The sequence below is a fragment of the Oncorhynchus tshawytscha genome, linkage group LG04 (assembly GCF_018296145.1).
Source record: "Oncorhynchus tshawytscha isolate Ot180627B linkage group LG04, Otsh_v2.0, whole genome shotgun sequence".
In the NCBI taxonomy this organism is placed as follows: Eukaryota; Metazoa; Chordata; class Actinopteri; order Salmoniformes; family Salmonidae; genus Oncorhynchus; species Oncorhynchus tshawytscha.
In genome coordinates this window covers 53,346,686-53,490,864 of record NC_056432.1, presented here as the reverse complement: position 1 = coordinate 53,490,864, position 144,179 = coordinate 53,346,686, and the positions used below count along the sequence as shown (strand labels likewise).

The window sequence follows — 144,179 nt, the reverse complement described above, 5'->3', positions numbered from 1 at the left end:
TAAAAACAGAAGGACTTCTTCAGTATAAAGGGATGGGGTTGAACAGAAAATGGTGGTATGTCTGATGTTTCCATTGCAGAACTGTGCACATATTCAGGACAGGAGACGCATGGGAGTTAGGTAGCACTAAATACTATGGGACCCTATTCAATCAAATCAAAATCAAATCAAATTGTATTGGTCACATACTGTACACATGGTTAGCAGATGTTATTGTGAATGTAGCAAAATGCTTGTGCTTCCATTTCTGTCAATGCAGCAATATCTAACATGTAATCTAACAATTCCACAACAACTACCTAATACACACAAATCTAAGTAAAGGAATGGAATAAGAATATATACATATAAATATATGGATGAGCAATGACAAAGCAGCATAGGCAAGATGCAATAAATTATATAAAATACAGTATATACATATAAGATGAGTAACGCAAGATATTATGCAAAATATTATGCAAGTGGTATTGTTTAAAGTGACTAGTGATCCATTTATTAAAGTTGCCAATGATTTCAAGTCTGTATGTAGGCAGCAGCCTCTCTGTGTTAGTGATGACTGTTTAACAGTCTGATGGTCTTAAGATAGAAGCTGTTTTTCACTCTCTCAGTCCCAGCTTTGATGCACCTGTACTGACCTCGCCTTCTGGATGGTAGCGGGGTGAACAGGCAGTGGCTCGGGTGGTTGTTGTCCATGATGATCTTTTTGGCCTTCCTGTGACATCGGATGCTGTAGGTGTCCTGGAGGGCAGGTAGTTTGCCCCCGGTGATGCGTTGTGCAGACCTCACTACCCTCTGGAGAGCCTTGCGTGCAGTTGCCGTACCAGGCGGTGGTACAGCCCGACAGGATGCTCTCAATGGTGCACCTATAAAAGTTTGTGAGGGTTTTAGGTGGTACGCCAAATTTCTCCAGCCTCCTGAGGTTGAAGAGGCATTGTTGCGCCTTCTTCACCATATGGTCTGTGTGGGTGGACTATTTCAGTTTGTCCATAATGTGTACACCAAGGAACTTAAAAATGTCCACCTTCACTGCTGTCCCGTCAATGTGGATAGGGGGGTGCTCCCTCTGCTGTTTCCTGAAGTCCACGATCATCTCCTTTGTTTTGTTGACGTTGAGTGAGAGGTTGTTTTCCTGACACCACACTCCGAGTGCCCTCACCTCCTCCCTGTAGGCTGTCTCGTTGTTGTTGGTAATCAAGCCTACTACTGTTGTGTCATCTGCAAATGTGATAATTGAGTTGGAGGCATGCATGGCCACGCAGTCATGGGTGAACAGGGAGTACAGGAGGGGGCTGAGCACACACCCTTGTGGGGCCCCAGTGTTGAGGATCAGTGAAATGGAGATGTTGTTTCCTACCTTCAGCACCTGTGGGCGGCACATCAGAAAGTCCAGGACCCAGTTGCCCAGGGCGGGGTCGAGACCCAGGGCTTCAAGCCTAATGATGAGCTTGGAGGGTACTATGGTGTTGAATGCTGAGCTATAGTCAATGAACAACATTCTTACATAGGTATTCCTCTTGTCCAGATGGGATAGGGCAGTGACCAGGGAGATGGCGATTGCGTCAGTGGACCTATTTGGGCGGTAAGCAAATTGAAGTGAGTCTAGGGTGACAGGTAAGGTGGAGGTGATATGATCCTATTTTTATTTTTTATTTTGTAATTTTTTAAAATATTGTTATTTGTTTTTAATTAATATGTTTTTTTGGTTTATTTATTGTAATTTTTTTCTCCCCAATTTTGTGGTATCCAATAGGTACAGTAGTTACAGTCTTGTCCCATTGCTGCAACTCAATACGGACACGAAGGAGATGCTAAGGTCGAGAGCCGTGCGTCCCCCGAAACACAACCCAGCCAAGCCGCACTGCTTCTTGACACAATGTCCGCTTAACCCGGAAGCCAGCCGCACCAATGTGTCGGAGGAAACGCAGTACACCTGGCGACCGTGTCAGTGTGCATTGCGCCCGGCCCGCCACAGGAGTCGTTAGAGGACGATGGGACAAGAACATCCCTGCCGGCCAAACTCTCCCCTACCCCGGATGACGCTGGGCCAATTGTGCGCCACCCAATGGGTCTCCCAGTCGGCCGGCTGCGACAGAGCCTGGACTCTGAACTAGGATCTATAGTGGCACAGCTAGCACTGCGATTCAGTGCCTTAGACCACTGCGGTGATATGATCATTGACTAGTCTCTCATAGATCTTCATGATGACAGAAGTGAGTGCTATGGTGCGATAGTCATTTGCCTTCTTGGGTACAGGAATAATTGTGGCCATCTTGAAGCATGTGGGGAAAGCAGACTGGGATAGGGAGAGATTGAATATGTCCGTAACCACACCAGCCAGCTGGTCTGCGCATGCTCTGAGGACGCGGCTAGGGATGCCGTCTTGGCCGGCAGCCTTGCGAGGGTTAACACGTTTAAATGTCTTACTCACGTCAGCCACCAAGAAGGAGAGCCCACAGTCCTTGGTAGCGGGCCACGTCTTTGGCACTGTATTATCCTCAAAGCAGGCAAGGAAGGTGCTTAGTTTGTCTGGAAGCAAGATGTCGGTGTCCGTGATGTGGCTGGTTTTCCTTTTGTAGTCCGTGATTGTCTGTAGACCCTGCCACATACACCTCGTGTCTGAGCAGTTGATTGCGACTCCACTTTGTCTCCAAACTGACATTTTGCTTGTTTGATTGCCTTGCGGAAGGAATAACTACACTGTTTGTGTTCGGCGATATTCACAGTCACCTTTTCATTGTTAAATACGGTGGTTCATGCTTTCAGTTTTGCGCGAATGCCGCCATCTATCCACGGTTTCTGGTTAGGGTAGGTTTTAATAGTCACAGTGGGTACAACATCTCCTATACATTTCCATATAAACTCACTCACCGAATCAGCATATACGCCGATATTATTCTCGAACATATCCCAGTCCACGTGATCAAAACAATCTTGAAGTGTGGATTCCAATTGGTCAGACCAGCATTGCATAGTCCTTACCACAGGTACATCCTGTTTGAGTTTCTGCCTATAGGAAGGGAGGAGCAAAATTGAGTCATGGTCAGATTCTCCGAAAGGAGGGCGGGGGAGGACCTTGTATGCATCGTGAAAGTTAAGACCATTCACTAAGTTTAGCACCACCTCTTGGATTCCTTTTGGGGCCCAAATGGTGCTACATGTACAGTTGAAGTCGGAAGTTTACATACACCTAGGTTTGAGTCATTAGAACTAGTTTTTCAACCACTCCACAAATTTCTTATTAACAAACTATGGTTTTGGCAAGTCGGTTAGGACATCTACTTTGTGCATGACACAAGTCATTTTTCCAACAATTGTTTTCAGATTATTTCACTTATCATTCGCTGTATCACAATTCCAGAAGGTCAAAAGTTTACATACACTACGTTGACTGTGCCTTTAAACAGCTTGGAAAATACCAGATAATGATGTCATGGCTTTAGAAGCTTCCAATAGGCTAATTGACATAATTTTAGTCAATTGGAGGTGTACCTATGGAAGAATTTCAAGGCCTACCTTCAAACGCAGTGCCTATTTGCTTGACATTATGGGAAAATCAAAATAAATCAGCCAAGACCTCAGAAAAAACATTGTAGACCTCCACAAGTCTGGTTCATCCTTGGGAGCAATTTCCAAAAGCCCGAAGATACCACGTTCATCTGTACAAACAATAGTACGCAAGTATAAACACCATGGGACCATGCAGCCGTCATACCGCTCAGGAAGGAGACGCGTTCTGTCGCCTAAAGATGAACGTACTTTGGTGTGAAAAGTGCAAATCAATCCCAGAACAACCGCAAAGGACCCTGTGAAGATGCTGGAAGAAACGGGAACAAAAGTATCTATATCCACAGTAAAACGAGTCCTATATCGACATTACCTGAAAGGCCGCTCATCAAGGAAGAAGCCACTGCTCCAAAAAAGCCATAAAAAAGCCAGACTACGGTTTGCAACTGCACACGGGACAAAGATCGTACTTTTTTGGACAAATGTCCTCTGGTCTGATGAAACAAAAATATAACTGTTTGGCCATAGTGACCATTGTTATGTTTGGAGAAAAAAGGGGGAGGCTTGCAAGCCGACGAACACCATCCCAACCGTGAAGCACAGGGGTGGCAGCATCATGTTGTGGAGATGCTTTGCTGCAGGACAGACTGGTGCACTTCACAAAATAGATGGCTTCATGCGGAAGGAAAATGATGTGGATATATTGAAGCAACATCTCAAGACATCAGTCAGGAAGTTAAAGCTTGGTCGCAAATGGGTCTTCCAAATGGACAATGACTCCAAGCATACTTCCAAAGTTGTGGCAAAATGGCTTAAGGACAACAAAGTCAAGGTATTGGAGTGGCCATCACAAAGCCCTCCTATAGAACATTTGTGGGCAGAACAGAAAAAGTGTGTGCAAGCAAGGAGGCCTACAAACCTGACTCAGTTACACCAGCTCTGTCAGGAGGAATGGCCAAAATTTGCCCAACTTATTGGGGGACGCTTGTGGAAGGCTGTTCCTAGGCTGTCATTGAAAATAAGAATTTGTTCTTAACTGACTTGCCTGGTTAAATAAAGATAAAATAAAAATTTAAAGGCAACTCTACCAAATACTAATTGAGTGTATGTAAACTCCTGACCCACTGGGAATGTGATGAAAGAAATAAAAGCTGAAATAAATCATTCTCCCTAATATTATTCTGCCATTTCATATTCTTAAAACAATGTGGTGATGCTAACTGACCTAAAACAGGAAAACTTTACTTGGATTAAATGTCAGGAATTGTGAAAAACTGAGTTTAAATGTATTTGGCTAAGGAGTATGTACATTTCTGACTTCAACTGTATAGTAATTTCCTGCTTTATAAAAGCAATAAGCAGTCATAATTTCCTTAAATACCATGTCTCCATGTGTTGGACATGTGGGTTCAAGTTCCGTGACCAACTTTAGCCATTGTTCAAGGTTTTATAGCCATCTTGACAATGCTACTTTCAGGGAATGACACCGTGGTACAAAAATGTTGAATGAAAATGTTCCAATATAAAAAAAAAGTGGTTCACCACTTTTCTACTGGACATTACTGACTAGAATCTGCACAGTCTAATATGGTACATATTTATTGTAAAAAATTGTATCAATATAATATCGACATAAGAAAATAAAGCCATGCTGCAATCGGTCTGTTCACCCTCTGTAGAAATTTAACTAAAACAATACTACCATAAATACGAAATTGATAGAAGTACATTATATTGTTGACGATAACTGTCTTCAATATAGATTAGTTGCCATCAAATGTTGAGCTGTGTGGCGACAAAAACTTTTCATATACTACTCAACGTTCAAAATGTTCACAATTATTTTCAGATGTACTCTTTATGTAACACATGTATTAGAGACATAAGCTAAACTGTTTTGTCTTATTTCACTCACTCAAAAATAGGAACCAGTCATGCCCATTTTAGGCTCCATGTGCAGTACTGACAGGGGATGGAAATTACAGGTGGCATGTAGTTCTTGGGAATTACTTTTGGCGAGGGTGGGCTTTGTAAATGTGGATACTTGAGTCTAAGCTTACTAGTGCGGAGCGATTAACCAACAGTTTGGGTAATTCATCAATTATGCTACTGATTACAATTTTGGGCAGGTAACTAGTAACTAATGGATTACATTTAGAAAGTAACCTACATATCCCTGGGGCCAAACATGGAGAGGGAAAGGAGAGACTGCACAGTCGAGAGGGATAGAGAGCAGCTGCTTAGCTCGGTATCGCTACCTGAAAATACATTATCTAAGTGATTGATAGTTGGTATTCAGCAGTTATAAAAGTAGGCCTTATTTACTTTGAAGAACTCCTAAAATAGTGATTTTGTCAGACAGCATAGACAGCAGCTCTATAGAGATGAGAGGATGACTTGGAATGAAATAATAGTCATCAAATAAAGCATGTAATATGTACAACAACTGAAATATTTCATTAAAGTAAATGTAAATAAATGATGGTTAATAATTGATAAGTAGTAATGAGTAGTCACTACCATCATGGGACTTGTATTAATTGTTTTTTTTCTCTTGTTACAGCATTCAACCCACATAATACATAGTGCATCTAATGTTGTAAAAAAATATAATTGAAATCGAAAACTGTGACTATCCGAAACTGAACCATCATCAAAAAGCACTAATCGCTCAGCACTAAAGCTTACATTTGTGTAAAAGTTTTAATGTAAGCCTATTTATTATTTAACTTTGTGTGGTATAACACTATTATATTATTGTTGCCATTTCAGTCTATCCCTCATAAAAATTACACCCAAGCCTATTTGTTTTCGAATTAGACTGGAACAATCAATGTTCCACTTCAAGATACACATATTGCGAAATAGTTCCCAACAAAATCATGTAGGCTAAAATAGTCTGAAACACAACCAAAACAAACATCAAATGCATCCAAACAAGTTTGTAGAGTCACAAGCTTGATGTAATCATTGTGTGCTAGGAATATGGGACCAAATACTAAACGTGTGACTACTTTAATACACATATAAGTGAATTTGTCTGAATAATTTTGGTCCTCTAAAATGGCGGGACTATCTACAAAAAGTGCAGTCATTTCTAAACTGTTCACTCGATATGGATAAAAAATATCCTCAGATTATAGCTGACAGTCTGCACTTTAACCTCATAGTTATTGTATTATTTCAAAGTACTGGAGCCAAAACAACAAAAAATGTGTCACTGTCCCAATACTTTGAGCTCACTGTATATAATGGGGAATTTATATTTTTAAAAAACAAAGGGCAAACAACTCACAGTAAAACAATTAATGTACAAGAATTGGCGGGAGGCAGCTGAACACATTCTGAAAAGCTGAGTGCATTCTGGAGAGAGATGTTCCAAAGACACATTATCTTCACACGTATTTATTTTTTCACTGAAAAGCAACTCAATAATCAACTAGGCCTATTGCCACATGTGCTGCCCAAACTGTGGACTTCCCAACTAGGCATAGGCCTACTCGCTTGTGATTTGACACAATCCATACCTATTTTCTTTTAAAGAAGCTAATGATCCTCTGTGGCTGTCATGCTTTGTGTTGGGGGTATTTTGAATAATTTCATTTACATCTGTAAAGACAGGAGTAATTATATAACTTTGGCAAATTTATTTAAATTTACTTTGGTGACAGATCGAAATTTACTGAAGAGGCCAAACTTTTGGGTGTATAATTTTTGGGAGGGAACAGGGGAGGGTACTGCATTTTTTCCCTGGTTTACATTTGCTCTTCTGCTTGTATTTTCCCTATAAACAATGGCTGGACTTACTTTTGATATCACTATAATAAAGTTTATAAATATTTGTGAAGGTTTGGTATGGTGTGGCTGTAGCTATGGTGTGGCTAAGCTTTAGCTACTGCAGGCCTATGATATGAAGACAGTGCACCCTGGCGCTCCAACTGACTCTGACAATTGAACTTGAGATGAGGAAGACTGTTTCAGGCATACCATAGTTACTGTCCCGACTTCTGCCGAAGTCGTTGCCTCTCCTTGTTAGGGCGGTGGTCAATGTCACCGGTCTTCTAGCCATCATTGATCCATTTTTCATTTTCCATTGGTTTTGTCTTGTCTTCCCACACACCTGTTTTCAATCCCATTCATTACCTGTTGTGTATTTAATCCTCTGTTTCCCCTCATGTCTTTGTCAGAGATTGTTTATTGTCAGTGTTGTGTTTGTTGTATAGGTGCGCGACGGGTCCTCGTACCCATGTTTGTTTATATTTTGTTCTTATTAGTTATGGAGCATGTTACGTGGACGTTCATTAAAAGATTCCATTTTACACTGCGTTTGACTCTCCTGCGCCTGACTTCCCTGCCACCAATACACACGATTCTGACAGCTACTCCTTTAATCTAACAATATAATGCTTATCTTTATACAGAATATTCAGATTGAATATTTACAAATTACCCTCCTTATGCACTCTATATCTGTACAGCAGATGCAGTAGCCATCTGACATAAAGAAATGCATGTTGGTGTCGTAGCATGGCACCGGCACATCTCTATCTCTCTGGGGTTACGCCTAAGCTTCACTTCCTTTATACATACACTACCATTCAAAGATTTGGGGTCACTTAGAAATGTCCTTGTTTTTGAAAGATAAGCACATTTTTGTCCATTAAACTGACATCAAATTGATCAGAAATACAGTGTAGACATTGTTAATGTTGTAAATGACTTTTGTTGCTGGAAACGGCAGATTTTTATGGAATATCTACATAGGCGTACAGAGGCCCATTATCAGCAACCATCACTCCTGTGTTCCAATGGCCCGTTGTGTTAGCTAATTGATATTTAGAAACCCCATTTGCAATTATGTTAGCACAGCTGAAAACTGTTGTTCTGATTAAAGAAGCAATAAAACTGGCCTCCTTTAGACTAGTTGAGTATCTGGAGCGTCAACATTGGTGGGTTTGATTACAGGATCAAAATGGCCAGAAACAAAGTACTTTCTTCTGAAACTTGTTCATCTATTCTTGTTCTGAGAAATGAAGGCTATTCCATGCGAGAAATTGCCAAGAAACTACAGATCTCGTACAATGCTGTGTACTACTTCCTTCACAGAACAGCGCAAACTGGCTCTAACCAGAATAGAAAGAGGAGTGGGAGGCTCCAGTGCACAACTGAGCAGGAGGACAAGTACATTAGAGTGTCTGGTTTGAGAAACAGACGCCTCACAAGTTCTCAACTGTCAGCTTCTTTAAATAGTACCCGCAAAACAACGTCAATAGTGAAGAGGCGACTCCAGGATGCTGGCCTTATAGGCAGAGTTGCAAAGAAAAAGCCATATCTCAGACTGGCCGATAAAAAGAAAAGATTAAGATGGGCCAAAGAACACAGACACTGGAGAGAGGAGTGGCCAGCACATTCATCAGATCTCAAGCCTATTGAGCTGTTATGGAAGCAGTTTGACCGTAAGAAGTGCCAATCACGTCAATCCAACTTGTGGGAGGTCCTTCAGGAAGCATTGGGTGAAATCTCTTCAGATTACCTCAACAAATTGACAACTAGAATGCCAAAGGTCTGCGAGGCTGTAATTGCTGCAAATGGAGGATTCTTTGACGAAAGCAAAAGTTTGATAGGACACAATTATTATTTCAATAACAAATCATTATTTATAACCTTGTCCACATCTAGACTATATTTCCTATTCATTTTGCAACTATTTCCATGTATGTTTTCATGGAAAACAAATATATTTCTAAGTGACCCCAAACTTTTGAACGGTAGTGTATATGTATACACACACTAGATTATCAAAAGTATGTGGACACCAGCTCATCAAACATCTCATTCCTAAATCAAGGGCATTATTATGGAGTTGGTCCCCCCTTTGCTGTTATAACAGCCTCCACTCTTCTGGGAATGCTGTCCACTAGGTGTTGGAACATTGCTGCGGGGACTTGCTTCCATTCAGCCACAAGAGGCATTAGTGAGGTCGGGCACTGATGTTGGGCGATTAGGCCTGGCTCGCAGTCAGCATTCCAATTCATCCCAAAGGTGTTCGATGGGGTTGAGGTCAGGGCTCTGTATGGACCTCGTTTTGTGCACGGGGGCATTGTCACACTGAAACAGGAAAGGGCCTTCTCCAAACGGTTGCCATAAAGTTGGAAGCCCAGAATCATATAGAATGCTATTGTATGTTGCAGCATTAAGATTTCCCTTCACTGGAACTAAGGGGCCTAGCCCAAACCATGAAAAACAGCCCTAGACCATTATTCCTCCTCTACCAAACTTTACAGTTGGCACTACGCATTCGCACAAGTAGAGGTTTCCTGGTATCCACCAAAAATGTGATTTGCCCATCGAACTGCCAGATGGTGAAGTGTGATTCATCACTCCAGAGAACACATTTCCACTGCTCCAGAGTCCAATGGCAGCAAGCTATCAACCATTCCAGCTGATGCTTGCCATTGCACATGGTGATCTTAGGCTTGTGTGCGGATGCTTGGCTATGGAAACCCATTTCATAAAGTTCTCGACGAACAGTTATTGTGCTGACGTTGCTTCCAGAGACAGTTTGGAACTTGGTAGTGAGTGTTGCCACCAAGGACAGACGATTTTTACGAGCTATGTGCTTCAGCACTCGGCGGTCCCGTTCTGTGAGCTTGTGTGGCCTACCACTTCGCAGCTGAGCCGTTGTTGCTCCTAGACATTTACACTTCACAATAACAGCATTTATAGTTGACCAGGGAAGCTCTAGCAGGGCAGATATTTGACGAATTGACTTGTTGGAAAGGTGGCAACCTATGACGGTGCCACGTTGAAAATCGCTGAGCTTTTCAGTAAGGCAATTCTACTGCCAATGTTTGTCTTTGGAAATTGCATGGCTGTGTGTTTCAAAGAAATTCCACAAATTAACTTTTAAGAAGGCACACCTGTTAATTGAAATGCAGTCCAGGTGACAACCTCATGAAGCTGGTTGAGTGTGCAAAGCTGCCATCAAGGCAAAGGGTGGCTACTTTGAAGAATCTCAAATATCAAATATATTTGATTTGTTTAACACTTTTGTGGTTACTACATGATTCCATATGTGTTATTTCATAGTTTTGATGTCTTCACTATTATTCTACAATGTAGAAAATACAAAAAATATACAGCCGGCCTGTCAGGTCCAGAAAGGTATATCCATATTTTGTTTTGTTATGTTTTGACATCTCCTTTTGTCTCAGTATTCAGCCCAACTAAGAAGCTTCAATTGCTGGAGAAAACAAATACCTATTTGAGTATCAACCATTCATCAATTCTTGAGTAAGAAATATCCTCACTATATAATGATGAATAGTATTGTTGATCCATTTCAATGTTAAACTAATTACTTTTAACATTAACACTACAATTAAAATGGCTGCTGTAGTTGTGGCTATTTCCAGCGATGCAAAGACATGGAGACCTGGAACAAGGTTGTGAGACGAAAAGCCCCGAAAGGACACTGTTTTACCAATTTTTATCATGGATTTAGTCATTCTGACAAAGGAGGAGGCCGTAGCCAACCTCATTGAGGAGGAGCTCTACCACAGTCTCATACATAAAAATCATCCAAACCACTTGAGGTCAGTACAGAGTACGTACCCTCTGGCATATATATCTTCTTAGTAAGGAAGCAAGGGCAAAGCTTCTGATCAGAGGAAAACATGTTCAAAGAGAATAATGCTTTCAGTTTGAAGTCACGCATGGCTGACCCGAACTCAATTCACATTATAATTAAAGAACTACCTGAATCAACAGATGATAGTGTTGTGACTGAGTTTCTGGCAAAAGCTGTATGTAAGGTGGTGGCGAGTGTGAGACACAATCTCACGCTAGAGGGGGTTAGGGGATGGTAGAGTACAGTCGTACTACACTGGGCAATGTAAGGTGCATAGACAACTTTTTCACACTATATAGGACAACAATCCTTTCCCCATGAAAGACTCTCACATATCTCAGCTGAAATGACAGAAAGTGAGACTGGTTGAAGAGCATAATTTCTCAGCTCCCAAGGACAAAGACAGAGTGAATGAAACATTGGAGTTGGTACCTGGTGAGCCAGAGTCTACAACAATGACCTCTCATTCCAAGAAGAATAAGAGGAAAAATGCTAAAAATGAAGCTGGGAAAGTGGCTACTGAGACCAGTGACAATTATAATCCAATAGAAAACTCTGAGGATAGTAAGGGACCCCAAAGGCGGTGCAACTCTCTGCGGAACACAAAACAAGGCAGCCAAACATAAATGGTGGCCTTCATTAAAACAGTCCGCATTCAACAAACACCCAAGCAGCCCAGGGTTCCAAGCACCCCATTAGAGTCTGTAGTTAGGTCACCTGCAGAAAAAAAGGCTGATATGGAGGATGCAATTCTGGGAGAAGTGGAGAAAAGTCCCCCAATTAGCCATCCAGACCGAAATCATTGATGAATGGTGGAAATTATATATTTTTTTGTTTATTATTCATTATTTGTATGTTTTTTTAATCTATTTTTTATTTTAATATATATATCTATATATATATATATTTTTTTTAACTAGGCAAGTTGGTTAAGAACAAATTCTTATTTACAATGACGACCTACCAAAAGGCCTCCTGCGGGGACGGGGGCTGGGAATAAAAAAATAATAATAATACAGTATATATATATTTATAGGACAAAACACACATCACGACAAGAGACACCACAACACTACATAAAGAAAGACCTAAGACAGCAACATAGCATGGCAGCAACACATGAAAACACAGCATGGTAGCAACACAACATGACAACAACATGGTAGCAGCACAACATGGGCACAGACAACAGCAAGAAGGTAGAGACAACAATACATCACGCAAAGCAGTGAATGTCCATGATTGAGTCTTTGAATGAAGAGATGGAATAAAACGGTCCAGTTTGAGTGTTTTTTGCAGCTCATGCCAGGCGCTAGCTGCAGCGTACTGAAAAGAGGAGCGACCCAGGGATGTGTGTGCTTTGGGGAACTTTAACAGAATGTGACTGGCAGAATGGGTGCTGTATGTGGAGGATGAGGGCTGCAGTAGGTATCTCAGATGGGGGGGTGGGGGTGAGGCCTACAGAGATGACCCGTTTGCAGAGTAATATGGAGTGCAGGGATGTGTCCTATAAGGAGCATTGGTGGCAAATCTGATGGTCGAATGGAAAATAACATCGAGCCGTTCGAGAGCACCCTAACCTGCCAGCCAATCTGTAAATTACATCTCCGTATCTAGCATGGGTAGGATGGTAATCTGAATCAGGGTTAGTTTGGCAGCTGGGGTGAAAGAGGAACGATTACGATAGAGGAAACCAAGTCTAGATTTATCCTTAGCCTGCAGCTTTGATACGTGCTGAGAGAAGGACAGTGTACCGTCTAGCCATACTCCCAAGTACTTGTATGAGGTGACTACCTCAAGCTCTAAACCCTTAGAGGTAGTATTCACACCTTAAAGAAGAAAGGGTCTAAACCATCTGACCCAGATGTTTTTGGGGGGGTCAAGATTAAGGAGCTCCATTAACACCTCGGACTCAGTGATCGCCTGCAGGGAGAAACTTTGTAGCGGGGCAGGGGAAAAAAGAGGGTGGTGCATCGGGGATAGTCGCATTAGAAAGGGTGAGAGATGAGGAAATATGCCATGTGCTCCTTATCAGTAACAACCACATCATCAACATTAAGGGACATGGGCAGCTGTGAGGAGGAGGGTTTATTCTTTAACTGTTTTCCAGAACTTCTTGGGGTTAGACCCACAGAGAGAGAACTACTTCTTAAAGTAACTAACTTTGGCCTTCCAAACTTTGGCCTTTCACTTTATTCTTAAAAGGATGTGGAACTCAAAGTATGCTGCGCCTTGGTCCGATTATTATTACGAACGACGTGACAGAATATCCCATCACAACGGGACCAAGCAGCGTGCTAGGGAGGAGATGGCATCCTGGTCTTTGGAGGAGATCAGGGAGAGAATATCCTGGACTTGGGAAGAAATAATGGCAGGCGACAAGAGCCTGCCATGGAAGCAGCGAAGGAGGGACAGCGATGAGGTCGGGGAGGAAGGCCACAGAAACCCCAATAATTGGGGGGGAGGCACATGGAGCAGTCGGCAGGGCCGAGGAGTGAACCAGAGCCAGTCTGGGAGAAGAGGGAGAATTTGGAGGAGAGAGAAATGGGAGAGTTGTTGAGTTGGTGGAGGATGCACGGTATTTGCCCTAAGGAACGTGTTGTCAGTTTGGTGCTACCTGAGTCAGCTCCCCGTACTAGTCCTGAGAAGTGTGTTAAAGTTCCGGAACAATTGATGCTGGCTATACACACCAGGTCTCCAGTGCACCTTCACCACCCAGTATGTCCTGTGCCAGCTCCTCGCACTCTCCCTCAAGTGTGCTTTCCCAGTCAGGTACGTCCTGTGTCTGCTCCTCGCACTCTCCCTCAAGTGCGTCTTCCCAGTCAGGTACGTCCTGTGCCTGCTCCTTGCACTTTCCCTGAAGTGCGTGCCCCCAGTCCAGTACGTCCTGTGCCTCCTCCCTGCTCTCGCCCTGAAGTGCGCTTTCCCTGTCAGGTGCGTCCTGTTCCTGCTCCTCGCACTATCCCTCAAGTGCGTCTTCCCAGTCAAGTACGTCCTGTGCCTGCTCCTTGTGCTCACTCTGAGGTGCGTGCCACCAGCCCGGTACCACCAGTGCCGCCCCCACGCACCAGGCTTCCTGCGACGATCCCCAGTCCAGAGCTTCCGGCGACTGTTCCCAGTCCAGAGCTTCCTGCGACAGTTCCCAGTCCAGAGCTTCCGGCGACAGTTCCCAGTCCAGAGCTTCCGGCGACGGTCCACAGTCCAGAACCTCTAACGACGGTCCACAGTTCGGAACCTCCTGATACAGTCTACAGTCTGAAACCTCCTGAGACGGTCCGCGGCCCGGAACCTCCTGAGATGGTCCAGAGTCCCCGGCGACGATCTGCAGTCCGGAGTCCCTGGCGACGATCTGCGGTCTGGTTCCTCCGGCGATCCCCGCACCAGAGCCGCCATTGAGGATGACATATCCACGAGCGGAGTGGGTACTTCGCCCCACACCGCAGCTGCCCCCAACGGTAGATGCCCACCCAGACCCTCCTGTATTGAGTCAGGTTTTGCAGGTCAGAGTCCGCACCTTTGGGGGAGGTACTGTCACGCCCTGACCATAGAGAGCTTTTTATTCTCTATGTTGGATAGGTCGGGGTGTGACTAAGGTGGGACATCTAGGTGATTATATTTCTATGTTGGCCTGGTATGGTTCTCAATCAGAGGCAGCTGTTTATCGTTGTCTCTGATTGGGGATCATATTTAGGCTGCCATTTCCCCTTTGTGCTTTGTGGGATCTTGACTATGTATAGTTGCCTGTGAGCACTATAGCAGCTTCACCTTTCGTTTTGCATTTATTGTTTTCCTTGAGTTTCACTTCAAAGTAAAGAGGATGGAACCATACTACGCTGCATCTTGGTCCACTCATTGTAACGATCGTGACACTTATTTCTAATTTGCCTGAACGAGACCCAGTCAGCCTGAGTATGCGTGTGCAGAGTGATTTGCCAATGAATTCTTGAGGAGTAACTCTGCCAGATCACTGTCGAACCAGGGGTTGAACCTGTATTTAATTCAAATTTTCTTTGTGGGCTCGTATTTGTTACTGATACCACTGAAACTATTAAAAAGAAGGTCTAAGCGTTTTCGACAGAGGGGATAAAGCTGATTCTATTCCAATTTACAGAGGCCAGATCATGAAGGAAGGCTTGCGCATTAAAGTTTTTTAGCAAGTGTCTATGACAAATCAGGACAGGTCGTTTCACTATATATATCCTAAGCAGATGGCAGATGGGGTGGACTGCTTAAGTAAATGAAAGAAAGCTTTAAATGCATTTGTATTATCATATGGAAACATGCCAATGACCTTGAATGTATGGGGCTGAATCTCTTCCTCTCCCCTCATGTGTCTCACTGTTATTGGATTATATCGACCACCAACATCTATCTCATTTTATGACCATCTAAATGCTATGCTTAAAGAATGTGAACATAAGTAGATCATCTTCATGGGCGATTTCAATATAAACTAGGAAAACAAAACTTGCAGACCCCAGACCATACAAGGAGCAATCAGCGCAACACAGACATCCCAGACTCAAATTGATCTGGTGTTTACTAACAGACCTGATCGAATAACTAAGTCCATTACCTTACCAACTGGCATATCTGACCACAATGTTACATTGGTGATTAGAAAGCTAACTAAAAAGAGATTTAAGAACCATATTAATGTGCAACAGTGCAATAAAAAAATCCAGAAAGGTGAGCAGAGTAACTACGATGTAGCTATAAGTCAAATTGACTGGTCTGATCTGTTAAAACCTCTACAGGATCGGTGTCCCTCCCGGCGGGACGGTTGAGCTAATCTAGGCTGATGTGATTAGCATGAGGTTGTAAGTAACAATAACATTTCCCAGGACATAGACATATCTGATATGGGCAAAACGCATTAATTATTGTTAATCTAACTGTACTGTCCAATTTACAGTAGCTATTCCAGTGAAAGAATACCATGCTATTGTTTGAGGAGAGTGCACAGTTATGAACTTGAAAATGTATCAATAAACCAATTAGGTACATTTGGGCAGTCTTGAGACAACATTTTGAACAGAAATGCAATGGTTCATTGGATCAGTCTAAAACGTTGCACACACACACACTGTTGCCATCTAGTGGCCAAAATCAAAATGGTGCCTAACCTGGAATAATACATTGTGACTTTTCTCTTGCATTTCAAAGATGGAGAAAAAAAACGCTTTTTTTCTTTGTATTATCTTTCACCAGATCTAATGTGTTATTTCTCCTACATTAATTTCACATTTCCACAAACTTCAAAGTGTTTCCTTTCAAATGGTATCAAGAATATACATATCCTTGCTTCAGGTCCTGAGCTACAGGCAGTTAGTTAGATTTGACTTTGGGCTTTTTTTCAAGGAAAGATCCCATTCTCTCATCTACCTCCAGAGGTCCTCGTTGAGCCACGGTAGAGAGGTTGTCCGTCTTGGCTTACATTGAAATGTCCTGGTAAAAGAGGCATCCACTTTGTCAATAGCTGATAGAAATGTTCTGTATCCAGACTGGGTCTTCATTGCTTAAATCTAAACTGGACATAGGTGGTGAAGTCAGCGCAGTCTTTTTGGATCTTAAAAAGGCCTTTAATACTGTGAATCATGAGGTTCTCCTATCCAAACTATCCTCCCTTAATGTGTCCACCGAAGCCACTTATTCCTATCTGATGAACAGAAGTCAAAGGGTTCGTCTGGGGGACACTCAGTCGGATTCTCTTTACTGTAACATTGGGGTCCCATAAGGGTCAATATTAGGCCCCCTTCTGTTTACCATCTATATAAATGATCTTCCACTTGTTTGCCCACAAATTAACATACAGATGAATGCAGACGATACAGTCCTGTATGTACACTCAAAAAATAGACAAGTTGTTAACTAGTTAACTGAAGCTATGGTATACGTTTCTAAATGGATGACTGATTCTTGCCTGCATTTAAATATCAACAACACTGTTTGTATGTACTTCTCTAAGAAATGAATAGATTTTTCCCAACAAGCTGTTCTTGATAATGGGAAGAATCAAATCAAATCAAATGTTATTTGTCACATACACATGGTTAGCAGATGTTAATGCGAGTGTAGCGAAATGCTTGTGCTTCTAGTTCCGACAATGCAGTAATAACCAACAAGTAATCTAACCTAACAATTCCACATCTACTACCTAATACACACAAGTGTAAAGGGATAAAGAATATGTATATAAAGATATATGAATGAGTGATGGTACAGAATGGCATAGGCAAGATGCAGTAGATGGTATAGAGTACAGTATATACAGTGCCTTGCGAAAGTATTCGGCCCCCTTGAACTTTGCGACCTTTTGCCACATTTCAGGCTTCAAACATAAAGATATAAAACTGTATTTTTTTGTGAAGAATCAACAACAAGTGGGACACAATCATGAAGTGGAACGACATTTATTGGATATTTCAAACTTTTTAACAAATCAAAAACTGAAAAATTGGGCGTGCAAAATTATTCAGCCCCCTTAAGTTAATACTTTGTAGCGCCACCTTTTGCTGCAATTACAGCTGTAAGTCGCTTGGGGTATGTCTCTATCAGTTTTGCACATGGAGAGACTGAAATTTTTTCACATTCCTCCTTGCAAAACAGCTCGAGCTCAGTGAGGTTGGATGGAGAGCATTTGTGAACAGCAGTTTTCAGTTCTTTCCATAGATTCTCGATTGGATTCAGGTCTGGACTTTGACTTGGCCATTTAACACCTGGATATGTTTATTTTTGAACCATTCCATTGTAGATTTTGTTTTGTTTTGGATCATTGTCTTGTTGGAAGACAAATCTCTGTCCCAGTCTCAGGTCTTTTGCAGACTCCATCAGGTTTTCTTCCAGAATGGTCCTGTATTTGGCTCCATCCATCTTCCCATCAATTTTAACCATCTTCCCTGTCCCTGCTGAAGAAAAGCAGGCCCAAACCATGATGCTGCCACCACCATGTTTGACAGTGGGGATGGTGTGTTCAGGGTGATGAGCTGTGTTGCTTTTACGCCAAACATAACGTTTTGCATTGTTGCCAAAAAGTTCAATTTTGGTTTCATCTGACCAGAGCACCTTCTTCCACATGTTTGGTGTGTCTCCCAGGTGGCTTGTGGCAAACTTTAAATGACACTTTTTATGGATATCTTTAAGAAATGGCTTTCTTCTTGCCACTCTTCCATAAAGGCCAGATTTGTGCAATACACGACTGATTGTTGTCCTATGGACAGAGTCTCCCACCTCAGCTGTAGATCTCTGCAGTTCATCCAGAGTGATCATGGGCCTCTTGGCTGCATCTCTGATCAGTATTCTCCTTGTATGAGCTGAAAGTTTAGAGGGACGGCCAGGTCTTGGTAGATTTGCAGTGGTCTGATACTCCTTCCATTTCAATAGTATCGCTTGCACAGTGCTCCTTGGGATGTTTAAAGCTTGGGAAATCTTTTTGTATCCAAACCCGGCTTTAAACTTCTTCACAACTGTATCTCGGACCTGCCTGGTGTGTTCCTTGTTCTTCATGATGCTCTCTGCTCTTTTAACGGACCTCTGAGACTATCACAGTGCAGGTGCATTTATACGGAGACTTGATTACACACAGGTGGATTGTATTTATCATCATTAGTCATTTAGGTCAACATTGGATCATTCAGAGATCCTCACTGAACTTCTGGAGAGAGTTTGCTGCACTGAAAGTAAAGGGGCTGAATAATTTTGCACGCCCAATTTTTCAGTTTTTGATTTGTTAAAAAGTTTGAAATATCCAATAAATGTCGTTCCACTTCATGATTGTGTCCCACTTGTTGTTGATTCTTCACAAAAAAATACAGTTTTATATCTTTATGTTTGAAGCCTGAAATGTGGCAAAAGGTCGCAAAGTTCAAGGGGGCCGAATACTTTCGCAAGGCACTGTACATATGAGATGAGTAATGTAGGGTATATAAACATAAAGTGGCATAGCTTAAAGTGGCTAGTGATACATGTATTACATAAAGATGGCAAGATGCAGTAGATTATACAGAGTACAGTATATACATATACATATGAGACGAGTAATGTAGGGTATGTAAACATTATATTAAGTGGCATTGTTTAAAGTGGCTAGTGATACATTTTTTTACATCAATTTTTCCATTATTAAAGTGGCTGGAGTTGAGTCAGTATGTTGGCAGCAGCCACTTAATATTAGTGGTGGCTGTTTAACAGTCTGATGGCCTTGAGATAGAAGCTGTTTTTCAGTCTCTCTGTCCCTGCTTTGATGCACCTGTACTGTCCTCGCCTTCCGGATGATAGCGGGGTGAACAGGCAGTGGCTCGGGTGGTTGTTGTCCTTGATGATCTTTATGGCCTTCCTGTGACATCGGGTGGTGTAGGTGTCCTGGAGGGCAGGTTGTTTTCCCCCTGTGATGCATTGTGCAGACCTCACTACCCTCTGGAGAGCCTTACGCTTGTGGGCGGAGCAGTTGCCGTACCAGGCGGTGATACAGCCCGACAGGATGCTCTCGATTGTGCATCTGTAGAAGTTTGTGAGTGCTTTTGGTGACAAGCCGAATTTCTTCAGCCTCCTGAGGTTGAAGGCGCTGCTGCGCCTTCTTCACAACGCTGTCTGTGTGGGTGGACCAATTCAGTTTGTCCGTGATGTGTACGCCGAGGAACTTAAAACGTACTACCCTCTCCACTACTGTCCTGTTGATGTGGATAGGGGGTGCTCCCTCTGCTGTTTCCTGAAGTCCACAATCATCTCCTTTGTTGACGTTGACGTTGAATGTGAGGTTATTTTCCTGACACCACAATCCAAGGGCCCTCACGTCCTCCCTGTAGGCCGTCTCGTCGTTGTTGGTAATCAAGCCTACCACTGTAGTGTCGTCCCCAAACTTGATGATTGAGTTGGAGGCTTGCATGGCCACGCAGTCGTGGGTGAACAGGGAGTACAGGAGAGGGCTCAGAACGCACCCTTGTGGGGCCCCAGTGTTGAGGATCAGCGGGGTGGCGATGTTGTTACCTACCCTCACCACCTGGGGGAGGCCCGTCAGGAAGTCCAGTACCCAGTTGCACAGGGCGGGGTCGAGACCCAGGGTCTCGAGCTAGATGACGAGTTTGGAGGGTACTATGGTGTTAAATACTGAGCTGTAGTCGATGAACAGCATTCTCACATAGGTATTCCTCTTGTCCAGATGGGTTAGGGCAGTGTGCAGTGTGGTTGCGATTGCGTCGTCTGTGGACCTATTGGGGTGGTAAGCAAATTGGAGTGGGTCTAGGGTGACAGGTAGGGTGGAGGTGATATGGTCCTTGACTAGTCTCTCAAAGCACTTCATGATGACGGAAGTGAGTGCTACGGGGCGGTAGTCGTTTAGCTCAGTTACCTTAGCTTTCTTGGGAACAGGAACAATGGTGGCCCTCTTGAAGCATGTGGGAACAGCAGACTGGGATAAGGATTAATGAATATGTCCGTAAACACACCAGCCAGCTGGTCTGCGCATGCTGGGGATGCCGTCTGGGCCTGCAGCCTTGAGAGGGTTAACACGTTTAAATGTTTCATTCACTCGGCTGCAGTGAAGGAGAGCCCGCAGGTTTTGGGAGCGGGCCGTGTCAGTGGCACTGTATTGTCCTCAAAGCGAGCAAAAAAGTTATTTATTCTGTCTGGGAGCAAGACATCCTGGTCCGTGACGGGCTGGTTTTCTTTTTGTATTCTGTGATTGACTGTAGACCCTGCCATATACCTCTTGTGTCTGAGCCGTTGAATTGCGACTCTACTTTGTCTCTATACGGACACTTAGCTTGTTTGATTGCCTTGTGGAGGGAATAGCTACACTGTTTGTATTCAGTCATGTTTCCGGTCACCTTGCCCTGGTTAAAAGCAGTGGTTCTCGCTTTCAGTTTCGCGCGAATGCTGCCATCAATCCACGGTTTCTGGTTTGGGAATGTTTTAATCGTTGCTGTGGGTATAACATCGCCGATGCACTTTCTAATGAACTCGCTCACCGAATCAGCGTATTCGTCAATGTTGTTGTTGGACGCAATGCAGAACATATCCCAATCCACGTGATCGAAGCAGTCTTGAAGCGTGGAATCAGATGGAACTAAATGGAGTCGTGGTCAGCTTTTCCGAAAGGAGGGCGGGGGAGGGCCTTATATGCGTTGTGGGAGTTAGAATAACAATGATCCAGGGTTTTACCAGCCCTGGTAGCACAATCGATATGCTGATAGAATTTAGGGAGTCTTGTTTTCAGATTAGACTTGTTAAAATTCCCAGCTACAATGAATGCAGCCTCAGGATATGTGGTTTCCAGTTTACATAGAGTCAAATAAAGTTAGTTCAGGGCCATCGATGTGTCTGCTTGGGGGGGAATATATATGGCTGTGATTATAATCGAAGAGAATTCACTTGGTAGATAATGCGGTCGACATTTGATTGTGAGGAATTCTAAGTCAGGTGAACAGAAAGACTTGAGTTCCTGTATGTTGTTATGATCACACCACATCTCGTTAATAAGGCATACCCCCCGCCCATCTTCTTACCAGAAAGATGCTTGTTTCTGTCGGCGGATGTGTGAAGAAACCATCTGGCTGCACCGACTCCGTTAGCGTCTCTCGAGTGAGCTATGTTTCCGTGAAGCAAAGAACGTTACAGTCTCTGATGTCTCTCTGGAATGCTACCCTTGCTCGGATTTCATCCACCTTGTTGTCAAGAGACTGGACATTGGCGAGTAGTATGTTAGGGAGTGGTGCGCGATGTGCCTGTCTCCGGCGCCTGACTAGAAGACCGCTTTGTTTGCCCCTTTTACGGCATGTTTTTTTGGGTCGCCGGCTGGGATCCGATCCATTGTCCTGGGTGGAAGGCAAAACACAGGATCTGCTTCGGGAGAGTCATATTCCTGGTCATAAATGATGGTGAGTTGACGTTGGTCTTATATTCAGTAGTTCATTACTGTATGTAATGAAACCTAAGATTACCTGGGGTACCAATGTAAGAAATAAAACGTTAAAAAAATAATACTGCATAGTTTCCTAGGAATGCGAAGCGAGGCGACCATCTCTGTCGGCGCCCAATGTCTGGTCTGGAGGGTGAAGACACAAGCTCTGCTGGTCGGCAAGCTCTGCTGGTGTCTAACTTCAGGTATCTCTGCGTCATTTTGGACTCCAACTTGACATTTAAGAAACATGTGAAGAAGGTGCTTAACACGGTCAAGTTTGGATTATCCAACATTAGGTTTATAAGACCTTACCTTCCTCTGGAGGCCACCAAACTATATATGCATGCTATGATCTTCACATCTGCAATATTGCCTCACATGCTGGTCAAAATCAGGAGCTACTTTTCTGAAACCAATTGAATCTACAAACAAACACTTAAGATTTTTGATAACCAAACAGTTACCACCATTGTCACATCATTCACAAACATATTTTATTTCAGTCTGGATAGCTTTAAGCAGATGCAAGCCTGTCACGAACCTCGCTGAAGAGGGTGCCTCTTCCTGTTCGGGCGGGGCTCGGCGGTCGTCGTCACCGGCCTATTAGCTGCCATCGATTCCTTTTTCCGTTTGTGTTGGTTATTGGTTAATTGGGTACACCTGTTTTGTATAAGGGTTTGTTTGTAGGGTATTTAAGGGCACTAGGCCCGCTGGGTATTTGTGCGGGCTTGTTAATTGTTACTCTATGTTTGATGGTGTGATTTGTTTTCATATCTTTATTCTCCGGTCTATTTTGTCCTGTTGTTTTGGACTGGCAATTTATATACGCCCTGTGTGTTGGCGTGATCGTTTTGGTTGCACCGGTGAAATTCATTTGATAAACGACAGAACCCTGCTCTCTGCGCCTGATTCCACCCACCACTCATAGTTATTCATAACAAAGCCTTGTCTTTAAGTTCCTGCATGGTCTTGCCCCTCCACCCCCTTTAATTTGAAATTAAAATCTAAAACATGGCTCAAATCTATCCAAACTTGTACACATGAGTTATTTATGGTTCCTCATACACTACCGGTCAAAAGTTTTAGAACACCTACTTATTCAAGGGTTTTTCTTTATTTTTACTATTTTCTACATTGTAAAATTATAGTGAATACATCAAAACTATGAAATAACACATGGAATCATGTAGTAACCAAAAAAGTGTTAAACAAATCAAAATATATTTTATATTTGAGATTCCTCAAATAGCCACCCTCCTGGAATGATTTTCCAACAGTCTTGAATGAGTTCCCACATATGCTGAGCACGTGCTGGCTGCTTTTCTCTGCAGTCCGACTCATCCCAAACCATCTCAATTTGGTTGAGGTCAGGGGATTGTGGAGGCCAGGTCATCTGATGCAGCACTCCATCACTCTCCTTCTTGGTAAAATAGCCCTTACACAGCCTGGAGGTGTGTTGGGTCATTGTCCTGTTGAACAATAAATGATAGTCCCACTAAGCCCAAACCAGAAGGGATGGCGTATCGCTGCAGAATGCTGTGGTAGCCATGTTGGTTAAGTGCGCCTTGAATTCTAAATAAATCAGTGTCCCACCGTGAGCATTTCTCCTTTGCCAAGATAATTCATCGACCTGACAGGTGTGGCATATCAAGAAGTTCATTAAACAGCCTGGTCATTACACAGGTGCACCTTGTGCTGGTGATAAGAAAAGCCCACTCTAGTGCAGTTTTGTCACAACACAATGTCAGAGATGCCTCAAGTTCTGAGGGAGTGTGCAATTGGCATGCTGACTGCAGGAATATCCAACAGAACTGTTGCCAGAGAATTTAATGTTCTTTTCTCTACTATAAGCTACTAATGTCATTTTATAGAATTTGGCAGTACATCCAAGTGGCCTAACAACCGCAGACTACGTGTAACCACGCCAGCCCATGATCTCAGCATCTGGCTTCTCCACCTGCGGGATAATCTGAGGAGGGGAGGAGGGGAGGGGGGGTTGTTGAGGAGTATTTCTGCCTGTAATTAAATCCCTTTGTAGGGACAAACTGATTCTGATTCGGTGCCCCTGCCCAGTAATGTGAAAGGGCCTAATGAATTTATTTCAAATGACTGATTTCCTTCTATAAACTGTAACTCAGTAAAATCTTCGAAATTGTTGCATGTTGCATTTCATTTTTGTTCAGTATAATTAGTCTCGAGTCTGTCAGGTATCACAACTATAAAGCCAATGTAACTGTCTGTTTTACAAAAGTAGGCTACCACATGGATATGCATTCATTAAACTTTAAAGTGTATTGTGGGCCGAGACTGTATTCTATTTATCGGCATATAGACCAGGACCGGGCCTGCAGTCAAATGAGACTGCGCTTCCTTTTAAGTGACGGAGCGGGGATGTAATTTGAGAGTTGAGAGGGGGTAGGCTATCATCAGTCAAAACCAAGCGCGGTGCTTGAGAAATCCAGATGTTGAGCTTGAAATTGAGGCACAAACCTACGTCGGGCACTCTCACATTTATTTCAGTTGGATGCGTATGGTATATTACTCCTGCGTGACGTCTTTGGGGTTTCTCTTTGTAAAGTTTAGGGAAAGTATTCCAAACTTTCACGTGACTGTTTGTGGCTGAACCAACAGCTACTTTCATTGAAAAATAGTTGGCAACACTTGCTGCATAGGCTACACGAGGAGCGACCTTAAAGAAGACTTACAAATATCACCTAGCTACTTTCGGTCTTTTAACTCTTGGATACCACATGCACTGCACGTTTGGAAATGTTGTGATTGGTGAGGGAATTAAATAACATTTTTCTTGCGCTATAAAGGAAAGCCTCTTCTATTTCTCACGTATTGTCAGAATTGGTTAGGATGGCTTTTCTCCACTTACTCGCTATTGGGATGTTTTCATTGCCGCTCTGCGGTGCGTTTTTTAATGGACCTCTGTATCCCGAGATGTCTAACGGCACGTTCCATCACTACTTTGTGCCAGACGGCGACTATGAGAATAACGATGATCCCGAAAAATGTCAAATGCTTTTTAAAATGACAGACGACCGAAAATGCGTTCTTGACGAGGACCAAGATTCGGTCATCCGAGACGATTTCACGATCATCAAGAGACACATCGAAGACGCGGCCAGAATGCTGGAGGGGATCGGGAAAAGTATTTATTTTGATTTGGACGGAGAGGACAGCTATGGAAAATATTTGAGAAGGGAGACGACTCAGATTGGCGAGGCTTTTACAAACTCTGAAAAGGCTCTGTTAGAACTGGAGGTGAAATTCAAACAGAGTCAGCAAAACGAGCTGAAGGAGGAGCACCGCATAAACGACGACTTTCTGAACATGGTTGTCCACACAAGGGACGTGCTAAAGGGAACACTGGACATATCTGTGGGGTTGAAGGATAAACACGAGCTTCTCTCTCTCATAATTCGAAGTCACGGGACCAGATTAGGCCGACTGAAAAATGAATACATGAAGGTTAAACTTGGGTAAATCGGTTAAACCTAGTTGTAAAAGTAGACAATGAGGAAAATAATATTGGCGAAGTCATGTCGAATTTCATTGCATATTTATATTAACGTAGAGATAAAACATGCAGAGACAGATATGATACCAGTGTTTTATTTATTCAAAAAATACAATAGACCTAGTAAAATGTAATTAATTGACAATGTTGTCAGTTCATTTTGTGTAGGTAGGTTTACTTGTGGCAACATTATTTGGGCATTTGCAATATGGCGTTGCGTTAAAACGCCTTTGCAATTGATAATTGTCGATTCCTTGCTCTGATGGAGATTTCAAAGATGACTATTCATTCATAGCGATGACGTTGTCTAACAGTTGCAACAGGTGTTATTTATACAGTATGTGACATAGGCCAACAGAATCTACTTGGCAGCATATTTCTCTCATAAATCTTGCCTTCAATTGAGTGAATTTGTCAGGAAAATATTGAAATGTTTACAATGCATCACAATTTGCATTTTTCTTTTTACAGTAAGGCCAATTAACAAGAGCTTTAAATAATACTTTGAACAATTCTTGACTTTGTTAAACATATAAGGTTGTGACTTATTATTTGTATATCCCTTTGCCATTTTGTGAATGCAATATCATTTGGGGAAATGTTCAGAGCATGTTATTGGAATAAATGCTGTGCGTGTCAATATCTATGTGATGGAAGAGCTTAATTGTATTCTTTATTTTTGGCTAATATGTTTCAATATCTGCAATATATATTGTTTTTCTTTTTAAAATTATATATATGGCAACAAGTATGATAAATACTTAAGACTGCAGGCAGCACTCATGGACTTCAAACAATGATGTCTGTGGCAACATTCCTAAAAGGTTTTGTGTGTTCCGTTTTTAATTAAAGATTTTGTGTTTGAAGTTCTACTCAGGTGTTGGGACAGCTCGTTATTATAGACAAGACTGAACTACAGCTGGTGAAACCAATGATTTGCACAGCTTTCTAGGTCAAATGGTAGTTAGCCTCTTTACAGGTTCATCTCTTGTATGACCTAAATTGATATTGTTGTATGATGAAACCATCTATTATTTAATATTTGTGCAAATCTTTCTAAAACAGAAAATGGACATCAATCAACAAAGAGGTAAGAATATGTACTGAATACTATGAGAATATGTTGAAGGCTAGCTGTATGGCTCACTTTTGTGTCTGTGTCTGCAGGTATCTGAACAAAATCCAAGGTATGAATACTGTCATGTGCTATTTTGTGGATTCACAGACTTCACCCTCGTACATCTCTGATGAATATAACAGGAAACCTGTTTGATCACCATGCACTGCAAAATCATTCTGGCTATGGATACGGAGAACATCAACGCATTAACATCAACACATCAGAGGATATACCCATTGGACTGGGGGCTCTGCTGGGAGTTTAACTCATATTTGGATATTTTTATTCTGCTTTGCCATTTAAATCATAATAAATACTGACAACTAAAATAGCACTCTTCATGACATTGTTCATATCCCTCTTGTTGGTGGAAAGAATTTATCATTACTAAGGCAAATATTCTTGCAATTCTATACATTTGATATTATTTGAGTGACCAAAAATTACAACAGAATCTGTGCTAAAAAACCTAAATAAAAACGTTAGTTGGCTTGGGCTAGTTGATCTGTATATCTCTGACAAGTTATAAATAGCTCTAAGGTATGCAATGACTAATGACAAAAGGAACTGATGATGCACTACCCAATTTCAAAATTGCACCTTGTGAATTCTACTGTTACAACTTTCAAGAGTAAGTTTAAAGTCGGACTGAGTTCCTTAAAAACATTTTATTTGTCTATAATTTTTTGGGGAAGCACTGCTCTAGACTTATGGTGACACAATAAAAAGTAGATATGTAATGCTCAATGTGTTACATAAAGTAGGCTACGTGTAGACATCTAAATGTCACATCTTGATTGACAAGATTTGAAAAACCCTGATTCGTGGCTTGATGTGTAATAATGCAGTTGATTTCCAACTCAATACATTTCTTTTTTTTTCATTTCCTGAAATGACTGAGTTAAAATGGAATTTATCCCAACCCTGGTGGTAGCCTGACAGAAGTCAAGGGCTGTGCGTGCAATAGCGATATGAGCAATTAGGCCAGTGAGAACACAATGTTCAAAGATTTACTCTTGGCATTGCTCTAGTTGATTTATTAGAAACAGTATGTACTTTATTGTTTATTATGCTGGTATTTATGATCCCTCTGTATTTATGATCATGGAAACAGAATAAAAATCTCTTGCTGTTTCTACACCTTGAAAGATTCCAATGCATGGACTTCAGATGCAGGCCAGTATCCTGTTATAGGAAGATACATGTTTTAAACAGAGCACAGACAACTTGTTTGTCATATGATTTAAAGTATCTGATAAAGTTAATTGTTGAACATCCTGGGATAACTTACCATCACCAATGGAACTGCACAACATTTAAAAAATATTGTGGAGTTCATGTAGGCTACTATTTATGCAGGCTACATTAAATTGTTTGTACCTTCATCACATTGTTTGCATTCAACACTATAATGCCCACAAAGGTCATCACTAAGCTAAGGACCCTGGGACTAAACACCGCCCTCTGCAACTGGATCCTGGACTGGGCGCCCATACAGTGCCTTGCGAAAGTATTCGGCCCCCTTGAACTTTGCGACCTTTTGCCACATTTCAGGCTTCAAACATAAAGATATAAAACTGTATTTTTTTGTGAAGAATCAACAACAAGTGGGACACAATCATGAAGTGGAACGACATTTATTGGATATTTCAAACTTTTTTAACAAATCAAAAACTGAAAAATTGGGCGTGCAAAATTATTCAGCCCCTTTACTTTCAGTGCAGCAAACTCTCTCCAGAAGTTCAGTGAGGATCTCTGAATGATCCAATGTTGACCTAAATGACTAATGATGATAAATACAATCCACCTGTGTGTAATCAAGTCTCCGTATAAATGCACCTGCACTGTGATAGTCTCAGAGGTCCGTTAAAAGAGCAGAGAGCATCATGAAGAACAAGGAACACACCAGGCAGGTCCGAGATACTGTTGTGAAGAAGTTTAAAGCCGGATTTGGATACAAAAACATTTCCCAAGCTTTAAACATCCCAAGGAGCACTGTGCAAGCGATAATATTGAAATGGAAGGAGTATCAGACCACTGCAAATCTACCAAGACCTGGCCGTCCCTCTAAACTTTCAGCTCATACAAGGAGAAGACTGATCAGAGATGCAGCCAAGAGGCCCATGATCACTCTGGATGAACTGCAGAGATCTACAGCTGAGGTGGGAGACTCTGTCCATAGGACAACAATCAGTCGTATATTGCACAAATCTGGCCTTTATGGAAGAGTGGCAAGAAGAAAGCCATTTCTTAAAGATATCCATAAAAAGTGTCGTTTAAAGTTTGCCACAAGCCACCTGGGAGACACACCAAACATGTGGAAGAAGGTGCTCTGGTCAGATGAAACCAAAATTGAACTTTTTTGGCAACAATGCAAAATGTTATGTTTGGCGTAAAAGCAACACAGCTCATCACCCTGAACACACCAACCCCACTGTCAAACATGGTGGTGGCAGCATCATGGTTTGGGCCTGCTTTTCTTCAGCAGGGACAGGGAAGATGGTTAAAATTGATGGGAAGATGGATGGAGCCAAATACAGGACCATTCTGGAAGAAAACCTGATGGAGTCTGCAAAAGACCTGAGACTGGGACGGAGATTTGTCTTCCAACAAGACAATGATCCAAAACATAAAGCAAAATCTACAATGGAATGGTTCAAAAATAAACATATCCAGGTGTTAGAATGGCCAAGTCAAAGTCCAGACCTGAATCCAATCGAGAATATGTGGAAAGAACTGAAAACTGCTGTTCACAAATGCTCTCCATCCAACCTCACTGAGCTCGAGCTGTTTTGCAAGGAGGAATGGGAAAAATGTCAGTCTCTCGATGTGCAAAACTGATAGAGACATACCCCAAGCGACTTACAGCTGTAATCGCAGCAAAAGGTGGCACTACAAAGTATTAACTTAAGGGGGCTGAATAATTTTGCACGCCCAATTTTTCAGTTTTTGATTTGTTAAAAAAGTTTGAAATATCCAATAAATGTCGTTCCACTTCATGATTGTGTCCCACTTGTTGTTGATTCTTCACAAAAAAATACAGTTTTATATCTTTATGTTTGAAGCCTGAAATGTGGCAAAAGGTCGCAAAGTTCAAGGGGGCCGAATACTTTCACAAGGCACTGTAGGTGGTAAGGGTAGGCAACAACACATCTGCCACGCTGATCTTCGACACAAGGGCCCCTCAGGGGTGAGTTCTTAGTCCCCTCCTGTACTCCCTGTTCACCCACGACTGTGTAGCGAAGCACGACTCCAACACCATCATTAAGTTTGCTGACAACACAACAGTCGTAGACAACGCCTGATCACAGACAAAGATGAAACAGCCTATAGGGAGGTCAGAGATATGGCAGTGTGGTGCCAGGACAACCTCTCCCTCAATGTGAGCAAGACAAAAGAGCTGATTGTGGACTACAGGAAAAGGAGGACCAACACGCTCCCATTCACATCGATGGGGATGTAGTGGAGTGGGTCAAGAGTTTCAAGTTCCTTGGTGTCCACATCACCGTCCAAACACACCAATGCAGTCGTGAAGGGGGCACAACAACACCTCAGGAGACTGAAAAATTTAGCATGGGTCCCCAGATCCTCAAAAGGTTCTACAGCTGCACCATCGAGAACATCCTGACCAGTTGCATCCCCGCCTGATATGGCAACTGCTCGGCATACAACTAAGAAACTACAGAGGGTAGTGCGTACGGCTCAGTACATCACTGGGGCCAAGCTTCCTGCCTTCCAGGACCTACAGTGCCTTCAGAAAGTAGTCAGACCCCTTGACTTTGTCCACATTTTGTTACATTACAGCCTTATTCTAAAATGGATCAAATACAAATCCTCAGCAATCTACACACAATACCCCCATAATGACAAAGCAAAAACAGGTTTTTAAGGCACAGATCTGTGGAAGGGTACTAAAAAATATCTGCAGCATTGAAGGTCCCCAAGAAAACAGAGGCCTCCATCATTATTAAATAGAAGAAGTTTGGAACCACCAAGACTATTCCTAGAGCTGGCCGCCTGTCCAAACTGAACAATCGGGGGAGGAGGGCCTTGGCACGGGAGGTGACCAAGAACCCGATGGTCTCTCTGACAGAGCTCCAGAGTTCCTCTTTGGCGATGTGAGAATCTTCCAGAAAGAAAACCATCTCTGCACTCCACCAATCAGGCCTTTATGGTAGTGGCCAGACGGAAGCCACTCCTCAGTAAAACGCACATGACAGCCCACTTGGAGTTTGTCAAAGGGCACCTAAAGACTCTCACACCATGAGGAACAAGATTTTCTGGTCTGATGAACCAAGATTGAACTCTTTGGCCTGAATACCAAGCCCCCCCTTATTTTTACACTGCTGCTACTCACTGTTTATTATAGTGGGGTGTATAGTGCTGGGTACAGGTTAGTTGGTCAAAAGTTTTAGAACACCGACTCATTCAAGGGTTTTTCTTTATTTGTACTATTTTCCACATTGTAGTGAAGACATCAAAACTATGAAATAACACATATGGAATCATGTAGTAACCAAAAGTGTTAAACAAATCTAAATATATTTTATACTTGAGATTCTTCAAATAGCCACCCTTTGTCTTGATGACAGCTTTTTACACTCTTGGCATTCTCTCAACCAGCTTCACCTGGAATGCTTTTCCAACAGTCTTGATGGCGTTCCCACGTATGCTGAGCACTTGTTGGCTGCTTTTCCTTCACTCTGCGGTCCGACTCATCCTAAACCATCTCAATTTGGTTGAGGTCGGGGGATTGTGGAGGCCAGGTCATCTGATGCAGCAATCCATCACTGTCCTTCTTGGTAAAATAGCCCTTACACAGCCAGGAGGTGTGTTGGGTCATTGTCTTGTTGAAAAACAAATGATAGTCCCACTAAGCCCAAAGTAGATGGGATGGTGTATCGCTGCAGAATGCTGTGGAGCCATGCTGGTTATGTGTGCCTTGAATTCTAAATAAATCCATTGCTCGTGTTTCTGGGTCCAAGCAAGTCTCTTCTTCTTATTGGTGTCCTTTAGTATTGGTTTCTTTGCAGCAATTCGACCATGAAGGTCTGTCTCCTCTAAACAGTTGATGTTTCTGTACTTGCTTCTCGTCTCCCAGAGTCTGGCCTCATAGAATCATTGTCTCATCTGAAAGTTGATGTTAAGATGTGTCTGTTACTTGAACTCTGTGAAGCATTTATTTGGGCTGCAATCTGAGGCTGGTAACTCAAATGAACTTATCCTCTGCAGCAGAGGTAACTCTGGGTCTTCCATTCCTGTGGCGTTCCTCATGAGAGCCAGTTTCATCATAGCGCTTGATGGTTTTTGTGACTGCACTTGAAGTAACTTTCAAAGTTCTTGAAATGTTCCGTATTGACTGGCCTTCATGTCTTAAAGTAATGATGGACTGTCATTTCTCTTTGCTTATTTGAGCTGTTCTTGCCATAATATGGACATGGTCTTTTACCATTATAGGGCTATCTTCGGTATACCCCTTACCTTGTCACAACACAATTGATTGGCTCAAACACATTAAGGAAATAAATTCCATAAATTAATTTTTAAGAAGGTACACCTGTTAATTGAAATGCATACCAGGTGCCTCATGAATCTGGCTGAGAGAATGCCAAGTGTGCAAAGCTGTTATCAAGGCAAAGGGTGGCTATTTGAAGAATCACAAATATATTTTGATTTGTTTAACACTTTTTTGGTTACTACAATGTAGAAAATAGTAAAAAATTAAGAAAAACCCTTGAATGAGTAGGTGTTCTAAAACTTTTGACCAACTAACCTGTACCCCAGCACATTGACTCAGTACCGTTACCCCCTGTATATAGACTAGTTATTGTTATTTTTTACTTTAGTTTATTTTGTAAATGTTCTTATTAACTATATTTTCTTAACTGCATTGTTGGTTAAGGACTTGTAAGTAAGAATTTCACGGTAATGTCTACACCTGCTGTACTCGGCGCATTTGACAAATAAAATGTGATTTTACCTTATTAGGATATAATTTGAACACTGTAACTCTCCACTAACAGGGTTCTGAGTGATGTAAATATAGTTTTAAGCAGTTTTTGTACCCAGGCTGGTTTAATTCAACCTGTTACTGACAAACTACACTGGACAAGTCCAAACTGTCTCACTGACACAACTGAAGAGCTGAGAGGTAAGAGATTGCTCTGCCATATTCTGTAATATGGAAACCAATTGGGAGAATGATATGGATTTTCTTTAATGATTAATTAAACTATTCTAATTGTAATCGACTTCCTGAGTTCCCAACCTTGATATTGGGACACTATAACACTGGTCTGTGGCTATCAATAAATGTGCATTGGCCTTGATGTCATCTCAGCAAAATCCACTGACTCACCATCTCTGATGCCACGACAGTGGTTGTCACTCACTTACGTGCTCACCTAACCTGCGCTGTTGATAGAAGCTTCCTTGACAAAACACATTCAAAAGTTAAAAAGCCTACCAAAATAACAGGTAAATCCATTTTTCATACTTTTTTAGGTACTACATATTGTAATGTTGCGGGTAAATATAGCATGTGTTGTCACTGGAATGTCTTGTTGCGTAGTGAAAGCTAGGTAAATAATTTGTTACCTGTCTCCACATAAATGAATGGGATATTTGCTAACGATAGCTAATACTAGCTAGCTCGCTACAAACACTGTTTTTTTGTAAATCCTCCAATTAATGTCAGCAAGCGAGCGTCTAATGGCAACTATTTTGTCATTGGAGGCTAAATTAAATGGTAATACTAGTAGGTAACTATTAGAAGCTAGCCTAGCAGTTCAGATTCGCATAAGTACACATAGTTAAAAATATATAGTTTGTAAGGTTTCAAAATAATAAAATTTGTCTATCTATTATATATACATACATACATACATATATATATATATTAACACATTTTGTAAATCTGTAGCGCGAGCTGCTTTCAACGCTTGCTCATTGTTTTGACCTTTCACCATTGTTTTGACCTTTCACCTAGATTCCAAAGCGGAAACATCCGCAAATAAAATATTTTGATAATAATGTTCTATTATATCGCGAGATATTGTGGTTTCCATTAGATAGTCAATTTTGACCTGGCTGTGCTATCGTACAAAAATAGTTTTTGTTGTCGCTTTTATCTTAATTTAAGATTCGGGTTAGCCGTGTGTTTAAGGTTAGGATTATGTGTAAAATCACATTTAGAAGATACATTTTATAAATAGGCGGGGTTTATGACTTTGTGGCTGTGGTAACTAGTGACGACCCAATGTTTTCGCGCTTGTAATAACAAGTGAAAGCAATTTTGGATACCAAAAGTTGCAAGGTCCTATTTTCATCAGTGTGGTAGCAAGGTGCATTTAGTATTATAACACATTTTGCCTATATATCTAGCTTATATTAAATCAAAACTATTTCAATGAAAGTGCATTTTTAAAACATCTCAATTCCATTTATGGTGAGATATGCCTAGATAATACAAAACATTAAAACAATCATTCTAAATAAATTCTAAATAAAAGTAAAAAACAAGTAATAAAGGTCTACATGTGTCCTGACCTGTAACCTTATTAACCTTTGGAATATTTATGTTGACTTGGAACCCAGAGTGTACTGTTCTGGTGCGTGTCGTGGCATAAAAAAGTCTTTAGTCTTCGGAACATCAGATTAACCTAATGATGTGTCTTAGTTTCCATGGCTGTGACTGTGAAGCACACTGGCACTTGCTTGGCTGTATTCTTTCCTCATGTTTTATTAGGCCATTTATAAGAAGATGGCGTAAGGTATAATAAACCAATGCAGCTATAATCACCCTTTGAAACTTTAAACCCTTCCATAAACTCCTTCTTATTCCCCTGCTTCTTCTGACACCCCTTCTCTTCTGGAGAAGCAGCTCATCCGGAGGTCCTGGTTCGAGGATGTGGACGACCGCTATAGCACGATGCACCCTGCCGAGCATGCGCAAGCGAAGCTCTGTTTTGGCCTGCCATGCCTTGAGGGCTGAGGGTAGGCCTAGATGGGCAGTTGCCACAGCTGCCACCTCTCCATCTCCTTCTCTTCACCTGATCTGGAGGCAACTCCGTGGGTATGGGTCCCAGGCACCCACCCCGCTCCCCTCCACTGCTCTGGGGAACAGCCCTGGGGTGAGGCAGGTCCGTGCCCTGGAGCAGGAAAGGCAACTGGAGGTGGAGTGGGAGGACAGCAGGCAAAGCATGTACCCGTACACATGGCTGAGGGACAACTGTCAATGCCCGCTGTGTACCCTGCAGTCAGCCCAGGCCCGCACCCTGCTGCTCTCCCAACTGGACATCCACACTGGGGTCGACCGGGTCCAAGTCACTGACAACAACAAGGTAACAGATCTTGGATCAACTTATCTTTCCCCAATTCTAAATGTAACCATAAGGAGGAAAATGTCAAACTTACCTTAAATCAAGTGTCAATCTAATGGCACTCATCTTACTACACTTAAGTTAATTTTGTACAGAACAAAAATATAAACACAACATGCAACAATTTCCTTAGATTTATAGTTCATATAAGGAAATCAGTCAATTGAAATACATGTATTAGGCTCTAATCTATGGATTTTACATGACTGGGAATACAGATATGCATCTGTTGGTTACAGATACCCGAAAAAATAAAGCAGGGGTGTGGATCAGAAAACCAGTCAGTATCTGGCCACCATTTGCCTCATGCAGCGCTACACATCTCCTTAACATAGAGTTGATTTAGGCTGTTGATTGTGGCCTGTGGAATATTGTCCCACTCCTCTTCAATGGGTGTGCTGAAAACCGCTGTCATAACATGTCAATCCAGAGCATCCCAAACATGCTCAATGGGTGACATGTCTGTTGAGTATGCAGGCCATGAAAGAACTAGGACATTTTCAGCTTCCAGGAATTGTGTACAGATCCTTGCGACATGGGGCAGTGCATTATCATGCTGAAACGAGGTGATGGCGGCAGATGAATGACACAACAATGGGCCTCAGGGTCTTGTCACGGTATCTCTGTGCATTCAAATTGCCATTGATAAAATGCAATCGGGTTCATTATCCATAGCTTATCCCTGCCCATACCATAACCCCACTGCCACCATGGGGCACATGGTTCACAACGTTGACATCAGCAAACCGCTCGCCCACATGGCGCCATACAACTTGTCTACATTTGAGAGGCCGGTTAGACATACTGCCAAATTCTCGAAAATGACATTGGAGGTGGCTTATGATAGAGAAATGAACATTCACTTCTCTGGCAACAGCTCTGGTGGACATTCCTGCAGTCAGCATACCAATTGCATGTTCCCTCAACTTGATACATCTGTGACATTGTGTTGTGTGACAAAACTGCACATTTTAGAGTGTCCTTTTATGGTCCCGAGCACAAGATGCACCTGTGTAATGATCATGCTGTTTAATCAGCTTCTTGATATGCCACACCTGTCAGGTGGACGTTCTTGATATGCCACACCTGTCAGGTGGATGGATTATCTTGGCAAAGGAGAAATGCTCACTAAAGGCATGAAAACAAATTTGTGTACAACATTTGAGAGAAATATGTTTTTTTGTGCGCATGGAAAATGTTGGGGCACTTTTTATTTCAGTTCATGAAAAGTGGGACCAAAACTTTACCGGTTGCGTTTATATTTTTGTTCAGTGTAGATGGCAATATTGTTGCTAGTGTAAAGGATTTCACGCTGCTTACCAGTTGGCGCAACACGAGAAGCTAGCTATTCACTGGCGCAAGTGGGGACACTTTAGGCTGAGGAGCAAGTTTCACACATCCACATGTGCTACATTCACTCCTCAAACTTACTCAACACCGACCCCAGTGTTGAGCTGAGCGCAACTGTAGATCAGTCACTAGGCACCACTGAGTCACTAGGCACCACTGTAAAGGACATCACGCTGCTTGCGTAGCGAGTACCACTTCCTCGGCTCATACCCGGTGCGAACTCTGGACCTCTGCCTTGCTAGCACACGTGACCGCCTTCTTGACGCGTCTCACCAGTCGGCACCACACAAAAAGCTAGCTATGCGCTGGTGCAAATGGAGACACTTCAGGCTGAGGAGCAAGTTTTACACATCCCCATGTGCTACACTAGTGTGAGCTGCCTTTAAGGAAGGCTTAACCAACCTCTGTGGTTGTCCTCAGGTGTCCATAGTGTGGCCGGACCAGCACACCAGCGAGTTTGACTCAGAATGGCTGAGGAAACGGTGCTTCTCTCCTGCTGCCAGACAAGCTCTACAAGAGGAGCTCTTCCTCAACAGTAAGACTATTACGCCTAGGACTGCTATATGGCAATTTCCCCACTGTTGCTGAAAATAGATATTCTGGAATAAATCAGGATAAATCTTTTGTTTATTTCATTATTGATTGTGGTCCAATCCCAAACTGGTAGGGCCTATATAGTTTCATAGCTGTTAGTTTGGGTTTAGCATGTGTCTCTGTCTATTGAAATTCACTGCTACAGTACAGTACATGCATACACACATTGCCAATTCAGTCATGCTGACAGTGTCCGTTCTAGTCTGGTGTAGCAGTAGCTGACTCCTGCGTAACTTTGAAGACCCATGAGATAAAGGATTTTCATTTTTGAAAATATCCCTGAAGAGTTTCTCTGAAAAAGATAATAAGGGTCTGTGCCCTCATACAGTACTTAAAGCAAGAATCCTGCAAATTCCAATGTTACTTTTTGATTGGCATTTTCTTTGTGCAATACAAACTGAATTTTCAGTTGTTTAAAAAACATATGCTACAGGCCACAAGTAATTTAGAAAACCATTATTGATATTAAGGGTTTTTACTGTTTTTAGGGTTTTTACAAGTTATCTAAATGGTCAGCTGGTTAGCTAAGGGTTGAGCACAGACTGTTAATCTTGAATATGTGTAACATCCAAGATAACATTTCTGTAATATCTGTTGCATATCCAATAGGTTTCATGCCCCCCCCACACACACACAAACACACAGTTATAAACTAAGTTTAACATCATTGACCTTATTAACATTGTTGATAATCTGTTCTCTCTAAAACTGAGCAGGATGAATCTAATCACACGCCGTTAAAAAAACGTAAATACACTTCAATGCACCCGAGTGTACAAAATATTAGAAACACCTTGCTATTATTGAGTTCCACCCACCAGGCTCACTTCGTCAGGGCATGGACTCTACAAGATGTCGAAAGCATTCCACGGGGATGCTGACCCATGTGGACTCCAATGGTTCCCACAGGTGTGTCAAGTTGGCTGGATGTCCTTTTGGTGGTGGGCCAGGAAACCTTTGAGCGTGAAAAACCCAGCAGCATTGCAGTTATTGATGCACTCAAACCGGTGCGCCTGGCACCTACTACCATACCCTGTTCAAAGGCACTTAAATATTTTGTTGTCCATTCACCCTTTGAGTGGCACACATAGACAATCCATGTTTTAATTGTCTCAAGCTTAAAAATCCTTCTTTAAACTGACTCCTCCCCTTCATCTACATTGATTGAAATGGATGTAACAAGTGACATCAATAAGGGATCATAGTTTTCACCTGGATTCACCTGGTCAGTCTGTAAAAAAATAAATTTAAAAAAGCTGTGTAAAAGTGAAATGAAAGCTGTAGCTGCATTTCAAATGAGGAGAGACTATGGTATGTCCACACGTGGTCCTGAAGGACCCACAGGTTTGAGTGGCTCCTGCTTTGTCTCCACTCGAGTGATTTAAAGGCAGTGTGTCGATAGCAACCCCCCCTTCTCCACCATCTCCTTTAGTACAAGTGTAAGAGGTCCCCTTCCCCACACACACACACTTACACGCACACTTTGTCAGTGCAGGGTTTCTGTTCTTCCACGGTTGCTAGCTCGACATCAGGAGTGCTCCTACCAGACAGAGTTTAGCTCATGTTCTGTCTGGCTCTGTGCGCTTTCTTTTTCTCTCTTTCTAACACACATGCACCCTCACACACCCACACCCACACCCCCACACACACACACACACACACACACACACACACACACACACACACACACACACACACACACACACACACACACACACACACACACACACACACACAGCCCACCTGTCTCTGGGTTTAATTATATCCTCCTGAGGTCTGGTCTGAAATTCCTCCTGCCGAAAAACCCTAGAAAAGTTTACATTTTTAGATGGATGGATGGTGAAATAATGTTCACATGTGGAAGTTTTGTTACTCAAGTTTAGTTCACATCCCTACCTAGCTCCCTATAGCTCTCTCTCTCTCTCTCTCTCTTTCTCTTTCCACGCACATATATGGGCCTAGTTTTGAACATCTGTATGTTTTCCCAGAAGACGGGTAAGATTGTGAAAGTGTAGCACCCGCTGAGGTCAATATGATAATATGAGGTGTTTCTCAGACTGAATCACAACTCACTTGTTTTTTGTCATTTAGTGTCAGTAGGAATTAGGAGTTTCCCCCTAACCATTTACTTAAATAAAACATATTTATATTTAGACAGCATAGAAATGAGATTTGGAGAATGGACAGTATAGAAGCTGGATTTGAACCCCCACAGTTGGGGGAACATGTAGTCCGGAGGCGGCTGTGTTGACCAACCTCCGGGTCCACATGCCCCAATAATTTCCAAGGATATGGTGTTCCCCAGACACGGCTGCTTCTGTCAAAGTGTGCAGCCTGTCAATCTCTAGCCCAGAGGATGCCGCTTTCACACGTAGACCAGACTACATCGCTGAGGTATGCAGTGGCTGTATGTGAAATAGCTTAATAACCTGAGACCTTCGGCAAGGGATAAAGTCTGTGTGCAGTCCTGTTCAACTCCCCTCTTCTGCCTCTGCCATATGGAATACTGATTATAGGGAGCCTTAGTGGAAGTGGATGCTTAGAGACACCATTTTGAAAGCCAAACTCAACTCTCTCTGCAACTGAGGGGACCTTGTTCTGACCAGTCTAGCTATTCAAATAGTAGGCTATTTGGCATTTTTGAGCCTGCCTGGAGTGCCAGGCGAGTGGGGTTTGCACTTTTGAGACTATTCCATTGGTTATATTATGCAATGCAAGCTCAGTCGAGCACAGCATTAGTATTTTAATTATTTCAAGTAATATTTTAAACCCAGGTCTGGTTCTGACCTCACTCAATCATCTAGGCTAGAGCTTGAAGCCATAGTGTGTGTATAGTATACAAACAAACACTCAAAGACTTTGTGCACAGGGAGATTGGAATCTACAAGCGGTGTTTGTCATCATTATATTTATTAGTGTTTACACTTCCTGTTTATTTTACCGAGGGCCTTAGCAACCACAAGTTGTTTTGCCTTCTTATTCCAAAGGCATTCTAGGAATGGTACCACAGTCATTTTCGGTTTCCGAAACCCTTGTCTTGGAGATGTGGCTTTGGGGGCTGTGGATCTGATTCAATCATTTTATGGATCTGTTTTAATCACCCCTCCATGGGAAATATTGGATAGCGCTCTTATATTGAAGTACAGTGGTAAGAAAAAGTATGTGAACCCTTTGGAATTACCTGGATTTCTGCATAAATTGGTCGTAAGTCAAAACAGACAGTCTGCTTAAGCTAATAACACACAAACAAAATGTTTTCATGTCTTTATTGAACACACCGTGTAAACATTGTGAACCCTTGGATTTAATAACTGGTTGACCCTCCTTTGGCAGCAACAACCTCAACCAAACGTTTTCTGTAGTTGTGTATCAGACCTGCACAACGGTCAGGAGGAATTTTGGACCACTGTTTCAGTTCAGCAATATTCTTGGGATGTCTGGTGTGAACCGCTCTCTTGAGGTCATGCCACAGCATCTCAATCGGGTTGAGGTCTGGAATTTGACTGGGGCACTCAGTATTTTCCTATGCTGAAGCCATTCTGTTTGTGTTTTGGGTCGTTGTCCTGTTGCATCACCTTACTTCTGTTGGGCTTCAATTGGTGGACAGATAGCCTTACATTCTCCCGCAAAATGTCTTGATAAACTTGCAAATTCATTTTTCTGTAGTTGATAGCAAGCTGTCCAGGCCCTGAGGTAGCAAAACGCCCCAAACCATGACGCTCCCTCCACCATACTTTACAGTTGGGATGAGGTTTTGATGTTGGTGTGCTGTGCTTTTTTTCTCCACACAGTGTTGTGTGTTCCTTCCAAACAACTCAACTGTAGTTTCATCTGTCCACAGAATATTTTGAACTTCAGATGTGCAGAAAAGGTTTTTTTTGGACAGCAGTGGCTTCTTCCGTGGTGTCCTCCCATGAACACCATTCTTGTTTAGTGTTTTACGTATCGTAGACTGTTAGCATGTTCCAGAGATTTATGTAAGTCTTTAGTTGTTTTTTCTCAACCTCATTGAGCATTCTGCGCTGTGCTCTTGCAGTCATTTTGCAGGACAGCCACTCCTAAGGAGGCTAGCAACAGTGCTGAACTTGATCCATTTATAGACAATTTGTCTTACCGTGGACTTTTAGAGATACTTTTGTAACCCCTTCCAGCTTTATGCAAGTCAACAATTCTTAATCTTAGGTCTTCTGAGATCTCATTTGTTGGAGGAATGGTTCACATCAGGCAATACTTCTTGTGAATAGCATACTTACATTTTGTGAGTTTTTATAGGGCAAGGCAGCTCTAACCAACATCTCCAATCTCGTCTCATTCATTGGACTCCAGGTTAGCTGACTCCTGACTCCAGTTAGCTTTTGGTGAAGTCATTAGCCTTAAGGGTTCATATACTTTTTCCAACCTACGCTGTGAATGTTTAAATTATGTATTCAGTATAGACAAGAAAAATCCAATCTTTTTTATTTATTTTACTAGGCAAGTCAGTTAAGAACATTAAGAACAAATTCTTAGGTACGGCAACTGCTCCGCCCACAACCGTAAGGCTCTCTAGAGGGTAGTGAGGTCTGCACAACGCATCACCGGGGGCAAACTACCTGCCCTCCAGGACACCTACACCACCCGATGTCACAGGAAGGCCATAAAGATCATCAAAGACAACAACCACCCGAGCCACTGCCTGTTCACCCCGCTATCATCCAGAAGGCGAGGTCAGTACAGGTGCATCAAAGCTGGGACCGAGAGACTGAAAAACAGCTTCTATCTCAAGGCCATCAGACTGTTAAACAGCCACCACTAACATTGAGTGGCTGCTGCCAACACACTGACTCAACTCCAGCCACTTTAATAATGGGAATTGATGGGAAATGATGTCAAATATATCACTAGCCACTTTAAACAATGCTACCTAATATAATGTTTACATACCCTACATTATTCATCTCATATGTATACGTATATACTGTACTCTATATCATCTACTGCATCTTTATGTAATACATGTATCACTAGCCACTTTAACTATGCCACTTTGTTTACATACTCATCTCATATGTATATACTGCACTCAATACCATCTACTGTATCTTGCCTATGCCGCTCTGTACCATCACTCATTCATATATCTTTATGTACATATTCTTTATCCCCTTACACTTGTGTCTATAAGGTAGTAGTTTTGGAATTGTTAGCTAGATTACTTGTTGGTTATTACTGCATTGTCGGAACTAGAAGCACAAGCATTTCGCTACACTCGCATTAACATCTGCTAACCATGTGTATGTGACAAATAAAATTTGATTTGATTTGATAACATTATCAGTACACTCTTAGAAAAAAGGGTTCCAAAAGGGTACTTTGGCTGTCCCCATAGTATAACCCTTTTTGGTTCCAGGGAGAACCCTTTTTTAGTTCCACGCAGAACCCTTTTGGGTTCCATGTAGAAACCTCTGGGGAAAGGGTCCTACATGGAACCCAGAAGGGTTCGACATGGTATCAAAAATGGTTCTTCAAAGGGTTTTCCAATGGGGACAGCCGAAAACCCCTTTTAGGTTCCAGATAGCACCTTTTATTTTGAGAGTGTAGTAGTCATTACCTTCTGTGTGTTTATCAAATGTTCCATCTTGCCGCCTCCTGTGAACAGTAATAAAGCCTGTAAACTGGCACTATTGTGTCCTTAAGGCCTCTTTGAACGCTTAAGGAGGATAATGATTATCCTCGGCGAGTGATGTGGTGTTTTCTCACTTTCTGGCTAGTGTACTTTGAGCCTTTTACCTACCGTGAGGTGACGAAGCAGTGTTGGCTGGCTTACCCAAGAGGCCACAGTCTTTTCTCACACATCTTCCTCTGGACTCTTCTCCACCGACTGCTGCCAGTAAATGTGTCAACACTTTTACTCACTGTCTGCTTGGTCACGACCATAGTGCCTACTGAGTCACTCTCTTCCCTGCAGTGCAGATTTTGGAGTGCAACCGTTTAAAGCATCCCTTCATGAGATAAACAGGCCTAATCTGACTCTGGGCGAGTTGTTAGTGGTATAACGAGAGATCCTTAAGACTGTCCTTAAAAAACTCCTTGTTTGGCCACCATGAAATGGAACATTCTGCTCTGATGTAGTTTTAGCAAGCAAGCCATGTTTGTAAATGGTAATAAAATAGAATAGAATTGTTTATCACTTTTTAATGAGACAGTGATAAATAGCTTGGCTTAGAGATGAACACAAGTATGATTTTTTTTTAAAAATAGTTACTTAACGGCATACATATTGCATTCACTGGGTTCACTGTCTACAGTGGCTTGCGAAAGTGTTCACCCCCTTGGCAATTTTTCCTATTTTGTTGCCTTACAACCAGGAATTAAAATAATAGATTTTTTGGGGGCGATTTGTATCATTTGATTTACACAACATGCCTACCTTTTTGAAGATGCAAAATATTTATTTTATTGTGAAACAAACAAGAAATAATAAGAAAACTGTCTTGGTCCGTGAGTTTTGGTGGGCAGCCCTCTCTTGGCAGGTTTGTTGTGGTGCCATATTCTTTCCATTTTTTAATAATGGATTTAATGGTCCTCCGTGGGATGTTCAAAGTTTCTGATATTTATTTATAACTCAATCCTGATCTGTACTTCTCCACAACTTTGTCCCTGACCTGTTTGGAGAGCTCCTTGGTCTTCATGGTGCCGCTTGCTTGGTAGTGCCCCTTGCTTAGTGGGGCCTTTCAGAACAGGTGTGTATATATACTGAGGTCATGTGACACTTAGATTGCACACAGGTGGATCTTAACTAATTATGTGACTTCTGAAGGTAATTGGTTCCACCAGATCTTATTTAGGGTCTTCATAGCAAAGGGGGTGAATACATATGCACGCACCACTTTTCAGTTTTGAATTTCTTTTAACAAGTTATTTTTTTCATTTCACTTTCACTATTTTGTGTATGTCCATTACATGAACTCCAAATAAAAATCCATTTAAATTACAGGTTGTAATGCAACAAAATAGGAAAAATACCAAGGGGGATGAATACTTTTGCAAGGCACTGTATAATACTCTCATCAGCTCTAATAGCAAACTGTCTGAATGTGATGATAATCTGCACGACTGGGCCTCAGTTAGTCCAAATGGAACTTGATTGGTTCCTCCTCATCCAAACAGCAGCTGATATGTCTTTCCTTTGACTTAATGGGAGTCTGGCTCTTCCTTGACTCATGAATGTAGAATCCATCTGGACCTATGTGCTCTTGTGGCGATGCGTGAGAACACATCAGTTTAAAAAAACAAGGCCCCTGAAAACATAGCTGTAGTGGTGCATCAATGGAAAAACACGCATCTTTCCCCAAACCTCACCATTTCCATATACACACACACTGATTGTCTATCAAGAAGATGAATCTCCCCGCTGAGCACATGCGCGCACACACACACAGTTGGATGCGTGTGGTATCCTAAAGTGGATGTGTAACCAGGCCAGCGCAGCACAGTACAGCTCAGCTCAGTTCAGCTTTACTGCTCAGGAGATTGAAAATGATATTAAACATCTGGAAGGACTGAATAGGTGTAAGCAACATGGGGAAATTCCATCCAGCCCACCTGAGGGCTAGGTCAAGCTATAATCAGAGGGGCAAGCTATTATTGCTGACTCCTATCCAAGTCTTCCAGATCTATAAAAAGTACCATGGGGCAGAGGTAGGAATTAGGGGTTGGTTTGGATTTGGTCATCAGAGTCCTTGAGCATTCCAGTAAGAACACTGTATACACTGTGTTATTAAAGCCGAGAAGGCAGAGGTGGCACTGTGGTGCAGGTCTCTCCATTAAACAGAGAAAGGTTAGTTTGTTGTATTGGACGGAGGGTGGGAAGCGTTCTCCAGAGAAGGACTAGCTGTGCCACGTCAGTTTAAGACAGACTCTTTGTAAATAGGACTATAACAGCTACAATGTGATACACTGCAGGTGACGTGTGTGTGTGTGTGTGTTTATGTGACTTCACTTCTCATATGATTGGATGCAGGATTGTAGTTGTTTTGAGGAAACCTCCGTATTCCACTAGATGTTAACATTCCTCTGGCCGATATACCACACAATTCCATTCATCTAAAATGTCAGTACAGCTGCAAGCTTGTCCTGATAATTATAGTGGGCACACTCACTGGCCTCAGCCCCCTCTGCAATGAAAGCACTGATGAATGCCACCATGTTTGTGAAGGCCTTTACAACACATACAATACGGCGTCTAATTCCTCCAGTCGAAACCGAGGGGCGTCAGAAGGACTGAACTCCACAATTTTACCCTCTGAGGAAGTTGATCTAGTGGATTAGAATTGTGAAAGACCCTGCTTACACACAAAACAGCCTTTTGGAGAACCACGACTCAAGTAGAGCGTTGAGAGAACTTCCAGCTCGAGAGGAGAGCAGACAGAGAGAGGGCAGGGGATGGAGGAGAGAGAGCGGGTGGTGTGGGAGATGGGGAGAGAGAGAAAATAAGAGGGAGAGAGACTGCTGTCAGCAACAGGAACCACAGCTTCAGGTTTCCTCGTCTGGAAAAGCCACAGCAGCAGACCAAGACCAACGGAAGGGAGGAAAGGCATTATGCACACATGAATACACTCACATAAATGTGTGTCCATACACACACTTCCGTCAAACAGAAAGATAACACATAATACGTACACAAGCATAATAGTGTCACATAAAAACTCCTGGGTTCTAATACACATACATACTAGGACCGACACAGGAACTAGCTCTCTCAAAACACACAATCTCAGGCTTTGTGTGTGTGTATCTCAGTTAACCCTGGCTGGAAACTATGCAAGAGTCAGGGAGACTAATCGCTAATTGGCTTGGTGGACCAACGCTACACGTTCCAGGAAATCAGAGCAGCGATTTTGCGCTTGGTGAGAATTTGAGTGTCAAGCATTACACGGCAATAACCGAGCAGAACGCTCTGGGCCCTGCACCATCTGAACCCTCCCAGCCCGGGCCCACTGCCCAGCCAGCCGCTCTCTTACCCCATCCATCATCCACTAAAGGGCCTACCTGGGTTTAGCTCTCTCTGCTCTGATTCTCTCTATGCTCCTTTCCACTCTCCACTTTCTCTCGCTCTCTTCCCTCTCCATTTGTCTCTCTCTTCCTCTCATTTCCTCTCTCCTTACTCTCTTCTCTTAAGAATTGAAAATCGATTTGTTCAAAACGTAACAGTGAAGGTAGTGAGTACTGGTCTTGAGTCAAATCAGGAGATAACCAGTGATGTTAGCCACGTTTACCAGACAAGAAAATGTCCACTTACAGGGGGGGAAGGCAAGTTCAGCCAAAACTCCTAATTCGATATGACATGCTTTTACCTCCGCTGTTATGGCTTACTCCGTCATGTGTGATATCTAAAACCTCAGGGCTGTCCCTGAATCACCGTTCTGCCTCTAGCCAAGAACTTTATGTCCTCCTTTGTGTGGATACATACTAGCTGGTCAAATGGTATCTATGGGCTAGTCTGATTTCATGGGAGTACTTGTAACATTATATATAATATTGGAAGGAACTAGCCTATATTCTAGAAGTCCCCATACTTAAACCTTCTCTTCATCGGTGACCCTCAACATCAGCCAGCCTTTAATAAAGAGTTATTTTACTTTTTGACCTATGCTACAGTTTTTTTGGGAGATGACAGCGTGAAGGGAGATGTAAAAACCTGCTGTGGGTTAAGTCATCAGTATCAGTGAAGGGTATCATTGTATCTCGATGACTCATTGTTTCAGCTGAAAAGGGTCAGGATCATTTCCCAGGGGTGGCAATCAAGCTGCAGCTTCTTCCTGCATAAGCCCCTACACACACAGAGACTCCATGCGTTACCGTAGCTGTACTCACGGAGCAAAATCCATTGACTACGCCACACAAATATTTACGTCAACTGAGTTGATGCAAAGTCAAGCTTTCTATCATCCGACTTGGATTTGTACTCCACTTAATCCAGATGAATTGCCACTGAAGAGGTTTGTTGTACCCCCTTGGTTTGTTTTTGAATAATTAATTAACACTAACTTTGTACCCCCCCCACACACACACACACACTAAATGTGCTCGGCAGCTGTGTCTGCAACGCAGGAGCCACTGGAGAGAGCCTCTATGGAAAAAGGGCTGAAGCCAGCTGGGTGCGAAGCGAAGCAGTGGGAGGCTTTTTCCACTGCTGTCAGTTGAGACATGCAGACTCTTCTCACCCCTCTCTCCCCTTCCCCTTTTTCCTCACAGAGTATTCCAACCGTAGCGAGCTGGCTTCCCTCCCTCCCTCCTATCCCTTGGAGGAAACGTTTCATGGACACAGACACATTATGTACAGACAGTACAGACTGTGTCCAGGAGCATTACACATATTGCCGTTAGAGTCCATTGTCCATTGACAGGCTGTGGTTTCTGTTCATGTGTCCATATGGTTGTGGCAACCTGAGCTGTCCTATACCAAGGCAAACAAGCATTGGTAGAAAATGGCCGAAATGTTGTATTGCAAAATGCTGACGTTGAAACATTTCGGAGATTTACCAAGTTTTCAGAAATCCTGCTTCAAGGATTTTCAGTTGAAGGATTCCCTCCCTACTCATTCCCTCCTGATTCTGGGGAACCTCCAACTGGAATTTCTGAAAAACCTGGGAACTTTGACAAACAATGATACGATACAGGACGGTATAATACAGACTATACGATACAGACTATACAGGATGATACAATACTTTAATGAAGTGCATCTATCTCCTTGGCTCACTCAGAGCATATGTACTGGGACTCAGAGCTACAGATCCCCACGGCCAACTTCGAGGAGGTCCTCCACGATGACAAGGCCGCCCTGGCCTGGCTGCTGGCTCTACGCCGCGTAGGAATCGTCTACCTGAAGGGGGCGCCGGTGGAGCAGGGTCAAGTGGCCCGCCTCAGCCAGAGGATCGGTTACCTAAGACTGACGTTCTATGGGTGAGAAACCATGCCCTCTGACTGTATTAGCTTCATACAATCTTAAGCCAAACCACGGGCATACAATTTCTAAAAGCTCTGCATTTTCCACACAGCTTTATATTTCCACTGCAGCAGATTCACTAGGGTGCGTTTGAACTTTGCCATCATGTCTCATTTTCCTAAATATCCTAATTCTAGAAACCCATTGCTACTCTCAACTATCCGCTCCTTTTGTATACTGAGGATAACATGGACAGCGTGGTTAAACCAGACTGAACACTACGCTCACTATTGTTGCCGTCAGTATGGATTATCCAGAAGTTTTATGGACATGCAACCTAATTGAGTTTTGGTAGGTAGGCCTCAGTCCAAAATTCATCCAGGGGATGTTAAGCCCGGGGTATTACCCAATACATTCAATCAAATCAAATAAAAAAATTCACATGCACCGAATACAACCTTACCGTGAAATGTTTCTTTACAAGCCCTTAACCAACAATGCAGTTCAAGAAATAAAGTTAAGAAAATATTTACTAAATAAACGAAAGTAAAAAAAAAAATCGAATCAAATGAAAAAAGAATTACATAACAATAACGAGGCTATGTACAGGAGGTACCGGTACCAAGTCAATGTGCAGGGTTACAGGTTAGTCGAGGTAGTTTGTAAAGTGACTATACATTTATAATAAACAGCGAGTAGCAGCAGTGTAAAAATAAAGGGGGGCGGTCAATGTAAATAGTCCGGGTAGCCATTTGATTCATTGTTCAGCAGTCTTATTGTTTGGGGGTAGAAGCTGTTAATGAGCCTTTTGGTCCTAGACGTGGCGCTCCGGTACCACTTGCCGTGCGGTAGCACGGAGAGAACAGTCTATGACTTGGGTGACTGGTGTCTTTGGCAATTCTTTGGGCCTTCCTCTGACACCGCCTAGTATATAGGTCCTGGATGTCAGGAAGCTTGGCCCCAGTGATGTACTGGGCCGTACACACTACCCTCTGTAGCGCCTTACTGTCAGATGCCAAGCAGTTGCCGCTGATGCAACCGGTCGCGATGCTCTCATTGGTGCAGTTGTAGAACTTTTTGAGGATTTTGATGACCCATGCCAAATCTTTTCAGTCTCCTGAGGGGGAAAAGGTGTTGTCATGCCCTATTCTGACTTACAGGGCGGTAATCATTTAGGCTGATAACCTTCACTTTCTTGGGCACAGGGACTATGGTGGTCTGTTTGAAATGTACATATAACAGACTTGGTCAGGGAGAGTTTGAAAATGTCAGCAAAGACACTTACCAGTTGGTCCGCACATGCTTTGAGTACACGTCCTGGTAATCCGTCTGGCCCCGCAGCTTTGTGAATGTTGACTTGTTTAAAGGTCTTGTTGATCTGTGATCACACAGTCGTCCGGAACAGCTGGTGCTCTCATGCATGCTTCAGTGTTGCTTGCCTTGAAGCGAGCATAAAAGGCATTTAACTTGTCTGGTAGGCTCGCGTCACTGGGCAGCTCGTGGCTTGGTTTCCCTTTGTAGTCTGTAATATTTTTCGAGCCCTGCCACATCCGACGAGCATCAGAGCCGGTGTAGTAAGAGCGGTTACTGAGGTGGTATATCACTCAATACCATTGGATGAATCCCGGAACATATTCCAGTCTGTGCTAGCAAAACAGTCCTGTAGCGTAGCATCCACATCATCTGACCACTTACGTATTGATCTAGTCACTGGTATTTCCTGCTTTAGTTTTTGCTTATAAGCAGGAATCAGGAGAATAGAATTATGGTCAGATTTGTAAAATGGATGGCTAAGGAGAGCTTTGTATGCATCTCTGTGTGTGGAGTAAAGGTGGTCTAGAGTTTCTTTTTCCATCCATCATGTGACATGCTGGTAGAACGGATTTAAGGTTGCCTGCATTAAAGTCCCCAGCCACTAGGAGCACCACTTCTGGATGAGTGTTTTCTTGTTTGCTTATGGCCTTATACAGCTCATGAGTGCGGTCTTAGTGCCAACATCAGTTTGTGGTGGTAAATAGATGGCTACGAATAATATAGATGGTGTGGTCTACAGCTTATCATAAGGTATTCTAACTCAGACGAGCAATACCTCAAGACTTCTTTAATATTAGACATTGTGCACTAGCAGTTATTGACAAATAGGCACACACTCCGCTCCTCGTCTTACCAGATGTAGCTGCTCTGTCCTACCCACACACAGAGAAGCCAGCCAGCTCTATATTATCCGTGTCATCGTTCAGCCACATCTCGGTGAAACATAAGAGATGACAGTTTTTAATGTCCCGTTGGTAGGATAGTCTTACTCGTAAATCGTCCAGTTTGTTTGTCAATGATTGCACGTGGGCCAATAAAGCTGAGGTTGGAACAACAAGCATCCCACAGACAGCAGTTTAGCCCAGGTCAGAGGAAGCTAACAGCTGCGAACCAAAGCAAGAGACATGTCATTAAAGAAGCTGCAGTTTTTATTTATTGTAAAGGAAAAAAAATAATTATTCCGCAATCAACAACCCAAGAGACACAACATAAAACCAGGGCACATATTTGCATATATTTGAGCACAGCGACTCCATGCCAAGAGCAAAGAAGACACCTAGTATAATTGGCATACTATTTTAACAGCATCCATTTAACAAATGCTAGAAATGTAGGACGATGAATAACTTTTTCCACGTCCTGTTGCTCTTGAACCTTTTTAATGTTTCCAAAGACAATGCCTTGGTCCTTAGTTCTCAACACCTTTTGTGATTAGATAATTAGTTAATAATCATTAATAATAGACCTTTCTTACATTTTTCTCATTCCTTCCTCAGGCACACATGGCAGGTGCAGGACAAATCCCAGGCTAACAACGTGGCCTACACAGCTGGCAAACTCAGTCTCCACACTGACTATCCAGCACTGCACTATCCACCTGGAGTGAGTAGACAGGATCCACCGTCATCTTTGTGAAATCTACATTAATCCTCTACTTTCCCACTATCAGTCAGACAGCTGAGTCACATCTGGATAAAACACTCTTGCGTAAGCACACACATATATTTAAGCCGTTTACTGCACACAGTCCACACCCCCTATATTTTAAGATGTATGTATCCTGTATGGGATGGCTGTTAGCAACAGTACTAATATCCTGTATGGCTGTTTGCAGGTGCAGTTCCTGCATTGCCTGAGCCAGGCTGGTGAGGGTGGGGAGAGTGAAGCGGTGGACGGCTTCCACATGGCAGAAAAACTGAGAAGAGAAGACCCAGAGGCTTTCAGGACCCTCACCTCCCTGCAGGTGGACTTCACCGACACAGGGTCCGACTACTGTGACTTCATGGTGCAGTCCAAGAACCACATCATAGAGTGAGTGAGCGCCACACCATTAAAATACATAAGACATGGATGCATTGGCCTGTTTTTTGCACACATAAGAGCCATCATTCAGCTTACATATTAATGTGACTTGACAGGAGGTCAGTCTAGAACTGCTCCAGGTTGCACACTGACCAAAATACACACGGATATGGACACTCACTCACTTACATTCTCAAGATTATCTCAAAGCTACATGGATGTGATTTAGGAGCATGATGGATATGTGTCGCCATCTGCTGCTCAGAATGTAAACCGCAGAATCAATATATAATACACAACCTGCAACCAATGTTCACTCTAAGGAGCTGTGCGCAGAATAAATATCAGCCCGTGCAGAGAAGCATGATATTGAAATTCACACAACTTTCTAGAGTTTTCCCCTTTAGTTAACACTATCAACATTTCACTCTACTGTGGAAATTGTGCTCGAATCAACCAATATTAGCCACTTTCAATGTAACATACAGAAACAAAACGAACTATGCAAGACTTAATATGCTAAACTAACTGTGCAAGAGATTTTCTTGTAGGAAGAGCGCATTGGAGTAGGATTCAATTGCATTGACAGGCACGACTCAGGCCCATACTCTAGATAGACCAGTGCACCATAAACAATCAGAGCTGCAGTAGGCCTATATGCAAAAACATTGCCATATGGATCTGTGCCATTTACTTTGAACTGGACTGTGTTTACAGTGTGAGCAGTCGTGAGTAGATGCGCTTGTTTTTACATCAAAGCGAGAGTTTATGTAGCCACTTGTAGACATTTGTTCATATTCTTTGCTAGTTAGTGAGTTATTATCCCAGTTATAGCAACTTTTTTTGTCAGCAATGGGGGACTGGTTGCTTCATACAAGAACACAAAATGTGCGCATTTCTAGACATCTTTGAAAAGCAAGTCAAGTAAAGAGCTTGTTTATGTCTTAAAGGGGCAGTGTTATATTTTGAGATGGTCTTGAATAAGCCAAGTAGCCAATAGGTACAGGGTAGCATACTTTTTCTGGTTATCTGTAAAGTGGAATGGGAATAATAATACATTTTATTTTTGGTTTCTTGCATCAAACCACACAACATTTTCAGTCACCTCCTTGTCTGAAGAACAAGTGGATAAACAGGTTAATGTCAAATCTTGCATGTTTCTTTTCTCCAAAAGTCTCATGGAATGTAGACCTACTTTGTACACCACACATTTGCTGCTACTGTAGGCTGAATGATAGACCAACTATTTACATATTAAAATGTTATGGGATAAAAAAATTCTCCATGGTTTTTGATGGTAGGCCACTCTAATAGGCCTACATTATGATCAAATACCCACAGTAACCAACTTGGCCACTGTTAAAACTGTAACTTAAAGCGTTAAAGCCTCAGTGTTCACAGTAAACGTGCCCCGGAAGTTGCACAGAATTTTGCTCAGTGCCCAATTTTTTTTGAGGGAACATTGCCTTCAACTGATGGGTGAGAAGGTGATTTTAAGTGAGCAAGCAAGGTCACTGTGGGAATTTCTAATTATGGACACTGATCATTCTTATATGATTGTATCAGATATGAGCATCTGACACTTGTCAACTTATTATGCAACAAGACCTAGATGTCCATCATGCAGTCATTTTCATAGTTTCTAAAGGTTGACACACACACACACACTAACATTGGCACCCCTCCTCTCTCTGAGCAGTGTTGACAGTAATGGGCGGGTGGTACGGATCAACTACAACAATGCCACCAGGGACTCTGTGCTGGACCTCCCCCTGCACCAGGTCCAGGCCTTCTACAGCTCCCTCAAGGCCTACATCCAGCTGATGACACAACCAGAAAACATGCTCACCTACAAGATGGAGCCTGGTTAGTGTGTGTGTGCATGAGTGTGCCCCTTCAAGATTAGCAGTTCAATTGAAGCTTCCCTGGATAAAAGTTGGCAATAGGAATTGTATTGTAAGATTTTGCATGAATTGTAGTTACAAATGTTGTAGAGGTGGTAGACTTACCGTCTATGATTATTGGTTATCTTTTATATGGCATACTGAAGAGGCACTTGAGAGGTAGCCTATTCGTTTTAACTTTCATCTTGAAATATCTGTATATTATGGGTGAGTACTGAGTGGGCATATACCTCCACCTCCTCCTGCAGGCGACCTGGTCACCTTTGACAACTGGCGCCTGCTCCATGGGCGGAAGAGCTATCTGAGCCACCCAGACCAGGTGAGACACCTGGAGGGAGCCTACCTGGACTGGGACGAAGTCATGTCTCGCCTGCGAATACTCTGCAAGTCTGTCAACGGAGAGAGCTAGACCCACCAAGCACACAGAGTGAAGCCTCCTCCAACTATATAGAACAGCATCGATCTACAGCAGGGCTCTCCAACCCTGTTCTGGGAGAGTTACTGTACTGTAGGTTTTCACTCCAACCCTAATCTAGTGCACCTGATTCTAATCATTAGTTGGGGTTGGAATTAAAACCTACAGGAGGGTATCTCTCCAGGAACAGGGTTGGAGAGTCCTGATCTACAGGATTTCTGAGCGTGGAAAAGAGGCTAATATTCTAGTAGGCTACGGCTACCCCTGTGTGGGTCAAGATGGCTGCCAGTCTTTTGAACAGAGTGACAAGTGGGCAAAGTGCAAGAAGATGGGGAAAAATTTGAGGGAAAAGGGTTTAGCACTTCCGTAAATGATAAACACTCCTCTTCATAAGTGCTAACAGAGGCATAGAAACTGTATATGTAGCATACTTATGAAAAATCTGTAATTTACTGTATGAAGCAGGTAGACTATAATGCCTTTGCTCCTAGGGTCACTTTGCTCTAATCTATTTTTCTATTGGCCTGTGTTCTGCTGGTCAAAATTTGGTAGCACTTTACTACATCTACTTCTCAATGTCATAAGTTTGTGACATGTTCTACCTCTGTCACAATATAATATTGTAACCTTATCTAACCTTAAGAAAAAAGTGCATAGCAATAGTATTAGCCCCCCAAATCAATACGTTTTTAATAACTCTCTGTACGTAAAATGTATGCACATGCAAAGTTTGGATAAAAGCATCTGCTAAGGGATTAATCAAAATGTACAGAATGGTTGGTTACCTGGAGGAAATTGAGGGAGGGTCATGCTTTTTCAATTTCAGTCAAGGGGAGGGTTTAGTATTTTTTTTTTGTAATCTAGTCCAGGAGAGGGTCATGTAATTGATAAAATGTCAATATTTATCAATGTTTTAGAATTAGTTGCTTATTAGGCAAGATATCGATATGTGCCTGATGCCGCTCCTCATCTCTGATTCTCCGCTGGATGCGGAATACCAAGTGGCATATAGACTATTAAGTGTGGTCTCAATCAAATGATCCATAACCTATAGGCTACGAAGTGCATGCTCAGAGAAGCACAGAGCAAAGTGGTATTTTTAAGATGGCTGCTGATGATGTAAATACAACTAGGCTCCATTACACACTGCAATGGATATTCCAAACCGGAGCTCCTGCCTGCTCTGCTCTTGCTGATCAAAAACGTTTTTTTTGTGTGCTGCCTAACCAATGGCTGTGCTGTGTAGGTCTACAGTGGCAGTTCAGGAGAGTCAAAGGCTTCTACAAATGTTTTTTTATTTATTAGGCCTAGTTCAAAAAATCTTGCTCATGGACTAGCCTATGTTCTGTTCAGTTTGAGGAGAGCGCGACGATGAGGAGGACCCGAGGTCAGCTTTGATAGCTTGCTACTAATATAATTGATTTAATTAAAAACAATGGTTTCTTGACCATGTATGTATTTATCAGAGTTATTGACCTCACAAGAATCCAGATTCATGGAGGTGGGCTATTTAAAGAGTGGGTAGAAACATGACAGCTGGATGGACAGCTCATGTTGCTTAAAGTAGGCATAATTAACTTCAGTAGTCTTCATTTGAATGAGACTTTGCTAACAACAAGAAGGTTGTGTTGGAACCCGATTTCTTCCTGTTTAAGAAATAAGAGGTGGACCTACCTGTTTGACAGATGAAATTAGGTTATAGAATGCTATAGCCATAGATGTGTCGCTCAATTCCTCTACCCACTCTTTAAATAGCCCACCTCCATGTCACTGAAGGGCTGTTAAGTTACAATCAAGACTCGAATTGTGGGGGTACGAAAGGGGATGCCATTGGCCTACGTTTTATTAAAGAAAATGGCAAAAAGCACAGACCTACCTCTAGTTCGCTTAAATATGGAAGAAAATAAAACTGGTCCGATTATATAAAGTGATCGAAAGCAGCGCCTTGACCTGCGATGTTTTATGCTAGAAACAAGCATAAAGCAAGGTGTAAAATACCCGGGAAAGACATTACTTAATGCATATGGGAATACCATTGTTTCATTTCTTTGACATTCAGAGGCTGAGATTAAACCTTCTCAAATTCAAATTCCGTCACTATAAATTGATTACGCTATTCACTTTCTGTTGGCTAAAAATATGTTTAAACCTAGACAGCTTGTAGGGAAACACTTTTGGAAGTACCATGTTTAAATTCCTAATGACGTCTCAGATTGAATTACTTGCAAACAAGACACTGATTTGGCATTGGATAAATATAGGATGTACTCTCTGTCAATGTTTACAATGTTGAATATTGATATGTGAAATGACGTAGAATTGAATGACATTTTTATTAGACTTTTTAAAAACCTGCAAATATGAATTTCGATTAATGCAATGCTTTTAATATAAAGGAGATATTTATACCCCTAGGTTACTCTTGTCCGTGGTGGAAAATTCCGGCGTTGCCATGTAATGCAGTTTCTAAAACTAAGGTTCATGGACAATATATTTTGCTGAAGGAAGGGCCCTCCATTTTCATTTCAAAGGTGCTTGATTTTCTCCATGTAACCCGTATTGTAATTAACGTTCACTCCCTAAATGGCATATATTATTTACATTGTTTTGTCAATGAATAGATCTGCCATTTGTCTTCAATGGAGGACAACTTGTCCTCTACAGTACATGTGCATGTTGAAAGCCACAAATATTGTGCAACTTGGCATTGTTCCAGTAGCAACAAATATTTGTTATTGTTCTTTACAATCATAGGTGTCAATTGTCTATTCTATATTACATATATAGTTCATGCTAACAGCGCTCATTGTAATAATTTGTGATGTGTTAATTTAAAAAAAAAGGGTGTTGCATTAAATCTTCACAAATGTTACTCTAGATTTCATTCTTGATATGTTTTCCAAATATATGTATGCACATTGGATGTGCTACATCATTTGTGTTCATCCAAACTGTGACATAATAATGACTTGAGACAAAATGGAGGGCTTTAGTTTTGACAACTTTTATTTTGATATTGCCAAAGCTGTACATGTTCTATAAATACTTTTTTTCACACCCATTTCAATTATTCCATCACTTTCACCACAGCAGCAGGCTAGCTACCACAATAATAGGGTTGGTTGGTTTCAAATACTCCCATTTCTTAAGGTTCTCATATGTAACTAGTCTAAGAAACTATACCTAGTCTTCAAACTGTTTTGAGACCCTCATATTTACACCAGTGTTTTTATTGTCAATAATGAAATGCCTTAAATAATTTGTAACTATGTTCCTTACACAAGCATTTCCCCTCTAAAAAATAAAAGCCACTTAAACATTAAAAACAATATCCTGATCACATAGCTGTATTATTCATATATTGCTGATCTGGCAAAACAATACACTGCATGTACACACTCAAACTGTGGGATTTACAGTTGGGCTGAAATGGGGCTAGAATGTATTTATTTCTCTTACCACAGTACTGACACAACATGAAGACTTAACGGACAAAACCATAACAGCAGGGCTTGATAGCGCAGCAGTAGGTTTAGAATCTCCAAATAGTGATTTTGCACTTATAAACAAGAGGTCATCATTTATTCACTTCAATAAATATGTAAGACAATGAAGTCCTTTTTTTCTTCTTTTACATTCTTTGCACTTTGAAAGCCAGAATAGCCGAGATGTTTTATCAGAACAATGATCTGGCTCTGGCTAACTATGTAAAGTATTGCACATCTAGTGAATAAACCACACATTGTAAAACATTTTATGGTGAAATGTACAGCATTCTGCTTCTCTTCAAATATTTTTTTCTCCATAGTAACATGCAATTCAATAAAGAGGACCACAGACCAGAAATTTGACAGTAGAACTACAGTAGTTTAGCCTCACTGGGCCAGCTAAAGAGATACGCGCATCTTGGACCACACAATATATTTTGTGATCAAAAGGAATGAAACCTTTAAAAAGCTTTTACATGCAGTGTTTGATGCACCATACAGTAGTAGTATTTAACAGTAGTAGTATTTAACAAAGTGACACCCGTCAGTACTAGAGTGCTTTTTAAACATTTCACTGGTTTGGACTTGGGACAGACTGGAGTTTTACAGTAATACCACGTAGCACATAGAATATTCATCGCAGAGTGAACAGGGAGGTTTGGTTGCTTTCTTATCGACTTGCAGGGCTGTGCCTCACATATCCCTCCCCCTCGCTGTCTCCATCCCATTAAAAACAACCAATGAGACCTTGGCAGCAGGCCAGGACGAGAGGACAGTCACAAAGAGGGGACAGAGATGGGGGACGGACGGACCAAGTCTCCCCTTGAAGAACAAGCACGTTTATGGCCAAGGCCTCAGGCTGGGCCTTTGTGGGAGCAGTCTAGAGGACGTGACCTGGGTTGGGAAATTTTACGCACGATGCCACAGACCATTGTTCACATATACATACATACATGCATATATAAACTCAGCAAAAAGAGAAACGTTCCTTTTTCAGGACCCTGTCTTTCAAAGATAATTCGTAAAAATCCAAATAACTTCACAGATCTTCATTGTAAAGGGCTTAACACTGTTTCCCATGCTTGTTCAATGAACCATAAACAATGAACATACACCTGTGGAACGGTCGTTAAGACACTAACAGCTTACAGACGGTGGGCAATTAAGGTCACAGTTCTGAAAACTTAGGACACGAAAGAGGCCTTTCTACGGACTCTGAAAAACACCAAAAGAAAGATGCCCAGAGTCTCTGCTTATCTGAGTGAATGTGCCTTAGGCATGCTGCAAGGAGGCATGAGGACTGCAGATGTGGCCAGGGCAATAAATTGAAATGTCTGTACTGTGAGACGCCTAAGACAGCGCTACAGGGAGTGAAGACACACAGCTGATTGTCCTTGCAGTGGCAGACCACGTGTAACAACACCTACACAGGCTCGGTACATCTGAACATCACACCTGCGGGACAGGTACAGCATGGCAACAACTGCCCGAGTTACACCAGGAACGCACAATCCCTCCATCAGTGCTCAGACTGTCCGCAATAGGCTGAGAGAGGCTGGACTGAGGGCTTGTAGGCCTGTTGTAAGGCAGGTCCTCACCACACATCACCGGCAACAACGTCGCCTATGGGCACAAACCCACCGTCGCTGGACCAGACAGGACTGGCAAAAAGTGCTCTTCACTGACGAGTCGCGGTTTTGTCTCACCAGGGGTGATGGTCGGATTCGCATTTATCGTCGAAGGATTGAGTGTTACACCGAGGCCTGTACTCTGAAGCAGGATCGATTTGGAGGTGGAGGGTCCGTCATGGTCTGGGGCGGTGTGTCACAGCATCATCGGACTGAGCTTGTTGTCATTGCAGGCAATCTCAACGCTGTGCATTACAGGGAAGACATCCTTCTCCCTCATGTGGTACCCCCTTCCAGCAGGCTCATCCTGACATGACCCTCCAGCATGACAATGCCACCAGCCATACTGCTCATTCTGTGCGTGATTTCCTGCAAGACAGGAATGTCGGTGTTCTGCCAAAGCCAGCGAAGAGCCAGGATCTCAATCCCATTGAGCACGTCTAGGACCTGTTTGGATTGGAGGGTGAGGGCTAGGGCCATTCCCCCTAGAAATGTCCGGGAACTTGCAGGTGCCTTTGTGGAAGAGTGGGGTAACATCTCACAGCAAGAACTGGCAAATCTGGCTCACTACATGAGGAGGAGATGCACTGCAGTACTTAATGCAGCTGGGGACCACACCAGATACTGACTGTTACTTTTGATTTTGACCCCCCCTTTGTGCAGGGACACTTCACTTCCACTTCTGTTATTCAAATGTCTGTGGAACTTGTTCAGTTTATGTCTCAGTTGATGAATCTTGTTAAGTTCATACAAATATTTACACGTTAAGTTTGCTGAAAATAAACGCAGTTGACAGTGAGAGGACGTTTCTTTTTTTGCTTAGTTTATGCACACACACACACACACACACACTCAGGATTTTACTTACAGGGCCATGCACAAAGAGTAGAGGGTATTTCTTGGAGATGTACTTACAGGGTGCAAAGAGGAGTAGAGGTGTGTGCTTAAGTAGGTCAAGGATTGTCAGAACTCAATGTCATAGTAGGACCGAGATTCCACTTTGTTGCAGAGTGAGAGGCACAGGGGGTTTTGTGTGTGTGTGTGTGTGGGGGGGGGTAGATTGGATGGGTCGTAGACTAGCTGGGCAGGGGTCTTGGAGATAGGAGCTTGGACTTGCCTTCTGCTTCCTTCCCCTTCACCGCAGCCACGTAGGAGAAAAGGCAGAGGACGGAGTAACAGATCTGGTGTGCCTGTTTGAGAGCAAGAAAAAAAAGAGCGAGAGCATGAGGGAAGTGTAGCTTTGACATAGCTACTTGTGGCGTAGTCATACTACTTGTGCCTCCTTACTCTTTATTATTTGGTTTCATGGCTCTGTAGAACTTACACTAATCGTTTTATGAACAAAAAGAGGATTATATTATATAAAAAAATATATAGTACATGCATTTTAGAAATTAAAAGGTATTACTCTTCAAAATTGTGTCAGGACATATATGCTATGCAGTACTGTTAAAACAGATCTGGTGGCTATTGAATGGCAAGAGTATGGCGTTAGCTACGACAGCAGAAGAGTTCAACTCACCATGGGTGTCTTGTACTTGTGGATCACCACTTCTTTAGTTTCAGGAACTACAAGTGCAGGTGCAAGAGACAAAACAAAGGATTCAAGAGGTTGAAACCTCCTTTTAAGAAAAAGTGAGAGCTGGGGGTAGCAGGGGGTGTAGCATGTGACCAATGTTTTCAGACTATGAGAGGGTGCGCAAAAGAGGCTGTGGGCCAAGAGAGTCCACAAGTACTGAACTGGTTCAGAGTTGACACTTATCTCGAAAATGATGCTACCCGATTTGCTTTGGGTATATGCTATATTGGACCAAATCAAAACACCGACACGCTTTACTTGGGCATGATAAAAACCTGAAGTCCAAGACGGTGGATACTTTCATATACTATCTGAAAAAGTGTGGTATTGTCAACATTACATTTCTGCTACTGCTAGGTCTAGCAAATATATTTGATATTTAAGGGGGAGGGACAGTAGAATCGAATTGCAACTTTGGGTGGTTCTTGCAGACATAAAATATGTTCTTCATAAACCCTCTCAAATTATAGTGTTTGCGAAGCGAAGTTCAATAATGCGCTAAGAAAGCCACTGTAGGTAGCTAGCCAGCTAATAACTAGCTAGCTAGGTGAAGAATCCCCTTCTAACTCAGTCACGTGCAGGGTTGGATAGGTTACTTTGTAAATGTAATCCGCTACAATTACTACCGGTCCAAAATTGTAATCAGTAACGTACCTTTTGGATTTCCCAAACTCAGTAACATAATCTGATTACTTTCAGTTACTTTTGGATTACTTACCCCTTACGGGGCATTTGAAGCAGTGGTGTGTATTCATGGACGCCAAGGTAAGCCAGGCTTCCCTGAAAAATTTACCAAAAATATATGTATCTTTAGTCTTTTCATAATTTTCCATCAATTTGCAAGAGGCTGAATGTAGAAAGCACCCGAGAGAGCAACACAGTGCCCCTCTGTCTCTGTATGTGTAGGACATCTACAGTGGAGAGAACAAGTATTTGATACACTGCCGATTTTGCAGGTTTTCCTACTTACAAAGCATGTAGAGGTCTGTAATTTTTATCATAGGTACAACTTCAAATTCCAGAAAATCACATTGTATGATTTAAGTAATTCATTTGCATTTTATTTTATTTATTAAATTCAAGATGACGGTCAATCACCCTCGGTCTGGGGCTCCATGCAAGATCTCACCTAGTGGGGCATTAATGATCACGAGGAAGGTGTGGGATCAGCCCAGAACTACACGGCAGGACCTGGTCAATGACCTGAAGAGAGCTGGGACCACAGTCTCAAAGAAAACCATTAGTAACACACTACGCCGTCATGGATTAAAATCCTGCAGCTCACGCAAGGTCCCCCTGGTCAAGCCAGCGCATGTCCAGGCCCGTCTGAAGTTTGCCAATGACCATCTGGATGATCCAGAGGAGGAATGGGAATAGGTCATGTGGTCTGATGAGACAAAATAGAGCTTTTTGGTCTAAACTCCACTTGCCGTGTTTGGAGGAAGAAGAAGGATGAGTACAACCCCAAGAACACCATCCCAACCGTGAAGCATGGAGGTGGAGACATCATTCTTTGGGGAATGCTTTTCTGCAAAGGGGACAGGACGACTGCACCATATTGAGGGGAGGATGGATGGGGCCATGTATCATGAGATCTTGGCCAACAACCTCCTTCCCTCAGTAAGAGCATTGAAGATGGGTCGTGGCTGGGTCTTCCAGCATGACAACGATCCGAAACACACAGCCAGGGCAACTAAGGAGTGGCTCCGTAAGAAGCATATCAAGGTCCTGGATTGGCCTAGCCAGTCTCCAGACCTGAACCCAATAGAAAATCTTTGGAGGGAGCTGAAAGTCTGTATTGCCTGGAGACAGCCCTGAAACCTGAAGGATCTGGAGAAGGTCTGTATGGAGGAGTGGGCCAAAATCCCTGCTGCAGTGTGTGCAAACCTGGTCAAGAACTACAGGAAACGTATGATCTCTGTAATTGCAAACAAAAGGTTTCTGTACCAAATATTAAGTTCTGCTTTTCTGATGGGTCAAATACTTATGTCATGCAATAAAATGCAAATTATTTACTTAAAAATCATACAATGTGATTTTCTGGATTTTTGTTTTAGATTCCATATCTCACAGTTGAAGTGTACCTATGATAAAAATTACAGATCTCTACATGCTTTGTAAGTAGGAAAACCTGAAAAATCAGTAGTGTATCAAATACTTGTTCTCCCCACTGTATCTGATGCTGTCTGGTCTTAGAGTATGACATTGTTGCCACCCGTAGCATTGAATGCAAGGGAAGCCAGCGAGCATTTGACCTCCCTTGATATTTTGTAAATAAAATAATAGCCAATCAGCGTGGCGCTGAACTGAGTGAGCTCAACTTTGAAAGCTCCTGGGCGAATCAAGAAAATTACGTAATTGATAGAAACAACTTGAATTGATGTAGAGATGGCGCCGGAGGAGATGGCTGCCGTTTTTACGGGATCCTAATCAATTGTGTGTTTTTTTGCGTTATTTGTAACTTATTTTGTACATAATGTTTCTGCCACTGTCTCTTATGATGGAAAAGAGCTTCTGGATATCAGGACTGCGATTACTCACCTCGTACTGGATGAAGATTTTTTCTTTAACTAGTCGGACGCAAAGGATTTTCTTCAGACACCCGACAAGGCCCAAATCCCCGGAATTTGCATGAAGAAGAGACAGAGATATCGGGGACGTAGGTCGGGGTGCCTTGTTAGGATCCGACTGCGAGTGAGTAATCCCCCTCTACCATCAGTCCTATTAGCCAACATGCAATCATTGAATTACAAAATGGATGAGCTCAGATCAAGACTATCCTAACAACGGGACATTAAAAACTGTAATATCTTATGTTTCACCGAGTCGTGGCTGAAAGACGACATGGATAACATACAGCTGGCGGGGATTTCAGTCCATCGGCAAAATAGAACAGCTGCCTCTGGCAAGACAAGGGGTGGCGGTCTGTGTCTATTTGTAAATAACAACTAATGCACAAAATCTAATATTAAGGCAGTCTCAAGGTTTTGCTTGCCTGAGGTAGAGCATCTCATGATAAGCTGTAGACAAGACTACTTGAGTGTTAATCATCTATATTTTTCGTAGCTGTCCATTTACCACCACAAACCGATGCTGGCACTAAGGCAGCACTCAAAGAGCTGCATAAGGACATAAGCAAACAAGAAAATGATAATCCAGAGGCGGCGCTTCTAGTGGCCAGGGACTTTAATGCAGGGAAACTTAAATCCGTTTTACATCATTTCTACCAGCATATTAAATGTGCAACCAGAGAGAAAAAAAAAACCCTAGACCACTTTTACTCCACACACAGAGACGTGTACAAGCTCTCCCTCACCCTCCATTTGGCAAATATGACCATTACTCTATCCTCCTGATTCCTGCTTATAAGCAAAAACTAAAGCAGGAAGTACAAGTGACTCACTCAATAAGGAAGTGGTCAGATGATGCAGATGCTAAGCTACAGGACTATTTTTCTAGCACAGACTGGAATATGTTCCGGGATTCTTCCGATGGCATTGAGGAGTACACCACATCAGTCACTAGCTTCATCAATAAGTGCATCGATGACGTCGTCCCCACAGTGACTCTACATACATACCCCAGAAGCCATGGATTACAGGCAACATCCGCACTGAGCTAAATGGTAGAGCTGCCGCTTTCAAGGAGAGTGACTCTAACCTGGACGCTTATAGGAAAACAATCTATGCCCTCCGACGAAACATCAAACAGGCAAAGCATCAATAGAGGACTAAGATTGAATCGTACTAAACCAGCTCCGTCGCTCGTTGGATGTAGCAGGGCTTGTAAACTATTACAGACTACAAAGGGGAGCACAGCCGCGAGCTGCCCAGTGACAGAAGCCTACCAGACGAGCTAAATAACTTCCATGCTCACTACGAGACAAGCAACACTGAAGCATGCATGAGAGCTTCAGCTGTTCCGGACGACTGTGTGATCACACTCTCCATAGCCTTAAACCTCTTGAAGCTAGGGGGCACTATTTTTATGTTTGGAAAAATAACGTTCCCAAAGTAAACAGCCTATTTCTCAGGACCAGATGCAAGAATATGCATATAATTGACATATTAGGATAGAAAACACTCTAAAGTTTCCAAAACTATCATAATATTGTCTTTGAGTATAACAGAACTGATATTGCAGGCGAAACCCTGAGAAAAATCAAACCAGGAAGTGGCTTCTATTTTGAAAACTCAGTGTTCCATAGCCTTCCATTGCTCCATTTAAAAGGGATATCAACTAGATTCCTTTTCCTATCGCTTCCTCAAGGTGTCAACAGTCTTCAGACATAGTTTCAGGCTTTTATTTTGAAAAATGAGCCAGAATGATAACATCGCGCCAAGTGGTCACATGAGTTTTGCTCGCTCAACAGAATTTGGACAGCTATTGTTTTTTCCTCTCCTACTGTGAAAGACATTTGCGGTTGATATTTTATCGATTATATATTTTAAAAACAACCTGAGGATTGACTATAAAAACGTTTGACATGTTTCTGTGGACATTACGGATATTATTTGGAATTTGTCTGCGTTGTCGTGACCGCTCTTTCCTGTGGATTTCTGAACATAATGCGCCAAACAAACGGAGGTATTTTGGATATAAAAATAATCTTTATGGAACAAAAGGAACATTTGTTGTATAACTGGGAGTCTCGTGAGTGAAAACATCCGAAGATCATCAAAGGTAAACGATTAATTTGATTGCTTTTCTGATTTTCGTGACCAAGCTACCTGATGCTAAGTGTACTTAATGTTTTGTCATGCGATCGATAAACTTAAACGCTTGGATTGCTTTCCCTGTAAAGCATAATTTCAAAATCTGAGACAACAGATCGATTAACAAAAGGCTAAACTGTGTTTTGCAATATTGCACTTGTGATTTCATGAATATGAATATTTTTAGTAATATTATTTGACTGAGGCGCTATGCTATTCAGCGGTTGCTGATGACAATTATCCCGCTTAAGGGATGGGTAGCGTTAAGAAGTTTTAAACAGGTCAACATTCACAAGGCCACAGGGCCAGACGGATTACCAGGCCGTGTACTCCGAGCATGCGCTGACCAACTGGCAAGTGTCTTCACTGACATTTTAAACCTCTCCCTGACATGTTTCAAGCAGACCACCATAATCCCTGTGCCCAAGAACACCAAGGTAACCTGCCTAAATGACTACTGACCCATAGCACTCACATCTGTAGCCATGTAGTGATTTCAAAGGCTCACATCAACACCATTATCCCAGAAACCCTAGACCCACTCCAATTTGCATACCGCCCCAACAGATCCACAGATGATGCAATCTCTATTACACTCCACACTGCCCTTTCCCACCTGGAGAAAAGGAACACCTATGTGAGAATGCTATTCATTGACTACAGCTCAGCGTTCAACACCATAGTGCACTCAAAGCTCATCACTAAGCTAAGGACCCTGGGACTCAACAACTCCCTCTGCAACTGGATCCTGGATTTCCTGACGGGCCACCCCCAGGTGGTAAGGGTAGGTAACACCACATCCATCACGCTGATCCTCAACACGGGGGCCCCCCAGGGGTGCGTGCTCAGTCCCCTCCTGTACTACCTGTTCACCCATGACTGCACGGCCAAGCACGACTCCAACACCATCATTAAGTTTGCCGACGACACAACAGTGGTAGGCCTGATCACAGACAACGATGAGACAGCCTATAGGGAGGAGGTCAGAAACCTGGCAGTGTGGTGCCAGGATAACAACCTCTCCCTAAACATGATCAAGACAAAGGAGATGTTTGTGGACAACAGAAAAAGGAGGACCGAAAACACCCCCATTCTCATCGACAGGGCTGTAGTGGAGCAGGTTGAGTTCCTTGGTGTCCACATCAACAAACTATCATGGTCCAAACACACCAAGACAGTTGTGAAGGGGGCACGACAACACCTATTCCCCCTCAGGAGACTGAAAAGATTTGGCATGGGTCCTCAGGAAAAAAAAGAGAAGAAAAAGAGTTCTACAGCTGCACCATCGAGAGCATCCTGAATGGTTGCGTCACTGCCTGGTATGGCAACTGCTCGGCCTCCAACCGCAAGGCACTAGAGGGTAGTGTGTACGGCCCAGTACATCACTGGCGCCAACCTTCCTGCCATCCAGGACCTCTATACTAAGCGGTATCAGAGGAAGGCCCAACAAATTGCCAAAGACACCGGAGAGACAAGTCCAGGTCCAAAAGGCTTCTTAACAGCTTCTACCCCCAAGCCATACGACTCCTGAACAGCTAATCAAATGGCTACCCAGACTATTTGCATTGTCCCCACCCCCCATTTTAACACTGCTGCTACTCTCTGTATTATCCACGCATAGCCACTTTACCTCTACCTACATTCCTCAATTACCCCGCACATCGACTCTGTACCGGTACCCCCTGTATATAGCCTCACTGTTATTTTATTGTTGCTCCTTAATTATTTGTTATTTTTTAAATTCAGTTTATTTTAGTCAATACTTCAACACTTTTTTTTCTTAACTGCATTTTTGGTTAAGGGCTTGTAAATAAGCATTTCACTGTATTCACCTGTTGTATTCATGACAAATAAAATGTGATGATTTGAATTGTTGCATCTCGAGTTGTTGTTCTCCAGTGGCTAGCTTGCTAAAATTAGCCCTTTCCTTGTCATGGATGGAGATGGGGATTTGGACTTTGTTTTTTATTTACTTCTCCGTACTAGGCAATAATTATAAAGGCAATTCTGATCCAACCATAAATTCATACATTGTTACCCTGGACTGAGAGGATGATAGTTAAAGAGCTATGTAGCTATACGGAGAAGGCTAATGTAAACTAGCTAACGTTTCCCACGAAAGGAAGTTAGGCTAGCGAGCAAGCATTTTAGCTAGGTAGCCTAGGATAAGAACAAATAAAAGCGTATATTGTATGATAGTCAGACTGTTTTTTCAACATGAGAGGATGTCATTGACGTTTCAAATTTTATTGGTCACATACACATATTTAGCAGATGTTATTGCGGGTGTAGTGAAATGCTTGTAGTAGGTTGAGTCAACATGTTTTTTCTGCATTCTCACACACACAAATAAAACCATGGACAGCCACATCATATTTAGCTTACGTTGATTGGACTAAATTGTTTTTGGTATCTTTTAGTTGTCACTGTATTAGACTAAGCATAGATGATTTGATGATGTTGAAATGGTGTTGGAATAGTGGAGGCAGCTCCCGTTTTCTTTGCAACTTGTGGTAACGGCTCCTTTATTTTTAATCAATATTTGTTTAGTAGTCCGAAAATTTAGTAAACATCAACTTGCTTGACCATGCTGTAGGTCATGTGACTGTTTGTTACATGCAGTATGCTTTGTGGACTTCAACAGACAGAGGTTACTCTCCGGTTTTGTGATGAAACAAAAGTGGTTGAATTCAGGGGCGCAACTTTGGTTTTAGAAGTGAAGGGGACACATTTTTAATCCATTCGGATAAATAATCCAAACAGCCTACCCGACCGTTCGGAGGCATCCACATGGTTCTAAAGCACCCCGTTGCCTCGTTTTGTTTCACATTCCAATGATAAAAGTGGGTGGGACAAAAATGCTATTTCAGAATGTGTGTGTGTGGGGTGGGGGTGGGGGGGTTACAGAGCAAACAATGCAAATATCACAACACATAGGTTGTAATATGGCTTTTTTTCCTGGCTTGGCTTCCCCAGTGATATTACCCATGCACCGCTACAGAGTAGAAGACAAAAAGTATCCAAACGCATTTGGTGCATCATTATAGTGGTCTCTGACTTGTGGTCAGACTCACTCAGGTGGAACAAACTTAAACGCGTCTTTTGTCCAATGCTGAATTGAATGTGATTGAGAAAACAAAGTGGTGTTAAACATTTTTTATTTTTTATCGCTATGCCTGTAATCTGATTAGAATTTTTTTGCTATGCCTGTTGTATAATCACCACAGATAAACCAAGTTATAACTCCTGAAACATTCTACTGCATCATTGCTATCTTGCCTTGCTAACTTATGCTGGTTAGCCTATGCTAGTTCCCAGTTAATGTAGCCTTGCTACTCATTTTTATATATTGTCTATTACAAATTAATATATCAGTATTGGGTTACGACGTATAGTTCACGTTCCTTGTTAAGCTGTATATTATGTAGGCTTCCATTAAGGTTCCTCTAACTGGTCTATTCACTGTTGTGGTAAGCCGTGGTCATTGACAACAGTATCTTGTACAGGTTTATATTCCATATAATCTTACTTCTATCTCTTTTGCTACTTCTATCCATTTTGTTACCATGTATGCATGTTATTTGTACCTGTAAATTCCTATTCTACAGTGTTGTATGTAACTGCAGGCCATTTAGGCAGTTCGCCATTTATGCCTGTTATTCTCTATGGGGAAATACGGCACCCACTAGGCTGCAGTCCAAACACGTTATTTTTTACCCACTCAGCCCTTGGTCTAGCAATTTTCCCTCTGGGAATCCCCAGTGAAACTGGATGCAGTTTGACTGCCATCTGAGCGAGTGAAGAACTTTGGTCACTTGCAGGGTATCAGGATATCACCCACAATTCAATCTGTAGTCACATGTCAAACTCTGGTGGCCACAAAGTTTTACATTTAAATCAACAAGGCTGCATTTTCGGCATGTTAGAAAACATTGTGAACCTAGCTTGCTAAAAAATATATAAACGACATTGATTTTAGCATTGGAAAATTGGCGTAGTCTCGTAGTGAGGAGCCTATAAAACGTAGCTAGACTCATAAACATATGTTTTGGAATTCAGAAATGCATTAGAGTAATTTACCAAACTAGCTAGCCAGCTATGGGTAACGCAGCCATTAAGAGTTGTCATTCTCTAGCGCCGCCCTTTCCGGAATCTTCCCGGATGTCAGTCAGCCTTTGCAATTAGAGCTATTACAGGGCTCGTCTGCAGCCTAGTGGCACAGTTTATTATTGCAACCAATGTATGCATATTGTTTACGTGTATCACCTATTATGTATACATCACAGCCACTTATTATGTATGTCTATTTCTTACGTATTATTGCCATTATGTTTATGTATACATTCCTTTTGACTATTTATGCATATTATTTTCCTTTTATGCATATTACCTATTCTATACTTATGTCAATGTCTTTTCTAGTGAATGCATATACATTACTAATATTGTATTATTATTAATTTTTTCTAGTAGAAACCACACACATCTTTACTACTAGATATATTCACCATTATTCTGGTTGCTGTGGAATTGAGGTGTTCACAGTGAATCAACGGCTTGCATGTCTTTTTGACCAAAGACACAGGGGCTAGCGTCGCACTATCCCAGGGCAAAAAGCATCGTTTTCTACAAGCTATGCTGACTGGCAAACAGCCACAGCTAAGTTACGTAGCTAGCTATCATCTTTAAAGCTAACTATGGAAAACTGCTTGTGTGTGAATAAAACTTAGGGACAGTTTGGTTATGTTTCCACCATGTCTGCATACCGGACTACCATCTTCATGACTGTCTGCATAGTTCACCAGAGATGAGTTCACAAAGTTAGAGAATTTCATCTGCCCAGTCCACAGCGAGTGGCAAACAGCTCTGACAAAAAGCTGGCTAGTTTGTTTATTATGCTTCGTTTGCGAGAACCACCCAAACTTCAACTTCGCTTCTAGCTTGCCGCCAGCTTTATCCTTGTGGTACATGTCAAACTGTATACCTGTATGAGTTGGCTCAGTTTCTCACCTGATAAAAAAAAAAAATACAGTTTGGTTGTTTCCTAAAAAAGTGTTTTTTTCCTGCCCCCCTTACTTACTGTTCCTAGATTTGTTTTGGTGAATAGATTCAACTGTTTGTAGCAGCAAACCATTTGAATACAGGCATCAAAATTATTGTGTAAAGAAGGACATACATGGCCCACGGAAAAGGAAAGAACTCACACGAATGGCTTGAAAATACAGAAAATCTGAGACTGTGCATGAGTCACAGTGCGAACAAATGTGTACAGCAACAACAATAACAATGTAAAACAATGTGGAGAATGGGAAAGAAACTAAGCAGGACATTATAGGGGAAAAACAAAGTGTGTTAACCAAGAAACTGAACACTTAAAGATGTCACAAACACATAAGCTGTTAAAGGGATACTTTGGCATTTTGGCATTGAGGCCCTTTATCTACTTCCCCATTGTCAGATTAAGTCATGGATACTATTTTTATGTCTCTGCGTGCAGTTTGAAGGAAGTTGCTAACTAAAACAATTGCTAAATAGCGCTAGCGTAATGACGGCGTTTATGGGCTCACGAAACTACATCTAACTTCCTTTATACTAGACATAGAGACATAAAAATGGTATCCACGAGTTTATCTGACTGGGGAAGTAGATTGCTAAAATCCCGAAGTGTCCTTTTAATGAGGCCCAACTCCCTAGACCAAGTTCAAAGCCAGTGTCGGAGGACAGACTTTTCATTAGTAACTGAACGTACGAAAGAGATGTAGGGGTCGGAAAAATGGGGAGGGGAAGGGGGCAGTTCAAAACCCTCAGCTCCCCACATTGTCAAGTCGCCAGGTTTCTTCGTCTCAATACATTGAGGGAAAAACAACGCTAGAGGGGTTTGCTTTTTTCAAGTGATGGGAGAGGAGCAGAAAGTTTCATAAACTGTCAGAAGGACAGGCAGAAACTCAGGCAAGGGTACAAGAAAGGAATGAGGGGGATTCTGCATAAAGAATGAGGGGCATGAGAGAAGGTGGGAACGGAGAGGAGGAATGCTCTTAAGTGAGGAAAGGAGAAGAGAAATTTGACAGCACTTTACCTGCTGGAGAATGAAGGTTTTCATAGCGGCAAAGATGAGGGTAACGTATTACAAAAGCAGCACAGAGACACGGCAGTAACCCAGTCCAGCGCTGATATTAAATGGGGGCTATAACCTCACAGATCTAGGCCTCTCCTAACAATCTCACTGGTCACTGCTTATCGATTTCAAATATGGCAGTATAATAAGCCATGACAAACCATCAAGAAGGAAATGCTCTAAATATCTAAATAGTAGCCCTGGTCTCAGGAAAGGAATCACTAATCGCATTTAGTAGGCACCATTGAGCAAAAAGGTTTTGAAATGGCTGAGATACTACCTGAACATGCCTAAGAAAGCACATTTTCCTTTTCTTAATGTTTTTTTTTTTTGTGCCTACTCAACGCAACCCAGATGTGGCCATTTCCAACAAGTTAGCATCCTTCTATCCTGAAGATCAAGCAAGCAGATCAAGTACCCCCTAGGAATCTAAATTGAAACAATTTTTCAAGATAATTCAGCTTCAACTGAGAGCTGAGAATATAAAATCAACGTAGGTGTCCTTTACTCTTAATGAGCGTTTTTTTTTTTTAACCGTTAAAACAAGATCTGGGGCTCTGCTTCCCTTTGCTCTGGGCTTTGATGAATTTCCCTCTCATGCACATACCATCTTATTTGGTCGAGTGAACCCTAAAACGATTTCCTACCCAAAAGCACTAATTTCCAACATTTGATCCTTACGAAAGTCTGATGCAGAAACAAGCTGTGCATCAAGTCTTCCGTCATAATACGACAGATCTGACTCCTAAGATCTCATGGTTAAAAACAAAAAATAGTTTTGGACAAAATGAAATGACAGTAAATAAAAACAGAAATCTCACAAATAGGGTTGTTTTGTCTTATTTTATAAATCAGCAATAAATATGAAATTAGCAAACATTCCTATTTGTGAGGGCTGGACTTCTCATTTGCCAAATGAAACTAGCTAATTCTAACACGGACTATATTTGCCCCGAGGTAAGCAAGAGCTGTTGTGAATCCACTGAACCCCGGGTCGTTACAGTTGCTATCTCTCTGTGTCAGCATTGCGTTTGTCGTGAAGCTGAGTTACTGCCGTGTCGAGTACAGACCTAGAATCAATAGATGGGGTAATTACCAAATTCCTCCAGGACAAAGACTCCCTTCACAGTATTGCACTTTTTAATGTGATTCAGCTCTATGAAAACCTAAAACAAAAAAAACAAAAACAGCAAGACAGAACATTAGCAACTCAATGACAACAGGCTGAAATTAAACATTTCAGATAGAAAATGAACAACGTTAAATTCTCATCTAGTCAATACTAAAAGGGAAAAATGGATGGTATTTGCAAGCTTTTAAACGCTACCAAAAAGAAATAGGAAAGCACAAAACAGAAGTTTCCATGATTGAATGCTTACATGTGCTGGGGTTAGGTGAGTAGAAATGCATTGTGGGAAGGTCTATGATGAAGTGAGTGCTATTAATGATTACTTGCTGAATAATAATATAATATATAATAATATATATTATAATATAATATAATACTATAATATGGCAATTTGTTCGCACTATAGTGCCTTAGTGTGCATCAGCAAAGCTATTGTGAAGCAACAGTGAAGCAATGGTGACTGCTATTAAATCCGGTTTTCCCGACTAATGCAAATGCACTGTGGCCCATGTAATGCTTAGAATACATGGAAATTCCATATGAAAACAGAGATGAGAACACATAAAATAAAGTTTGCCACACACAGCTAAAACAATTGTGGAAAAATAACCCAACCAAAAAAATGGCATAACCGCTAACAAATAAACACAGCAGAGGTTGTGTACCTTCCGCTCCTTGCAGGGGGAGAGAGCATGGAAGAGAAACGGATTGAATTATTATCGGACAGAAGAGCACAAACACTGGACGGCGCTCAGAGGGCGCTGCACTATCCCCCAAAAAACAATCAACCTAATGGCCAGGACTTGGACGTATTAACAACTATCAATGCCAATATAATATACCCATCACAGACATCTCTACTGGAATGATAAAGTGCTAAACTACAAAAGGTGGAAAAATAATAACTACTGAAAGTTGGTTGAGTCTATACTTTTAACAGCTGGTCTTTTTTTGGTTTGTTCCTGGGCCTAACCCAGAAAATGACAGTTACTACCAGCTTAACAAAACCAATAATAATACACGATGTAATTACATTATTTCAACCCGTTTTGACTGCTGGCAACACACTCCCACCCCCAATGCCCTCCATGCCCCCTCCTCCAGCAACAAGGGCTGGCACCAACAGCTCAGTAGCACAGGTACAAGAGGGCACTCTGCCACATCGCCTCCCCAACAAAACAGGCTGTCACCTATAACAACCTCACCCCTCTGTAACATGCCAACGTATTTAACCCTACGTTGACCCATGTCTGACACTGGAAGCTTGGGTGGGCCTGCACTGGGAAAATGTAATGGGTTGGCTTTCACTATTATATGAAAAAGTTCTTTACAACAAGATTGTTAAGTGTTTGTTATTGCGTGAATGATGTCTATGAATATGACATTTACTACTGGTGCTTAAGCTCCTGCAGAGCTGACGGTGGAAAAAGAGGTGGTTTGAATTTGCCAAGCAGCATCTCAATGAGAGCCATGACCATTATCGTACAATTAGGTTGCACAAACTGGGTGTGCACAAACGTATGTGTTGTTCCTTAAAAGGCAAGTTAGGTGTCTGTAGTAGGGAAAGGGTTTTTACAAACTTATGACTCTTGTAGCCTTGTTAAATTCTATATGATGATGACAATGATGTAACTGTTCTTCAACCATAGCAACGTGTTCTAACCTGTTAGGTGGCTCAAATTAGACCAACGTGTTGAAGTGTTGCATCAAAAAGAAGGCACAATCAAATACTCTCGATTGGCCACTGCAATGTCTAGCCTCAACTTTCAATTAGGTGTGCTGTGTGATCTAAAGAAATCAAGAAAGCAGTTCAAAGAGATAGGTCCTTTCATAAAGAATGTAGTGGTCAGAAACATTATTTTCTATTCTACTACAATTGAGTATTACCTTATGAGTAGGCATTCTGTGTTGATTCAATGCGTTTTTGCCCCAATCCTACAGTGTGATATGTCCAGTGTGTTTCGTCACTTTGCTTATATTAAATGAGTGCCCACTCCTAAGACCCTCAATCATTGGCGGAGCAATTGTATAATTGTTATTTCAGATCCAAGCATTTCCTTTCAGTCCAAAAATATCTACTTGTGACAGTGGTGAGGACTGAGGTCAATTATATTCTTACTCAAGTTGATTAAGGAAATGGAATTGCCAAACCCCCAAAAGATGTGAATACTTGAAGATGTATTTTTCATCTAACTTTCATATGCAGGTCAAGGGAATTTAAGGGGACAAAACTTTAAAAGAACAGTAAAATAAAATGGCAATTATTAATGAAAAGTCTTTGCACAAGGTCATCCGTCTTATCTCTGACCTCTGAAATCTCTCTAACACAAACAGAACACTCGCCTTCCCCCACACACACGAACAGACGACAAGGTTTGGGCACCACAAGAAAGAATGCTAAGTATTAACATAATATTTTATATATATTTTTGAAATGTCCAATTATTATATTTTTTAACCCCTTTTTTCCTCCCCAATTTCGTGATATCCGATTGGTATTGGTTACAGTCTTGTCCCATCACTGCAACTCTCGTACGGACTCGAAAGAGGCGAAGGTCGAGAGCCATGCATCTTCCAAAACACGACCTGCCAAGCCGCACTGCTTCTTGACACACTGCTCGCTTAACCCGGAAGCCAGCCGCACCTGTGTCATACAGCTGGCGACATGAAGTCAGCGTGCATGCCCCCGGACGCCACAAGGAGTCGCTAGGGCGCGATGGGGACAAGGACATCCCAGCCGGCCAAACTCTCCCCTAACCCGGACGACGCTGGGCCAATTGTGCGCCGTCTCATGGGTCTCCCGGTTACAGCCAGCTGTGACACAGCCCGGGATTGAACCAGAATCTGTAGTGACGCCTCTAGCACTGCGCCACTCGAGAGGCCTTTAACAGAAATGTTTAAGTGGATATGCGTTTTCTTCTTGAAACACACATCTTAGTGACTGCACAAATAAAACATAACATCTTTTTTCATAAATCATAGAAAGACAAAGCACAAAAATGTATTCTCCCTCTAAGGTCATGATCAAAACAGTGACTGAAAGTACCTTCAAAATGCACTCTGCTTTTGCACTCAATTCAGTAGGCTATAAAATATTTATCAATGTCAACCCTAAACAACCCTAAATGCCATCTATTCTCTCTTTTTTTTAAAGGGACCTTAGAGGAAGTGAGCCACAGTTGTGTGTGTGTGTGTGTGTGCGTGTGTGTGTGTGAGAGAGAGAGAGAGAGAAAGAAAATAGAAAAAGAGAACAATTGAGGTGGGTGGAAAGAGGTTAAGTGGTTTTGCGTGTGTGTATGTGTGCGTGTGTGTATATATTGTATGTGTGTGTATGTGGTAATACAGGCCTCCTACCTGGCTGTGCATGAATTTGAGGTTGATGCCTTCCAGGGTGACTTGCAGCAGTCCTCCCTCGCCCGTCTTCATGTCCTGCACAGGGAACTCTCCACCCAGCTCTGGACCTATGGAGAGAGGGGCAGATCGCTTAAACCAAAGGATCCCTCCCCTATCCATTCTGCTGTACATCTCTTTTGAAAAGTGTTAGTGATGACAGATAGTAAACTCTTTACTTGGCCAACTGAGCTGATTGACTCAAAAGGTTATAGAATTTATTGGATGATAAAGCAGTAATCTAGAGCTCACCTTTACTCAGAGTTATTCCTACACCCTAAAGTTATACTTTTCCATAGACTATGAACTATTACTAACTGCTATTAGCCCTTAGGGCAGTGGTATACAAACCTTTTCATTGGAGACCCCATTTTGTTTGCCAGCATTTCTGGGGACACCATTTTTTTGACAAATGCAATGACCCAATCTTAAAACTGGAAAATGTCAATTTTTACATGAACAAATAACCTTCAATTCATTACATTTTCATCTCTCTTATCAAAATGAAAAGAATCCAATACATTCATTTTTAAAATGATCTTTCTCATAAACGTTTGTATATTGTCCCATTCAATAATCTGTACTCTCAAAAAAAAAAAATCTCAATTTTTTATATATTTAAAAAAAATATATTTAGGCAATCCCACTGCTATTCCTCTGCAACTCCACTAGGGGTCCCGACCCAGACTTTGAATACCATTGCCCTAGGGCTATACATTTTCAAAACGCAGAGCAATCATACATTGGTGCTGCCTCAAAGGGTCTAGCCAACATGCACACATACCTGGTTTAATGCTCTGCTGTCGTGCAGCAGCCCTTTCCATGCTGTCCTTCACACAGTAATACAACTCACGACACTAGACAGGAAAACATTTGAATTCAGATTATGCACTATGGAATAGGAAAAGTGTCTATACAAAGTCTGACATGAAAGTCACCACATTTACAGTCACCTTAATCAGAGGTTCCACTAACACGGATATCATGGTGTTCATAATTGCTAGACGCATTTCAGTATGCGAGCGGACAGTAGAGGCTCACCTTCTTGGTGTAGAACTTGTTGAGTTGAGTTTCCTGGCCATTGCGTCTCCACAGACACAGCACCTTGGTCTTGGGACAGTAGGTCATGTTAATGAGCTTCTCGTACCACCAGCGCTCATACACTGTGCCGATGTTGCTGCGCAGGACTATGCAGTCGTCACACACCTGAATGGGGGAAAAGGACAGAGGAAAAGGATGCAATTATTTGATATCTACTGTAGAGCTAAACGCTTGATCTACTGAAACTACAAATTGCAGCATTTTGACAAGTTCTTGACAATGATTGGTAAATTTGATCTATTCAGATACTCTTGTCTGGCTTTCATGCATCTCTTGGGCACAATAAAAAAAAACATGAACAAGGCCTAAGCACAAGGAAGGTCCGGGAAAGTGAATCTCATACCTCCATGAAGAAGATGTCCCCCGTGGTGTCTGTCCCAGCATGCACCACGAAGGTCTGCTTCTTGATGTGACGGCTTCCGCTAGGTCTGATGGACAGCTCGCGGCCATTCTGAAATGTGAGTGAACAAGACTCTAACCCTTCTCCTACAATTTGAGGCCCCATGGAAATATAATTAACACAAATAAATCTGAGTCAAAATACATCTGTTTAAGCTAGAGATATGTTTTTTGTTGTTGCACGGGCTGCATCTCAATCCACCGCATCCGCCGAGATCGCCCTACCACATCTGTGGTGAAAGGTGGCAGAATTAGAAGAACGGTGTTTGTCAGACTACGAGATACCCAGAAAACTGGCCTTCTCACAAAAACGTTTGTAGCGTCTGAACAGTTTAGCCTATAAGACTATTATGACCCCTCTGTGGAAATATGACTCTCACAAACCCGATGGTGTTCTCCGTTTTGCTCTACGAAGTTGTAACAGACCCATCTGCCAACTTCTGTCTGTAGCATCCAAACAGTTTGAGCTACACAGTAATATGACCCCTCTGTAGAAAGGTGAGTCTCTCACGAACAAGTTTGGACACACCTACCAGTCAAAAGTTTGGACAAACCTACCCCTTCCAGGGTTTTTCTTTATTTTTGAAAAAGAGAAGAGAATGCCAAGTGTGCAAAGCTGTCATCAAGGCAAAGGGTGGCTACTTTGAAGAATCTCATATATAAAATATATTTAGATTTTTCTAACACATTTTTGGTTACTACATGATTCCATATGTGTTAGTTAATAGCTGACGTCTTCACTACTATTCTACAATGTAGAAAATAGTACAAATAAAGAAAACCCTTGAATGAGTAGGTGTGTCCAAAGTTGACTGGTACTGTACATGTCGGTTGTATTGCTCTAGGAAGCCCACAAGCCTCATCTGAAGGTCCCAAGTACCAGTTTTAAAATAATCTATGGAAGTATATATGGAGACTGTTTAGTGAGTAAAATAAGGGGTTAAATACATGTCAAATTATAATACACATTTCCTGATCTTTCTTATATCTCTCAGATAAGAAAAAACTTCCTTTAGATTTTTCTAGGGGACTGTTGTTCCATGTAGTGAATATGTTATTCAATGCTTTTCTATGAGTAATAAAATTAATGCCAAATCAAATGTTTCATTCCTGGCTTAGACAGGGCTTAGACTCTAGCGGGTTAAACAGAGATACTGTATCAGCAACACTGATAATCTCACATACACTAAAAACATGTGTTGCATAAAATTATCTGGCTTGAAGGACCATATAAAACTTTTAATCTATATGCCACTTGGTAGAACAGTTGACCCGCCTTAGTGGCTCCTATTTTATTGAAGAGAGAGAACCCTTGGTTCGTTCTTACCAAATTAGCCAGTTTGTCCAGACACTCATTGATCTCCTGGCTGTGGCTGAGGCCGATGTGGGACTTCCCCATCAGACGCCTCACCTTCTTCCTGATGTCATTCTTGCTCACCTGGACAGACAGAAACAGACAGACAAACAAACAAATTTAGCAAGACACATTGGGAAATATATGATGCCTACCTATCTTAACATTTGTAGTTGTTGCAGTTGACATACAGGGGTTACGGAGTCAAACATTGTGTGTGATAGACCCACCTTAACCATTAGCATGTAGGCGATCATATTGTGCAGTAAAGTAGCTAGCAGCCTGTCCTCGTCGTCCTCCAGGCGCTTACGGTCGTGGTCCCCGAGTGACAAGTATCTGTGTAAACAGTGGTAACCATCAGACTCGAAACAGGAAACACAGCTATACAAGGATGGCTGACATTTCAAAAATACAGATCCACTCTAATAGGCAACCTGTACCTGTCAATCATCTCTTGAGGTCCCTGGTCCATACCCATCCCCTCCCTCTCCAACATGACAGCATCCAAGTAAGCATCCTCCCAGAACTGGACCTGGTCCCACAGTGTAGAGCGCTCCTTACCTACACAAATATAACACACGCTGGCTTATCTGTGTCCAAAGGTCACACACATCATGACCACAATCACAAGGGCACACAAAAACACCAAACTAGTGTTACTGTACAAAATCATCACTAGGTCAAAATCACTTTCACACTGACATGTCACCCCACACTCACCAGTAGACATGCATTAACAGACACATGATCCCACAGAACCTTACATAACTGCACACACACACACAAACACAAACGAACAAACAAACACCCATACAAACACACATCCATATGAACACAACACACCTGACCATGTGATTGTTGAAAAGTTTTCTTTTCAACCAAGAGACATTTTCTCCTGTTTACTTATTCATAGGAGCCTTGCGACATTGTTTACAATACAAACCCCTCAGTGTGATGGGCAATCCAGTGGCGGTAAAGATCAAAGCACCACATCAAAGCACCAGACAATACACAAGTGAGCACCAGAACCCAGGTGGGCATTGCATCCAAGCATAAACATAGAAGGTCAAAAGATGAAAGATGTCAGCCCTACTCAGAGAGAAGGTTTCCATGGCAGCATCCTCCAGCTGGTCCCACATGGAGCTCTTGTCACGCCCTGCAAGGTGTTCCCGGGACACGCAGCAGGGAGGAAGAGGAGCAGCAGAGCAAAGAGGGTTAAGCTCAGAGCTGAGTGGGTTAATGGCAAGCCAAAAGCAGAGAGAGAAGGGGTGAAAGGACAAATAAATTGACCCAACCTCATTCACTTCAGACCTACCTTCACGCATTATAGTACAGTTCATGCAGTGTTAGTCAAATAGTGAGAAAGAGTTTTAGATAAAGAGTTTGACAAATCACACACACACATACATATACATGTAGCTGGAAACGGCAGATTTATGGAATATCTACATATGCGTACAGAGGCCCATTATCAGCAAACATCACTCCTGTGTTCCAATGGCACGTTGTGTTAGCTAATCCATGTTCATCATTTTAAAAGGCTAATTGATCATTAGAAAACCCTTTTGCAATTATGTTAGCACAGCAGAAAACTGTTGTCCTGATTAAAGAAGCAATAACACTGGCCTTCTTTATACTAGTTGAGTATCTGGAGCAACAGCATTTGTGGGTTCGATTACAGGCTTAAAATGGCCAGAAACAAATACCTTTCTTCTGAAACTCGTCAGTCTATTCTTGTTCTGAGAAATGAAGGCTATTCCATGCGAGAAATTGCCAAGAAACTGAAGATCTCATACAACTCTGTGTACTACTCCCTTCACAGAACAGGACAAAATGGCTCCAAACCAGAATAGAAAGAGTGGGAGGCCCCCGGTGCACAACTGAGCAAGAGGACAAGTACATTAGAGTGTCTACAGTAGTTTGAGAAACAGACTCCTCACAAGTCTCTCAACTGGCAGCTTCATTAAATAGTATCCACAAAACACCAGTCTCAACGTCAACAGCGAATATGCGACTCCGGGATGCTGGCTGAGTTCCTCTGTCCAGTGTCTGTATTTTTTTGCCCATCTTAATATTTAAATTCTATTGGCCAATCTGAGATATGGCTTTTTCTTTGCAACTCTGCCTAGAAGGCCAGCATCCCGGAGTCCCCTCTTCACTGTTGACGTTAAGACTGGTGTTTTCCGTTTAAAATGATAAACTTGGATTAGCTAACACAACGTGCCATTGGTACACAGGAGTGCTGGTTGCTGATAATGGGCCTCTGTACGCCTATGTAGATATTCCATAAAAAAATCAGCCGTTTCCAGTTACAATAGTAATTTATAACATAAAATGTATAAAAAAATACAGTGTATGTTAATTTAAAAATGGACAAAATGTGGTTTTATTTAAAAAACAAGAACATTTCTAAGTGACCCCCAACCTTTGAAAGGTAGTGTATACGCGCACACGCACACAACCAGTCAAAAAGTTTGGACACACCTACTCATTCAAATTTTATTAGTCACATACGCCGAATATAACAGGTGTTGCAGCGAAATGCTTAAAAATACCGCTAATAAGAAATAAAAGTAACAAGTAATTCTTATTTATTTTTACTATTTTCTACATTGTAGAATAATAGTGAAGACATCAACACTATAAAATAACACATATGGAATCACGTACCAACCAAAAAAAAGTGTTAAACAAATCCAAATATATTTTACTTTTAACAAGACACAACTGTTAATTGAAATGCATTAATTGAAAAGCTGGTTGAGAATGCCAAGAGTATTTTGATTTGTTTAACACCTTGTTGGTTACTACATGATTCCATGTGTTACTTCATAGTTTTGATGTCTTCACTATTATTCTACAATGTATAAAATAGTAAAAATAAAGAAAAATCCTGGAATGAGTAGGCGTGTCCAAACTTTTGACTGGTTGTGTATATCTGTGTTTTGCCTTATAGGAAGGATTCACTTTTAAAAAAGGTAGACTTCGCGAGACGACGTTACAACGAGCAGCACCGCAGATATGAGATGAGCACGATGCAAGACAGCAGAGACGTTTAGCCTCGTGCTTCAACGCTCTTAGATGTGGAAATTGACCTAATATTTTGTTTGCAACATCTTGCTGAGTCTACTACATATTTACTGTAACTTTTTACCACAAAGTTGAACAGAGGGAGACTAAAGAAGACACGAGTAGATATTAAACCACAGCCTTTCTAAAACAGCAGCCATCTTGGAACATACCCAGCAGGCCATCACACAGGTAAATCCTCATGCTTATGTCCTCCAAGGGCTGGGCGGGAGGCCCCTTAGCCTGGACAGGCACAAGTTTAGCGTTCGCCTCCTTCACACCAGGCTTCATCTTTTGGGTCTTACCCTGGGCAAACACCACAAAACATATATCATGGGGTAATTTCATCTTGCCAAAGACATTCAAAAATTGGAATCACCCCTCAATCCTGCATTTACAAGTTTGACATCCACAGGCAGACTTCATGTCCTGCAGGGAATGCATTTGCACATCTAGAAAATGCCCCAAAAAACAAAACAATTGCACTAATATTAACTGGTGAATCAAGCAGCCAGGAAGGATTTTCTACTCACAAACACTGAGCTGGTGGCCGGGTTGGTCTCAATCTCGCTGTCGGACAGTGTTCCCCTGGAAAGGTTGAGGTGGGGGGCTTGCCTGCCACCCAAGCCCTCTCCAGCGGTGCTACTCAAGTCACTGTCAGCTCCCAGCGTCTCCCCTGAGCTGTTACTTATCTGGAAGGGTCAGGGGTCAAAGTGTCAGGAGACTAGTGAATATCAGGCATACTGAGACAGAGAACTCACACTGAGTAAGGCTAAGGCTAAAAGACACACAGGATGTGTTCGACTGAGGCCAAAAGAGACAAGAGTTAGATCAGTACTCCTCAACCCTGCTCTTGGAGAGCTGCAGTACTACTTTTTTTTGAGGATCACTGAGTTACACTAAGGCTAAGAAACACTGGGGATGAGGTAGATTAGTATGACATGTACGGTTTTGGCAAGAGCCATTGTGCCAGGCTGAGACAAAGCAAGACAAGAGATGAGTAGGACCAAAGTTAGCAAAGACTAGAAATTAATCAAGCTCAGAATATAGTAAGATTGGGAAGCAACCTGGTTTGCGATGAGTGTTGCTGGGGATGTATGGCTTGAGCTTGAGTGTAAACCTTGTAAGACTAGACTAAGGATAAAAATCACACTTTGGGAGTAAGCGGTCCTTGGGATGAGTTACACGGAGGTAAGGTTGAGAGGGGTTGAAGATTGGGGTGAGATTGCTTATCTGTGTTGGCTATGCCCTACCACTGTGCTGGCCTCTGAGTCCTGGCTGGTGCTTCGGGTAAGGACTGGCGGTTCAGTGCTGGTCACAGACTCTGTGTCACTCTTCTGCAAAGCAAGACCGAGAAAGACTGAGAAAGAGAGAGGTGAGCAGAGAGAGGCATATAGAAACATTGGAAATGAACTTCTTCTCAAGGGCCGTAGTGACTCCTGTTTTTTGTCATCTCCTTAATACTAATTCATGAGTCCATGTCATCAAAATCCAAACACTCAGTCTACAACCCTGATTGCCCAGGTCTATATCAGACTCAGATTAAAAGTCAAGAATGAGAACCAGCAGACATTGTGGCCCCCAAGCGCCAGAGTTGGGAGATAACCGACGTGAAAAATGTCAGATTCCACTTGTGGTTTGCTTAGTTACTACAAGAGCTGGCTTTGGATAAGAACAGACCTGGGATCCGGAGGTGATGCTGAGGCCACTGTCAGCACTGATCTGGGACTTCTTCTCCTCCATGTCGGTCAGCTCAGGGTGCTGTTTCTTAGCCCCCTCCGCTCCTGCAGGATACATGTTGAGGTCAGCACGGGTGCCATGCGCACTTCCACACTGCCCCCTTACTAAGTGTCACATGATTGGCAACTGGCAGAGAGGTGGGGGGGATGGTGACCTAACTGCTATTGAAAGGCTCGCACACGTCGCACTGAATGTGGATTTAGTGTTCGTCTTCCGATCTGACTGACGACACTTTTCACACGATTCTCCATGTGAAATTGGTGCGAAATCGGTTTGCAAATTACATTCAGAGGTGCAAGGTACTCTCTGCCAGCAAACACTATTGGTGTGTGTCTGACCTCGAACACCATAACTTTGGGATTGACCGGAAATGCTGGCACTAAAATAGGGACACTTCCATTCAGCCGGAGGATCTTGTCTTTCTTTTTTTGTTGTGGAATTCAATGAACAACAGCAACAACAGCTATGTTGTTTTTTTATATTCAGGAAGCATTAAAAAAATATCAATAAAATAAATAAGTAACAATAGCTCATGTTCAGTAGGTCAAAACAGAAGTAAATAGCCCAAAACAGAGAGATACTATCTCGTTTGTTTTCGGTTACAAAACATTGGTACGTGTGCCCTAATGAACATGATCCAGTGGTCAGCTTTCAAAGGACCAAGCATGTGACTATTTAGAGGCAAGTGGAGAGTGCAAAATTAGTAGGAATATTGATTGAAGTAGATCAAACTGTAATTGACAAAGGCAGATACCAATATAAAAGAGGTCAAAGTTGACATACAGACTCAGGCAGTTAGGCATGCAGACAAACTGAGGGACAGTCAAAATAGGGGACCATTTTCTGCACGAGTTTGCTTTTAGACAAGCATTGAACAACAGCGCTGTTGTTAATATATCAGTCAGTTGTTGCAGAAACACCTTGTTATGACTCACATAATGCACCTCTAGGAACATTTTACTACAATGAAACAAATGCTGGCCTGCAATCTGTACATTTCGAAGTCCAGGATATCAAACCTTGACATTGGAAGAAAGTACAGTCAATTACAATAGTTCAATGCAAATGTAACCATGACTTCTGTGATACATTTGGTCATGCAGCCAACAAACCTGCAAGCAATGTTTGTACTCTATTGTGTATTCATTCATGGCTCAGTTATCAGATTTTTTTTTTTTAAAGTACTACGGTATGTACAATTTACCTTTTGGCCGCGTAGTGATTTTCCAGAAAAGGACATTTGCTAAATGAAATGCCACAACTGTCTTAACCTTGATAGAACCTCAAGAGCCCAGGAAAAACAGGGAACGATTGGGTATGTGTCTGACAGACTACGTTTCCAATGACTTCTTCACAACTCAGGAAATAGGAATGGAACAAGTTGTTGGCAAACGTATGACAGAGTATCTCTATGGAGAGTAAGAGACTCACTATGTTCTGACTCCTGATTTGAGATATGCAAGCATAACTCAGTTATTCCACCGATATCAAGACTTGATTCACCCAAAATGTACACAAAAAAAACATTACGAACACACCTCATATCAAGATTATAGACCTAGTCCTAGAATCATTATCCATGTCAACATGATCACTTATATTAACTATTTAAATAATTTGTGACTAATAAACATAAGTTGGGGAAAGGTGGTGAGAAGGGCGTGGAAATGTTAAGAGCTGGCAGTTATGCAATACCCCAGTCTGTTTTGTGTGTGAAAAATATCTTACTCTGTTGTTTTTCCATAGCTTTTTGCTTATCCTTTTCATGGTGCCTGCTCCACAATTCTACCCAAGATGCATTGCAAGCAAGGAGAGAAAGACAGAGAGAGTGTCAGAGAGCTGGTTGAGTAGGCAGGTATGGAGGATGAGCATTAGATAAACCATAACATAAAACAAAATTAGGCATTAAAAAAATTCTGTTATTTTAACAATAGAGGATGTTTTGTAATGTCTGAGAGTAGTCACATTTCAGCTTGGCAATATGGAACACTATGACATAATTATCTGTATGCAGAGTTTGATCCATTGCCAGTTACTGCTACTGAGGTGTAACATTACAACACACCCAACACTCCTGGACCATGGTCCTGGAGAACCACACAAGGTGGAATACTGGGGTTCCTTTAAAATGTTCTGTGACCGAGGCGCTAACTTATTGGCTAGCAGTGTGTGGCTCTCCAGAACCAGGGTGACAGAGGCAGCAGGGCTTTGTGAAGGGCATGGGATGGGGGTGGAGTGGCCAGCCAGCTAGCCAGCAGGTTGAATGGAGCTGTTGCAGAAGCAGGGGTGCAAGTCTCAAAAAGACATTCCGTAGAATTGAAGCTGCATCTTCCCAAAGAGAAAAAAGGGGCTGGTGAAGTGAGCTTAGGTTGGGAGATTGAGGGAGTTGGGTGAATCTGTCCCCTGTATACAGACCCAAAGTAACATTTGAGGTAGAAAGGTGGTCGAAAGGAGAAGCAATGCGGCGCTCCTTTTCCACGATGTTCAGTGTTAATTAGCCCTATCCCTAAGCTAAACTCCAACCGTGGCTTGCTAACGGTGAGCATGAAATTAGTCTCTTCCTTGGGCCTGTTTACTGGGGAGTGACGCTCCACCCTCCATGCTAGAGCTGAGAGAGCTGCTACTTGTACAGAGGGCTTTAAGGAAACTTGCAGTAAAGGCAGAGACAGGTCTTCAGACTCCTTAGCACAGTACTGCAGATTTGGAGTTTCGAGAAGACAACGGAAAACGAAGACATGCAGTCAAGGTGCTAGAAGGCAAACAAAGGAGGACTCCACGAGAGGTGGCAGCAAACAGGGGCACTCAGCATTCAGAGAAGGGTGGGGAGGGACACAACACATCCAGGCCGTGGGTGGTGGGCTCAATGCAATATTTCACACACGTCTACACCGCTCAAGGCTGTTCCAATCTCGCACACATAGCAACATATTATCCAAGGCCAGATCTGGAATTCAAATGTGGTTATTTGTCAAATTGAGTTGCATGATGTGCAAATATGCAACCTGTGTCCAAATATTATGGCAAACCAGCATACCGTATTTACGTTCTAAATATATTTCAGAGTTTTACAGCTTTAAATGCTGACCATTGGGCGCACATCACTAGTGTGGGTCAAAGTGAATGGAATATCATAAGGAGCTCTTTTTCTAAGGAAGGGGACAACATGCCCCTTGTTGCCTGGTTGGAGAGAGGTGGGTCAAGGGGTAGGGCAGGGTTTAGACTGGTGAGCAGGGGGGCAAGGGGTGCTCTCAGAGTGCATGCAAGGGGGGATGGGGTGGGTTTACACACCAATGGAGGCAATAAAATTCTCCTCGTTCAGACTCCGGGTGTCAAAGTGGCGGGTGCCTTTGCCCCCGGAGGTGGGGTGCGGCAGTTGGAGACGGGGAACCGGAAGGAGCCCCGGGGGCTTGGTGCCCTCCATGCGGGGAGACGGGCTCCCCTTGCTGCCCGGGCTGCTTGCAGAGTCACTGGGGCTCCGCTTGCGCTTCTCTGGGTCTACTGGGGCCACCAAGAAGGAAAAAGGGAGAAGAATAGGGAAGAAGGGGAAGAGATAGTAACGAGAGAAGAAAAAGTATAGAGTTGCAGTGGGAGGTTTGAAGGTTAGAATAGACAGTTGTTTGTAGGGGCGTGAACGTTTAAACGCTAAAATGAAATTGGGTTCCTTAACATTTAAAAAAATCCCAAACCGAAAAAAAAAAACTTGTTTTGCTGTCCCCCCCCTCCCTACATAATTAAAATAGCAGTGCAGTGATCACAAAACATATTATTTTCCGTGTTATAGCCTAACTAGAAAAGTTGTGTAATTTAATTTAAATATAACTTTAGTCTACATTCGTGAATTTGCGAGGCATGCAAAACAGATTACCAAGACATATAGATGGGTTAGCTGACACGAAAACGATGCGCATATGTCCGTGAGTTGTGACAAGAAACTGCCATGTGGGGAATTGTAAGTAACTCATTTCAGCTAGTTCTTGTTCCGAGTTATTTTGACTGATTTCATGTCAATGCAAATATGGCAAAAAAAATGCACTAGCCAAGAAATACAGCTTTTGATTGCTGATAGCACTAGACCTATCTGCCTAGTGACCGACCTGCCTATACTGTGCCCCTCCCCTCTCTCTCCATCCCTTGCTAGCTATCTATGAAAGATGCAAGGGTTTGTGTTCTCGGAAGTACGGCAACTAATCAGTTACTTCCATTCCAAAAATATTGAATCTTAGGAGTCGAATCTTAACACTAAGAAATGTGACTCGACATGCATGGAGTCGAGGAATCAATTATTTTGTATTCGACTCCACCACTACGCCATCGTCGTTAACAGTTGGAAAAAAGGCAGAGAAAGGCAAGGAATAGCAGCGAAGTCCTGTATTGCAATACTTTAAGAAGTTAGATGAGGAAGGAAATGTAAAATTTGCAAGGTGGGAGGTACAGTAATGGTGGAAGAGGTGCAATGCTTAAACATCTGAAAGGGACGCACTGAGACCCAACCCGTTGCTGGCAGCAGCGAAGCTGCACTGTGAATTTGAGTGGAATTTTATTAAATGTTATCGTTTGTCATATCCCTAGTTGTTTTGTCTTCTGCTCTCATGACCCAAATTTGCTCGGTGAATGCTTAAACAAACTGCAAAAGTCACCTAAAAATGAGGCATGCGTTGGCGGTACTGACTCAGAGAGATTAAACCAGAACTCACTGCTGTAGAAACATATTGCTTACTTTTCAAATGAGTTGCCAGAAGAAATTCTCCAGATTGTACTCCTTTTCCTATCCAATACTTACGTTGCCTTTAAATAAGTGGAGTATATGAAACGCTGATAAGCACTTTCAAATAAGAATCAAGCATCAGTACCTTTCATTTTTTTCAGAGGAAATAGTTAAGTCATAGTTTTGGGAGGGGGCATGACATGCTGACTGAATGTGTCCTTTGAGAGAAAATGTTGACACTTTCAGTCGAGTATAGGTTTTCTGAACGTTACCTTTGGTTTGGTAGTGGGTGCGTGCTATTTCCAGTAGAACGAAGACGCTGGCCATGCCTCCAAGCCCGGCATTGGTGTACGAGTGTTCCAGACTAGAAACGGTGCACTTCAGTATGTCTAACATGCCCTTGTACACCTTCCTGCTAATCTCCTGAAGAGTAGAACACACACAGTTTAATTGTAAGGTATTATTTAATTAAAATGTTCTTTCTCCCCCTCTCTTGCCCCATTCCTTTCTCCCCACCTGGGTGGGTGGAGCCACTCACCACATCACGGATGACCTCCTGCCTGACATCCTCCTCTGACTGGACGGCCCTGTTCAGCTTGCTCAGCACGAAGACGCGTAGCTGCTCGTTCTCCAGCAGGCGGCGCACCTTCTTCATGTTGAGCCAGCCCACGCCTTGGCCCTCCAACACGCTCTGCACCACCTCCTTCAGGAACTGCTGGTTCTCACTGGGACACACACAGCTCTGGTTCAGTCACTCCGTTCACACTCCCCCTTTTTGTACGTCACCATTGGCTCTTAACTCTTGAAACTAGAGGGCACTATTTTTATTTTTAGAAAAATAACGTTCCCAGAGTAAACCGCCTATTTCTCAGGACCAGATGCTAGAATATGCATATAATTGACAGTTTAGGATAGAAACACTCTAAAGTTTCCAAAACGGTAAAACTATTGTCTGTGAGTATAACAGAACTGATATTGCAGGCGAAACCCTGAGGAAAATCCAATCAGGAAGTGCCTCTTATTTTGAAACCGTTGTGTTCCTATGCACCCCTATTGGTCATTGAAAGGGATATCAACCAGATTCCTTTTTCTACGTATTCCTTAAGGTGTCTACAGCATTTTGACCTAGTTTTGTGCCTTTATGTTGAAGAATGAGCGTAAACGACTACATTGCGTCAGTGGCCAGCTGAGGGATCTCAGAGTGATTCTTGGGTAAAAGACAGAGGTAGTCATTTTTCCTCTCGCTCCGACTGAAAAGCCAATTGTCCCGGTTGATATATTATCGAATAGATATTTGAAAAACACCTTGAGGATTGATTATAAAAAACATTTGCCATGTTTCTGTCGATATTATGGACATAATTTGGAATTATTTTCGGCGTTGTCATGACCGCGATTTCCGGTGGATTTCTCAACATAACGTGACGTGGTAACGTGGTATTTTGGGTATAAAAATTATCTTTACGGAACAAAAGGAACATTTGCTGTCTAACTGGGAGTTTCGTCAGTGAAAACATCCGAAGCTCATCAAAGGTAAACAAATAATTTGATTGCTTTTCTGATTTTCGTGACCAAGCTTCCTGCTGCTAGCTGGACATAATGCTATGCTAGGCTATCGATAAACTTACACAAAGGCTTGTCTTGCTTTGGCTGTACAGCATCATTTCAAAATCTGAGATGACAGGGTGATTAACAAAAGGCTAAGCTGTGTTTCACTATATTTCACTTGTGAGTTCATGAATATGAACATTTTCTAGTAATATTTTTTAGCCATTGCGCTTTGCTAATTAGTGTAGTTGATGACAATTCCCCCGGATCCGGGATGGATAGTTCCAAGAGTTAAGTTAGACAACCCTTCTCCTAAAGCGGATTGATATATTACCTATCCAGGTCTGTAATTTGACATTATATGACAACCAGCTTTTGTTTTTGATGGCCAACATTATACCATGAAGACTTTATGCCATGAAGGTGGTAAACTAATTTAAATAAATGTCAGTCAGCATTAGTCAGTCAGCAATGTCCTAGTAGTACAGTCTCATAGTGGTCTGTTACCTGGTATTGTTGGCACGACCCTGGGGAGAGGGGGACTCTCTCTTGACCGTGGGACTGTGCTTAATGACCGACGACTTCTGGTCAACGAGGGCCCTGGGGGGACCGCGGGCGCCTCCTGCGGGAGCCATATAGAACAGTGAGGTATCTAGTAAATACCATGGAAAGCACAAAGCCATAACAAACGACAAGTCAGAGACATACAAACAGAAATACTAGCTGACTTGATACAGGATGAGCTTATACACTTCACTACAAAGCCCCCAAATCACACTACGATGTACTAATTAGATAACCACATCAAAGACTAATAGACAAAGAAGATGGGACACATCCTGCATATATGAAAGGACACACACATTTTCAGGGGCAGGGACACTAGCTAATGACTAGCTGAGCTACAGGTTTCATATTCAGACACTAAAAGGTGAGGGACAGATCAAGGAGGAGTCAAAATGGCGCTGTGTTTGGGCATCACACATTAGCAGATGTCAGATTGGAGCGGAATCTGCATGGCAACAAGACCGACAAGTTGTGTCATGCAGAAAAATAACTAAAAATAAAGATGGGTCGACAATCACACACAGGGCTAACGGGAAGATACATATTGTAGTGTTCACAATGTTAGTCACCTTGTACAGTTAGACAGACACACACTCACATGAACGCACAGTGCCATGTTATACAAAGGTATGGTGGATCACTTGCAGAGATTGGGCCTGTGAACAATATTATTATCAAACTGATTATAAGATTGTTGCGCCTACATAGCTTACCCACTAGGCAGACCTCAGTTCAACGTCTTTTTTTGGTTTACATTTGGTTGAGTTGTCACATTTTGATTCCCTTACGTTGATGAATTTTTGCAAATCCAATCAGTTTTCCACGTTGATTCAACATCACACTTTTTTTTTATGACTTGGAAACAATGTTTTTGCCCAGGGAGGGGTGTCACCTGTTTGACACTGAACATTTAGGCTAAAGGTAATGCCTTGAAAAAGAGGATACAAATAAAAAACACCCACCAAAAATGTATTGGTTCCTTGTCATAAAGAGACGTCATCTGTTACCGGTATATCCGATTTTGTCATGGCATTACTTATGCATTATTGTAGGCTTTATGACCGCATGTTACCAAAGACCTCACCTGACAATGATGACATTTTGCCCCACATTTTCCGAAGTATCGTCCATAAGTTGTACAACATGCATCACAGGACTTCAAATAATTCCATTCCATTTGATCACTGTGGTACTTGTACAGATGCTCATTAACCACAAAGCCAACTAAGTGTCCAATGACAACTCCAATCAAAACCGGTGACTATGAGTTCAGGAAGTAAGACAGAACAGCACTCTTGGTGCTGCGAAACTGCACCTCTTAATTAAATTATCAATTAAAACACTGATTAAAACTAACTCACAGCATTGGAAGAATGATGTCATGCCTTACCTACAGGGTGGCAGTTTTGATTGGCTAAGGCCTGCCTCCACTGGCAAGGTGATGGGAGGTGTATGTGAGAGACCAAAGAGGTGGCCAAACATGCAAATATAACTTCTTGTTTGGCTTGGAGAATAATGGGAAAGCTGATGTTGACCAACTCGAATCAACATCTTGTCAGGTCCCATACAATACTGTGGAATGCAGACTTAGATTGGCACAAAAAAATGAATGGCATCATCTTCGCAATTGTTAATATGAGATGCACAGCTTCTAACAAGCTAATAATGTGAGGGCCCAACCCAAACTAATACAAAGACGTGTAGATGGGTGGAGTGACTCTGCAAAGGTTAGTGATTGAGGCAACAGTCACTGTGGATGGTGAAAGACAACAGAACAGACTCGATGATGTATGACGATGAATGATCTCTCGATGGTGCATGTCAGGTGACAGAGGATTGAGGGGGTGAGTGAGGAGGATGCTGGGAGACGTAGTTGACTGGCTAGGAGAAGCATGCAGCCCACACAGTTTTTAAAGGGCGGAACCCACCTTCTCCGCTCCCCGGGCCGGCCTCTGTAATTATCTCCATTAGAGAATTTAGTCCAAATACTGGACACAAAACCCAGAATTAGTGCAGAGAAGTGGAAAGAGGGACAGAGAGGGACACCGGACCGGACCAGTCTGAACATCAACCCACAACACACATGCACCGCAACACACTGACAGAGTACACAAAGAAAGCAGGAAAGAGGGAGAAAAAGAAAGTGCGAGGGAGACAGACCAAGGAAGGGGGCAGCACATTTTTAACAAAAAATAAATAAATAAATGCGTGACATAACCTAAAAAGGTTATAGCCATTAAATTTCATGACCAATCAGATTTAGGTTACTTCTGTTAGGATCCCGACATATTTAGGGGTGGGAGAAAGCATTTGCCAATTTTAAGGGTCTATGTCCAGAGGAGCACGAGTTTATGGGCTCTCTGACCATAGAGAACTCACACGGAGAACACACAAGAATGATGGAGAGCCACCGAACAGGCCAGCAAGCAAGGCAACAGACTGCAAGGAGATCATGTCAGTTTAATTTCAATTCCAGTCCACTTGGGTAATCAATTGTACTTCAATGGATGAAATGAAAAATGCTCATCGAAAGCGATGGGTAATTTGCCATTCAGGAACTGAATTCATCTTCAAATATTGAGTGGACTTGAAATCAGACTTGACCCCAACCCTGCTGGGAAACCAAGAGAAAAACACCAAATTCCAGTGAAAATGCCACATAAAGGGGATAATATGTATGCAAATTAAGAGATCTGTCGTCTATAAATGTGTGCATCATCGCGCATCAGACTCCCACCAAACAGAGAGGAATAACAAGGAAACAGAGGGAAGGATATGGATATACATGAATGAAAATACAGGTATATCTCCTAGTATGCAACCTGAGTAATATGGACTCCGGTAGGTAGGATCGAATAAGGGTCAAAGATGGAGCTAGTTGTAGGGCAAAACAAACTACCACACCAGACAATAACATACCCGGACTGTCTGGGCCAGGGCTACTAGTCGGGCTGTCATCTGAACAGTCAATTCAAAACAAATCACCATCAAAGGAAAAAAGAAACAAATGTTGGTTTGCTATGGCAGCTGTCACAGTGTGGGGCTATTGTGTTTAACACATGCATTTCTTATTTTCTCTCACAAATGTTCTCATAACAAAATAAGGCAACCATGTGGGATTGGGAACATAGAAAACGGGGTGCTTGAGAGAAAATTCGAACTTTTGCCAGGTCCTCAATATCCACCTAATGCCATACATCAACATGGCAGTCCAGAGGGGGACAAATACAAATGTAGAATGAAAGTCTTCATTCTAAAAAAAATACAAATATATAATAAAAATAAAGATTTCTACAAACCTTCCTCAATGTCGACCTCTACGTCAAAATTAAAATATTCTATATTTTTGTAAAATAAAAATGTAAGAATTAGAGGGGAAAAGGCAAATGGAAAGAAGTAAAAATCTACAATATAAAGTTGCATAAATACCATACCGTGTAGCCTAAACTGGCTTAACAGACATTTCAGCATGAGCACTGAATGCTTACTTGACATACTGTCAATACTACTCCTGGCTACTCTACTTAGTGCAAACAAAGCAGCAGCTTCTGAAGAAGAAATTAACGAAGTTCAACATGTCAGTCAGAGTTACACATTATGGTCATCTCTACTCTCCTTCCTTTTCCACACCATTGAAAGTAGGCCTAAACGTCAAGAGAAAATCTTACTTTTAAAATAAAATATATGCTGTTAACTCATAACCAAATAATATTAACTCATCCCATACTTGTATTTGTGGCCAAAGCATAAATTGGAGAAAAAAACACTTAGTTTTTCAAAAATGCTTGCCATTTCCTCATAGAATATGACATCATGTTGGCTCATAGGCTGAGCTGGCCAATCAGTGGTTTTAAATGACTGGTATATGCTGACTCCATTCTGTTGTTGGGGTATGCCCACATAATTCAAACACAGAAAAGCTACTTTTGAACATACTTAAATAGAAAATTGGAATTAAAAATATTTCCTCATATTGTAATTAATTATAGGTCATATTTCAAAGAAATCTGGAAACACTGGACAGTTACTTTAAATGATTAAGATGACTTCACATGGGAATAGCTTATGCTCAATGTGTCTTGTCATGATATGGTGTATACAATATTGTAGAAATGTGCACTCTGGTGATATTTGCACTCCAAATATTATTATTTTTAATGCCCATGACAAAACGAAAACATTTATACTTTGTAACCACTGCAAGAGCTGTATGACAATCATTTGAACTTTGAAAGGGCATGGTTTTAGTAGACAGCCTGCCTCTACTGCCTTCAACTGACAAACCTGACCGCAATCTGCTGTAGGGCACAACAATTGTACAGAAAACAGATAAGAGGGGAACACAGCCACAGAGAGTGAAATTGAGAAGGAGATGAGATGGATAAAAGGTCAAAAAAAGGGGAAAAAAAGAAGGGTGAGTGAAGATAACATGAAAGGTGGACAAAACAGGGAAACGGGCTCCATTTAGTAATGTACCTTTGAGATTGGGGAAGGGCCCAGCCCCAGCGGCCTTCTCCCTCAGCCCCCCCTTATTGGGTACAGACAGGTTGGAGAGGCTGAAGCTGGTGCCGTGGTTCTTGTACAGATTACCTGCAGTGATGGAGAGAGAGTCGCTGATGACCGATGAAGTCTCACAAAGAAACCAACATTTGACCATGTCTCACCATCCTATAGTATACCCATGATGACTTGCAGCCTAACGTCAAGTTCCATTTCAATCCCTACCTAGCAAATATTGTAAATTTCTGGTTGTAAACTGTACATTTCTGGTTGTCTTCCTGGTTGAGAAGACTGGCAACCAGTATTACCCGCTGAGTAACCCTTACACATGTCCCCCTTCAGTGTTTTGGAGGACAAAGTGTATCTGTCACCAATCCAGCCCTTTCAGGTCTGTGATTATCATACAACTAAAATAGGCCCTGGTTGAGGAGACTCACTAGCAAAGGACATGAGGCCCCCAAAGCCATCGCTGCTGTTGTTGGAGATGGTGGAATTTGGAGAACTGTTGCGGGAGTCGCCCTCTCCGTCCGACTCTCCGGGCAGCTTTAGGCTGCTGGGCCTCAGGAGGCGTTGGGCTCTGTGGAGCAGAACATGTGTTAGAGGTCCGGAGGGAGTGTCATGTTTTGTTAGCGTAGTTTTTCGACTGCTATACCAGAGGCATATCATAGATGCAGAATTCAGAAGCTGAGAGACTTAATTAGGTGTGTATGTTTAAGAGATGTATACATCACTGTTTTGTTTTTTTAAACTATGGTTTTCAGAATGTGTGGCTTATGATGCTTGTTTGTGTGTACAGTGTTATGGCGTAGGTGTGTTGTAACATACTTGTTGCCGTTGAGGTTCTGGTTGAACCGGGGCGTGTACGTCTCCTCTTGGTCTTCTGCCTCAGGGTCCTCCTCAGCAGGGAAGCCATACTGAGGCTCAAAGTAGGGGTTGTCGTACTCTCCCTTCTTATTGGCTGGTCCCACAGGGGCAGCGTCTGGAGGAGGTCTGGAGAAGGGCGGAACGCCCAATCCCGGGACAGGGTTCTGTAGAGCTGCACTGGCCAACGCCTCCATTTCCACTGGTTCTGCCTGCTCCTGGACACAATGAATATCAAATGGTTACTAATGGTTGATACTAAATACACTTAAATTGCCACTTTATAAAGGAAGGAAAACAACTCAAGCAAATATATAATTATTGTGTTCTCATTGTCAAGAGTTATGAACGATTTCAAACGTCACTCGCCAAAAATGTCAGTTGTTAAAAACAGTGTTAACTGCATAATTTTATACTGGTGTAAATTGAGCGGTTCACTGACATTGTTGACTCCCTGGATGATTGTGCTGGGGCTGGAGCTGGCGGTTGTGCTGGAGCTCGAGCGGAGGGCTTGTCCATCAGAAGGTTCAGGAGGTCCATCGCCCCCCTCGGGCAGTGCCTTCTCTTGAGGGAGGGGACCCTCTCCCTTGAACTCCTGGAAGTCCTGGAACTCTACTTCGCTGGCATCTCCCAGTGCAGCGTGGGTAGGGGGATCCAGGTCTACGACACCAGAAGACAGATATTAGTTGCTATTGATGGCCAAAGGGTCACAAAATAAAATGTTTAGCTAGTGACTATCTGAAAGGAATTGTTCATTTTAGGTTGCCATTTTTCCAAGATGAAAACAACTGTCAGTTATTATAATAAGGGGGAATTGACTGTTTTTTTGACATAACAGTAAGTATGTGTAAGCTGGGTGGTTCTTGGGCTGCAATTACACAGGCAGATCAATTCTGATCTTTTGTTCATGAATTTCACTGATTCAGATCAGCTCTTCTGCCAATAATTAGGCAAAATATTAGAATTTGGTTTCCTATGTAAATGCAGCCTTGGTGAAATAGCACAGAAACTTACTTGGCGTGTCCCCTTGGATGTCACATTTGATCATTTCGTTCACCAAGTCTCCAAGTGACGAGTAGGAAGAGCTGGAGTCGTCGTAGCCAGCCTCGCTGTCGCTGCCACAGAAACAAAACAGAGTGGCATTACCCTGGACGCCATCTTGGTGACACCTTACACGTCTACAGAAGGCTAACCAAAAAACGCTAGCTAAACCTTTATCTCAGACTCAAATGAACCTCAACTGATATTATACATCATGTCTAGCAAGACTAGCAAGCTAACTATTGAGCCAACTAGAGAATCTACCAGTTAATGTTTAGAGTTCGCCATCTAGTGGCTAATGTGTTGTCTATCACATTCTATAGCCTGCCATGCCGCTGCTTCTGCATCGTCTCCGTCGGCCGCACTTGCACACACACACACACACACACAGAGAACTCACAGATCAGACACAGGAAAGGACCTCCCTTCAGATCTAGTTTTTATATGCTAAATGGCTCACTAACATGCTTTCCACATTGCAAAATTGCTTTTAGACCTTTGGCAGTACCTGGCACTGAAACAATCTTTCATTTAACATTTTGTCAATTATGTTATCACAGTAGTAATCAAATAATCGTTAAGCCTTCCAAACGTGGAGGGGTCAGTGTTTTTTTTTACCTGTCGTCTGTGGGGTCCGAGTCATTAGCCTCATCCTCTAGGGGTCCGCTCATGGCCTCGGCCAGCTGGGAGCTGCCGTCGTACACGCGGTAGAACACCGGCTGCAGCTGGTGGGCGTACCACTTGCCCTTGTCTCCGATCAAAGATGGGTCATACACGTCTGCAGAACACAGAGGTACGCTCAGAAACACTACGAAACCTTCAAACTTCCTGTATTGCTCAGAGAAATATAACAGAGTGCACAAAACATTAGGAACACCTGTTCTTTCCATGACAGACTGACCAGTTGAATCCAGGTGAAAGCTATGATCCCTTATAGATGTCACCTGTTACATCCACTTCAAATCAGTGTAGATGAAGTGGAGGAGACAGGTTAAAGAAGGATTTTTAAGCCTTGAGACAATTGAGACATGGATTGTGTTTGTGTGCCATTCAGAGAGCGAGCGGACAAGACAAAATATTTAAGTGCCTTTGAACGGGGCATGGTAGTAGGGGGCAGGCACACCGGTTTGTGTCAACAACTGCAAAGCTGCTGGGTTTTTGATGCTCAATAGTTTCCTGTGTGTATCAAGAATGGTCCACCACCCAACAACTGTGGGAAGCATTCGAGTCAACATGGGCCAGCATCCCTGTGGAACGCTTGAACACCTTGTAGAGTCCATGCCCCGACGAATTGAGGTTGTTCTGAGGGCAAAAGGGAGTGCAACTCAATATTAGGCAGGTGTTCCTAATGTTTAGTACAACTGAGTGTATATTCCCATTTGACCTAAGGAAAGTGCAATAATTGATAGCATAATTAACTTTTTACGTAACCCTTTACACATGTGGAATTTGGCCTATATGGATAGGGCTAAATTGAAATGTTTCTTAAAGAAACATGAAACGCATATACATAACAATTGAACAGTTTAGAGATAATTGTACAAGTATTAGACCAAAGGTGAGTACACAACAGTTCACCTGACAAGACTAAATCCAAACATTACACTGTTGATTTCATGTGCATTTTTGTCCATTTACAAACAAACATTGAAAAGGGTTGGAGTGAGAACTAAGTGGCCACACACACCTTTCTAAAGGTTGCACAGTTCCTAAGCAATTTCAAAGCACTTTTATGACTCAAAGAAGAGTCTTCAACTATAAAAAGGTACTTTTTTGAGCTCTCCTGCTGTGACGATCGAGGAACTGTAGCAAGAATACTTGTAGTCGTATCGCCTGGAACACAACCGTGCAGTCACACAAATGACTGTTGTTGTTTACCCAGTCCAAAATGGTCCATTACAAATCGCAATCTGGGTCAGATGTGCATTATTTGAAAGCTTGTTCTATTGCCAACATGACAAGCTAAATTATAAAATATTATCTTACCGTGTTAGGCTTTCACAAGAGACAGATTAAGAATTTTTGGTGCGCATAGAAAGGAGTCATTAGTACATTCAGGTGCGTGTGCTGCGGCAAATTTTCTTCACAATAAACAAACATAGGCTCATTCTGATCAGAAACAACCCAGGGTATGACGCCATGTAATCGTGTAACTGTCCATCAAACATAGTGACCATAAACATTGACACCGTAGATGATAAGTTTTAGAATTTGGAAATGTTAAGTGCACATTTGGACTGTTTGGCTTACTTTCATGACATCAAAGTGGGATTTATTATAATCCTCAATGTCTCATCTTCCAAAATACATCGAGTCATCTTAAATTTACACCATCTATCTCCCTCACTCAGACAACTAAAAATGTGCTAAAGTTGCCCAATTACCAGGAGGGATGGGGGCAACTTCTAGTCGCTTGGTGCTCAAGTTCAGAACGTCTGTCAGTCAAAACCCATACAACGCTGGGAAGTGCAGAGCCAGAGCCATAACTTCATGTATAGCATGTTACTGCACAGCCACTATGTTCCAATTTAGATTAGTTACTTAGTGCACAAATCTGCCGTTTTCAACTCGTATATTGGTACGAGTGTAAAGGGCTACACTTCACACTATAAATATCCCAAGCTAGCAGGAGTATGGTTCGTGTCAGCTCCAAACACAAACACACCAATTGTCAGTCAGTGCAGGGTATATGCAATACAGCAGGTATGTAGGCTAGGGTAAGGGACTTACTGTTGTGGATCCTCTGAAAGGCCAGGTTGGTGGGGTTGAGAGCCCACTCGCCGTAGTACTCCACGGCCTGGGTGTGCGACAGCTTCTCAGCGAAGCCTGAGCGGCGGGGCCGCGAGGCCAGGAAGGACGTGGCCTGGAAAGCCACCACAGGCCGGGGAAAAAGGCGCAGCGTGCGTGTGTGCATCTGGAAACCCTGGAGCACGTTGGGGGAGTTGAAGAACCGCACCATGGCAACCCTGTTGGAGAAAGAAGGAAAGTTGGGTGTGTTAACGCTTCAAATAGTTGTGTTTAAATTCAAAAAGCTTTCTTGTTTGTCAAATTTACGTACGAGAGACATTGGTTATTGGTATGCGGCTCAAATGAAACATTGTTGCACATGACATTATGACTGTTGAGTCATATACAACATTGATACAACAGTTGCTCGGATCGGGAGAATAAAGCGCCGCTTTGCATTCTTAACAGCACTATCAAAAGGCACCTGGCCTACTGTTCAGTCATGTGGTCAGGTGCCACAAAGAGGTACTTAGGAAAACTGCAATTGGCTCAGAACAGGGCAGCACGGCTGGCCCTTGGATATATACAGAGAGCTAACAATAATATGCATGTCAATCTCTCCTGGGTCAAAGTGGAGGAGAGATTGGCTTCATCACTATGTTCAACACATGTTGAATGCACCGAGCTGTCTGTTTGAACTACTGGCACACAGCTCAGACATCCATACATACCCCACAAGACATGCCACCAGAGGTCTCTTCCCAGTCCCCATGTCCAGAACAGACTATGGGAGGCAACCAGGACTACATGGAACTCTAATCCACATCAAGCAACTCATGGAAGCAGTAAAATTTGATTTAAAAAACGATAAAATACACCTTATGGAACAGCGGGGACTGTGAAGCAACACAAACATAGACACACGCATAGGCACTATACACACATGTACACATTGATTTGGGGTAGTAGAGTAGAGGCCTGAGGGCACACAATGTTATGAAATCTGTTATGAATATACTGGAACGTTTTTCAAATGTATAACTGCCTTAATTTTGCAGGACCCCGCACGCACTTCAGATTTTAAGAATTCAAGTGAGAACAGGGGTCAATCCATAAATTGTGCATATGCAAATAGCTCTTCGTATCTATAAAATATCTACAGTATTCAGGGACTAAATCAAATGGAGTGTAAGAATTGAAATTCAACCAACCCCACACATTGCCTTGCATGGATAATATGAGATCTACTTAAAAAAGGATAGAGAAACTTTGTTAAGCCTTGCCTGGTGGCCACATCCACAGAGTCCACGTCGTTGCCGTAGATGAGGGGGTTGAACTCGGTGGAGGAGGGCGACGCCTTGTTCTGGCCGGGGGGGAGCAGGGGTAACTCCTGGCCCTCCTGGAACTTCTCCAGGTTCAGAATGGGTTGGGTGTTGAGACTCATGCTGGCCAGGGCCTGGAGCGGGTAGGGGTGAGGAAGGTTTTAATCAACACACTGTCGTGGAGCGATGACGGGGTCACTCGGCCCCACTAGGGTGCACTCTCACCTCAGGCATCAGCTGTGGGGCAACAGAATGGTCTCACTAGGACCTGTGTGGAACAGTCTGTTTGGGGTTCAAAACGGTGCAAGAGAGGAGTACAGGGGTTCGGCGACCTCAAAATGGGATAAAAATGAGTCCCAACTATTATAATTTATTATTTTTGGTTACCCCTTTATTTGTTAATACTTTTTTTACATTTTTTTATTTTTTATTTTATGTAGTGCTGCTTCATTATTTTTTGTCTGATTGATGTAAATTCTCATTTGAGAATAAATCATTCATAAAACACAAGGACTAAGCTAGGAGGACTCACAATGTGACCGTTATAAGCTGACAGGTGAGAGTGCGGGACAAAATGAGGAAGCCCGTTTCCACGCAAATGAATCTGAAGAGTGCATGTTTCTGCAGATGCCTGAAATGGGAGCGTCATTTGGGAGAGGTCGGGGGAAGAAGTAACAGCAGGGGGAATTCACTAGCACTCTGGGATTTCTGCAGACTCATTCAGGGTTTTGCACGATGTTAGCACAGTGGATCGTTTGATGGCTAGGTCAGTCCTGGACGCAACCTATGTGTTAGAGCAAAAATATGCATATCTACTGCGTTTGCTTACAGGAACACTCACTGATGAAAAGATAGATGTGCATACATTCCAGCATGCTCAAGCCAAAACTAAGCAGCCAGTAGTGGGTCTTCAAAAATGACCCATTACGAAATCTCTCTATGCCACCAGTCTGTTACAACATCTCAACAATAGTGTATGACACTTCAGAAAAAATAATAACAAGCAACAACAAAAATATTGAAGTTTGGTGAGGAAGAATATCCGTGCAAGGAGCATGGCACATTCCGCAGAAGGAGAAATTAGGAACCTTATTGTCAGAGGAGAAGATCTGCTTTTGGGTGATCACGGTCAACCTAACCAGACACTAGGGAAGGGGAGGAGGGAGGGAGGGGGACAAGAGAGATGCCAGGAAGAGGATCACATGAAAAGGCTGAGCTGACCAATTGCTGAGCAGAATTGAAACGACAGGTGACAAAAAAAGGTCAAGATTGGAGGCTGTGTGTCCAATTCCCTTTAAATGGATTCCTTTCCTAATCTCCTCTCAAGCCTGACTACAAAACTGCTGAAAGGACGGGGTGCTGGAAAGCAACGTGGAAACCTGGACTAGCCAATAAGTGGGCTAGTGGGGAGAAGGAGATGCCTCCATGTTGCTTTCACATACAGTCCTTTCAGCTAAATGGTTGCCAAAGAAGGGAGAAAAGGAAAGGTGCCGATTTAAAGAATTGGGACATAGCCAAAGAACAAGAGAAAAAATGAAGTAGAAAAGTAGAGAGAAGAGGTGGTGCATGAGAGAAAGAGAACAAACACATTTATAGAGATCAAACCATGACCAGAGACACACAAACAAACATGAGTGAGACAAAACAACACACAAAAAGGAACAGTAATGCACCATACCACACCCAACACAAGTTAGCCACGGTTAGCCTGAAGAGGCTATCAATGGTTACCAACTGGGAGGATAACCGGTGGCTACAATGGAGAGGTGATACTTAGACACAGAAGGGAGCAGATCTCTTGACAATAACGAAAAATAATTAAAAACCTTTTGGCTCTTTGTTTACTGTCCATACACCCCCCAACTCAAATGATCCCCTCTCTTAACCTGTGAGATGCTGACATACAATGAGTGTAAAAAAAAATATTACAAACACCTGCTCTTTCCATGACATACAGTTGAAGTCAGAAGTTTACATACACCTTAGCCAACTACATTTAAACTCAGTTTCACAATTCCTAACATTTAATCATAGTAAAAACTCCCTGTCTTAGGTCAGTTAGGATCACCACTTCATTTTAAGAACGTGAAATGTCAGAATAATAGCAGAGAGATTTATTTATTTAAGCTTTTATGTCTTTCATCACATTCCCAGTGGTTCAGAAGCTTACATACACTCAATTAGTATTTGGTAGCATTGCCTTTAAATTGTTTAACTTGGGTCAAATGTTTTGGGTAGCCTTCCACAAGCTTCCTACAAAAAGTTGGGTAAATGTTGGCCCATTCCTCCTGACAGAGCTGGTGTAACTAAGTCAGGTTTGTAGGCCTCCTTGCTCGCATATGCTTTTTCAGTTCTGCCCACAAATTTTCTATAGGATTGAGGTCAGAGCTTTGTGAGTCCAATACCTTGACTTTGTTGTCCTTAAGCCATTTTGCCACAACTTTCAAAGTATGCTTGCTTGAGATCATTGTCCATTTGGTAGACCCATTTGCAACCAAGCTTTAACTTCCTGACTGATGTCTTGAGATGTTGCTTCAATATATCCACATTATTTTCCTCCCTCATGATGCCATCTACTTTGTGAAGTACACCAGTCCCTCCTGCAGCAAAGCGCCCCGATAACATGATACGGCCACCCCTGTGCTTCACGGTTGGGATGGTGTTCGTCGGCTTGCAAGCCTCCCCCTTTTTCCTCCAAGAAAACGATGGTCATTATGGCCAAACAGTTCTATTTTTGTTTCATCAGACCAGAGGACATTTTGCACATGGGGACAATGGCGGTTTTGGAGCAGTGGCTTCTTCCTTGCTTAGCATCCTTTCAGGTTATGTCGATATAGAACTTGTTTTACTGTGGACATAGATACTTTTGTACCGGTTTCGTCCAGCATCTTCACAAGGTCCTTTGCTGTTGTTCTAGGATTGATTTGCACTTATCGCACTAAAGTACGTTCATCACTAGGAGACAGAACGCCTCCTTCTTGAGCGGTATGACTGCTGCGCGGTCCCATGGTGTTTATACTTGCGTACTATTGTTTGTACAGATGAACGTGGTACCCTCAGGCATTTGGAAATTGCTCACAAGGATGAACCAGACTTGTGGAGGTCTACAATTTTTTTCTGAGGTCTTGGCTGATTTCTTTTGATTTCCCTGTGATGTCAAGCAAAGAGGCACTGAGTTTGAAGGTAGGCCTTGAAATACATCCACAGGTACACCTCCAATTGACTCAAATGATGTCAATTAGCCTGTCAGAAGCCATGGCATCATTTTCCAATCTGTTTAAAGGCACAGTCAACTTAATGTATGTAAACTTCTGACCCACTGGAATTGTGATACAGTGAATGTGAAATAATCGGTCAGTAAATAATTGTTGGAAAAAATACTTGTGTCATGCACAAAATAGATGTCCTAACCGACTTGCCAAAACTATAGTTTGTTAACAAGAAATTTGTGGAGTGGTTGAAAAACGAGTTTTAATGACACCAACCTAAGTGTATGTAAACTTCCAACTTCAACTGTGGACTGACCAGGTGAATCCAGGTGAAAACTATGATCCTTTATTGATGTCACTTGTTAAATCCACTTGAAATCAGTGTAGATGAAGGGGAGGAGACAGGTTAAAGAAGAATTTTTAAGCATTGAGACAATTGAGACATGGATTGTGTATGTGTGCCATTCAGAGGGTGAATGGGTGAGATAAAATATTTAAGAGTCTTTGAACAGGGTATGGTAGTAGGTGCCAGGCGCACAGGTTTGTGTGTCAAGAGCTGTAAAGCTACTAGGTTTTTCCACAAATGGTCCACCACCCAAATGACATCCAGCCAACCTGACACAACTGTGGGAAGCATTGGAGTCAACATGGCCCAGCATCCCTGTGGAACGCTTTCGACACCTTGTAGAGTCCATGCCCCAATGAATCGAAGCTGTTCTGAGGGCAAAAGAGGGTGCAACTCAATATTAGAAAGGTGTACCTAATGTTCTATACACTCAGTGCATACTAACCCATTCTCTGTGCGGGACTGCAAGGACCTACCAGCTGTTTGTTACTGTTTTGGAGAGCTGAGGACTGCTTTAATCCTCAAATCAATAGAACCTATGAAAACTCACCTTTACCCATATCTTTTCACTCAAATGGCATGTTGCCATATCAGATTTCTGGCTCTGCCAACACACAGGTCTATCTTAAATCAAATCAATCGCACGCACACTCTGGGATAGGGCCAAGTGTATCACACACAAATACTGCACTGATTCTGATTCAAAGCATATCAACAAACTATGATATGCAGGGATTTTCAACATGATGAGGTATGATTAGGGATTCAAATTGGGGTTAGTGGGTTTGGATGTTGAAAAACAACAACTGAATGACATTTGGTGACGAGTTGTGATGCATTTTAACGGTGATGATGAATTATGCCTCGAACGTTCAAATGTGACATTTGTTCATATGGCGGATTTTATACATTTTGTTGTTCTTTTCATTGAACTTTTCTTCATAAAGCATCTTGTGCTTAATATGCTCTTTAAAATCAAATAAACTCGAAAAACAGACGATGACAATGTTGGGTAGGAATAGTTACTGGCAAAATATGCTAATGATAGGCGGGGGTTACTAGATGTTCACTGATAATTCAAGGTGGTTTTTAGTTACAATGCTAAACTGATGTGGTACTACAGTGGAATGTTTGATTGGCATTTCACAACATGTGAAAGAGAGGTTTATGAATCAGAACCAGCTTCTAATCTACATATTGTTATTTGAGCTTAGAGGATTTGGTTAGTTCTACTGCTACAGCTGTTACTGAGGTCTCAGGGAGTAAGACCTCAGTATCTGCTTTTACCTCCAAGAGCTAGCGCATGCAAAGAAAAGAGAAAAACAAAAAAAAACACTTGTTTTCGTTAGGACATTACAACGCTTAACTCAACAATGCTCCCACGCTATATGCATAGTTCGTACATACAACACGGTGAGAGAACAAGGACACCGATTGTGCCCGGAGCAATTCATCAAACCTCTTTTGAAACATATCTAAAACTGAAAGAAGAGAAGCTGATCACTTGAAAACAAATAGTTAACACATATGGTAATATTGCAGGTTTTCTTATGTTATGTAATAAAACAATACAAGAGGTTGAAATAAACAGAGTTAACTGTCGGCAGTGCTAACATACATACGTCGTGAACGACCACTGAAAATAGTGCTATCGGGTATGTTGTGACAGGCTATATTTACCTGTTTCAGGTGTTTCTTGAGTTCTGTGGATTCTGGCTCGGGAAGAGGGGGTAGGTGCTCTGCATTGGTGGGTGCTTTGACCTGATGAGCAACAAAGCATGCTTAAATTGTAACATTTTTGCAAAACAACCATGTACACTACACACTCACAAGTGTACACAAATACCCCTTCAAATGTTCAAAGCATACATCAGTCACCATTACCTACTAAATAGTAGATGAAAGGGAAGGAGTTTGCCCCTAGAAAGACAGTCTGGGCTGTGGGTGTGTGTTTTAGCACTGGATGCTCTCTGTCTCACAGAGTGGGAGGACTTTTATGTTGAAGTCAGTTTCTGCACAGGTTTGAAATGAGGATGACAAGAGCTAGGTTTTTCCCTCCTGCATAAAGTCGATATCTAGCCTAACACAATAACGGTCGCAATGAGAGAACTGAACCCCAAATGGGATTTAGCAGTGAAAATAAATACATCTCAAGCAAGTGTCTAGACTCGTCTCCCAATCAGAGAGAATGCCGTATGGAACTCAAATAGACCTGCAAACGAATAGCATAGACCTGCGAACGAATAGCATAGATCTGCAGAGACCGTGGCAGGGATACTGAAGCGCACCTCCATTTTGGGGCACTTACCTTGTTACAGTCCAGGTCCACGAGCCAAATGTCGTCGGGCATTTTGAAATCGGATTTGTAGAGGAAGAAGCTGGCAGGCACACCTATGATGTAAGGGGTGGGGGCAAGGAGAAGCTACAAAGGAGAGTAGAAAGAACATTGTATGACGTCACGATCAGACAAAATCAAAATCAGCACACAAGCAAGAATAGCTCCAATAGGTGGAGCCTCACACCATAGACTAAAGCTAGTGGGCTAGAACTCCACTAGGCATGCATTCAAATCCCAGGTACAACTCCCAACATAATACAGGGACTAATCTCTTCTTCAACAGCTACAATCACAAATCACAAAAAAAGCAATGGATGATAAAATTGGCAAATCGAATCATATAAAAATAGTGAAACGTTCAAAGGCAATCAATTAGGGTGCAGGAATTCCCCCCCAAAATACAACAGTGTGCAGAAGTGTATCCCTTAAAAAATAATTTAAAAAAATAATAAAAAATCTGGTTCCAGCTATTAAAAATCCCTCTATTTGTTCTCCCTAATAGTACTACAACTACCAGTACTGCAGTCATTGGTTTGATTGACGTACCTGTTCAGCGGAGGCCATGCAGGTGGGCAGTAGGGGAATGACAGGGAACATGTACTCCAGGGGGTAGATCATGGCTACAAACGCCATGACACTCATGGTCAGGGCATTGTAGTCCCGCGACTGGAGGACCACCTGGAAGACACAAATCAAAACAAACTATTTGAAGTGCATTTAAACATCTCAATTGTAAATTGATACTTCATAAGACTGTTGGCCATAGGTGATCACATGCAGCTTGTTCCATACAAGATACTCAATTACATTCAATGACCATCCTAGTTTTATTCCTTCACAATAAGAGATGTAGCATTGACTAGTTGATTCAACAGCCACATACAGACCAAAATATGCTGTTTTCAATATACAACAGTGACATGTTAAAGCTTTAACAGCGAAAGGAGGTGCTTCAAGGGTAACCTGACACAGTTTAGAGTATAGAGTAGTATACAATATATCCTGGACCTCTGGACCTCAAAGCCAGTTCCACTGCTTTTCCCCCCCCATTGTTCCCCTCTAATCAGACACTGATTTAGACCTGGGACACCAGGTGGGTGCAATTAAATATCAGGTAGAACAGAAAAAACAGCAGGCTCCGCACCTTGTCGGGTAAGAGTTGAATCCGAGCTGACAAGGTACAAATCTGTCGTTCTGCCCCTGAAAAGGCAGTTAACCCACTGTTCCTAGGCCGTCATTGAAAATAAGAATTTGTTCTTAACTGACTTGCCTAGTTAAATAAAGGTAAAAAAATAAAAAATAATAATAAAATAAAATAAAATACGCCTGCTATAGATAAAATCAGTGTATGGGTAGTGTGGGACTAGGTCTTCAATAATCCAGTGAGATTGTGAACAACATTTTTGAGTTGGCCATTTAAATCAATATCAAGAGTTGGACATATAATAGGGGTGAGAACGTTTAAATATTTAAACGATATTGGGATCCTTAACGTAAAGAAAAAACCCTAACGGCAATATTATTATTATTAATTTTATTTTTTTCAACAAAATTAAAATCACAGTGCAGCTGGCTCGCCTGCTATTTCGTTAATGATGCGAGTGTGTGTTCAGTCTGTTGCATGTAGAATATCCTAGCCTATTCATTAATGATAGGCCCTGCTTTACTGAAGTTGCGAGACATTGCAAGCCAAGAAATTACGAAATACAGCGTTCCATAGCGAGATACAGCGTTGACTGCTGATAGACAGGCCTAGTGCACAGATCTGAGTCTGGTTGGTAGCCGACCTGCCTATACTGTGCCCCTCCGCTCTCTCTCGGTCCCTCTCTAGCTAACTATGAAAGATGCGAGTGTTGGTGTTCTTGAAACTACACCAACTAATCAGCCTCCTTCGTTCCAAGAATACTGGATCTTAGGAGTCGATTCCTAGATGAAAATGTGTTCTTTCTACTAAATGTCTTGGCAATTCACATTTTTTAACAAATTATAAAAGGACTTTTTTAGGAGAGTGGTTTGCGCACAGATTGCAGGCATTCAGGCTGCACGCAGGCAGTTTAAGATTATTTGATTGACAGTTCCATAGTGTACCCTTACAGACAAACAAACATGCCGTAGCCGAGACACTTTCAAGGGTATTTGACTGCGGTCCATTGGGAAAATATTCCGCCGGACAAGTGACCCTGAAGATTCAAATTTGAGCACTAAATGCACCAGGGCCTTGCATGAATAGGCCAAGGCGTCCACTGTATGATATTTATACATACATTGATACATACAGTTTAAGTCAGAAGTTTACAGAAGCTTCTAATAGGCTAATTTACATAATTTGAGTCAATTGGAGGAGAACCTGTGGATGTATTTCAAGGCCTACCTTCAAACTCAGTGCCTCTTTGCTTGACATCACGGGAAAACAAAAGAAATCAGCTAAGACCTCAGAAAAAAATTGCAGCCCTCCACAAGTCTGGTTCATCCTTGGGAGCAATTTACAAAACGCCTGAAGGTACCACGTTCATCTGTACAAACAATAGTACGCAAGTATAAACACCATGGGACCACACAGCCGCAATACCGCTCAGGAAGGAGACGCGTTCTGTCTCCTAGAGATGAATGTACTTTAGTGCAATAAGTGCAAATCAATCCCAGAACAACAGCAAAGAACCTTGTGAAGATGCTGGACGAAACCGGTACAAAAGTATCTATATCAACTGTAAAACGAGTCCTATATCGACTTAACCTGAAAGGCCGCTCAGCAAGGAAGAAGCCACTGCTCCAAAACCGCCATAAAAAAGCCAGACTACGGTTTGCAACTGCATATGGGGACAAAGATCATGCTTTGTGGAGAAATGTCCTCGTCTGATTAGACAAAAATAGAACTGTTTGGCCATAATGACCATCGTTATGTTTGGAGGAAAAAGGGGGAGGCTTGCAAGCTGAAGAACACCATCCCAACTGTGAAGCACGGGGGTGGCAGCATCATGTTGTGGGGGTGCTTTGCTGCAGGAGGGGCTTGGTGCACTTCACAAAATAGATGGCATCATGAGCTAGGAAAATTATGTGGATATATTGAAGCCACATCTCAAGACATCACTCAGGAAGTTAAAACTTGTTGGCAAATGGATCTTCCAAATGGACAATGACCCCAAGCATACTTGTGGCAAAATGGCTTAAGGACAACAAAGTCAAGGTATTGGAGTGGCCATCACAAAGCCCTGACCTCAATCCCATAGAAAATGTGTGGGCAGAACTGAAAAAGTGTGTGCGAGCAAGGAGGCCTTACAAACCTGACTCAGTTACACCAGCTCTGTCAGTAGGAATGGCCCAAAATTCACCCAACTTATTGTGGGAAGCTTGTGGAAGGTTACCCGAAACGTTTGACCCAAGATAAACAATTTAAAAGGCAATGCTACCAAATACTAATTGAGAGTATGTAAACTTCTGACCCACTGGGAATGTGATGCAAGAAATAAAAGCTGAAATAAATCACTCTCTCTACTATTATGCTGACATTTCACATTCTTAAAATAAAGTGGTGATCCTAACTGACCGAAGACAATTTTTACTAGGATCAAATGTCAAGAATTGTGAAAAACTGAGTTTAAATGTATTTGGCTAAGGTGTATGTAAACTTCTGACATCAACTGTACATATGGAATCACATAGTAACCAAAAGTGATAAATCAAAATATATATTACTTATCAAGACACACCTGTTAATTGAAATGCATTCCAGGTGACTACCTCATGAAGCTGGTTGAGAATGCCAAGAGTTTTTTTTATTTGTTAAACAGTTTTTTGGTTACTACATGATTCCATGTGTGTTATTTCATAGTTTTGATGTCTTCACTATTATTCTACAAAGTAGAAAATAGTCAAAATAAAGAAAAACCCTGTAATGAGATTGTGTGTCCAAATATTTGACTGGTACTGTAGATCTGTGTTTTGCCTAATAGGAAGGATTCACTTTAAGGGAGACTTAGCAAGATTACCTTACAATAAGCAGATGAGATGAGCATGATGCAAGACAGCAGAGACGCTTAGCCTCGCGCTTTAACGCTCCTAGACGTTGCGGAAATTGACCCAAATAAATGCTTCACAGAGTTCAAGTAACAGACATCTCAACATCAACTGTTCAGAGGAGAGTGGAATCAGGCCTTCATGGTCGAATTGCTGCAAAGAAACCACTACTAAAAGGTCACCAATAAGAAGAAGAGATGCAGAGTACGTGAACGGGTGATCTCCACATGTGTAGTTCCCACAGTGAAGCATGTGATGTGGTGTGAGGGTGCTTTGCTGGTGACACTCTCAATGATTTATTTAGAAATCAAGGCACTCTTAACCAGCATGGCTACCACAGCATTCTGCAGAAGTGGGACTATCATTTGTTTTTCAACAGGACAACAATCCAATACATCTCCAGGCTGTGTAAGGGCTATTTAACCAAGGAGTGTGATGAGTGCTGCATCAGATGACCTGGCCTCCACAATCACCCGACCTCAACCCAATTGAGATGGTTTGGGATGAGTTGGACCGCAGAGTGAAGGAAAAGCAGCAAACAAGTGCTCAGTATTTGTGGGAACTCCTTCAAGACATTTGGAAAAGCATTCCAAGTGAAGCTGGTTCAAAATGATTTCATAGTTGTGATGTCTTCACTATTATTCTACAATGTGATTCCATGTGTTATTTCATAGTTTATGACCACTATTATTCTACAATGTAGAAAATAGTCCAAATAAAAACCCTTGACTGAGTAGGTGTCCAAACTTTGGATTTTATAACAAAGTAAGAGAAGCTTTGGCCTATCCCCAGCGAGAGATCGAGATTAAAGAAATTGTAAACAAGAGGGCGTGCTAAACAGCTTTTTTTACACGGCTGTGCTGCGGCCATACGTATGAGGCAGATCAGAGTACCGTAGATCAGCACAGCCGTGCTAAAAAGTGTCATTTTGCACAACCTCGAGAGTGCACAATTGCTTCTCTATAACGGGTTACTGATTAAATAAAAAAAACTTTATTTTGATAAATGTATTCATAGGCTAATATTTCATCCCTCAGCGAAAATAAAGGCCTAGTATCGACATCTACGGTAGCTAGACCAGCCAGCTGGCCTTTCAAGTTAGGTTATCCGAGACATGACCCAGTCGCTAAGTCTTTTTGTTCTATATCTATGGACACGACCCAGTCACTCATTCTAAATGATCCGCTCTTATTCCTTGCTTGTAGCTGCATTTGCCTAAGAGATTCAGTTGAGTAAAATCACAACGTTGCTAAAACTATCCTAAAACTCTGGTAGGCCTAAAACATTCTTCCTCTCATCAAGTTCAACTGTTGGAGTCAATTAGAGCATCGGTGCGCACTGCCTTCATATCATTGGCCTGCAGTATAGCAGGCTAATAGCCACAATAAACCTTCACAAAAGTTCCTAAACTTCATTAGTGCAATACAGTATCAAAAGTAAGTGAAACATTTATATGGAAAATACAAGCAGGATAGTATATTGGAGCAAACATTATTACAGTTGGAATTTAAATTTGGCCAAAAGAATTACTCAGAATGAAACAAATCTCATAAGTTTTGAACAGCCTGTATTGCTGCATTCACCAAAAAAAGGCTAGTGCCTACCGTACCCAACAAATGACAGCAATAGGCTAACTATATTTATTTTACAATAGGCCTACTTTGAACGCATCTTAAACGAAATACAGAGCACACAATTAAAAAGACAGATCGAACTTAATTCAGCCAACGAAAATGTCTCAACATAATTTTTTTTTTAAACACGTTTTGCATATTTAAAGACCTAGTTTAGATAAATATGCATTACAATAACAATGATATACAGTAATGATAATGCAAAAAAAAAGTATTATAAATACAAAAAATAAAAAAACGGACATAATTGCATCCTGCCTGAATAGAGTTGCACAGTAGCTTGCATTTGGCCGCGCCAACTTTCTTCCCATATTTGTCTACTACTACATACGTAATGGGAATATTATTCTGCATTGTGAATTGACATCGAATTTTATGATTTAAAAAAAGATAGTTAACAGGAAAAAATGGCAGTTTAAACATTAAGCAAAATTGTCCATCGTTCACATCCCTAACATATAGCTGTTGAGGGCAGGAACACACAACAGTACTCATTCCACTGACACACCTAGAAGCCAATGGGTTGATTTGTGACTGGGCAATAGCCATATTTAAAGGCAGAGGCCGTGTTCGAGAGTATCAAAACCTTGATATATCATGGGTTAATTGTGACTGACTGATCTACAAATAATATTGAGTAGTTATTTATGATGCAAGGTCATTTGTGGATCAGTCAGTCTTGTCTTGCCCTTAAAGTCGGCTGATCACCGACTACACCAACTGACTGATCGACAAATCACTTTGTATCCTAAATAACGATGTTATTGTAGATCAGTCTGCTCAGTTGCAGATTTGAAGCTCTCAAACACGGCTATAAAGTAGTTCTCAGGGTAAACTCCATTCAAAACGTCAGCCCTTTCCCCTAACCTTGTGCTCCAGCAGGATGCAGCTGAGCACCATGAGGCAGGCATCCACACCCAGCAACTCCAGGGGCAGGTGCAGGGGAAAGTCCACCATGGAGAAGCGAGAGTTGTCGGGCAGGGCAAAGGTGAGTGACGGCTGCATCTCGTGGGGCAGCACCTCCACATCTACGCGCCGTTGGCCCGCCACGGGCACCGGAGAGCGCAGGAGGCGGTAGACCCAGGACTCGATCTCCCGCAGGTCAGCCAGCAGCTGGCTGCCCTTCTCCTCAACCAACAGGGCCCCCGTGAACACGCGCCACATGGTGTCCCTGAAGGGAGAATGACAAGTCAGTCAACAAACTAACAACAGACAGTTTAGATACACATGGGGAGGGAAATGGTGTCCCTGTCAGGAGACAGTCAACAAATCATATCACAATCATATTTCTCAACAGGTGATAAAAGCAAGCACATCCTGGGAGATAATCCACCCAATCAAACCGTACCACAACTCCACCTGTTTACATAAATTATTCTAATATTGGGCAAGCGCTACATCATCAAAACCTTATAACTACATTTACACAGACAAAGCACCATTCCCTGTGCATTCTACTGTAAGTTGTCATTGTGTAATGAGCAAACAACATGCCGATATAGGCCACCGATATGTCGACAGCCATCCACTCTGAACGTACACACCCTTACACACAACCTGGCGGCATTAAACCCTCTTTGCAGTTGCCTGGCATCTGTTGGCGAAGGAGGGAGATTAATCATTAGCTCGTCAGAGCTCGCCCTGGGCCACCGCCCACTGCAGCTACTCCCTGAAGGCAGTCAGAGACCTCAATCTGTCAGCCGAGCGCTGTGTGTGTGTGTGTGAGTGTGTGTGTGGTGTATTGGTGCATGTCATAGACTTATAGGGAGTGTGGAAGTGTGACTGTGTGAGCATTTGTATGTGCGTGTGTGTCTGTCTGTCTGTCTGTGCACCTGTGTGTGTGTGTGTGTGTGTGTTGCAGCAGCAACCTGCAACGCAGTAGACTGACACAGTGTTATGTAAGGCAGCACAGCCAGGGCTATAAAGTGCTCACCAATTTGGACGCATATACGACTTAATATTTTGCTGTACTACCTGGGGTTTTATTATGGGAGCACCAGTGGAACTAAAAGAAAATCTAAAATAAATACATGTCTAATAGTGTTTCACCGCAACGCTCTTCAACACACTGCTCAAACAAGACAGGCTGCCTAGAGCAAATAAATAAGTTAAAATTATTAAAATAATAAGTTCCAATTGCAGCCTTATTTTCAATATAATCTCTAAGGAAACATAATAGAACTTGTGTTCTATAATAACATTAACATTTTGCTTATTGCATGTAAAACTAAATGCTTTTGCATGGGAATGTCTCATATCCTGTGTGCGTAAAGGTGCACGCACACAATGTTCTCGGATTTTCATCAATTGCCTTGCATGAACACCAGCTGACAGCAGCATGATAGGCCATGTGCCAGTGTGTATGTGTGTCTTCGAGAGCAGGGGAGCCATGCATTTCCTACAGCTTTTGTTAGGAGACCCCACAATAGGGGACAAGGCAAGGCCATGCTGACTCACTGACACTCCCTCCAAGAATTGTGTTTAAAAATGTAATGAGTGAGGCAATTCCATCTAGTCCATTAAATGTCATGAGTGGGGTTGAAAGGCCATAAGAAATTGGTACATTGTCCATTACCGTATTTTCAATAGGTTTTTATTCCCAATTCATTAACTAAATTTCAACTAATTCCTGGATTTCAAAACAATAACTTTTATTTTAAAAAACAAGTAGTTGCGTATTGGAATGTATTTGAAAAAACACAAATACATTCCCACGCATAATAATTGTTTTAATGAATACTTCCAAATACAATTTGGTTGACTGTTTTTTTTATAAATATTTTTTTATACAAATAATCAGTCAAATACTCAAATAAAATGTTTGTTTTGGGCTGTGTATATTACAACCCGATCAGACTGAATCTGTTGATCTGGATGTTGATATGGATTTAAAATGTATCATACTGTGACCAAATCCCAAATATCAGCTCTGGATTTATAAACATAGGAATTTAGACGGTTTTGCAAACAAATCTTCCAAAATAAGTGCTTACGACTAATACTAAACTCATCTTTTCTTGCTTTCAAATAGAGGTGGACAAACACTTGTGGTTGCAACTTAGCTGGGTGGTTTAAAATAAAAACAGCCTAAATAAAAAACTCTTGACCACATACCTTTGAATCACATTTTTGGTAGGGATAGGCCTACGGTTGGAAGTGTTCTAGTCTGGGTAGTTTTAGGATAGTTTTAGCAACGTTGTGATTTTACTCAACTGAATCTCCTGAAAGAAATTACGGAAACCAGGGGGATGCATTGTTTGATAAGCCTGGCACTATGCATAGGTCTAACCTCTGAGTTCCGCGTGGCAGGCCGACACGCTGGGTCAACCTGTGGCTGCAGCAGTCCACCATTCTCTTGAGGATGTACAGGCACTCCCTAAAGGTGGAGAAGAAGGGGTAGTGGCTGATCATGCACAGCGAAGTCAGCGTGCTGTCGCGGTTCCTATTGACCATTTTGCCAGTGCTGCGTTTGTGCCGAGGGGACCTGCCGGCATTTGGCTCACCACCGGGCGGTCCCGGCTCCGTGCCTGGCGTGGACGTGGCTGTTGTGTCGGCACTGGCAGGTGTCGGCAACGTGGAGGCAGTGGGGCAGCCATCACTGCCATCGGAACCCTCGCTGGCCGCTTCCGCTGTCTGTGCCGCCGTTCCACCACTACCTGCCTTGTCACGGCGGTGCCCCCCACGCTGGAAGGAGCGGTAGAAGTTGACGCAGATGCCGTAGCGCGTGATGCCCGAGTCTTTATCAGTGAGTGCGAAGACGAAGGAGGCGTCGTCACGCAGGCTGACCCGGCGCTGCCGGATGCTCTGGCATCCCTCAGGCTGACAGAAGAAGACCACATCTGGGGACAGGGGGAAGTCCGGGTGGTCCTCCAGCGGGTAGCGACGAAGGAGCTGGGGGGTCTGGGACCCGGTATCAGTGCTGGGCTGCCTGGAAGGTAGGATGGAGGGAGAATTGGAATTGAAACAGAATTGTATTTAAAAAATATGCAAAAATCACAAAAACAAAGGCCTAACAGTATAATGTGAGGTAGTAGGAAAGTTTGGGATTGGACTGTTATCTCCCAACCATCCCTACAAAGTCCTCACCTGGCTCCGACCACCACCAGGTAGTCCAGCAGACGGGGGCACATTTTCTTTTTCTCCATCTTTGATTGATGACGTCTTTAAGTCATGGCCACACAGATATATATCACCTCTCTGGTCAGTCAGCAGCTGTTCAATCACGAAGAGGCAGGGCTAGGTGTGAGAGGAGCATGCAGGACCTTAGTGGTCATTGTGCACATCTGGGGAAACCTGTAAAACAAGAAAATGTAGTGTGTTACGTCTACGGTTATGGTTTTCAGCTTTATTCGGTCACTAAAACTTTGTTCACACTGGCAGTTTGAAGTGACTCAAATCCAATTTTTTGGCACACACATTTTTCCTGCAGTCTTTTTTTTTTAAATTCACCTGGGACCTGGCCAAGAAAGCAAAGCAGTGCGACACAAGCAACAACACAGAGTTACACATGGCATAAACAAACGTACAGTCAATAACACAATAGAGAGAAAAATAAATATGAAAAACTCCTGCAGTCTGAACAGCCCAAAAGCACATGGAATGGGATATTTCAAGCCACATACAAATCTGATTCCTGGCCATGCGATTTATTTTCTCTCAAGTTTTTAGACTGTTATTTGGCATATTTTGTTGCTTTCTAGCTACTCTGTTGACAGTTTGACGAGAACATGCGGTAGCTAACTAGCTTGTTAATTGTTACCAAACAAATTAGAGAAAGTGCTAGAAAGCTGAAAAACTACCTAGATAGCTAGTTGACTGCTGTGGTCAGCCTAAAAAGACTTGTTTTGATAGAATGCTCGAGCACCGCCAATCAACCTACACCACTGCGCGCACACCCGTCGTTACTATGAAAACTAGCATAGCCATGTCAGCAAATGGCCGCGGTCTGAATACACACAAATGCAATTTGATCAATTGTAACTTACTGTTTGAAAAGTCAGTGTTTCAAAACGGATTTGAGCATTAAGGCCTGCTGTGTGAACAAGGCTAAAGTAGCTAGGGTAACTGTACATTTTTTAATGGAAATCTATTGCCTAAAAAAAGTGTTGGTAAATTGAAAAAGCAGCTAACCACACAAGGCTTATTTGTTTAACACTGTTTTGTAATTCCAGCTTGTCTAGCTAATACTGCTATGACAAGCTTGAACAAGTTTGTTAAAAAATTACTAATTTGATGTAGTGTGTGCCGTGCACATGCACAGTTGTTACGGACTCTACAGAAAGGAGAGTTCCCAGGAGTGTGAAGGTGAACGGAAAGGCTCTGGAGCAACGAACCGCCCTTGCTGTCTCTGCCTAGCCGGTTCCCCTCTTTCCATTGGGATTTTCTGCCTCTAACCCTATTACAGGGGCTGAGTCACTGGCTTACTAGGGCTCTTTCATACCGTCCCTAGGAGGGGTGCGTCACTTGAGTGGGTTGAGTCACTGATGTGATCTTCCTGTCTGGGTTGGCGCCCCCCCTTGGGTTGTGCCGTGGCGGAGATATTTGTGGGCTATACTCGGCCTTGTCTCAGGATGGTAAGCTGGTGGTTGAAGATATCCCTCTAGTGGTGTGGGGGCTGTGCTTTGGCAAAGTGGGTGGGGTTATATCCTTCCTGTTTAACCCTGTCCGGGGGTGTCATCGGATGGGGCCACAGTGTCTCCAAACCCCTCCTGTCTCAGCCTCCAGTATTTATGCTGCAGTAGTTTATGTGTCGGGGGGCTAGGGTCAGTTTGTTATATCTGGAGTACTTCTCCTGTCCTATCCGGTGTCCTGTGTGAATTTAAGTATGCTCTCTAATTCTCTCTTTTTCCTCTTTCTTTCTCTCGCTCTCGGAGGACCTGAGCCCTAGGACCATGCCTCAGGACTACCTGACATGATGACTCCTTGCTGTCCCCAGTCCACTTGGCCGTGCTGCTGCTCCACTTTCAACTGTTCTGCCTGTGATTATTATTATTTGACCATGCTGGTCATTTATGAACATTTTGACATCTTGGCCATGTTCTGTTATTACCTCCACCCGGCACAGCCAGAAGAGGACTGGCCACCCCACATAGCCTGGTTCCTCTCTAGGTTTCTTCCTAGGTTTTGGCCTTTCTATGGAGTTTTTCCTAGCCACCGTGCTTCTACACCTGCATTGCTTGCTGTTTGGGGTTTTAGGCTGTGTTTCTGTACAGCACTTTGAGAATCAGCTGATGTACGAACGGCTATAAAAATACATTTGATTTGATTCCCACCCCACCTCAGACAGTGCGGACAATTACCATTGGAAACATGTCCACTCCGGGCAAATATCTTAAGAATCTACGATCAGTTGTCTCTTTTATGTGACCACCTTTTCAGTTAGTTAGCCTTTATGCATCATTATGATTACACTTTTAGTTTTGTTTGGGGGTGATGAAAAAGCAGCCAGTTAATACAAATGGCTCTCTATTCTATGCGAGTCCTTTTGAACCAGGTGTATTTCTTGGAGCATTGCTATATCAACATGGTTTCTTGCTAGGACATCAAGACAGCTGGAACATTTCATAGGACCGTTTAAGCCTTTCAGATTCCAAGAGAGAATAGCTAGCATTACCATTGTTTAAAAAATAGATATATATTATTAATGATGTAATTGTTATCTTTAGTGTTAATAAACCCCCCCCTCCCCGAACCACTTCCCTCCCCAACCCTCCATTCCCTGGTTCACCACCCAAAGGACATCCAGCCAACTTGACACACTGTGGCAAGCATTGGAGTCAACATGGGCCAGCATCCCTGTGGAATGCTTTCAACACCTTGTAGAATCCCATGCCCTGACAAAATGAGTCTGTTCTGAGAGTAAAAGGGGGTGTAACTCAATATTAGGAAGGTGTTCCTAATGTTTGGTATACTCAGTGCATGTGCTCTATGTATAAAAATAGAAATACATTCTATAATCTAGATCTTCACAATAATTAAATCATGGCCTTTAGGCTAAGTCCTAATAATTATCAGTTGTCTCTGTATCTAGGTTAGCAACTACTGTTGCTAGTCAATTAACACTATTGGTAATCACTGTAGAAAGCTAGATGTACTCGCCTTTTTATCTAATTTGATTAGTATTAGCTATCAACACTGCACTTTCAAATGGTGAATGCATGACGTTTAGCACTTATAGACAGCTAGCTAATACAGCAAGAAAGAAATCACATTTCGTTGTGTGAAAAAATATGCAGCCAAGGCTATATTACATGAGTGTGCTGATGCTAGCTAATGAAAGGGCTAACTAGTGCTTGATAACTACGTCGCACATGGAAGTATGAATACAAGGAAAACGCACAAACACCAACAGTGTGTTGAATCTACACCTCTACTGCAAAATGTGACAATAAGCTCTCCTTCAGGCAATTTCTATACTGAGCCTCCTTTCTGTTGGAGGCACTTGTAGGACTTAGGGAGACTTTTCAATAGCGGGTCTCAAAGTAAGCAGCTTAGGGGTAAAGGGGTCCTGTGCGAGAGATCTTCCGGGAATGTAAGCTCCCTCAGAGCTTGCACTATAGTCCAGCCATCACTCTAACAGGTACTGACAGCAGGCTCAGCAAACAGGAGTAAAAATGACCATCCCCCACTGCTGAACCACTTGGATAAGAACCAAATATACCCAAAATTGTATATTTTATGATAAAATGGTACATTAATACTAGATACCGTTACATTTTGCATTTGACATTTTAGTAATTTAGCAGATGCTCTTATCCAGACCGACTTACAGGAGCAATTATGGTTCAGTGCCTTGCTCATGGGCACGTAGACAGATTTTTCACCTCTTAACCGCTAGGCTACCTGCCGCCCACTTAAGGAACATTTTAAAGATTGGAGGCAGTCTGGGAAGCGTGTCAGTCAACAAGGGTGGTCATTTGAATCAAATGGCTGCCATTTGGATTTCCCTGTACTTAGAATGTTGAAAATGGAACAATACAACTCTACCTTTTTGAATGGGATGTATGGTACACAATACTAAGGCTACCATTACTTATTATGCAAGCACTGTTTTGGAACATGTCATATCTCTCTCTAATCCACAGATACAGTATCACACAATATTTTGAAATCATTAGGAGCACGCTGAAATGTTATCCTATCAATTGAGAGATCAAAATATCAACAAAAATCTGATTTGGACAGCATTTTGGGACATTTCTGGACATGTTTTCAAAGGCATCTCAAAAAACACAATCCATTTGATTGTATTAGCATACCACTTACTAATGAAGTTATGGCCAATTCAAATTACAGAACAGTAGGGTTGGGCAGTATTCCAGATTTCCATACAGTTTCTGTACCACACTGTATTACCGAATGTGCACACAAGGGCAGTTATTTGAAAAAACAGGGTTCTTGGTCCAGAAGGGGATAGAATGTGCCTGCGTAACCAATAAACTTAATCATGACATCTAGCAAGTTAGCAAACCAAATGCATATCTGTAGACCTGAGCTGGATATAATTTATTTGACACATCTTAGACTTCTTATAGTTATAAGCAGTGGCATATACCAGGGTATCGCCCAAGCCTATGGAACAGTAATTTAAGGGGCACATTTCCACCACATTTCTGCATAAAGTTAAGGACACATATACACTGAGTGTATAAAACATTAGGTACACCTGCTCTTTCCATGACAGACTGACCAGTTGAAAGCTATGATCCCTTATTGATGTCACTTGTTAACCTCTTGAAACTAGGGGGCACTATTTTTATTTTTGGAAAAATAACATTCCCAAAGTAAACCGCCTTTTCTCAGGACCAGATGCTAGAATATATATATAATTGACAGCTTAGGATAAAAAACACTAATGTTTCCAAAACTGTAAAAATATTGTCTGTTAATTTAATTGCTTTTCTGATTTTCGTGACCAAGCTTCCTGCTGCTAGCTGGACATAATGCTATGCTAGGCTATCGATAAACTTAAACAAACACTTGTCTTGCTTTGGCTGTAAAGCATAATTTCAAAATCTGAGATGACAGGGTGATTAACAAAAGGCTACGCTGTGTGTCACTATATTTCACTTGTGATTTCATGAATATGAATATCTTCTAGTAATATTTTTTGACCGTTGCGCTATGCTAATTAGTGTAGTTGATGACAATTCTCCCGGATCCGGGATGGGTAGTTCCAAGAGGAACCTCTTGGGGCTAGGGAGCAGAATTTTCACTTTTGGATAAATAGCGTGCCCAATTTCAACTTTCTGCTACTCATGCCAAGATATGCATATTATTCATAGATAGAAAACACTCTGAAGTTTCTAAAACTGTTTGAATCATGTCTGTGAGTATAACAGAACTTATGTAGCAGGCAAAACCCAGAGGACTAACTGTTCAGATTCTTTTTTTTTTGCCACACTCTGTTCCCTGAGTTGTTATTGCCAAGGGATATTTCTTAGGAACCTGTTTTCAGTTCCCACCGCTTCCACTGGATGTCACCAGTCTTTGGAATTTGGTTGAGGTTATTCCTTTGTGCAATGAAGAAGTAGGCCAACTAGGAACTGGGTACACTTTTGTGAGTTGCGCAAGACGTGAAAAGTGGCACTGGTTTGTTTTCATTCCTGTATTGAACACAGATTGCCCCGTCTACAATTTGATCGATTATTAACGTTTAAAAATACCTAAAGTAGTATTACAAAAGTAGTTTGAAATATTTTGGCAAAGTTTATAGGCAACTTTTGAAATATTTTGTAGTGACGTTGCGTTATTTGTAAGATGTTTTTTTCTGGATCAAACTCGCTTTATAAATGGACATTTTGGATATATATGGACGGAATTAATCGAACAAAAGGACCAATTGTGATGTTTATGGGACATATTGGAGTGCCAACAAAAGAAGCTCAAAAGGTAATACATGTTTTATATTTTATTTCAGTGTTTTGTGTAGTGCCTGCAGGGTTGAAATATGTGAACTCCTTTGTTTACTGCTGGTGCAGATGGTGCAGGCTATCAGATAATAGCTTCGTATGCTTTCCCTGAAAATCTTTTTTTAAATCTGACATGTTGGCTGGATTCACAACGGGTGTAGCTTTAATTGAGTATCTTACATGTGTGATTTAATGAAAGTTTGAATTTTATAGTATTTTATTTGAATCTGGCGCTCTGCATTTTCCCTGGCAATTGGCCAGTTGAGACATTTGCTTCCCGCCTATCCATAACTAGTTTTAAATCCACTTCAATCAGTGTACTGTAGATGAAGTGTAGGAGACAGGTTAAAGAAAGCCTTGAGACAATTGAGACATGGATTGTGTATTTGTGGAATTCAGAGGGTGAATGGGAAAGACAAAATATTTAAGTGCCTTTGAACGGGGTATAGTAGTAGCTGCCAACAGAAAGGAGGCTCAGTATAGAAATTGCCAGAAGAAGAGCTTATTGTCACACTGCAGTAGATGTGAAGTAGAGGTGTAGATTCAACACAGAAATGCCACTGTTGGTGTTTGTGCGTTTTCCTTGTAATCATACTTCCATGTGCGACAGTTATCAAGCACTAGTTAGCACTTTCATTAGCTAGCATCAACACACTGATGTACAGTTGAAGTCGGACGTTTACATACACTTAGGTTGGAGTCATTAAAACCAATTTTTCAACCACTCAACAAATGTCTTGTTAACAAACTATAGTTTTGGCAATTTGGTGAGGACATCTACTTTGTGCATGACACAAGCAATTTTTCCAACAATTGTTTACAGACAGATTATTTTACTTATAATTCACTGGATCACAATTCCAGTTGGTCAGAAGTTTACATACACCAAGTTGACTGCCTTTAAACAGCTTGGAAAATTCCAGAAAATTATGTAATGGCTTTAGAAGCTTCTGATAGGCCAATTGACATCATTTGAGTCAATTGGAGGTGTACCAGTGGATGTATTTCAAGGCCTACCTTCAAACTCAGTACCTCTTTGCTTGACATCATGGAAAAGAAATCAACCAAGACCTCACAAAAGTCTGGTTCATCCTTGGGAGCAATTTAAAAAACGCCTGAAGGTACCACGTTCATCTGTACAAACAATAGTACGCATGTATAAACACCATGGGACCACGCAGCCGTCATACTGCTCAGGAAGGAGACGTGTTCTGTCTCCTAGAGATGAGCATACTTTGGTGCAAAAAGTGCAAATCAATCCCAGTACAACAGCAAAGGACCTTGTGAAGATGCTGGAGGAAACAGGTACAATAGTATCTATATCCACTGTAAAAAGAGTCCTATATCAACATAACCTGAAAGGCCGCTTAGCAAGGAAGAAGCCACTTACCCAAAACCACCATAAAAAAGCCAGACTACGGTTTGCAACTGCATATGGGGACAAAGATCGTGGAGAAATGTCCTCTTGTCTGATGAAACAAAAATATAACTGCTTGGCCATAATGACCATCATTATGTTTGGAGGAAAAAGGGGGAGGCTTGCTAGCCGAAGAACACCATCCCAACCGTGAAGCACGGGGGTGGCAGCATCATGTTGTGGGGGTGCTTTGCTGCAGGAGGGACTGGTGTACTTCACAAAATAGATAGCATCATGAGGGGGGAAAATTATGTGGATAATATATTGAAGCAACATCTCAAGACATTGGTCAGGAAGTTAAAGCTTGGTCGCAAATGGGTCTTCCAAATGGACAATGACCTCAAGCAAGCATACTTCCAAAGTTGTGGCAAAATGGCAAAAGGACAACAGAGTCAAGGTATTGGAGTGGCCATCACAAAGCCCTGACCTCAATCCTATAGAACATTTGTGGGCAGAACTGAAAAAGTGTGTGTGTAAGGAGGCCTACAAACCTGACTCAGTTACACCAGCCAGGAAGAATGGGCTAAAATTCACCCAACTTATTGTGGGAAGCTTGTGGAAGGCTATCCGAAACATTTGACCCAAGTTAAATAATTTAAAGGCAATGCTACCAAATTTTTTTATTTCACCTTTATTTAACCAGGTAGGCCAGTTGAGAACAAGTTCTCATTTGCAACTGCGACCTGGCCAAGATAAAGCATAGCAGTGTGAGCAGACAACACAGAGTTACACATGGAATAAACAATTAACAAGTCAATAACACAGTAGAAAACAAAGGGGGGAGTCTATATACAATGTGTGCAAAAGGCATGAGGAGGTAGGCGAATAATTACAATTTTGCAGATTAACACTGGAGTGATAAATGATCAGATAGTCATGTACAGGTAGAGATATTGGTGTGCAAAAGAGCAAGTAAATAAATAAAAACAGTATGGGGATGAGGTAGGTGAAAATGGGTGGGCTATTTACCAATAGACTATGTACAGCAGCAGCGATCAGTTAGCTGCTCAGATAGCTGATGTTTGAAGTTGGTGAGGGAGATAAGTCTCCAACTTCAGCGATTTTTGCAATTCGTTCCAGTCACAGGCAGCAGAGTACTGGAACGAAAGGCGGCCAAATGAGGTGTTGGCTTTAGGGATGATCAGTGAGATACACCTGCTGGAGCGCGTGCTACGGATGGGTGTTGCCATCGTGACCAGTGAACTGAGATAAGGTGGAGCTTTACCTAGCATGGACTTGTAGATGACCTGGAGCCAGTGGGTCTGGCGACGAATATGTAACGAGGGCCAGCCGACTAGAGCATACAGGTCGCAGTGCTGGGTGGTATAAGGTGCTTTAGTGACAAAACGGATGGCACTGTGATAGACTGCATCCAGTTTGCTGAGTAGAGTGTTGGAAGCCATTTTGTAGATGACATCGCCGAAGTCGAGGATCGGAAGGATAGTCAGTTTTACTAGGGTAAGCTTGGCGGCGTGAGTGAAGGAGGCTTTGTTGCGGAATAGAAAGCCGACTCTTGATTTGATTTTCGATTGGAGATGTTTGATATGAGTCTGGAAGGAGAGTTTACAGTCTAGCCAGACACCTAGGTACTTATAGATGTCCACATATTCAAGGTCGGAACCATCCAGGGTGGTGATGCTAGTCGGGCATGCGGGTGCAGGCAGCGATCGGTTGAAAAGCATGCATTTGGTTTTACTAGCGTTTAAGAGCAGTTGGAGGCCACGGAAGGAGTGTTGTATGGCATTGAAGCTTGTTTGGAGGTTAGATAGCACAGTGTCCAATGACGGGCCGAAAGTATATAGAATGGTGTCGTCTGCGTAGAGGTGGATCAGGGAATCGCCCGCAGCAAGAGCAACATCATTGATATATACAGAGAAAAGAGTCGGCCCGAGAATTGAACCCTGTGGCACCCCCATAGAGACTGCCAGAGGACCAGACAGCATGCCCTCCGATTTGACACACTGAACTCTGTCTGCAAAGTAATTGGTGAACCAGGCAAGGCAGTCATCCGAAAACCGAGGCTACTGAGTCTGCCGATAAGAATATGGTGATTGACAGAGTCGAAAGCCTTGGCAAGGTCAATGAAGACGGCTGCACAGTACTGTCTTTTATCGATGGCGGTTATGATATCGTTTAGTACCTTGAGTGTTGCTGAGGTGCACCCGTAACCGGCTCGGAAACCAGATTGCACAGCGGAGAAGGTATGGTGGGATTCGAGATGGTCAGTGACCTGTTTGTTGACTTGGCTTTCGAAGACCTTAGATAGGCAGGGCAGGATGGATATAGGTCTGTAACAGTTTGGGTCCAGGGTGTCTCCCCCTTTGAAGAGGGGGATGACTGCGGCAGCTTTCCAATCCTTGGGGATCTCAGACGATATGAAAGAGAGGTTGAACAGGCTGGTAATAGGGGTTGCGACAATGGCGGCGGAAAGTTTCAGAAATAGGGGGTCCAGATTGTCAAGCCCAGCTGATTTGTACGGGTCCAGGTTTTGCAGCTCTTTCAGAACATCTGCTATCTGGATTTGGGTAAAGGAGAACCTGGAGAGGCTTGGGCGAGGAGCTGCCGGGGGGGCAGAGCTGTTGGCCGAGGTTGGAGTAGCCAGGCGGAAGGCATGGCCAGCCATTGAGAAATGCTTATTGAAGTTTTCGATAATCATGGATTTATCAGTGGTGACCGTGTTACCTAGCCTCAGTGCAGTGGGCAGCTGGGAGGAGGTGCTCTTGTTCTCCATGGACTTCACAGTGTCCCAGAACTTTTTGGAGTTGGAGCTACAGGATGCAAACTTCTGCCTGAAGAAGCTGGCCTTAGCTTTCCTGACTGACTGCGTGTATTGGTTCCGGACTTCCCTGAACAGTTGCATATCCCGGGGACTATTCGATGCTATTGCAGTCCGCCACAGGATGTTTTTGTGCTGGTCGAGGGCAGTCAGGTCTGGGGTGAACCAAGGACTGTATCTGTTCTTAGTTCTGCATTTTTTGAACGGAGCAAGCTTATCTAAAATGGTAAGGAAGTTACTTTTAAAGAATGACCAGGCATCCTCAACTGACGGGATGAGGTCAATGTCCTTCCAGGACACCCGGGCCAGGTCGATTAGAAAGGCCTGCTCACAGAAGTGTTTTAGGGAGCGTTTGACAGTGATGAGGGGTGGTCGTTTGACTGCGGCTCCGTAGCGGATACAGGCAATGAGGCAGTGATCGCTGAGATCCTGGTTGAAGACAGCGGAGGTGTATTTGGAGGGCCAGTTGGTCAGGATGACGTCTATGAGGGTGCCCTTGTTTACAGAGTTAGGGTTGTACCTGGTGGGTTCCTTGATGATTTGTGTGAGATTGAGGGCATCTAGCTTAGATTGTAGGACTGGCGGGGTGTTAAGCATATCCCAGTTTAGGTCACCTAACAGAACAAACTCTGAGGCTAGATGGGGGCGATCAATTCACAAATGGTGTCCAGGGCACAGCTGGGAGCTGAGGGGGTCGGTAGCAGGCGGCAACAGTGAGAGACTTATTTCTGGAGAGAGTAATTTTCAAAATTAGTAGTTCGAACTGTTTGGGTATGGACCTGGAAAGTATGACATTACTTTGCAGGCTATCTCTGCAGTAGACTGCAACTCCTCCCCCTTTAGCAGTTCTATCTTGACGGAAGATGTTATAGTTGGGTATGGAAATCTCTGAATTTTTGGTGGCCTTCCTGAGCCAGGATTCAGACACAGCAAGGACATCAGGGTTAGCAGAGTGTGCTAGAGCAGTGAGTAAAACAAACTTAGGGAGGAGGCTTCTGATGTTGACATGCATGAAACCAAGGCTTTTTCGATCACAGAAGTCAACAAATGAGGGTGCCTGGGGACATGCAGGGCCTGGGTTTACCTCCACATCACCCGCGGAACAGAGAAGGAGTAGTATGAGGGTGCGGCTAAAGGCTATCAAAACTGGTCGCGTAGAGCGTTGGGGACAGAGAATAAGAGGAGCAGGTTTCTGGGCATGGTAGAATATATTCAGGGCATAATGCGCAGACAGGGGTATGGTGGGGTGCGGGTACAGCGGGGGTAAGCCCAGGCACTGGGTGATGATGAGAGAGGTTGTGTCTCTGGACATGCTGGTTGTAGGTCACCGCATGCTGGTTGTAGGTCACCGCATGTGTGGGAGGTGGGACAAAGGAGTTATCAGGGGTATGAAGAGTAGAACTAGGGGCTCCATTGTGAACTAGAACAATGATAACTAACCTGAGCAACAGTATACAAGGCATATTGACATTTGAGAGAGACATACAGCGAGGCATACAGTAATCACAGGTGTTGAATTGGGAAAGCTAGCTTAAACAGTAGGTGAGACAACAGCTAATCAGCTAGCACAACAACAGCAGGTAAAATGGCGTTGACTAGGCAACGGGGCCGACAGATAAAACATAAACAAGCAGAATGGAGTACCGTGATTAATGGACAGTCCAGAGTGCATCAGCTATGTAGCCAAGAGATCAGTGTCCAGGGGGCAGCGGTGGATGGGGCAGGGAAGCTGGACTGGCGAGTGTTATCCAGGTTGAAAAAAAGTTAACAATGACTAAATAGCTTGTAGCTAGTTAGCTGGTTAGCTTCTGGAGGTTCTTGAGTGTGTTCTAAAAATTAAAAATAATAGCGATTCCGTATCACATTGGGTGAGGCAGGTTTCCGGAAAGGTATAAACAGATTAAAAATCAAGAAGAGATAGGAAGTAAATATGGGTCCGGTGAGTGTTTGGGACGCGGCGATTCAGACGGTTAGCAGGCCTGTGCTAACAAGCTAACAGTTCGTAGGCCCGGGCTAGACAAGCTAGCAGTTAGCAGGCCTGTGCTAACAAGCTAACAGTTCGTAGGCCCGGGCTAAACAAGGTAGCAGTTAGCGGACCGGGGCTAGACAAGCTAGCAGTTAACAGGCCGAGTTTAGCAAGCAGGGAGATAGCGAGGGCTAGAGAGTTGGCCTATAGGGGACGTCGCGATGGGGTGAGTCTGTTTATTCCTCTTCATGCGGTGACATCGATAGACCGGTCATGGGCCCGGGTATTGTAGCCCAGGAGTATGCTACGGTGGTAGTACAGGTGCGCTGGCCGGGCTAGCTTCACGCTAAGTGGGTGGAAGCGCTAGCCAGGAGTAATCATCCGGGGTTGCGGTTTAGCTAGATAGCTAGTTGTGAAGACCCAGCTGAAATGTTCTGTTTGCGGTGGGAATCCAGGGATGAATCCGGGGATGAAAAATAAATAGGTCCGTTATGCTCTGGTTAGAATCGCGTTGTTCGAGCTGGCGAGAGCTTTCCGAGCTAAAGGTTAGCTTAGCTGATGACCGGTTAGCTGAAGACCGCTAGCATAGTTGGTGGTTAGCCGGCTAGCTTCAGTTGAGGGGTTCCGGTTCCGAAGTAAATATAAATACTTTAGGAAAAATAGCTAGATTGGGTGAGGCGGGTTGCAGGAGAGTATTTGGAAGTATTTGGAAGCTTAGGTTTAGCAAAATGTTTTTGAAGAAAAATATGTAAAAAACGAAAAATAGACGATATATACAAGGGACACGACGAGACAGGACGGCTTACTGCTACGCCATCTTGGAGCCTTTAATGAGTGCTAATACTAATACTAATTGAGTGTATGTAAACTTCTGACCCACTGGGAATGTGATGAAAGAAATAAAAGCTGAAATAAATCACTCTGTATTATTCTGACATTACACATTCTTAAAATAAAGTGGTGATCCTAACTGACCTAAGACAGGGAATGTTTACTAGGATTAAATGTCAGGAATTGTGAAAACTGAGTTTAAAATGTATTTGGCTAAGGTGTATGTAAACTTCCGACTTCAACTGTATATAGCCTTGGCTACATTTATCACACAACAAAAATGTGATTTCTTTCTTGCTGTATTAGCTAGCTTTCTATAAGCGCCAAACGTCATGCATTCACCATTTGAAAGTGCAGTGTTGATAGCTAATACTAATCAAATTAGATAAAAAGGCAAGTATATAGTTTTCAATAGTCAGGATCGAGGGCAAAATGAACAGAGCAAAGTACTGAGAGATCCTTGATGAAAACCTGCTCGAGAGAGCTCAAGACTGGGGTGAAGGTTCACCTTCCAACAGGACAATGACCCTAAGCACACAGCCAAGACAACTCAGGAATAGCTTTGGGACAAGTCTGTGAATGTCCTTGAGTGGCCCAGCCAGTGCCCGGACTTGAACCCGATCAAACATCTCTGGAGAGACCTGAAAATAGCTGTACCTCAACGCTCTCCATCCAACCTGACAGAGCTTCAGAGGATCTACAGAAAAGAATGGGAGAAACTCCAAAAATACAGGTGTGCCAAACGTGTAGTTCATACCCAGGAAGCCTCAAGGCTGTAATCACTGCCAAAGGTGCTATAACAAAGAACTGAGTAAAGGGTCTGAATACTTGTGTAAATGTGATGTCAGTTTTTTTATTTTATAAATTAGCAAAAATTTCAACAAAACTGTTTTTGCTTTGTCATTATGGGGTATTGTGTGTAGATTGATGAGGGGGGGAAGGATTTAACACGTCAGAATAAGGCTGTAACCTAACAAAATGTGGAAAAAGTCAAGGGGTCTGAATACTTTACGAATGACTGATGCATCGGAGGCCCTAGGGATGGCACAGTCCATCAGTCAGATGTGCTACTGAAATTTTAGACGGTTATATTAGGTAAGAACAATGATGCAACACTAATAAAAATATTATTATTTTATAACAAATGCGCTTTCTCCAGCATTGGATAGTAGTCGCAGTCCACGGTTCAAACACACATCAGTGCGCTGTTGAATTGGCGCCTTTTCCTAGACCACGTTGCTATGTGCATAATAGCAAAGTTAACCAGGATATTGGTGTTGAGAACAATGCAGCGGAGGCAGTAGCAGAATGAGATGACAAAACAGACCTTGCCTTATTGTCTAAGAAAAGTGAGGAGAGAGAACCAACTTAATTAGGTCTATAATCAGTAGCCTAACTGTTAAATGTGCCTGGCTTTATCAACAATATATCTACAGAAATAAGACAGATCCTGCTTCTGTTGACTGTTTGACTGTTTGTTTAATAGCCTGCTGATTCCGTGAGCACCAAGCCTCATGCAATGAATGACATGTCAAGTAAACAACTTTCCAAATTTGGCTGTTTTTAATCTTTGCTTTGCTGTAAGAAAGGCTTTAAACTTTTTCATTAGTACAGCCTCTCTGGTATTATTTATAATTGATTTAGTGTGGTTTACACTTCCAATTTGTCCAAAAAATGTATATTTGTTATTATTACTATTATTATGATCATAAGTAATGTCATTGTCATTAGTACCCTTAGGATAGCAGCCTTGTATAACCACCATTGAGCTGTTGGCCTAATCCTCATCCTGTTTAGTCTGAATTCCGTAACTTACTTCGGTCTACATTTCAATACTTATCTAGGTTACTGTATCAATGAATGAATGCTCCTGTTTTGAGTCTTTGCTGTAATAAAGGCTTAACAAAAACACAATTTTACAGAGTCTATGGTAGGCTTATAATGTATTTAGTGTAGTTTCCATTGTTCCAAAGGGTCCGAAAAATCATATTGTTTTCTATACAGCACCTGTTTGGCACAGATAACATGCACCCAGCTCTTGCTCCTTATCTTATCTTTCTTGTTCTCTAGTATTTTCCACAACTAGTCAAATGTATTCCACCCATCTGACTTTCCATTTACCTCCTGAGCAACCAGTAAACATTCCCCCATTCTCAGTTTATTTTTCACGTCCTCTATTCGGGCCCCATAGTCAGGCCCCATATTCGGACGGGATAGGTTTTACTGGGGGAAGTCGGGAATAGTGATTATGTGCACAAGTATACAACACCATATCTGTCATTTTAGTTCTGTCTGAATCTGCCATGTCAGTATTTGTTTTACATGGCATGAGAGTAACAACTCCAGCAAGAATAACCTACTGTTTTTTGGCAAACTCCAATGTCCTCTGACAATACTAGTCCCGTGCGAATCAACATCCCTGTGTTTTGAGAGAAATGTCTGTGTTTGACAGCGTGCGGTTCGTGCAACAAATTATTCGAAAAATTGAACTGTGTGCTATGCATAAGTTTTATATATGAATGGCCTACATGTAGCCTATCAACTTTCACAGTGAATGCTTTTGTTTATATAATTGAATACTGCCAAATGCATCACTAAAAACGATTGAGCCTATTAAATGCAAACCTTGCTGTTAGATAGGAAGGCAGCATAGCTGAACTAAACGTTTAGAAATGACAACTTCAGTGCTTCATTTGTAAATTGGGAGGTGCCGGGAAAAGAAGTGAGAGCAAAAGGGGGGGGTGACCTGGGGAGTTCTGAGGTAACGAACGCATAAACAAATGAATAAATATACTTTATAATAAAGCATTGCATGTATATCATTGCATTTGCATAGTAGCATAGCGCACGCCTCTACTCTAATGCTCTATCGTGCATACATTTATTTTGCCCCCCCACACCAAGCACGGTCACGACACGCAGGTTAAAACATCAAAACAAACTCTGAACCAATGACATTAATTTGGGGACAGGCCGAAAAGCATTAAACATGTATGGCAATTTGCTAGCTAACGTTAATTTGTCCAATTTAGCTAGCTTGCTGTTGCTAGCTAATTTGTCCTGGAATATAAACATTTTGTTATTTTACCTGAAATGCACAAGGACCTCTATTCTGACAATTTATCCACACATAAAACGGCCAACCGAATCGTTTCTAGTCATCTCTCCTCCTTCTAGGCTTTTTCATCGTTTAATTTATATGGTGATCGCATCTAAACTTTCATTGTATTACCACGACTACCGGCAAAACAGTCTTTCAATCACCCAAGTTGGTATAACCAATGAGGAGAAGGCACGTGGTTACCTGCTTCTATAAACCAATGAGGAGATGGGAGAGGCAGGACTTGCCGCGCGATCTGCGTCAGAAATAGGAATGAGTTTTATTTTAGCCCTTGGCGTCGCAGACGCTCGTTGGCACGCGCGAGCAGTGTGGGTGCAATAATTGAATAACGTGGATTTCTACATGTATTTTCCGACGCTCTCGCACGCGACGTGTCCAGTCTGGTCAGCATGTTACAGAAGTTGCACACATGGGGAGATTTTTTTGTAGCCTAGGATCGGGGAAAATTTTGGCCTTTTATAAACTAATTTCATGCAGTTTTACATCATTTTACATGACTGGAGACTTTGGCATAATCTTTTTTTAATACCGCGAAAATTATCGAAATGGCAGGCTACTCTGACACTGAGAATCTGAAATCAATAAAAATGACCTTGTCTTGAATCCATCAATAGCCTAGGTCTAGGTGTGTGGAGCCACATTGTAGGCTACAATATGAGGAAATGAGTCCTAAAAATGTTTTCCAGTTTCACCCAATGATGCGCAACTCACTCGCTCTCTCCCTCTCTCTCTTTTGTAAAACAAAATAATTTGATAAAGATATTTTGGTAGTCTACAGCATAGTATTCTCTTTTCAGCAGGAGCCATTTGCTTTCCCTCGAATGTATTTTAAATATTGCTTAAGGCCCGTTTTGTCTGCAGCTGTTTGTTCACTGAGATTTGCGGCGTGTTCCCGACTGTAGGCTATTCCTTGTTATTGGGCTACAATCCACAGCGCAGCAATTTAAATAAGATTTTGAACCTCTGTGGCTAAATTATAGGTTTTATCATGGTGTAGTAGGCTATTCTGAATGATTTCATTTATTTCTGAACAGACAGCAGTAATTCTATAACTTTGGCAAATATATTTCCATTTTTAAGGGGTGCTGCAGTCTGTTCAGAACCCTTCAGGCAGCTATGAATCTATAAGGAAATAAATTATTAAGTGCAACGCTGGAGAGATGAGAGTTGCAGGCTCATGTCTATCAGAGCAGAAAGATAGAAAGTGAATCTCATTCTAGTTATGTGAGAGATACTGGCGCGCTTCTCACACAGCCACGCGTTGGTCTCAAACATAGCTTACAATGTTGCGCAAACCATAAACCCAGGCCCGCCCAAACCAAATTGATTCTTAGAATATTAGGCCCGGGCTGAAAATCTACTTTTTCACATAACAATTTTTGTGGGGTCAGGAGAATTAACAAAGAGGCAATTTGAATATACATGGAAGGCTTTTATTCAAATTTTTACATTGCAAAAAGTGAAAATTATTTTTCATGCCAGGAGAGGTACCGGATCCGGCCAAATAGGTTCCGGAACAAAACAGTCCAAAACGGAGAGGTGCCACATCCTGTTCCGGTAGGATCCGGCTCAAAGTAGGCACTAGTTAACTTTCTCATCCATAGCTTTAAAACACATCAAGTGCAATTGCACTGCTTAGCTCACATCTGAAGGCTGGGGGGCATTTAGGACGTACTGCGGATCGCTAAAATATCCTAATGATTATGATCACACTTCCTCAATTCAAATATTATGGCGACACAAAGACGGTTCGGTGTGGTTTAGAATCTTGGGAACCAAGCTTGAATTATCAGTATGGCTCCATCACCTGGACATATACTGTAATTCTGTATCTATATCGTTCTCTAGTAATAATAGTCCTTTGCGAATAGGTCTTTAGCAGTGGTATAAAGTACTTATGTAGTACTTAAGTAGTACTTTACTATTTATATTTTTAATTACTTTTACTTGACTTTATTCCAAAAGACAATAATGTACTTTTTACTCCATACATTTTCCCTGACACCCAAAAGTTAAATGTTTAATGCTTAGCAGGTCAGGACAGAAAAATGTTCCAATTCACACACTTATCAAGAGAACATGCCTGGTTCTCTCTACCGCCTCTGATCTGGCGAACTCACTAAACACAAATGCTTCGTTTGTAAATTATGTTGGAGTGTGTCCCTGGCAATCTGTAAAAAAAAATGTAATTGTGCTGTCTGGTTTTGCTTAATATAAGGAATATGAAATTATTTATACTTTTACTTTTGATACTTAAGTATATTTTAGCAATTACATTTACTTTTGATACTTAAGTTTATTTCAAACCAAATACTTTTAGACTTACTCAAGTAGTACTTTACTGGGTCACTTACCTTAAGAGAAAATGACTCAAGTGTATCTTTACTTTTACTTAAGTATGATAATTGGGTACTTTTCCCCACCACTGGTCTTTGGTCATACCTGTCACATAAAGAGAGCAAGGGTTGAGGGAATAGGGAATGTTTTTCCTAAACAAATTTCGGTAACATTTCGTATTTCGGTAACAGAACAGACAACTCTTGGTTGACCAAGAGTTTATTCTTTTATTCGGGGACAGCCTAAACTCGCATTAATATTTTCTATGACCACACCATTGTTGCGGTACGCCCTCACCATTCCAACGCAGAAAAGCTGCTTTTTAACTAAAACATTTTTGAAATGGAAGGAAAACTATTTCACTCATATTGTATATTTCATAGAAATCTGGAAACCCTGGACAGTTACTTAAAGGGAGCTAAGTTCAATGTGCATGACACCACAAAGCAATGCTTGCAAGGCCTGTGGCATTCTGGTATGCCTAACAGGTATCTGATATTCCCAGAAAAGCTGTGCTGATGTTGAATTATAAGCCCATCTGATGAGGCACTTCCCTAACGCTACAGAGAGGGCATTTGCTGAGCTATAGTACTGCATTATCTCACAGACGACAGATCAGGTCTGTCAAATAATTTGTAGTGAGGACTGCAAACTCAAGTGTTTGAGAACATGAGAAGTAATCCAGCTAAGCATTTATGGAGATGTAGCCCAAAGGACAGGGGATCTGAAACGTGGAAATAAGCTTTCTACACGTCCAACCTTTACAACTTCACCAACCCATGACTAAGATGTAGGAATTCAAAACACACGTTGCAAATTCAACATAATCAGGAAAAGTGACCAGTGAGTTTGTGTATCATAGGCTATAGGTCTCATTGTGCCACATTCAAAGACCTAGTACTCCTCTTCCAAAAAAATACATTTTGATAAGACGTATACTACTATCATAATGAAATACTCTGATTAGGAAGTGCTTGTGGAGAATCGCTTGGGCTGCAAGTCTGTCGCAGCGCTCGACCCAACAAAACTATCAATCTGCCTCAATAGCAATGGGTGGAAATTAAGGCACGATTTAGTGATTAGAGCAGACACTTCTGCTCAGAAAGCAGTTTTTGCTAAGAGTCAAAATATCTCACAAATCAGCCTGTGGACAGAGATTTGAGATTGATAGCTGGGCTGACATTGTAAGTTAACAGGAAATGGGCCATTTGGATAGTAAATATGGCAAGACATAAACATGTCTCCAAGTACCGTTTAGGCTACAGAACAGATTAACATACTAGAAGAGCCTGAAGCGACTTAATGGAGGCATGTGTCTGACATGTGAATTTGAAAACATATATATATATTTCACCTTTATTTAATAAGGCCTTTGACAAACTCATCTACACATACAGTGGGGCAAAAAGGTATTTAGTCAGCCACCAATTGTGCAAGTTCTCCCACTTAAAAAGATGAGAGAGGCCTGTAATTTTCATCATAGGTACATTTCAACTATGACAGACAAAATGAGAAAACAAAAAATCCAGAAAATCACATTGTAGGATTTTTAATGAATTTATTTGCAAATTATGGTGGAAAATACATATTTGGTCACCTACAAACAAGCAAGATTTCTGGCTCTCACAGACCTGTAACTTCTTATTTAAGAGGCTCCTCTGTCCTCCACTCGTTACCTGTATTAATGGCACCTGTTTGAACTTGTTATCAGTATAAAAGACACCTGTCCACAACCTCAAACAGTCACACTCCAAACTCCACTATGGCCAAGACCAAAGAGCTGTCAAAGGACACCAGAAACAAAATTGTAGACCTGCACCAGGCTGGGAAGACTGAATCTGCAATAGGTAAGCAGCTTGGTTTGAAGAAATCAACTGTGGAAGCAATTATTAGGAAATGGAAGACATACAAGACCACTGATAATCTCCCTCGATCTGGGGCTCCATGCAAGATCTCACCCCGTGGGGTCAAAATGATGACAAGAACGGTGAGCAAAAATCCCAGAACCACACAGGGGGACCTAGTGAATGACCTGCAGAGAGCTGGGACCAAAGTAACAAAGCCTGCCATCAGTAACACACTACGCCGCCAGGGACTCAAATCCTGCAGTGCCAGACGTGTCCCCCTGCTTAAGCCAGTACATGTCCAGGCCCGTCTGAAGTTTGCTAGAGAGCATTTGGATGATCCAGAAGAAGATTGGGAGAATGTCATATGGTCAGATGAAACCAAAATAGAACTTTTTGGTAAAAACTAAACTCGTTGTGTTTGGAGGACAAAACATGCTGAGTTGCATCCAAAGAACACCATACCTACTGTGAAGCATGGGGGTGGAAACATCATGCTCTGGGGCTGTTTTTCTGCAAAGGGACCAGGATGACTGATCCGTGTAAAGAAAAGAATGAATGGGGCCAAGTATCGTGAGATTTTGAGTGAAAACCTCCTTCCATCAGCAAGGGCATTGAAGATGAAACGTGGCTGGGTCTTTCAGCATGACAATGATCCCAAACACACCGCCCGGGCAACGAGGGAGTGGCTTCGTAAGAAGCATTTCAAGGTCCTGGAGTGGCCTAGCCAGTCTCCAGATCTCAACCACATAGAAAATCTTTGGAGGGAGTTGAAAGTCTGTGTTGCCCAGTAACAGCACCAAAACATCACTGCTCTAGAGGAGATCTGCAGAGAGGAACGGGCAAAAATACCAGCAACAGTGTGTGAAAACCTTGTGAAGACTTACAGAAAACGTTTGACCTCTGTCATTGCCAACAAAGAGTATACAACAACGTATTGAGATAAACTTTTGTTATTGACCAAATACTTATTTTCCACCATAATTTGCAAATAAATTCATTAAAAATCCTACAATGTAATTTTCTGGATTTCTTTTCTCATTTCGTCTGTCATAGTTGAAGTGTACCTATGATGAAAATTACAGGCCTCTCATCGTTTTAAGTGGGAGAACTTGCACAATTGGTGGCTGACTAAATACTTTTTTTGCCCCACTGTATTGGATAGCCATCTTGCCTTCCCATCTAAAACAATTAAGGCTGGTTTATACCTTACGTACGCAACACAAAAACAGTACGCTAAATGAGAGCCTGCATTCTCGTGCAAAATTTGGAATTGTTGGGCTGCGCATATCTGTGTAGGTTTGCTACGCAACACCATTTTACATAGCTACTTGTAGTTCTTCCACGCATCAGTACATAGGATATAAACTAGGCTTAAGGCACAATTCATAAAGGAAATATCAGCATACTGAGTCTGTGTAAAACATGCTGGATCTGAGAGGAACATTTCTAGAAAGAAAGAAGAAAATGGAAGTCTAACATCGTTGCTCAACTGGTCATGTGACCTGCTTGCTACACAGTCTATCATCTTTTATTCCGCCTACAGCCCTAGCATCAGCCCTGAGGTAATAACAATCAGCATAGTCGTCATAGCAACCCAACCCTGCTTCCTTCTTGCTCAGCTGTGTGTCGGCTATTCTTAAAATCAGAGAATGTTAGTGGGCAGGGCACCATGTTATCAGTGGCACCAAAGGTTTTATTATCTAGGCTAAGGGGCCATTTTACAAAATACGATGAGGTCAAATGAGGAAATTAACCATGGCAGCTACAAAGCAAAAACCAGGAAGAATGTGGCCTATATATGGCTCTGGATTAGGCCTGACCAAATTTAGCACAGAACGGGAAGAGGACAAGTACCTCGAGTAGACTCAAAGAATAATGTGAATGGGTTCATTAAAAAAATGAGGCTGCAATCTAAAATAGGCATGAATCCTGATGAGTTTCTCTGGCAGAATTCGTACATAACTGGCCTTTCACCGAAATGTAGCCGAATGTTTGATTACAGCAGCTCTAGTTCATTCAATTTCCTTAATGACGCCTGCAGCTCATTTGTTTAGTTGCTCCTTTCACAATAAAGCCTAATTACCTACCCACAGGCCTCGGATATGGATAATGCTTAATTGTGTGCTCAACTTCAGGTCATGCCCTTACAATATTAAGCAGACGTCAAAGGCTGGTACAAACAAATGTCCATGGAAGGTTATTCTCAGGTGTCAAAAAAGGCCCACTCCTATGAATGGTCAACAAAGCAACTAGGCCTATAAACGGTCTAGAATCACCATTTAAGATGCCACCGCATGTACACCGGCCTAGCTTTTTTTCTATCAATAACACAGAGGAAATATTGCCTGAGCCTTCTTCACTGGTTTGTTTACCTTCCTTCTTGGAATAGCATAATTAATTTACAAATGTGTCGGCGCTAATGCACTAGGGACCTCAGCAGTGAAGTGGCAGCAAATAACAAATCTATGTGGCAATGTAAAAACTGTGCACGCTTATATCTTGTTCCCAGTAGCCTCCCCTAGTTTTTTTATTTAACCAGGCAAGTCAGACTCATTGTGTGTCATTCAAACGGCTAAATTTAAATGCCTCAAGGATCTAGACAACCATTACAAAATAATTCAAACCTGTCCAAGTAACAAACAAAGTTTGGTGAAGGAAGAATAATGGTCTGGGGCTGTTTTTCATGGTTCAGGTTAGGCCCCTTAGTTCCAGTGAAGGGAAATCTTAATGCTACGGTATACAATGACATTCTAGGCGATTCTGTGCTTCCAACTTTGGGGCAACAGTTTGGGGAAGCCCTTTCCTGTTTCAGACCCTGTGCACAAAGCGAGGTCCATACGGAAATGGTTTGTTGAGATAGGTGTGGAAGAACTTGACTGGCCTGCACAGAGCCCTGACCTCAAGCCCATTGAACACCTTTGGGAGGAATTGGAACACCGACTGCGAACCAGGCCTAAATGTATACAGTTAAGGCCTAGCTAGGAAGTTCATTTCTGTCCAATATATAGCAAAACATTTAACTGCCACCTTCATTATGCCACATTAATGACAACACCAGAGTTTTTATATCTGGCCTGGAATTGAAGGCCCCCAGCATCAACATACAGGGCTGACAACATACACAATTTCCTCACCAAAACCAATAACCCTACTTCATTATAACGTCACTGTGTACACTATGCATAGCGTACGTCACTGTGTACACTATGCGTTGCATGCCGGGTTCGACAGCGGGAGGAAATATTAATAAACACCTAAAAAAAGTTTTAACACTGACATAATATTGAAATAGGGTTATTGAAAATACAAATTTTAAAGTAGGGGTGACAGAGCTAGAGCTCCTGGTCAAGTTTCCCAATCCAACAGCAACACTGACAAAATACAAGATACACTGTAAACCATCTAACAAGAGGTGAGCTCTGGGTCAATCAATCAAAGCCTTCCTATCCCAGAGAGCAGAAAATCAGAGTAGGCTAGCATAATGACTGAACCATGTGAGAGAAAGCAGGTCCCCGCCAATCGAATGATCTTCACAGGCTAAATAATGGCCCAGGTTAAGGCAACAGCTGAATCTGGTCAGAGTGGTCGACTCTGCAGGTGGTACTGACTGGTTATGTAAGCATTGAGGGGAGATATGATTCACACAACATGCAAACCAACTCTAACACTGAATTGCAACCAAAATGGAAAGGATGTAGCCTATTAAAGTGGCCTCACATTTTTAAATAGCCAGATTGTCCCTTTATTGGACAAGACAATGTCTTGTTAGTTTTGCTGCGAACAAAACTGCGGAGAGACACCTAGAAACATTGAAACATAAGTACACAAAAGTGCTGTACAGTCGGAAATATTCTGAAATACTGCAGTTTAAAATACTGCAGTTTCACCATTCACTGGAAATTGGTGCTCTTGATGGTGTTTCAAAACATGAAAATGACTCCATCACACCAGCTGGCTGGCCATGATCTTATAGTAAATAAACAAATGTGGCTATTTCTTCACCTCTCTTTTGGGCTGCCTAAAGGAACGGATCTTGATGTTGTGGCTAGTGTGTCTGCAATCAGACATAGGCCTGATATAATATATTAATTCTGCCTAGGTGCCTATATGTTATGCTTTCTATCAAATGAAGAAGACACTGACTAGTACAAGCAAAACTGCTTGAATAGTACTCACGCAAGTATTTAAGCTATAGGCTTGAGATTCTCTCATTCTTGCAATGTCATCATAATTTGCCTGACATGCAACTGCAGCTAGACAGTGCAAGACTCTTCTGCATGGGTGACAATATACATAATTGGTGACAATGGGTCAAAATGCCCTTGACCCCAAGATAGCCTTTACCTTACTTAACTAAAAATAGGGACTTTAGAAAGGTTTTCCCTCAAAGACCTCTGCGTAGCATCCACATCATGTCTTGCTAGAAGCAGGCTAACTCAGTGTGTGATTGCGGCCTACATGAGCGGCCCCCTCCTCGAGCATCTCATTGTTCCTGCATGAACGCCCCCTAAGCACACCATCTTCATGCTTGAGTGACACTTTTGATATTCTGGATATTCTGATTGTCTATGGATTAAAATGTGGGTCAAAAGGGAAACAAGTATTATCTGAGTTTGAAGGACACTGTCTACAGGTGTCTTAGCTAGCTAGCGATGTTGCACCTGCCTACCGCCAGCTGTGTACCGGAGTCCGCCTAGCTAGCTAGCTTACTAGCTAGCACACCGTGTCCTTTGCTCCCTGTCGAACACAGGCGTGAGCGAAGTGCAGTCTACTGGTGTGCTAGCTAGCTACCTATCCCGCCTGCTGTGTACAGGAGTCCTAGCTAGCTAGATAGCTAACACAGTATCCTTCACTCCCACCTGCCCGAAAAACTGCCTCGCCATCGTTAACAAAACTGCGGGAAAGCAGTGCCTGATAGTCAGGGCGAAGGACACCATCTACCTGGTGATGGTACGTTTGATCCCGGAGCTCCGAGGCACGTGTCAAAATAGCTAAGCAGTGTGCCAATCCCTGTATCAATTTATCAGAGCATGTGATCAATGACATCCGAAGCTCCGTTGCACCACCACCTGGTTGGTTTGGTAGAAGACAAAAAGGCTAGTTGCGCACGTGCTAGGGATGTGGGACATCATCTCAAACTATTTGGCAGCTCTATATGATTTTGACCAGCAGGTGCCAATAGTAACTGTGTTTGTTGGTCAAAGCCTAGAGTAACTAACCTATTTGACAGAATTGGGTGGAAAACCTCAAACGCTTAGTTTCCCCATCACTAGGGGTGGTAGGTGGCCTAGTGATTAGAGCGTTGAGCCAGTAACCAAAAGGTTGCTGGATGGAATCTCCGAGCTGGCAAGGTAAAAATCTGTCGTTCTTCCCCTGAACAAGGCATTTAACCCACTGTTCCCCGGTAGGCCATAATTGTAAATAAGAATTTGTTCTTACTGACTTTCCTAGTTAAATTTAAAAAACAAAATACGGAGGTTTTATCAGCGGTTGGCGTCCAATGTTACAGTGCATTTCCGCCACCTACTGTACTGGAGTGACTTTTGTACCAGAGTCCTAGCTTAAAAATGGATCAATCGAAGTATAAAGAGGGGTGCAGGAACGCCCTGAATTGCGGGCCGCAATGGCACCCTTCTCGGATAGCTACATGGCCTGGGTTGCTGGCTAGATAGAGCTTAGTTATGATACTACCTCACACTGTCTTGACGGAATAATGACGAAGACCGTGGTGATGGTGACTTAATTATGTTTAACGGAAAAGCTACCGGCAAATGGTTAACAAGTACCATGCCATGTTTAATTACAATTTCAACAAGGACGTGGATATCTTATCTACAACGACCTGCATTTAATTATTGTTCCAGTATTTAGCTGATTATTACCATCTATAAATAATCAGCATCCTCCAGAACACAGTTACAGAGCAAACCAACTCCATCACTCATACGTACGTCACGAGTGCATTAGCTAACAGCTATCGTAAGTAGCTAACGTTAGCTATCATAAGTAGCTGGCTGTCTATCTTCAAGTTTGTTTACCAAGGCAAGTAACATTTTATCGTCAGTACTAATTGACGTTGTCACATTTGTGAAATTTGCTACCAAGAAAGATGCGAATAGAAAAATGCAAGAACATCTTACCAGTATGTTAGCTAGGTGGCTAGGAATACCCGCTAGCTAGCTAGCAGTCGTCGTCGGCCTGGTAAGTTATTGATGGTAGAATGAAAGCCAGTGAGTGAGATGAATTGAGACGTATTTCAAATAGCGAGATGTAATAAGTATCCTGGATCCATTTTCCAGAGATGGTGATTCAACAGCTCTTCAATGTGTGCTTTAAATCCACACCTAATTGTAGACTGTGAAATGCTTGCTCGCGTATGATTATTGGCTTAAAACCTGTCTTCATAACATTTCCACCAGATCATCTGCAGGGACTGGATTTCCGCGGATGGGGGCAGACTGTACCATTGTGACACCTATGTGACTCTAGCCACAATAACGATTAGCCACAAAAGTGGAAATTGCTGTTCGTCTTCAAACTAAAAGTCCCTCGTTGAAAGTGATGCAAATATTTCGGTCATGTCATATTTTGACGACATAATGTTTAACAAGGTGGGACTGTTATACACATTTAACAATCAGTTGAAATCGCACTGTGGATGTATAAGACTTCCTAATTGCATTGGGGGCATACTTACTTAACTGTAAAGCCTCACCTATGGCTTGTGGATCAATGAAATAGCGTATCAGTCTTATTTATTTTGTACCTTTTATTTAACTAGACAAGTCAATTTAAAAAATATATATTATTTACAATGACAGCCTACCAAAAGGTCCTATGGGTACGGGGGCTGGGATTAAAATATATATATATATATATATATATATATGACAAAACACGACAAGAGACAACACAACACTACATAAAGAGAGTCCCAAGAACAACAACATAGCATGGCAGCAACACATGACAACACAGCATGGCATCAGCACAACATGGTAGCAGCAGAGAACAGGGTACAAACATTATTGGGCACTGACAACAGCACAAAGGGCAAGAAGGTAGAGACAATAATACATCACACGAAGCAGCCACAACTGTCAGTAAGAGTATCTATGATTGAGTATTTGAATGAAGAGATTGAGACAAAACTGTCCAGTTTGAGTGTTCGTTGCAGCTCGTTCCAGTCGCTAGCTGCAGCAAACTGAAAAGACGAGCGACCCAGGGATGTGTGTGCTTTAGGGACTTTTAACAGAATGTGACTGGCAGAATGGGTGTTGCATGTGGAGGATGAGGGCTGCAGTAGATATCTCAGATAGGGGGGAGTTAGGCCTAAGAGGGTTTTGCAAAGGGTATACATAGATGACCAGTTTACGGAAGAGTATAGAGTGAGTGCAGTGATATGTCCTATAAGGAGCTGTCCTATTGGTGTCAAATCTGATGGCTGAATGGTAAAGAACATCTAGCCACTCGAGAGCATCCTTACCTGCCGATCTATAAATTACATCTCTGTAATCTTGCATGGGTAGGATGGTCATCTTAGTCAGGGTTAGTTTGGCAGCTGGGGTGAAAGAGGGACAATTACGATAGAGGAAACCAAGTCTAAATTTAACTTCAGCCTGCAGCTTTGATATGTTTATTTATTTTTATTTAACTAGGCATATGTGCTGAGAGAAGTACAGTGTACCGTCTAGCCAATCTCGAAACCCTCAGATGTAGTAAACACACATGTGGGGTGAGGGGTATTCTTCTTACCAAACCACATGACCTTTGTTGTGGAGGTGTTCAGAACCAGGTTAAGGGCAGAGAAAGCTTTGTTGTAGAGCGTTTAACACAAAATCCGGGGAGGCCCCAGCTCAGTCTA

General features: G+C 42.3%; 3 protein-coding genes across 28 annotated transcripts; 2 read left to right on the top strand and 1 right to left on the bottom strand.

Moving 5' to 3' along the window:
• Positions 1 to 24,471: 24,471 nt before the first annotated feature.
• LOC112248993 (fin bud initiation factor) lies at positions 24,472 to 26,432 on the top strand. Its single transcript, XM_024418520.2, has one exon. The coding sequence runs from the start codon at positions 24,897 to 24,899 to the stop codon at positions 25,524 to 25,526; it is 630 nt and encodes a 209-aa protein (XP_024274288.1). The 5' UTR covers positions 24,472 to 24,896; the 3' UTR covers positions 25,527 to 26,432.
• Positions 26,433 to 33,018: 6,586 nt separating this feature from the next.
• LOC112248992 (gamma-butyrobetaine dioxygenase) lies at positions 33,019 to 56,977 on the top strand. 3 transcript variants are annotated; one of them, XM_024418518.2, is made up of 8 exons: positions 33,019 to 33,157; positions 34,563 to 35,022; positions 36,832 to 36,946; positions 47,754 to 47,952; positions 50,746 to 50,851; positions 51,084 to 51,280; positions 52,971 to 53,137; positions 53,424 to 56,977. In XM_024418518.2, exons 2-8 carry the CDS (start codon positions 34,588 to 34,590, stop codon positions 53,582 to 53,584), a joined length of 1,380 nt encoding a protein of 459 aa, XP_024274286.1. In that variant the 5' UTR covers positions 33,019 to 33,157; positions 34,563 to 34,587; the 3' UTR covers positions 53,585 to 56,977. The 3 variants fall into 3 exon arrangements, with proteins under 3 accessions (XP_024274286.1, XP_024274285.1, XP_024274287.1); XM_024418517.2 differs by having other exon boundaries at positions 34,560 to 35,022; XM_024418519.2 differs by having other exon boundaries at positions 34,557 to 35,022.
• Positions 56,978 to 59,340: 2,363 nt separating this feature from the next.
• Positions 59,341 to 142,798, bottom strand: LOC112248989 (MAP kinase-activating death domain protein). 24 transcript variants are annotated; one of them, XM_024418493.2, is made up of 38 exons: positions 142,456 to 142,797; positions 116,196 to 116,402; positions 115,399 to 116,037; positions 112,977 to 113,280; positions 107,008 to 107,139; positions 106,432 to 106,545; positions 105,804 to 105,884; positions 101,657 to 101,713; positions 100,530 to 100,702; positions 99,250 to 99,485; positions 97,138 to 97,297; positions 96,493 to 96,596; positions 95,921 to 96,138; positions 95,443 to 95,696; positions 95,055 to 95,194; positions 94,594 to 94,707; positions 92,046 to 92,105; positions 90,058 to 90,172; positions 88,541 to 88,727; positions 88,275 to 88,425; positions 86,586 to 86,795; positions 85,026 to 85,082; positions 83,238 to 83,341; positions 82,811 to 82,894; positions 82,091 to 82,249; positions 81,731 to 81,863; positions 79,582 to 79,644; positions 78,929 to 79,049; positions 78,719 to 78,824; positions 78,462 to 78,572; positions 77,079 to 77,186; positions 76,676 to 76,840; positions 76,419 to 76,491; positions 75,599 to 75,705; positions 72,910 to 72,918; positions 72,212 to 72,281; positions 60,229 to 60,275; positions 59,341 to 59,896 (listed from the first exon to the last, which is right to left on the bottom strand). In XM_024418493.2, the coding sequence occupies exons 2-38, from the start codon at positions 116,252 to 116,254 to the stop codon at positions 59,783 to 59,785; spliced, it is 5,139 nt and encodes a 1,712-aa protein (XP_024274261.1). In that variant the 5' UTR covers positions 116,255 to 116,402; positions 142,456 to 142,797; the 3' UTR covers positions 59,341 to 59,782. The 24 variants fall into 24 exon arrangements, with proteins under 24 accessions (XP_024274261.1, XP_024274264.1, XP_024274263.1 ...); XM_024418496.2 differs by having other exon boundaries at positions 82,814 to 82,894; XM_024418495.2 differs by having other exon boundaries at positions 86,586 to 86,792.
• Positions 142,799 to 144,179: the final 1,381 nt, after the last annotated feature.

What these genes read in the sequence shown, in the direction of transcription:
- LOC112248992 (XM_024418518.2), top strand. Translation starts at nt 34,588, where the DNA reads ATGTGGACGACCGCTATAGCACGATGCACCCTGCCGAGCATGCGCAAG. An exon ending in AGAGGAGCTCTTCCTCAACA is followed by an intron (nt 36,947 to 47,753) that starts GTAAGACTATTA and finishes TGGCTCACTCAG; the next exon opens with AGCATATGTACTGGGACTCA. An exon ending in CACCTACAAGATGGAGCCTG is followed by an intron (nt 53,138 to 53,423) that starts GTTAGTGTGTGT and finishes CTCCTCCTGCAG; the next exon opens with GCGACCTGGTCACCTTTGAC.
- LOC112248989 (XM_024418493.2), bottom strand. Translation starts at nt 116,254, where the DNA reads ATGGAGAAAAAGAAAATGTGCCCCCGTCTGCTGGACTACCTGGTGGTG. An exon ending in GAATTTTATTGCCTCCATTG is followed by an intron (nt 85,083 to 86,585) that starts GTGTGTAAACCC and finishes CATCTTGGGTAG; the next exon opens with AATTGTGGAGCAGGCACCAT. An exon ending in CCTCAAGAGATGATTGACAG is followed by an intron (nt 78,825 to 78,928) that starts GTACAGGTTGCC and finishes CTGTTTACACAG; the next exon opens with ATACTTGTCACTCGGGGACC.
- LOC112248993 (XM_024418520.2), top strand. Translation starts at nt 24,897, where the DNA reads ATGGCTTTTCTCCACTTACTCGCTATTGGGATGTTTTCATTGCCGCTC.